General features: G+C 38.7%; 1 protein-coding gene and 1 pseudogene across 2 annotated transcripts; both read right to left on the reverse strand.

The window, feature by feature from the left end:
- Window positions 1–10,914: 10,914 nt before the first annotated feature.
- Window positions 10,915–119,239, reverse strand: EPM2A (EPM2A glucan phosphatase, laforin). Of its 2 annotated transcripts, XM_043592540.1 has the most exons (4): window positions 118,881–119,232; window positions 79,696–79,870; window positions 21,390–21,631; window positions 10,915–13,306 (listed from the first exon to the last, which is right to left on the reverse strand). In XM_043592540.1, the coding sequence occupies exons 1-4, from the start codon at window positions 119,179–119,181 to the stop codon at window positions 13,029–13,031; spliced, it is 996 nt and encodes a 331-aa protein (XP_043448475.1). In that variant the 5' UTR covers window positions 119,182–119,232; the 3' UTR covers window positions 10,915–13,028. The 2 variants fall into 2 exon arrangements, with proteins under 2 accessions (XP_043448475.1, XP_043448476.1); XM_043592541.1 differs by lacking the exon at window positions 21,390–21,631 and having other exon boundaries at window positions 118,881–119,239.
- On the reverse strand, window positions 95,191–99,278 carry LOC122490062 (annotated as a pseudogene).
- Window positions 119,240–144,179: the final 24,940 nt, after the last annotated feature.

Raw genomic sequence — 144,179 nt, forward strand, 5'->3', positions numbered from 1 at the left:
AATCAATATTGTTAAAATGTCAATACTACCCAAAGCTATCTACACATTCAATGCAATCCCAATCAAAATTACACCAGCATTCTTCTCGAAGCTAGAACAAGCAATCCTAAAATTTGTGTGGAACCACAAAAGACCCCGAATAGCCAAAGTAATATTGAAGAAGAAAACCAAAGCGGGAGGCATCACAATCCCAGACTTTAGCCTCTACCACAAAGCTGTAATCATCAAGACAGCATGGTATTGTCACAAAAAACAGACACATAGACCAATAGAATAGAATAGAGACTCCAGAATTGGACCCACAAAAGTATGGCCAACTTATCTTTGACAAAGCAGGAAAGAATATCCAATGGAAAGAAGACAGTCTCTTTAACAAATGGTGCTGGGAGAACTGGACAGCAACATGCAGAAGAATGAAACTAGACCACTTTCTTACACCAGTCACAAAAATAAACTCAAAATGGATGAAGGACCTGAATGTGAGACAGGAAACCATCAAAACCCTAGAAGATAAAGCAGGAAGAAACCTCTCTGACTTCAGCTGCAGCAATTTCCTACTTGATACATCTCCAAATGTAAGGGAATTAAAAGCAAAAATGAACTATTGGGACCTCATGAAGATAAAAAGCTTCTGCACTGCAAAGGAAACAATCAACAAAACTAAAAGGCAACCAACGGAATTGGAAAAGATATTTGCAAATGACATATCAGACAAAATAAAGAGCTCACCAAACTCCACACCCGAAGAACAAATAATCCGGTGAAGAAATGGGCAGAAGACATGAATAGACACTTCTCTAAAGAAGACATCCAGATGGCCAACAGGCACATGAAAAGATGCTCAATGTCACTCCTCATCAGGGAAACACAAATCAAAACCACACTCAGATACCACCTCACGCCAGTCAGAGTGGCTAAAATGAACAAATCAGGAGACTATAGATGCTGGCGAGGATGTGGAGAAACGGGAACCCTCTTGCACTGTTGGTGGAAATGCAAACTGGTGCAGCCGCTCTGGAAACAGCATGGAGGTTCCTCAAAAAATTAAAAATAGATCTACCCTATGACCCAGCAATAGCACTGCTAGGAACTTACCCAAGGGATACAGGAGTGCTGATGCATAGGGGCACTTGTACCCCAATGTTTATAGCAGCACCTTCAACAATAGCCAAATTATGGAAAGAGCCTAAATGTCCATCAACTGGTGAATGGATAAAGAAGTTGTGGTTTACATACACAATGGAATACTAGGTAGCAATGAGAAAAAATGAAATATAGCCTTTTGTAGCAACGTAGATGGAACTGGAGAGTGTGATGCTAAGTGAAATAAGTCATACAGAGAAAGATAGATACCATATGTTTTGACTATTATGTGGGTCCTGAGAAACTTAACAGAAGACCATGGGGGAGGGGAAGGAAAAAAAAGTTAGAGAGGAAGGGAGCCAAAGCATAAGAGACTCTTAAAAACTGAGAACAATCTGAGGGTTGATGGGGGGTGGGAGGGAGTGGAGGGTTGGTGATGGGTATTGAGGAGGGCACCTGTTGGGATGAGCACTGGGTGTTGCATGGAAACCAATGTGACAATAAATTTCATATTAAAAAAATAAATAAAATAAATAAAATTGGATTATTTGGGGTTTTGGTGTTGAGTTGGGTAAGTTGTATAGGTTGTATTTGGGGTATTAACCCCTTCTCAGATACATCATTTGCAAATATCTTCTCCCATTCAATAGGTTGTCTTTTCATTTTGTTGGCGGTTTCCTTTGCTGTGCAAATCTTTTCATTTCGTTGTAGTTCCAACAGTTTATTTTTGCTTTTGTTTCTCTTGCCTGAGGAGACATCTAGAAAGATGTTGCCACAGCCAATGTCAAAGAAATTACTGCCTGTGCTTTCTTTTAGGAGTTTTATGGTTCAGGTCTCACATTTAGGTCTTCAACCCATTTTAAGTTTATTATAGTGTTAGAAAGTGGTTTGGTTTCTTCCTTTAACATAGCTACCCAGTTTTCCCAGCACTATTTATTTGGAAAGACTGTTTTCCACCCTTGTATATTCTTGCCTCCTTTGTCATAGATTAGTTGACCATAAAAACATGGATTCATTTCTGGGATCTCTATACTGTTCCATTAATCTATATGCTTATTTTTGTGCCAGTGCCATACTGTTTTGATTACTACAGCTTTGCATATATCTTAATATCTGGGATTGTGATGCCTCCAGTTTTGTTGTTCCTCCTGAAGATTACTTTGGCTATTTAGAGTCTTTTGTGGTTCCATGCAAACTTTAGGATTATTTGTTCTAGCTCTGTGAAAAATAGTATTGGTATTTTTTAAGTGGGATCTAAGTCCACTTAGATGTTCTACTTAGAGCATCACGGGGCTCTGACTCACAACACTGAGATCAAGACCTGAGCTGAGATCAAGAGTCAGACACTTAACCAACTGAGGCACCCAGGTGCCCCACTATTGGTATTTTGATACAGATTACATTGAATGTATCAATTGCAGGGCAACTATTTTACGTGTGTATTTATAGGTACCTCTCTTCCTTCAAAAGCAATTATTTAGGGGCGCCTGGGTGGCGCAGTCGGTTAAGCGTCTGACTTCAGCCAGGTCACGATCTCGCGGTCCGTGGGTTCGAGCCCTGCGTCGGGCTCTGGGCTGATGGCTCAGAGCCTGGAGCCTGTTTCCGATTCTGTGTCTCTCTCTCTCTCTCTGCCCCTCCCCCGTTCATGCTCTGTCTCTCTCTGTCCCAAAAATAAATAAAAAACGTTGAAAAAAAATTTTTAATAAAAAAAATAAAAAGGAATTATTTAAATATGACATTTATAATGGATAAGGCAATGTGGTAAAAATGGGTGGAAATACAAAGCAGGCCAAGAAGTAAAGTTAATTCAAAAAAATATCCTACATAATCCTAATTGTTACTGAGAAGAGGAAAACATAATTATTAGTAAGCTTCACAGTTGCATAAAGTATTATTTTTTTATTGCTCAGGGAAATAACAACTGTGCTTAACTCCCTGGCCAGAAGAAAATTTCTTCCATGAGATCACTTACTGGGAGAATACTGTGCCATGTAATACAATCAAAAATATTCTTAGTGCACATAGCAGTGTACTTCATAAGGCTATTCTTTTGGGAAGGTCATCAGTGTTAGCCCATGATGACAAACCATAAAGGAATTGAATACATGCAATTGTCATCAAGAGACTCGGTTGAAAATGCAAAACAATATTTTATAGGATCATGGCTTTTTTTTTTCAACGTTTATTTTTGGGACAGAGAGAGACAGAGCATGAACGGGGGAGGAGCAGAGAGAGAGGGAGACACAGAATCGGAAACAGGCTCCAGGCTCTGAGCCATCAGCCCAGAGCCCGACGCGGGGCTCGAACCCACGGACCGCGAGATCGTGACCTGGCTGAAGTCGGACGCTTACCCGACTGCGCCACCCAGGCGCCCCAGGATCATGGCTTTCTGATGTTGGTATATGATACTTGTTATGATCTAATATTGTTAAATACTAGTAGCATATATAGAAATAGTTGTTAAAATGCTTAAAACAAAAAAAGAACAAAAGCAAACCTTTGATAGTATTTTCATTAAGTTACCCCAATCATTAACTTACATTTTAAAAAAGCTTTCATAAAATATATTCCTCACATGTCTCTTAGATACAATATAAATTAGATCTGGGCACAGGATTCAAAGAAGTATTTGGCTTACATAACATGGGAGTGCGCAAGAGCCTATGTTGTTAAGTGCTATTTTTAAGTCCTAAAGATGTTATAGTGCAGGGTGCTAAGTGCTTCAAGAGCAACAAACATGGGGTCTCATGAAAATGTCTGACAGGAGTAACCTTGAAGACTCATGAGAGTCTTGAAGATATCTCAAAGAGGGTCACTTTGGAGACCCAAAGGATGAGTTGATGTTGGCCACACATAGATGGGAGGAAAGAGGACGCCAGGCAGAGGAAAGAGCATGTGCAAAAACCAGAAGGCACAAAGGTCTTAGAACATTTAAGTAACTCACTGTCACTGAAGAGTACTCTTGGGGGACTTAGGAATAACAAGAGAAACTAGAGGCAAAGGCATGGTCTAGATCATAAAGTGCCTTATGTGTCACAATTGGAACTCTTTACTTTTTCCCAAGAACAATGGGGAGGCACTGGGAAATGTTGAACGAGAAAGAGACAGTATCAGAGTTGAGTTTGAGAATGGTTTCTCTGGTAGCAATGTAAAGAATGGACCAAAAAGGAGTAAGAATGGCAGAAGAAAGATAAGTCAGGATCCTTTATTAAATTATGTCAAAGCTGATAGTTGGGAGTGGACATTGCTAAGAGATATGTGGGAGGTATAATTGAAAGAACTTGTTGAGTGGTTATAAGAGGGCTAAATGGAAAGGAGACGACAAAAATGACATTCAGCTTTCTGACTTGAGCAACTGGAGAGAAGGTGTTGCCACAGTCTGCCCAACAACAACAACAACAACAACAACAACAAAATGGGAGACTTGGCAAAAGAAAGAAAACTTTGGTTTGTGGCATATTTACTGGGAGATGTCCAAGTAAAAATGTTTAGGAAAAATTTTTGATACAGAGCCCTAGACCCCAAGAAAGGGCTTTAGAGCCGAGATTGAGATTTGGGTGTCACTGGTACCGATAATGATCGAGAAAACTCTGATTTAAAGTGGCAAACATACTCTACCTCCTGACATCTGAATGGAAATTACAATGTAAAATTTGAAGGCAGAATTCCACCTGCCACAATGAAGAGAAAGGTAGGAAGGATTACCCAACAGATAAACTACTTCAGCATGAAACAATGCTTTTGGAAACGTGCCCGTGGATGAAGCAAAGGAAAGAAAGCTGTGGCGATGAGGAGATGGAGAACCTCAGGGGAGGTGGATAATAATATGTTCATCTTCCAGTAACTTGAGAGTCACTGGGCTTCATGTTCTCGATTTTAATGGAAGTTGAGAGAACATAAGAAAGTAAAAATGGGATGGTGTGGTAATTTTAAGTCTAGCATGTGCCCTCACAAATATTTTCTTTGCCATATCTAACAGATTTTTTTAAGCTAAGATAGAAAAGAGAAAGTATATCAAAAACATCTTATAATTATAATAATTTCAACATGAAGGAAGGCAAAGACCAGTGGATATAAGTCAATGTCAAAGTTCTTTCCTTGTAAGGGAGAAGAAATCATTAAAGTCAAAAATAAAAACAAGACAGGAGAAAATAAAACAAAAAAAAGCAAAAACAATTTTTAAATAAAAGCTAAGTAAATAGAAATAAGCTCAAATACATCAGTAATCACTATATACAGAAATGGCTTACGTCCCTGAACTTGTGAGGTACTGGGCAGATACAAGCTTTGTTTGAACACCATTCTGTAGGAAATAGAGGATGGTGACCTTGTTTGTCCACAATACAAAATCTTCACTGAAATTGTCTGGAACATAAATCCACTTTGGGATTTGTCATTTAACTTTAGAGGGCAAGAAGAGGATCTCTACTGAATGAAAATATATTTCATTTTACTAAACAACCATATGAAGCCAACTAAATTGCATTCCGTGAATTCTGAGTTTTCTCTAAGAATTAATGGAAGCTTTGATAGGTGTGATAATGACAGTTACGTATTCTGTGCTGTTCTAGGTCCAGCTCTCTATTCTATCACTGTCCAGTTTCTTCCGAATTTCTCCTTTATAATCCATACCATTCTGATGCTATGCCAGATCATTTAATACTAATTGGTTACAGTTCAGGTTTTAAATGACAGCCATCCTATTCACTGAATGCTAAGTATTATTTCCTTTAGTAATACTGGTATACTGCCTGATACAATTATGGGACAGGAATTCATCCTTTTATTTGAACGACCCCACATTTTCTGACTTTTGGCTGTCTGGAATTTATTCATGAGTTTCTGTCCTTTGGTCTAATGATAACTTTCAGATTGCATTAAGCTTAAAGGTTTTTCCCCATGGACAGATTCTTGGAAATCCTATCATACCCTCTAGTTACAGGAGCCCAACGCTTAACTTTTTAACTATTCCACTCCTACTAGACTGTATGTTAACCACATATTTTATGTCCACACTAAATTAATGCTAAGAAATCAAAGATAAACAAACAAATAAAAATGATTACAAGAACATCTTTAAAAAGTGATCAAGGAACTTTTTGGTACAAGACCAATGATATGAAACATACAAATACATTTTTACCATACTCTTGATGACCTTACCAGAGGGAAAAAACAGCTCATTATTCAACCAAAGAATGTTTTGAATGTGAGTTGTACTAGATTTTTGAATATGTTTTATTAGATAAGAACTTGTTCTAAGTTTATAATGTAAGTGTATAACTGGAAACACTAAACATTGTCATGTGAATCGTCTAAAGTTTCTCTCATTTAAATTTCTACTTGAGAGTTCTACTTTTAAATGAGAAAACCCAATTCATATGTTCAGGGGCTAATGATTCCATTTGTAAAAATCTCTTGTCTTTATTGCTTCTTCCTCTGCTTGCTTCTCCTCCTTCTCTTCCTCCTCCCCCTCGCTTTCTTCTTCTTCTTTCTTAACCTTTATACTCAGTATAATTTATTTCTAAAGGTAGGAAGAAGAAGTCATAAACCTCAAGCCAGCTCCATCCATTTCACTTTTTTCTAGCTACTTGGGTAGATATTACAATTACCTGTTTCATATAAGGCTTGGAGACTAACTGAAGGTATAATTCTATGGAGCATATTTGTCTACTGTCCAAAAAATGGAGAACTTTCAATATCTTCCATTTGGAGTTGGCTTTCAGCTAGCTACATAAGAACCAATGCTTAAAGGACAAGAACTACAAATCCCAAATATATACATGTCCTGAAGTCTAATAAATCCACCTCACATGGCTTTTCTCCATCACAAGATTTCAAATTGCAGGTCATAATTCAAGAGTTTCCATCTTCCTTTTAAGAACTATCCTCTGAAACCCACTTTTGGGCACTGCCCCCAGGAGAAGCAAAATGTAAAACATAAGCTGTTCAAATTGTATCAGGATCAAAATGTGTTTTCATGCTACAAGTTATGACAAAAATAGCTACTACTTTAAAACTAGAATGCATGTATTGGTAGCGTACCAATTACAATGTCTTCTGCTATAAACAACAGAAAACACAACTCTAACTAACTCAAACACAAAGAAGAACACCATCATACACAACAGGAAGCCAAGGAGGTGGGTAGATTTCAAGGGTAACTTAGCAGGTACCTCCAGCTTCGTCAGTCTCTCTCCTCTGTCCTTTTAAGACAGCTCATTCCCGGGTTGGTAGGAGCATGATTCTATTAGCTGGGATCACACATCCACACACCAAAGGAAGAAAGAGCGTCTCTGCCTGTAGTTCTTTCTTTCTCCAGGATAAGAGAACTTTATCCAGAAGCCCTCAGAAATTCTTCCAGTATCGCAGGGGCCCGTGGTAAAGCACGTTTTTTTCCGGTACTAATCTGTCACCTGGGAAAGGCTTATTATTATTTTTTTTTTTTTTGCTCAAGTCTGGATCCCTGAACCAAAAATGAGAAGGTTTTCTATCAGTGTTTAGCTGTCTTAGCAATACTATAAATGTGGCCTGACATCAGGTTAATATCTATAAAAAGGAAAACTTGGCCGTTCGGGTCCCTTCTTCCAAATTGCCACTCTCCTCCAACCTACTTGGGGGTTTTTCACTTTCCATAGACTTCAGGTAGCTGTTTACTGTAGTTTTATGGTTTGACTTATGTCCCTCCCCCCAAAAATTCATATGTTGAAGTCCTAACCTCTAATAGCTCAGAATGTGACATCATTTGGATATAACTAGTTAAGACAAGGTCATACTGGAGTTGGGGATGGGAGGGACCACTATCCCAAAGTGTATCCCAAAGTACCCTTATAAAAAGGGGAAATTTGAACACAGACATACGCCCAGGGACAAGACCATGTGAAGATGAAGGCAGAGGCCAGGATGATGCTTTTACCAACCAAGGAACTGACAGCAAACTCAGAGACAGTCTGGGAACAGATCCTCCCTTACATCCCGCAGAAGGAACCAGCCCTGCTGATACCTTGTTCTCAGACCTGTAGCCTCCAAGATGGTAAAACAGTAAATGTCTGCTGTTTAAGCCACCCAATTTGTGGTACTTCTTAAAGGCCGCCCCAGCAAAGCAACACACATACTATGCCCAGTGTTTATACAGGGAGGTCATCAGATTACTCCCCCAGACCAGGGATGAAACTGTTTTACTTAGAACAAGTTAATGTTTTCTCTATGCTTCTAGTTTTCTTATCTCCAAAATAGGGGCTATGACAATATGTACCTCATAGCAGTGGTGGGAAACTGAAATAAGCTGATATGCATAAAGCATAGAGAACAGTACATGAAACACGGATGCTCTCAACAGTTACTAGCTATTCTTGGCCTGCACCCATTGGACTATAATCCAGGCTCCGACAGTGTTACTCTAGATGAGTCACCAAACAAAACAATCTAAACTGTGGCCCTTCTGAGGCTGACATTGTAGCGAAAGGATGCAGACAATAAAACAAATAAGCAAATTATGTAATGTATGGGCCAGTACTAAGTTCCATATGCAGAAAGGAAGCAGAGAATGAGGAGAGGGAGGGCTGGGGTTGGACATGGCAGCTGTTGATAGGCTGGCCCAGAGAGGCATCCCTGGAGGAGGTAAGAGCCTGAGCCAGCACACCAGGCAGACAGAGAAGCAAGTGCAATTGCCCTGTGGTAGGAGCCAGCCTGGAGTACTCAAAGAGCAAGAAGGCCTGTGCGGCTACAGCAGGATGAGCTGGGAGGCCGTGGGAGAGGAGGTCACAGATGTAACAGAGGACCGGTGTACGTGTCCCAGGAGGGCTTTTGCTTGCACCCTGAATAACATGGCAAGTCACTGGAGGTTTTGAGCACAGGAATGACATGATCTGACATACATTTTATAGGATCACCCTGGCCACTAGGTGAGAGTGGATTTGAGGAAGAAGAGATCAGAGAGACTAGTAAGGATGCTGTTTCCAGAGTCCAGTCTAGAGATCACACTGGCTCTGACCAGAGTTGGTCAGTGGAGGAGGTAAAACGTAGATAGTCTCTAGATGCTTTGACAAGAGAAGTGCCAAGTTATCCTGATGGATTGAATGTGATATTTGAATGAAAGAGAGGAGTGAAGAACGGCTCTGAGGTTCAGTCCTGAGCAACATTAACCGAATAAGGAACAGACTTTGGAGCAATGGGTTGGGGAAGGAGAGAGTGAAGTTGTTATTACCATTGTCTTATCTCTTACCTTTAGCAATTTTGCCGTTATTATTGTTAGAATGACCAAAGTAGTTGCTACTATTGTCCTTCCTCTTCCTGTTACTATTATTGCTGTTGTTATTGTTAGAATTTGTTACTTTTTTGCTGTTATCCTTCCTCTTCCTGTTACTCTCATTGCCATTTTTATTGTTAGAATGAAGTTGTTACTGTGGTCCTTCCTCGTCCCCTTACTATTACTTCAGTTATTGCTATTAAAGTGAGAGGTGGCTTAACCCACGCTGTCCTGTTTAGTCTCAGTCCCGTCTCCAATGGCACCTTCTTTTTTCCTTATAGGTAACAAGCCACTTTGGGGTCAGCACACCACATCCAGCTGCCCCTTTTTCCTGCTGAAATCTGGTCCCAAAGGGAAGTCAGTGGACACAGAGTGTGCCCCCCTCTCCTGGGAACATGACCTCATCTCACCCCTGTTCCTCCCATCACACCTTCCCTCTCAATCTCCCAGGACAGTCTTTGTGAAAGGAAATCTCTGCCTTTTCTTCCTTTGGAAATTCCATTGCCCTTTGCTTTTTCTCATTTTAGCCGTTTTTCTTCCACTTGCTCCATTTTCCATTAATCCTTCCCCACACACGGTCCTGGCTGTTCTCGCTCATGAATTCTGCTGTAACCCCTCAGTAAATCTGAATAAATTCTGCAATTCGTCTTCCCAGCTTTTCCCTTCCCTCTGGCTGTCAATTCAAGCTCTTGCCCCAGGAACTGTTGCTTGGTGTCTCTGAGTGATAGTTTGCTCCTGTGTCAAATAAAGGAATTAACTAGGTCATCTGTAAAGAGCCTCTCAGTTGTAACTTCTGAACACCCGACTCGGTGTTTTTCCTGGGTGGCAAGTTCTCCTTTCTAACTCATCTTCACAGCCTGCCTTTCATACTCTGTTTCCAAGGTCCTAACCACATTTTTTTTTCATCGTTATTTCACCCACACCTTAAGTTGGTCAAAAAAGGTTTATTTTTCTAGATATTTCCTAATATTACACACAAAATATTTGAGGGACAATGATTCAAGCTTAAAGACACAAACTTATTTGGACATTTCTTAACCGTGAGTGAGATTTTGCTTTTCTTTAAGAAATCTGTGACTGGAAAGTTTGGTTAATGCCAGTGACAAGCAGTTAATGGCACGGTTTCTGCTTTGATTTTCTGTGACACACTTTTGAGGTTTTCATCCTCACTTCTTTGTGGTGCCCTCACCTTTGTCTTCCTTTTGTCCTGTAACTGCCGATTTTCATCAACGACCGAAAAAATAAGAGTGACAAGGAAAAAACAATTTAGCTCAGCTGACTGTTTCTTCTACAAATAGGGAAACACAGTGTGTTCTCCTGGATTTCAGATTAAATTAATAAAAAAATTTAATCCTATAAACAGAGGTCAAAGCTTATCATTTTGAGAGAGAGAGAGACAGAAAGAGAGAGAGAGAATCCCAAGCAGGCTCTGCACTCAGCACGGAACCTGATGTGAGGGTCAAACTCATGAACCATGAGATCATGACCTGATCTGAACTCACGAACTGTGATATCATGACCTGAGCTGAAATCAAGAATCTGACGCTTAACTGACTGAGCCACCCACGTGCCCCAATCAGAGGTCATTTTTAATGCTTTTATTTAGCAAAATTCCAGGTGATTTTGAAATACATCAGACATCCATTTATTGAGGACAAGAGAGGTTATTCTAAAACATTCTTTAATAGCACTAAACTGATTTTGCCCATCAGGAGAAAAAGGAAGAAAATCCATCATAGGGGTCTTTCTATAGTGGTGGTTACATAGCTGAACTTCTTAGGCATTAAAGAAAATCTCGCACACATGTACACACACACATAATTAGAAATACTCCATTTTTAAGACTGAGTTTTACACAACACATTATGATCATAAATGGGTTACTTGGATACAATAGTTATCTCTAGTTATTTTTAGCAACGGAGCTAGATTTCATAATACTCAATCCTGCCTTATAAATTTAACTTTGTAAACTTGCAGGAGAAATGTGAGCTGTCTGGCCTTCTCTGACAAATCAAAAGTCATCCCATGAGTCCCACAGTGAGGACACCCCTCCCTCCTCTGAACTCCAGGGGACTTACCCATGTGTCCCCCATGCGTCCTAATTCACAGTCTCTCATATCTATCAATAAATAATTATGGAAGAAAAAAAGGAGCAGAAAAATAAACAGGCATTGTAACTTAATAGAAAAAGCACAGGCATTGAATCAGACAAACCAAGCTTTGTATTTCATTTCCTCTATTTATTCACCGTGTGATGCTGGGCAGTTGATTTAACTATCTGAGCCTTCGTTTCTTCATCTATGTATCAGAAGTAACGAACCGCCCTCATAGGGTACTGTGAAGGTTAAATTAAAATTGTAAAGCACCTGGCACACACGAGGCACCCAATAAAAGTTACTTCTCCTTTCCCCTATTCTGGCATATCATTCGTGGTTCGACCCTGCAGTGTGGTTGACTGAACACACGGCTGTTTCTGTGCTGCGACCTTTTCGAAGGCAAAGTCTTGTTAATCTTTGTATTTCCTACAGAACCTAGGGTAGTGAGCTAGATATCCTGGAGGCACAGTTAACCACGTATTGTTTTAAACTGAGGGCTGAAACAGGATCGCTCCTAAACTGTGCAACAATTATTCATGGATTGGGGGTCTTTTGGTAGGACAGCTCCCCTCTTGAGCGATGGCTCCGGCCACTTGGGTGTTGAGACAGCCCATCATATTTCAAATTAGGTTGCCCAAAACATAACCACTTTCCTAAATTCTCTGGCAACTAATCAGAATGATGTTCCATTTCTCACTGTAGACACTGCTGCAGAAAAACTGACCCTATTCTGAGAGAAACAGAATCCACTATACTGTGCCGAAAAGACAAGTTGTGTTGAAAGCACTGAGTCACCTCAACGTGGGTTTTAAACACCAGCTGGCCCCCGACTAGCCCTCAGACCTCGGGCAAGCCGTCAATGCTCCTTGAGCCTCAACTAAAACAAGGAGACAGACAGTAACTCTCCTTTGGTTGTCACACAGGGTTGTGGGTAGAGAAGAAAGGTGATTCCCTAGAACCAACTTGAACAACTGTGAAGCAGGATGCCAACACGAAGTCTAGAAAGCCATCACTTTTCAGTCAATGTGAGCTCTTCCTTCGTCACAGCCCAGGCCTCTCCCCCTATTCCCTTCTCTGGCAACTGACCAGCTCTCATTTTATCATTTCAATTCAGTTGAGCAGGAAAGCGATGCACCTGTGTGTGTGTGTGTGTGTGTGTGTATGTATGTATGTATCAACACACAAGTGATCAAATCTACAATCCTGCCTGTCACATTACAATGCAGAAAGAAGATGTGGTCATTAATTTGCACAACAAATCCAGCAACTGTAAAGCAAAGGGCTGGTCTGCAGGCAGGCAGCAGGAACTTGATGCATTACTTTTCTGTCTGATGCTAGAACACTGCACAGCGCAATTGCTTGTGGCTTTTTTCTCATGCGTCAGTCACAATTTCCACTGTAAAACATTTCAAAGAAAATACAGTCCAACCAAAGCATAAGAGAAAGTCAGCCCCAGACTAGAGGGGGTGGGTTGTGGGAAAAGCCAAGTGACCAGTCTTGTTCTGATGGAATCTTCATTTCTAGGTCTTTCCACTGACGTCACCTAAGGAAACTGGGTTCCTAAGGACATCGGGAGGGTGGGGAGGCAGATGGGCCATCTACACACTACACACGGAAGAACGAACCTTCCCAAATTTCTGAAAAAAATCTTCTTCTGCCCGGGCCAATGCGTCTTCATCAATGTACACAGCCGGCCTTTTGGCCATGAGGAAGTACTGTACCTTCCTCAGATTCCAGCCCAGCACGTACTGGAGCCAGCCGCACACGGCCGCGGTGGACCGGCCGACCCCGGCGTTGCAGTGAACGTACACGGTGTGTCCATTCTCGAGCAGTGCGTGGAGGAGACAGACAGCCTGAGGCAGCATCTGTACTCGGCCTGGGATTGAGAAAGCACAGCACATACACATGAATAACGAACCCCAATATCGCCACTAATAATAAGTCCTGCAGCGCCTGGTGAAATCAGTGCCATGCAGAGAGAGGCGGGGATGTTAGAGCTGGCTCCATTCCTTTGTTTTGACGGAGAAGGTGAGACGATATCAAAGCCCACTAATGATAAAGCAGAAAGAGCCCTCCAGAGGCAATGGATCAGCTCTGAACCTTCACTTGCTTTTGCTTTGAGTGACTTCTGCATCGGCGCAACTTTCCTTTCAAAGAACAGTTAACCACTGTCTATAGTCAGAAGAATGGATTTTTACATCTATCAGATTGGCTTGTACAGATTGGGCAGAGATTTAGAGGATTTCACCTGGACTTTCTTTAATCCAAATGGATCTTCAGGATAAATGCAAAACACAGAATTAATCCATGCTCATCAAAGGAGTCAATCTTCTTCACTCAATATATGCTAATTTTCATTTGGCCAATGAGATGCTCACATTAATTGATACACATGTGATAAACGATCATTCATTTGTTCCCTCATGAACCAGTGAGTATTGAAATGATTCCATTTCTCCTTTGCTGTGCAACTGTGATTATAGTTATTATCACCTCATGACTATTATTTTGATTATCAGGTGATCAAATGTCTTCTCTTTTACACACTGAAAGGATAGGCAATGGTCTGCTCAGGCCTGCTGGACTGTCTTATCTCATGAGAGGCAGGAGCCCCCTAAAGTCATCAAACTCCTAGATGCCTGGAGTTTCTTTTGCACACAGGTTCTCAGAGCAAAGACAGTGAATTTGCGGCTGGGGGGCGGGGGGTGGATGACGGTCACTATAAATTATTTCAAAGGGGAATGAAAGAAGGAAACTATACGGATTACCTAACCTGGATTACATGCCTGTGACTTGACACGCTCTAGCTACTCTGTGTTCTTGAATTCACAGGGGCACAATGGCGCTTCATGTTGCTACCCCCCTGGATGACTGGAAAGGTGGGGGAAAGCCCCCCCTCAAATGATTTCAATGCAGATCCTCACGGAGGCCTGGAATTCCATGGTGGAGTGGAGCCGCGAGGTCATGAGAACCAATGAAGTAAGTTTAGACTTCCCTCTTTAGATGTCCTCTTTTAAAATGCAAGTGCCCCTTAAGAGCACTTGGAATCAGGGCATGGGAATCAGGGGTCAGCATCTCAGAAGAACAGATAGATGTTACAAGACCCCATCATGGTTTGAAGGCCCTCTCACTTGCCCCTCCATCTGGGGTGGGTCCACCTGAGCCTCAGGCTCACCTTGCTCTGAGACAGGAGCAGAAACATCTACATGGAAGCCAGTACAATATTCTACGTTTGCTGCTGGCATTCTATTCATCGCTTTCCAAGGCATCTAAAGCTACAGGTCCCACACAGCAGTTTAGGGCCATTTCTGACTGGAATGTCTTTAGTCAGGGCACCCTTCGCAGTTCCTCAGGCTCCATCTCCTGCTACTGCCTGTTGCCATACATTCGTGCTCCCTGTCTGATCGCCGAGGGCGTCTGAGGTGGGGACACACCAGCTCCTCTGTGCCACTTGAGTTTGCAGGTCCAAACCCAGCCATCAACTGTAACCGATTTGCACTTCCTCACGAGGCTGTGGGGTACTCTGAGGTTAGAGCTGGGGGGGCATCCCATACAGGCAGCTGCTCATGGCACTTCCCCAGAGGCAGTCACATATCACTGGAGATGGAAAGATGCAAAATGTCATATGCACCAGAGAGCTGTCTCATTGCGTGCCTCAGGGAGAGTACTGTGTACTTGACTTACCATGTGAGCTGGGAGATCAGAAGAGGCAAAACTTCCAAAATATGCTTGAGCAGCCCTGCCAACAAGGGTGAGGCCTGCCCACGTGCAAGGCTTTTGTTCTGCGGAAGGGGTGTTAGAGGTGTAGCCCAAGTAATACTGGCTGGGAAGGGAATGACCATACAGCAAACTGTGAAGCCGGGCTCTTCCTGTTCCTGCCACAGCTGGCATCACGTGCCAAGCTCCCTGTTACAGCCGCCTCTCTAGCTACCGTGTACTTTGCCAGGAGATGAGCTGAAAACAAATTTATTTTCTTGAAATACAGCTGACATACGATGTTAGTTTCAGGGGTACAACCCAGTAATTGGACAATTCTATACTACATGCTATGCTCAGCACAATAGGTGTAGTTACCATCTGTCACCACACAATATTATAAGATTACTGACTAGGGGAGCCTGGGGTGGCTCAGTCGGTTAAGCATCCGACTTTGGCTCAGGTTCTGAACTCACAGTTCGTGAGTTCGAGCCCTGCATCGGGCTCTGTGCTGACAGCTCAGAGCCTGGAGCCTGCTTCAGATTCTGTGTCTCCCTCTCTCTCTGCCCCTCCCCTGCTCACACTATCTCTCTCTCTTTCTTTCTTTCTCTTTCTCTCTTTCTTTCTCTCTCTCTTTCCCTCTCAAAAATAGATAGATTTAAAAAAAATTAATAAAAAATTATAGCCTTGAGAATTATTATTAACATGGATTTTCATTCAGTGTCCAGTGTCCGAATAGTGACCATGTGCTATAGGAGCTTCTGGAGTCAGAGCCCCAGCCCCTGTGTTCAGCTTACACAGCATCGGTGCCACCAACCTGCCCAAGCCCAGGTTCACATGGACCCATCAGGATCCCTTCCCCCAGCGCACTCTCTGGCCAGAGATTCCCGGAGGAAGGGTCTGCATCAAATGGCCCAAATGAGGCAGTATCTCTCCCTTTCCTTTTTATCTGTAAAAGGTTCTTCAAGAGGCATGCATACAGCTTAGAAGTTGAAAAGGGAAATGTGCGAGTTTGGAATTTTGTGACCTCGGACATGTAGTCCTGGAAAGTAAGTGGCAGCTGCCATCGGGAAGCTCCAGAAGGCCCCCCGTTTAATTGCCGGTTTCACCCTGCAGTGGTCTTCTCCTAGAATCACTTAGCCACCTCACTTAAGAACTGCCACACAAATATTTCAATAACATAACAAAAAACTAAATAAGAAGAAAGGACAGCAGACAAGGACCTGGTCCAGGATGTCCACCTGTCTCGGCCTGGCCTCCACTGGAGCTCTCACTTATTTTGATGTCTAGGGACTACAAATCAGTCTACTTTGATTAATGACAGCTAACATCTACCTGCCCCTTCTACCTGCCAAGTGCTGTTCTAAGCACTGTGCATGCAATAGTTCATTTGCAATCACCTTTTAACAACTGTGAGGTTGGTGCTATTATTATCCTCCATTTATACCTGAGGGAACTGAGACGAGGAGATTTGCCCAAGGTGACCATTCAAACCCAGCCAGCACAACTCCAGAGCCTCTGGTCTTAACCACTATACTACTGCCCTTCCCTAGCCTGCCTGGTCTGTGGTACTTGCTGGCCCCCATGCTGTCAGTCTGAATCCTCAGCCTCTGACCCCGACCTACCTGGTTACACTGTTGCTCCTAACCCAGGTGAGAGCAACATCCTCGCTGGGGGTTAGGCCTTCTGCCCTACAGGAGCTTTCTGTGCCCAATGGGCCATATCCCTCGATTACAAAACCCATTCTAGGGAGCCTGAGCTAATGCAAAACCCACCAAGGAATAAAAAGAGGGTGTCCATAATCAGAGCTTGCACAATAAACCGGTGTCAACAAGGGCCTCTAATTTTTCATGTTTCATATACTTCGGTTCCATATAGAAGTTAATTAGATAAGAAGTTTCCATGCATACAAATGATAATACCTAAAGGCAAGAGAGAAATCCAGATTTTTTATAGCAAGTATTCCAAATTTTAACTGTTGGCAACTAAGTTGAAAATTTTAAACCCTGTGCAGGTCTAACAAAACATTTAACTGTCTGTGGTTCTTACTTTGGAATTTAAAACAGGCCTTGGCTCTCAGTGGATGCTCAAGAAGCATTCATTAAGTGCATGAATAAAAAATAAAATGAAACAAAATCCAATAATACTAATTAGATCTGAGACACTACCAGACCCCTCTAATCTAACTTGTGGTCCACACCTCCTCTAGGCTAATCCGACTCTGTAATGATTAAAAGCTTCTTGAAAGCATGCAGTGAGCAAACAAAGATTGGGAGAAAGGGGACAAGGGCTTGAAATCAGGGAGAAGAGTGGAAAAGGCCCTGAAGATGCCCTTTACCTAAGGTTGACCTTGAAAGAAATTACTTCTGGAACATCTCTCAGCCTTTCCAACACATACACACACACACACACACACACACACACACTCTCTCTCTCTCTCTCTCTCTCACTCCCTCCCTTCCTTTTTTACTCCAGGCAGATTTATGGCAGGATATATGATTATTTTATTTGAGCATATCTCCTTCTTCACCTTTGCAGTGTAATATAGATAAGGTCCATACCGTCTAGTACATCCTCTGGTAGAAAACTAAGAACTTGGGACTAAAAAATATAGTCCCAACTTTGTGATTTTCAAAGCACTTTCATATCAATCATCTTATTCTATTGTTATAAACCTATGAGGCAGAAATAATTACCCCATTTTCCAAATGCAGGAGCTAGCCTGCTTGATATCACAAAGCTCCGTGGTGGCAACAAGGCCCAAGCCCAAGGTGTTGTGGCCCCAAGGTCAGTGACCGCCTCATGGCAGGGCTGCACGCACAGGGTAGCGTTGGACAGAACTGTCCAAACAAAGGGGCAGCTGGGGACTCTGGGAAGCACATTAAGTCGTTTGGGAGGCAAGGGCAGACCATTTGTTATCACCAGCACTGCACTGATAGAGGTCAAAACACAATCGGAGTACTTCCTATGTGAAAGAAAACTGAATTTTAATGAACAGACTTGGGTGTTTTTTCAGGTGACTGCTAGATTTGGGAGCTTTTCATGTCTCAGGTGAAAGACACAAACCAATTTTTTTTTAAGAAAAGAAAAGAAAAATCCTAACTAACTCCTCTACATATGACAAAATGTACAAGAGTAAGGATCGATAGTACAATTGATTGCAACAGGCCTGTGACAACCAGTGGTGACAGTCAGGCCTAACACACTGTCTTCTTTCTCAGACTTTATCTGACAGCATTATGCTACAGCTCAAAACACTTCCAGATGGATTTTTCTCTAGAGTTCTAAAAATATTCAGCTAAATTAACCTATATGTTCATTGTGCTAATATTGTGAGCCACACAGATTAATCTATTGGTCCAAACCTCCCCGGCGACTCTGGAATGGTCATTAACCCTTTGATTACTCCCCCAGTTATGCTGAGCCAAAGAAAGCCTTCATTTAACCTTCAGAGTTTGCCAAGTGGGAGCTTTCATTCGCTGTCATTGGTGTTGCCAAACTGCCTCAGTGTAGAAGGTGTTCCCCTGTTGTGGTGGGGATGGGGACCTGGTGACCCTGTGACCCCCCAAAAGAATTTAACACAACTACAGTGGGCCTTTGGGGGTGGAGTTTTCCCTTAGGCTTCTGCATACCCCAAACTATCGCGCAAACACCTATTAGTCACCAGGGCCCTCGGGTAATCAAAGCCTGGAATGGAACGGGACGCGGCTACAGTTAGCAGCTCAGCTACTCCAAGCTTGTCTCACGTTACACTCCCAACGGGTAACGATGCTATGAAATCAGAATCAAAGCAGCAAGAATCAGAACGCTCTCTGGAAGCTACAGGCACGTGGTCCTTACAATCTTCTCTGTTTTGAAACCAGAAACACAAAGCACTTTCGTATCAATCATCTTATTCTATTGTTATCGTCTTGTAAGGCAGAAACTATTACCCTATTTTCCAAATGCAGGAACTAGCTTGCTTGATATCACACAGCTACTCAGGGGCTTTCATTCTGCTGTCACCAGTGTTTGTCAAACTGCCCCGGGGTGGAAGGCACTCCACTGTTGTGGCGGGGATGGGGGCCTGGTGACTGCATGACCCCCACCAAAGATTTTAACACAACTATAGTGGGCCTAGATTCAACCGATGGTCTTATGTGCAAGCAAAGTTATTTTGTTTCCTTGAAAAACAGCACAGCTCTAATGGCTCAATCAAGTTTCTTTGGACCAGCATTACCACCAAGAGTAACCAAACAATCTCCTCTTCAGGAAGAAAAATTACACCTCATCCCGAGTGATGGTTCAGTCCAGCCCGGCCATGAGAACCACCTGAGATTCATAAAGAGCCAAGGCAGGCGACAGCCAGGTTCCCAAGGATCCTCAAGGTCTTCTGTCCCCACCTACATCCTGGACTGTTGACTCTGGGGAGACAAGCCATCTCCTTGGCAAATGGTCTTTGTCTAACTCCAGGTCATCATGAGCACAGCGGACTGAAAGTCCACATGAGCACGCAGGGAGTAGCTCCATAGCGCTGTGTCTGCAGCCATGATCCAAGTCTGACTGCCTGTGTTGAAATCCAGGCTGTGTGTCTTTCCCTATGACCTTGGCCACATTACTTAACATTTCCGTACCTGTCTCTTCCTCTGCAAAATGGAGATAACTACATGTGCCTGGAGTCTTGTCGGAATTATATGAGTTGGGCACGAAACTGCTTAGGAGAGTGTCTGATACGTTTTGTACTTTGGGGGGAAGAGGACTGAGGGTGGAGACATTTCCTGGCTAGGCATCCCTGCCTTCCTTCTTTCCCCCAGAATAGCAGTTCACCAAAGTACCTTGCCAATGCCATTCCCACAGCCCTCTGCTGCCCCCTGCTGACAGCTGGTTGAACTAGTAGTGTAACTTGGTTCTCTCAGCTTCACTTCCCCTCATTCCTTTCCCAGAGAGAACCTTACTCTACCGCCATGCTGAAATACAGAGCATTCCTGTAAAATGCCATGCCTTAGGCCTTGACTTACACTGTTTCATCCATCTGGCATGCCCTTCCTCCCTCTCCATCAACCTGTCAAAGCCACGCCCACCTCAAATGTCATGACATTGATATAGCCTCCCTGTGCTTTTCTCCCCACCTCATAACCCATGAGGAACACGTGACTCGTTACTCACATCACATTCTTCTCCGCATTGTAATTAGTTTTGAGCTTGTCTTATCACCTCTTGCCATTAGATCAAAACTATGCCTTCTGTCTCTCTCATTTTCCCAGCAGCACGCATGTCCTGACCCCTCTTCACAAAGACATGCTCAGCCAGTACTTGTGCAGTAACTACAGCCTCACCATTGCCACCCTGCCCCCAACTGTGTCATCCCTCATTATCTCTCACTTCAACTATCGCAGTGACCTCCTAACTGGTGTCCCCAGATCCACTGAGAGCCCACCTCCATCTTTTGTCCACGGGGCAAACCGCACTTCTGAAGGGGAAAGAAAAAAAAAAAAGGTGATCTTGGCACTAGCCCAGTCTCCCACCCTTTCAACTGCTTCTTACTGCTTTTAGGAGACAGTCTAAAATCCTTATTGTGGCCCAAATCTGCAAGATCCTCTTCCTTCATTCCCTGACCTGCAGCCATACTGGGCTTCTTTTAGAACATTCTATGTTCTCCTGCAGCAGAGACTTCCTAAGCTGCCCCCTCTTGCTGGAAGCCTCTTTCCCACCTCACCCCCAGCAACCCCATCCTTCGATCTAGCTCAAACATACCTAGGAAAACCTTCCTTGACCCTCTTCCTACATCTGATTTGCCTGTGCATATGCTCTCACAGCAGTATCTTTCTAACACAAGTTTCATCGTATTTGTGAATTTCTGTTCGTGGTTATTTGATTAATGTGTGTCTTCCCTTTAGGACTATAAGGTCTATGGGGACAGGAGCTATGCCTGCTTTTCCTCACCACTGTGTTCCCAGCTGCCGGCATAATGCCACAGATACATCAGGCACACAATAGACATATAGTTAATGAATAAACAAATCAAAGGAGCCATGTTAAACAGAATCTTGGCCAAATTATCAAACCTAAAACCTTATAGTTATTCCATTTCTATCACTCATATTTAAGTCACTCAATTATAGACATAAAGGTAGGTGGGTAGGTAGATAGGTAGATAGATAGATGATTGATAGATAGATAGATAGATAGATAAAGACAGACAGACAGACAGACAGACAGACAGACAGCAATGGCTTCTCTGAAACACTTCAACAAAAAGCCAGAAAGATTTTTCTGATGCTTACCTTCAGTGCTCATATCTGGGGTCGGCATCCAGATGTAGACCAAGCCTTCTTCCTTATATAGCTTAATCATGGTGTCTGGAGTCATGGGTTCTGGGTAGCGGTTACAGCCTGAGGAATTCTGTACAATATCCCATTCAGTCTGGAAATTCATTACAGCTGTAATCCCCAATTCGTGCTTCAGTTTGATGGTTACATGCTCCACTTGACGAGGGCAGCTACCCAGCCAGATATTTGGGAGAATTCTAATGAGAATACATAGAGGCAACTATTATTATTGTTACTGTTATGGTTTGAGGTCTGAGGAGCTACAGAAAATATGTGGTAATAAAATGCAATTAACCTTTAAATCTGACACAGGAAAAGCTGCATTAACAATATTAGATGTTGTAACAATATTATTGATATAATAATATTATTATTGAAAGAAAAAATACCGTAATGTTGTTTTTAAGGAAATAATTCAATTAACTAAAATGCTAGGAAATAGGCAATAGCAAGACAAATCCAGCAACATATTAAAATAAGTCCACCAAGTTGTATTTATTCCTTGATTGTATATGTGGTTCAACATTTGGAAACTCATCCACATATTTCAAACACTAATAAGTTAAAGGCAAAACTCCCATGATTATGGGAGTAAATCCTGTAAAACATTTACAAAAATCAGCCATCATTCCTGTTTAAAACTCTGCGTAAAAACTTCAAATAGTAAGAGAACTTTTAAACACCAGAAACTAACAAACAATAGTCTTATTTTAAACAAAATCAAAGTCAAGATTATATCTATTAGTACCCAACGTTGTCTTACATGTTTCACCTAATGCTACAAGTTAAGAAGAAATATAACAATCTGTAAAAAATCAAAAAAGAAAAAGAAAACGTTGTAATTATTTTTCAACTATGTTTCCATATCTAATATCCCAAAGTCTAGATTCTACCCTCAAAGTTTCTGAGTCAGTAAATCTGGGTTGAGAGTCCAAGAATTTGGACTTCTCTAACAAGTTCCCAAGCAATCCTGATGCTTCTAGTTCAGGGCAAAACTTTGAGAATCACTCCTTAAAAGACTCAATTACAAAGCTATACAAAATATTACAGGTATTAAGATATATGGATTAAGGAGAATGTACCAAAATCAAACAGCTTTTCTGTGTGCCAGCAGTAGCCAGGTAGAAATGGGGAGGTGGAGGGGTGCCTGGGTGGCTGTGGCTCAGTCGTCTGACTTCAGCTCAGGTCATGATCGCTCAGTTTGAGAGTCTGAGTCCCATTTTGGACTGGCTTCTATCAGCACAAAGCCCACTTGGGATCCTCTATCCCACACTCTCTCTGTGCCTCAAAAATAAATAGACATTAAAAAAAAAACCAGAGGCGTGCCTGGGTGGCTCAGTCGGTTAAGTGGCCAACTTCAGCTCAGGACGTGACCTCACATTTCGTGGGTTTGAGTCCCATACTGGGCTCTGTGCTGACAGTTCAAAGCCTGGAGCCTGCTTCGGATTCTGTGTCTTCCTGTCTCTCTGCCCTTCCCCCCACTCGCGCGCTCTCTCTCTCTCTCTCTCTCAAAAAACAATTTTACGTCCATTTGTTAATAAACAATAAAAAAAAGAAATGGGGAGGTAGAGGTGAATCTCATTCAAAAATAAAAGCAAAATTATAAAACAACTAGGAAGACATTTAACCAGAAAGATTTATGAAACTTTATTGGACATTAAGAAAAAAGACAATGAGGGGTGCCTGGGTGACGCAGTCGGTTAAGCGTCCGACTTCAGCCAGGTCACGATCTCGCGGTCCGTGAGTTCGAGCCCCGCGTCAGGCTCTGGGCTGATGGCTCAGAGCCTGGAGCCTGTTTCCGATTCTGTGTGTCCCTCTCTCTCTGCCCCTCCCCCATTCATGCTCTGTCTCTTTCCGTCCCAAAAATAAATAAACGTTGAAAAAAAAAATTTAAAGAAAAAAGACAATGAATAAATAGATATACTGCGATATTATAATAATATATATTTGGTCTTCATCGCAGTTCCTGGCACAGTTTCCTGAGTGATGAGAGCCATAAGGTGTCTTTTGCTATGTTAATGAAGTAACTTCTGGATAGCACCTAAGGATGGCCTGGTTGACCAGGGGAGGAACCAACTTTGTGATTAGAGGGACTGAACCTGAAGTCCCACCCCTCAGCTTCCAGGAAGAGAGAGGGCTAGAGGTTGAGCCAATCATCAGTGGCCAATGATTTAATCAATTATCCCTAGATAATGAAGCTTCCATAAAACCCAGGATTCCAAGGTCAGGATTCCAAGAACTTCCAGATTGGTGACACAGAAAGAGTGGGGCTCCCAGAGAAGGTCTGCAAGCTCCAGGCCATCTCCCACATTCCTTGCCCTGTGCGTCTATTCCATCCAACTGTTCCTGAATTATATCCTCTTAAAGTAAGCCAGTAACCTAGTGAAACATTTCCTGAGTCTGTGAACTGCTCTAGAAAATTAATCAAACCCAAAAAAAGGAAGGGGTCATAGTACCTGTGATTTATAACCAGTCAGAAGCACAGGTAACAACCTGGGCTTGCAACTGACATCTGAAGTGGAGAGTGGGGGACAGTCTTCTAGGACTGAAATCTTAACTTGGGAATCTGATGATACTTCCAGGTAGATAGTATCAGAGGCAGGTCGAATTGTAGGACCCCAAGTTGGTGCCCAGAAAATTGATGACTGTATGGGGAAATCTCCTCACCTCACACACATTGAAATTGGGTCCCAGAACCCAAAAGAAATGCCATGCAAATATCATAAAAATGCAAATATTTTCCAAATCAATATATAACTTTAATGAACACTATCATAATTTATTGTGTGTGGTATATATTGTCTTCCACACTGATTATTTCACACGTGTACATTCTCTCCTGAAATAATGGGTAAATACTCTATTTCAACTTTATTTGAATCACATCACCTAGAACTTTACTAGGTTCAATATGAAGTATTCAGACAACAGTTTATAAATGATGATGGTAGATATCACTTGATGCTCACCAGTGCTCCCAGTTATCCTCTTTCAAGCATGGAGGACTAAATTTCTTCTCTGCCTGCAAATTAGAGCCATCTGACTTGCTTTTGTCAATAATAAGTGAGCTGAAGTAACATGCGTACCTTCCAGAAGGACATATGTAGGACCTCATGCACAGGTCTCCATGCTCTATCTTTCCCTGCAGCAATGGTCATGAAAACATGTGTGGATAGTGAACTGCTAGAAGACTGAAGTAGTCTAGAATGCTAACTAATCTCAGGAGGCCAGCTGCCCTGGAGAGCCAGTGGCTTGTTGATTTAAGCCAATTTTGCCATTGTCTGTTACCACAGCATAACCTGACTTGTTCTAACTCGATGCCTAAATAATTAATCCCTTAAAGCCCCTGATGTGCAGGAAAGAAACAAAGCAGAGGGACTACACTTTTATTTAGCTACTTTCAGACCGAGCTTAAAGCAATCCTTCTCTTTTGGGGAAAATTTTGTTTCCCAAGGGATATTTGGCCACAATTATGGAGACATTTTAGATTATGACACTGGGTGGTGTTAATGGTACCTATTAGATTGAAAGTGGGGATGTTGCCAAACATCCTATAATGCATAGGGTAGCCCGCACAGCAAAGAATTAGCAAATCCAAAACATCAATAATGCTGTGATTAAGAAGCCTTGGGCTGGGGGAATAAAAATGGAATAGACCTCCTTACTATGGGAGGGAAGAAAGGGAACCTGGGACAGGGAATAAGACCAACATATCTGACACAGAGTTTGTGGCTCATCAGTTATGCCATTCTGATAACACGATATTCCACGTCATATTTTAAAATATGTATGGATGTGCATAAAGAGAGAGAGTTAGAGAATGAGCAAAAGTCTAATAGTACAGAGTCGAACAGCACTAAACATTTTAAGTGTGGTGTAATGGAAAGGGCATGAAACATAAGCCAGAAACAATGCCAATCATAGCATGATATTTTTTTTTAATTTTTTTTTTCAACGTTTATTTATTTTTGGGACAGAGAGAGACAGAGCATGAACGGGGGAGGGGCAGAGAGAGAGGGAGACACAGAATCGGAAACAGGCTCCAGGCTCTGAGGCATCAGCCCAGAGCCTGACGCGGGGCTCCAACTCCCGGACCACGAGATCGTGACCTGGCTGAAGTCGGACGCTTAACCGACTGCGCCACCCAGGCGCCCCATGATATTTTTTTTAATGTTACTTATTTTTGAGAGAAAGAGAGCAAGCAGAGGAGGGGTAGAGAGAGTGGGGGTGGACAGAAGATCCGAAGCAGGCTCTGTGCTGACAGCAGCGAGCCCAATGTGGGGCTCGAACTCGTGAACCGCGAGATCATGACCTGAACCAAAGTTGGATACTTAACCAACTGAGCCACCCAGGTGACCCCATAGCAAGATAATTTTAAAAGCACTTGGTAATAACTGTGTGACATCAGGGAAAGTTATTTCTCATCTCTAAGCCTTTGGCTGATCATCTTTAAAATGGGTCTAAAAATAACTAATTCATGGGAAGAAAATTCAATGTAATAATGTATTTGAACAGGACTGATACTAGTGTATGTTCAATAAATCAAGTGGCATTAATGTCTAGTTGTTATAATTTACTTATTTTAGTAATTTACTTTGTATTGTAATGACTATTCAGACAATTTCCCATTGTTCTGTGTATCCTTCATTTGAATGCTGCAGAGTTTGGAATATTCACTCTATTTTCTTAGATGAAATCCAGCTTGTTTTTGTGGGGTTTTTTCCTTATGGCTGTTGCTATTGTAATTGTTAATGTTAATAAGAAGCCAATTGACTAATCCTCAAATATGGGTATTATCCACCCTCACTGAAAATATCTCACAATATCTAGCATCATCTAAAAGTTGAATCCTACTTACACTCCAGAAGATAAACCAATTTTTTATTGCTACTTGGGCTCTAACAGGATCTATTCGAGAGACAGTCATAAAGTGGCTGTGGAGTGAGGCCTATGAGTCTGTGGAATTTTTTTTTTCAAGAAATTGACTAGGTTATATATATTACATATACAGCCAGATTCCAAAACCACTAGCCTGGCAGATAGCAATAAACATGCAGAAGTTTAGTACAGAGATCTCAATACCTTTTAATAGCAGCAAAAATATGGCAATGAGAGGGAATGAAGTGTTCAGCCCTACACATGCATATGAAAATTAAGTCTGTGCCTTTCTCCAAAAATACTTTCAAGACTATGGGGTGCCTGGGTGACTCAATCGGTTAAGCATCTGACTGTTGGTTTGGGCTCAGGTCATGATCTCAAAGTTCATGAGTTCAAGCCCCACATTGGGCTTCAAGCTGACAGAGCAGAGCCTGTTTGGGATTCTCTCCCTCTCTCTCTGCCCCTCTCTTGCTCATTCTCTCTGTCTCTCTCTCAAAATAAATAAATAAAAACTTGAAAAATTAAAAAAAAAATACTTCCAAGACTAAAAATGATTCCTAGACAGATTGAGGAATGGGAAACTGTTAGGAGAGTGTAGCTACAAGGATATGTGTCTATGTTTAATGTGTAGTATCTTCTAAAAAGTCAAAACTAAATCTTCTTCTGAGTCATGACAAGTATTTAATATAGTTATATTCACTAAGAATAAACTTTTGCAGAAAAAAAAGTTTTATTAATGGGAGTCTTGACTATTGCCACCCTTATTCAACCAAACTGTATTTAAATAAAATCCATCCCATTAATATTGCAACTTAACTAAAGACCAGAGGTGGGGGAACAGGGGATGGATGGATGGATGGCTGACATTCTGGAACCTTACTTTGTTGGACTGCAAATCAAAATCAATTTCATTCATTTGGGTGAATGTGGACCTGTGGTTCCAGGTAATCACATCACAAAACTACACCGTTCGCTTCACCTGTCAGGCTGGGGCCTGTGTTACAACAGCAACTGAAGCGTATGAATGAACCAGTGCCCGCTTGCTGTACCTCAGCTGTCAGTGAACGGAGGCCTTGTTGGCAATGCTGAGTGCATCAGACAGAATGAGCATCCAAGCACTTTGCAAAATAAATACCGCCGGGCATTGACAGGAGGAGGGGGCATGGGATAAACAGAAGATATCAGCAAAAAAAAAAAAAAAAAATTCAGTTATATGGACACCACATCACAAGTTCCATCACTAATGGCCTTGAAAAATGGCAGAATAACCTTTTCCTGAAGGTGAAAATTAGCATTATATTTTGTCCATAAGAAAAAAAAAAGTTAGGAAACACAGAAATCATGCAATCAATGAATGAACATAGGATTTGTTTATCTCTTATCACGCTAAGAGACCACCACTGTTGAAGACAGTGCCCCGTTCCTAGCCGTACAAACACAACACCATTTTAAAGAGGAAGAAAATGGATTTTGCTGAGGTTCTTTATAAAACCCAGCTAAGGATTTAAAAGAAAAAAAAAAATATTAGGACATTTCCTAAGATGGATAATTTTGCTGCATTTACCTTATTTAATATTTTATGGGAAATTCAATGTTAAATTAAAATGTGACCTGGCTTTTAAATAATACTTGAAAAAAAAAGTGTATCAGTCCTATCATTTAGATCTCATTAGTGGGAAAGCAAGAGAAACGTTAAAATCACCCTCCAGTAAGCTCCAAGCTTCATTAGCACATGTAACTCCTGCTGAAAATCTGTCCTCTGTGTCAACTGCTATGTTATTAATACCAAACTTCTACCCAAAAAAGGGTGCTTCTAATACACTCCAGTTAAGGCTAAATGACTGCACAAAGACAAGTTTCAACTTAGTGATACTAATTAATTTCTTTATTAAAATAGTTTTATTATAGTTTGCTTACAGGTTATAGACTATAGTATGTAGATACCACATTCTAATTTCTACAGGTAGTTAGTTTCTTAGATTTTGGGGGGGGGGGGATGTGCTTGAGTTTAAAACCACATGAAGCAAATATTTTTGACATATGTTCTTTTTATTTTCTATATTAAAAATGACATATAATTAATTATTAAGGTCTGTTATGGGTTGAATTGTATTTCCTCTAAATTTCTAACCCCAGCACTTCTTTTTACTTGGAGATAGGATCTCTACAGGGCAATCAAGTTAAAATGAAGCCCTTAGGGTGGGCTCTAATCCAACATGACTGTTGTTTGTATAAGAAGGGGAGATTTGGACACAGACACGTACAGAGGGATGATGATGTGAACATAAAAGAAGACAGTCATCTACAAGGCAAGGAGAGAGGCCTGGAACACAGCCTTCCCTTGCAGCCCTCAGAATGAGTCAACCCTGTAGATACCTTGATCCTGAACTCCTGGCCTCCAGAACTGAGATAGTAATTTTCTGTTGTTTAAAAGCCACCCAGTTTGTGGCACTTTGTCAGACCAGCCCCAGGAAACTAACACAAAGTCTGAACATTCCAATTTAAAATATATACGTTCAATCATCCAGATTCTTCAAATATCCATATATCAAGTATGCTTAAAGTAAAACATTTTAATAGATTTTTTCAGCTTTCATCCTGATCTCTGAAAGTCTAAATTAACTTTTGATTGTGGCATTCCAATTGTCCTCTCATACACAATACTACTCATCCACATTCCTTAACTCATGTCCTTCAGTCCATCACTTGAGCACCTCCAGCATGGCAGACAAGATCATCAGGCCCCTGGTTGGGCTATTTTGGCTTACTTCTTTCATGAATTCATTCTGTTTGTTTGTTTGCTTGTTCTCATTTTCTGAGAGAGAGAGAGAGAGAGAGAGAGAGAGAGAGAGAGAGAGGACACACATGTATATGCAAGTGGGAAAGGGGCAGAGGGAGGAGAGAGAGAATCTTAAACAGGCTCTGCGAACCCAATGCAGGGCTCAGTCTCACAACCATGAGATTGTAACCTGAGCCAAAATCAAGAGTCAGATGCCTGACCAACTGAGTCACCCTGGCGCCCTTGGGTTTCCTTCTTGATCTAATAGCTCAGTTCTGAAGTTCTGAGATATCCAGTTTTGGTAACTACAATATAGTCTTGGGCCCCTTTGCTTGGCTTTCAGAAACTGGACCTCAATGGAGACTCACCTGAAATATGTAAGAGCACAGTCTTCAGACTCACAAATTCTTAACCCTGAGTCCAAGAGACTTTGGCTTTCTGAGTTTTGAGAATTTGTCGCCCTGAAATTTGGTTTATAGACCATATCAATAGATTACAGTGGTAAATAAGACAACTGGCATACTTCATTTTCTTAAAGTCAGTCACAGGGTAACACAAAGATTGAGACAAATAACTAGGCTAAGCAGCCTCAGTTGGTTACTGTGATACAAATCTCAACAAAATGTTCTATTAAAATATCCTCTTGGCATGTTAATTTTGTTTCCAATATTGAGCACTCCTTGAAAGAGTAAAGTGTCACATTTAATACTTTTTCACATAATGAACTTGAAGGGATTTGTTTAAAATTAATCACTTGCATAATGAACGAGGAAACACTGAAGATCAAAGAAGTAATTAAAAATTAAACATAAGATTTTTTTTAAGATTGTTCTAAAGTCATTCTATCTATTCAACAAATATGTAATGATGCTTGCTTTTTGCTGGGAACTTAATAAATTGTGAGCAAGACAGTACATCCTCATCTGAGCCTACATTCTTTGAGAAAGACAGGCAATTAGCAAATAAATATGCGAAATGTATACAATTAATCTGTAATGCGCTACTGAGGACATAAACAGGGAGTTAAAATGGAGGATCATGGGAAAATTAGACAGTCAGGAAGGCCCTCCCTGAAAAGGTGGCATTAAAACCAAGACCTGATGTGGAAAAAGGAGTGAGACATTTAATGGTCTTATGGTGAGAAGGAGGTATACCTTAGGAACTGACAAGAATCTGGAGACATGGAGTGAGGTGAACAAGAAGGGACTATGGCAGGAGATACACTGAGAAGACCATGCCAGGCCTTACTGCTGTCCTAGGGAATTTGTATAACAAAACAAAAGCAATAGAAAAGCAGTGAAGGATTTTTAAGTAGAGGAGTTACACGGACTTATGTCAGCATTTTTAAAGGATGACTCCACCCGTTATGGAGGAAATGGATTGGGCAGAAGATAGAGCAGAAACTAGAGAGGAAGAGGGAGGACTTCTGGGACAGTGATGGCTTGGAACACAGCGGTGCAGATAGAGAAAAGTGGATTAACTCAAAATGTACTTTAGCAGTGGAACCAGCAGAACTTGCACATTAACCAGATGAAATAGTTGAGGGGAAGGAAAAATTCAAAAATGACTCCAAATTTACTAATGTGATATCCTAAGCTACAGTTGCTTAACCAGGTCTGCCTTCAGTGAAGCCTACAGCTCTCAGTTTGTGTATTATGTATTTTTACAAGTTTCAGATTAACCAACATCTCACCAGGCATCATGCTAATGGCACCCACATGCCTAAAAGCTTGATGATATCAAACTATTCACACTTCCTTTCAATGTTCCACTCAAATCTTTATTCCCATTATAAAAGTGCTAATAACATAGGATTTTTTATTGATGTGAGAACTTTGTACACAGAATAAGTTAAATCAACTAGATTTAACTCATATGAAAGAAATATCCATGTACACAAAGTGGTACACAGGAAACTGATGTATCTACTCAATCAATTCACTAAAGATATTTTTAAAATTTATTTTTTATACCTGTGGGTCTTTATTTCAGCTCTAGAACAAATAAAAATGAATTTAGGAAACATGACAATCAAAAAATGAAAAAAATCATGATTTTTCTTTTTTTATGGTAATTCTTCTTCATTGCCAACCAGTCATTTGAGTGATTAAAATAGGAGTTTCTAGTGAGAAAAACAATTCTGTTCAGTACTGTCAGCACAACAGATGTTTCCATTGTAAATTTCTTTTTTCTTTAAGATTTTATTTTTAAATATCCTCTACACCCTGTATGGAAACCAATTTGACAATAAATTTCATATTTAAAAAAATAATAATAAAATAAAATATAAATAAGTAAATATCCTCTACACCCAAGATGGGGCTCAAACTTATAACCCCAAGATCAAGAGTTGCACACTCTTGGGGCGCCTGGGTGGCGCAGCCGTTAAGCGTCTGACTTCAGCCAGGTCACGATCTCGCGGTCCCTGAGTTCGAGCCCCGCGTCGGGCTCTGGGCTGATGGCTCAGAGCCTGGAGCCTGTTTCCGATTCTGTGTCTCCCTCTCTCTCTGCCCCTCCCCCACTCATGCTCTGTCTCTCTCTGTCCCAAAAATAAATAAACGTTGAAAAAAAAAAAATTAAAAAAAAAAAAAAGAGTTGCACACTCTAGTGACTGAGCCAGCCAGGCGCCTCTCATTATAAATCTCTTGACAAAAAAATAAATAAATAAATAAAAAGATGGGATTATTCATCTAGACCAGTGATTTTCAAATATTAATGTGGAGACAAATCACCTAGGGATCACCTTAAGAGGCAGATAATGATTCAGTCAAATCCGGGTTAGAGCCTAATATTCTGCACTTTCACAGACTCCCCTGTAGTACCAAGGCTGTTGGCCCTTGGAACACACTTTGAGTAGCCAGGAGTACTCTAACAATGGTGTTGACTCTAAAATTTTTTTTTTCAACGTTTATTTATTTTTGGGACAGAGAGAGACAGAGCATGAACGGGGAGGGGCAGAGAGAGAGGGAGACACAGAATCAGAAACAGGCTCCAGGCTCCGAGCCATCAGCCCAGAGCCTGACGCGGGGCTCGAACTCACGGACCGTGAGATGGTGACCTGGCTGAAGTCGGATGCTTAACCGACTGTGCCACCCAGGCGCCCCTGGTGTTGACTCTAAAAGGATTATTTTATTAAACGTCACAACAGTTCACTACATTTCAGTACTCAGTACTTCAGTACTTAGGAACTCTGTTAAGTAAATGAAGTAAGATCCTTGTGCTAGAGCAAACAGAAAGACAAGCATTTTATCTCTATTACTGATGCTAATATTAGAGGCCTGATATCAACCATGCAGGGAGGCTGCTATTTTTAAAAAATTTCTCCTAATTACAGAACATTTTAAAATCTCTTTAGCCCTTTTTCTTGATTTTCCAGTGAAGAACCTGCAGGAAGCCAAATGACTATCTTACATAACAATCTTGCTTGGCTCTAAGACATTCCTCCTTTCTACAGCACTCATTGGCTTCTTGAGAGTGACCTAAAATTCCCTTTTGTGTTATCTTTTAAAAATGCAGTTGGAGATCTTTTACATATAGATGCTGAAAACTGGGGAAATTTCACATAAGGCTTGAATATTACGGGGGAACTAAGGGATTTAAATGGTGGAAAACTCTAATGCAATTAGCAGTGTTGCAGACAAGGGTGTCAGAAACTAGATAAGGTTCCAGAAAGACAAACAATGAACATCTCCCCTTCCCTATTTGATGTGAATTCTTACGATGGTAAGAACAGAGGAGAGATGTCAAACTATTAATATTCCAATATTGAGACCTACAAAATCCCTGAGAAGCTTTGCTTCTTTCTTTCAGCCTGGAGTCAGGGCACATGGTATATTTCCCAGTGTATAGAGAGAAGACATGATAGGCAATAAACCCTCCTGAGGATGAGCAGATCAAAAAGCCCTCTGTTTTTAGTTACCTGCGGGTCCTGAGGCTCCACAGATATGGAAAAGAGGCCAGGTATCAGTGATACTTCATCTCCTTATGTTATTCCTAAGAAAGGTCTTAAAGAGTCAGACATGCAGTCTAATACAATTCTCAAGGAGGAGAAGTACCACTTATACCCAAACCAAAATTGTCATATTTAAATTGGTAATCTTTAATAACTCTACTCGTTATGAGAGTGCATTCAGTTACGTGGTGCTCTTACTTGCAGCTAATTTGTTCCGGCAAGACCTTCACAATACAGTTTTATTTAAGACCATCCATTCCACCAAGCATTTTATTAATTGAAGTGCTTAATTGGTAGAAATTGGCCTTAATTTTCCATGTTTCATAGCCCAGGACATTGTCGTCTCCACCTTGTGCTACGCAAGCACTTAGGTTTCTTTCAAGACTTTTGAAGATATTTATTCTGCATTCACAACTGGACTTAAGCGTGTAGAGAAATGTTTGGATCTCCAACTTTTGAAATATATCTGATATCTAAAGCGTATGCCCCTTAAACAATATGAACCCATAGACTCCTATTAATAATATTCAGTCTGGTGTCAAAGAGCCAATTCCTATCAAGTCCCATCTAGCACAACTGATATTCACAGAGAGAGTTTAGTGTGTTTCTATCTCAGTTCTATCGCTGTTCAAGATTACATCCCCAGGTGGTCCCATGTATCCTATTAATCACTTCCATTACCACACATACTCTCAGTGTATTCTTACTATGCTTCTGTCTCCTTTACAAACTCTGTATCCTCTACAAGCCTTTCAAGTGTAAGTGTTTCTCAGAGTTTCAGAATGTAACTCATCTCCCTAATATACATTGCCATCTATAACTGACATCTACATGCTGGTAAATTCCAAAACCATTGCCTCCAGCTCAGACCTCAATGCTCTGCTGGAATTCTCCAGTCAATGTCCCATAACTATCAACTGAACTCGTCTTCACTATCTTCCACTCTTTGCTCCCTACCCACAAACCTAATTTTCCACTGTCATTCTTCATCTCTGTAAATTATCCCACAGCTTCCCAGTCATCTAAGCCAGGTAACTTTACTTAATTCTTCTCTCTTCCCCTTCTTATAGTAATTAATCCATATAAGTCAATCTCTTAAACAGCTGTAGAATCTGTCCCCTATTCTACATTATTATTGCTTCCCTTCAGATCTTAACAGTTAAGAAATGAATTATACGAACAGCCTCCCACGTGACCTCCCAGTCTCTTTCCTTCCACAATGTAGCTAGAGTCATCTTTATAAAACACAAATCTGATCATGTGACTCCCCTGCCTAAAATAGGGAACTGACTACCCATCACTTTCTTGCAGTCTATAAGTCTTTGGCCTGATCTTTGGAATCTGATCCCCACACATATCACTGATTCCACATCCCCATGTGAACCCCACCCTCCAACTTAGGAGAGACATTTGCAATTTTCCTGACTGCTCAGTACTCTTCCCTGCTGCTTAACCTGCTACTCTTCCTCTGGAAATGCATTTTCATGGCTCATCTTAAGCCTATTCAGTCTTCTCTGATCTCCCATGGTCTCACTTAGATCTTCCTTCTTTGTGTCTCCAAAACATAAACAATCACACACCTTCATTTTGAGCTCTGTCCTTTCTCACTCTGAGATGCTGGTTTTACTGAGCATTTCCTCCTCTGTACTGTGAGCTCCTTGAGAACAAGAATGATCTTATTGATATCATATTCCCATAACTGAACAGTGTATCCAGTACATTGTTAGCACTTAAAGCAAATAGGTGACTGAACAAATAAATGAATAAGTGAATGAACAACTATAGAAATGTCTACCTTTTCATGATATTTGGTTCACTCAACTACGTGAGGATTCATTCAACTATCATAAACTGAACATCATTTCTATGACTTGCAAAACTGTGGTGAAGATATTTTCAGCTGTATTATCCCAAAGATACATGTATTAAATTATTGGTTGAAATTAGTCCAAAAATAACAATTTTCTCTGTGAGTGTGGAAGCTGTTTTTATCCAGAATATAAAATTATGTCCTTAGCATGTTTTACTTTTTTGCCTTAACTGCCAGAAAACTTAAAGATAAATTTAATGTTTCACAGTAGTAATTCAACCATCTCAAATCCTGGGAATTTCAACCCCATCACTTTCATACAGTCTATAAGTCTGAATTTTGATCTCCAGATGGTCCACTGCTATGCTAAATTCCTCTAATATACATGCTTTCTTTTCTGAAGTCTTCTATCATAAACAATTATAATATATTTAAGTTGCTGAAGAAGAGTGGCAAAACGTAATCCTCCAAATACATGATTCTTCTACAATAAGTCCCAGGCATTAAACAAACACATAAAAGGTAGAGATCAGCCTCTATTTGAGCCATACTGACTTACAGCAACCTATCAGATTCAGTCTATCCTGCAGCTATGCATGTCAAACCAAAGGCTCCACTCACATAAAACTGATTGAATATTATAGCTGCCAGCACAATCAATCTGCAATAATAAAGTTCCACTCATGCTTGCAATGTGGTCACATTTTTATTAATTATAACCCATGGCCCACATAAGTTTTATTTCATTCCATGTAGTATTTTAAATGTTAGCTGTTAATGTAGGTGTACAATTTATCAGACAATAACAAATGTGACTCTAGACCAGTGATTTGCAACCCTGGATACAGACATCTTTAGAAATACTTAAGCAAGATCCACAATCAAAACAGAATTTCTAAAGCAGTGGAGTGGGGCTCAGCATCATTTTTTCCAAGCAGCCCAAGTGATTCTGATGTGCATTGAGTCTTGGGAACACTGATTTAGAGCCTGAGAGAGAGATGTGAGTTGGAGATAAAGATATGTCATCTTCCCCTTGATAGAGGATTGCCTATCCCATTTTTTTAAAGTGACAATAATTCTATCTTTTAAAAATCAAACTGTAAATTCACCCCACTGAAATGGGACTAGTTATAAAAACCTGATTTAGAAAAAGGAAATTAGAGATGATTACTCATTTTTAAAAGGATTTTTTTATCTTTATAAAGGATTAATTTAAACATTTCTTCCAGTGAAGGGCAGTGATTTAACTGATCTGTAGACTTATCTCAGTTACTAATTATGCTTGTGACCCTTGCAAAGTCACTGAATCTCTCCAGACCTCACTGAGAGAACTGGATTAAAGAAGCACCTTCCCAGCTCACACGGTACCTCACACAGGTGTCTACATGTTATGTAGAGGCACAGGGTGGCCCAGGCCACAGACCCTGGAGCCAGGCTGCCTAACTTTGAATCCCAGCTCCACTAATTACGGCACCTTTGGCAGATTATTACCCTTCCGGTGCCTCAGTTTCATCGACTATAACATGACATTAATAATAACTCTACATCTCACAGGGAGATTAAATGAAATAATATATGTAAGAGCATTTAGAACAGTTCCAGCACATAGTAAGCACTGGTAAAGTATTAGTTATCATTCCTGTTACTAATGTTACACTCCTGAAAAAAGTCAGGACCTTTAGTATACTAATGCACTGGAGTCCTTCTAAGAAGGAAGAATATCATATAGAATTTCAAAAATACATTTGACCACTTAACCTTTGATTGTGGGGCTACAGCTCTCCATGGAGCCCCTTTTCAGGAAAGCCATACTATGTGATGATGGTTGTGACCCTTTCAAGGTGTGATTCATCTCTATGTCTTGGAGACCCAGAAAACTAGGGCCCATGAACCAAAGCCAGCTCACCATCTGTTTTTGTAAATAAAGTTTTAATGGAACACTGTCGTGTTTGATTACATATTATCTACATCTACTTTCACGTTACAACAAAAGAGTTAAGTACCTACAACAAAAACCATAGAACCTAGCAAGCCTAAAATAGATACTGCCCAACCCTTTACAGAAAAGCTTGCCGATCCCTGCCTTACATATGTAATATATGGGGAAGCCTATAGCTCTACCCAGGGTAACTTAATCACCAAACAAATTATATTTTATGAATGGGCATTTCTAGTCCATCAGTGTGCTTGGCTGATGGAACGAAAGAAACACTCATCAATGTGGGATGAAAAGAGATGATGGGAGGCTCTCAATAATTGGCTGGACAGGATAAACAGCGAGGACCACAGAGGAAGAGCTGCTGATGGGGAACAAACAGAAGGCAACTGGAAAAACAGAAAGTGACCTGAAGCCCTTGACCCTGGTTGAAGGTGCTAATGTATGATGGGCACTTTCTCCTATCATCTCCCCAAAAGCCTACACACCCTCCCCAAAATATTACATTTCATTTATAATTACTACTATTAATCAATTACAATCATAACAAAATGTTTTTGTTATTCTACTTGATTCTTACGTATTATTATCCTAATTTTATAATGAATAAACCAAGCCATGCAAAGTTAAAGCAACTTCTGCATATCTAATCAATGGTTGAGCTTGTAGTCACACTGGGATTTTTTTTTTTTTGGTCTCAGATTTTCCATCATGCCTCAACTGAAGATTTTTAATTCTAGAACTGCTCTTAAGTGCAGAGAAATCCTATCTAAAATTCTGATGACCAGGATTTCTTAGGCATGGTGCTAGATAGTTGTTTATCATTGGGCAAAGTTTTACTAGGTCTACCCATACTAACGATCTGTTGCTCTCCACATGTTTGGCTCTTGGGTGAGGGTGAGGAATAATGGGAGATGAAGGGGCAAGGTGATATAAGGCATCTGCCTATATCCTGCATAGATAGCAACCCTGATGAAATTTATCTTACCAAGAAATATAAAGAAGGGGATTCATTCAATAGGAGTAAAAACTCAGGAAGTTATTAAAGAACAGACAAAAAAATGCAGTGTTTGAAATGGCAGCTGCAAACCTTATCTTTTATATTCCATTGCTACAAAAACTAGCCAGCTTTTCTTAGCCAAATGTGAATTAGAAGAAACATAATTTAGTGTTTAGAAAATATGCCTAATTTTCCACCAAAGCTATACAATTTGTCTTGAAGTAAGGAATTCAACATCAGCTTTTTAAAATGATGGTGATTAAGTAGACTACAATATACTTCCAATGTTCTGTTCTTTTCATTATTTGTGGCACCCTGATGGAAAGTAATTATGCTTGAGCGAATTTTCCTCTTAGATGTAATTTGGACCACTTATCTGAGATTCTCAGAAGGGAGCTGAGTTGACAACTAAAAGAGAACACCTGTTTCCATCAACGTAAAGGAAGCTTTCCTGAGAGACCTTACCGCTGCCTACCAATGCATAGCATGGCTGCAATGAGAAATAGTGAGTGATGTATTAATGAATTGCCTTCTCTATTCAACAAACAGAATCAGGAATTAAGTGGTGTATTTTTTATGTTTGCGTAAGGAAAGGAAGAAGAATGGTCATGAATATAAAATAACCAAAAGAGAAGAGGGAGTGTGGTGCTGATTGAGAGCCCTGAGTAATATTGATGCCCATGCTAGTGACCAACACACCTGCCATCGTATGCCCCTCAGCTACTCAGAGCATTTTTTTTAATTTTCATAATTTATGATTCTGTTACTTTATTAAATAAGTCAAAGGGATCTGCAGAAAATGTTGGTAAATGTTTTATTGTTTCCAACACAAATTATGGATGTGAAAATTCTATCTATCCTCTTCTCGTTGATATAAAAAGTAGGCAGCTGGCATGATACTTACGGTGCATAAAAGGAGGATGGTCCCATGGCTTTACTGAAACACTAAAGAATTCCATTTTCTGACTAGGACCCATGAAGCTTCCAATATACTTTTAAGAGGCGTTGTTTCTTTTATGATCTATAAAAAGCTATCGTGCTATTATGTTGGCTTTTCCAATGTGTTTTAGCAAACAGCAGAAAGCACTTTCACAAATACAACCATTTGGCCTATCACATTCGTGAGATAAACATCAACAAATAAAATTAGTACAGTACAAAAGATCTAAAACACAATTTAAGTGGATCTATTGAAAATCAGTTAATGGATTTCAAAAACAATTTTATTTTCCTCTACCCTCTATTTTACCATCCTTACTTGTTTGTTTTTAATGGGAACCTAATTTTCTAATGGAAACTACTGAAGAGAAATGTTACAACCAGTCATTTTGGTTGTTTATCTTTGTAATACATTAGGATTTTTTCACTCTGTCAATTTTTTTTTTTTTTTAATTTTTTTTTCAACGTTTATTTATTTTTGGGACAGAGAGAGACAGAGCATGAACGGGGGAGGGGCAGAGAGAGAGAGGGAGACACAGAATCGGAAACAGGCTCCAGGCTCTGAGCCATCAGCCCAGAGCCCGACGCGGGGCTCGAACTCACGGACCGCGAGATCGTGACCTGGCTGAAGTCGGACGCCCAACCGACTGCGCCACCCAGGCGCCCCTCACTCTGTCAATTTTTTTAAGTATTTGCAAGACTGGGTACCTGAGTTTTAAAAACGTTCTATTAAAATAATATACATTAAAAATACACATAAGTAGACTGCTCAATACATCTTTTTACAAACTGAACATAACTGTACAGCCAACACCCAAATCCAGAAACAATTGCTACAAACCCTGGAAGTCTCTCTTCCTATTCCTTTCTAATCATGACAAGGATAGCCACTATCTTATCATTCAGAATAGAAGGAGAAATCCAAGAGTTTCCCAGACAAACAAAGCTAAAGGAGTTCACAACCACTAAAACAGCCCTACCAGAAATGTTAAGGGGGGGGTGGAGGGGACTCTTTGAGTGGAAAGAAACAACTATAATAAGAGTATGAATCAAAAAAGCAGACAAAAGGAATTCCTACTCAAAAAGTAGGAATCAAAAAAGCAACCAAAATAAGTATACATGTAAAAACCAGTCAAAGAACTCACAAAATAAAAGGAGGTAAATTATAACACCATGTACCTAAAATGTGGAGGGGGGAGGGGTAAAGAGTAGGCTCAAACTTAAGTGACCATCAATTTAATATGGACTGCTATAGGGGCGCCTGGGTGGCGCAGTCGGTTAAGCGTCCGACTTCAGCCAGGTCACGATCTCGCGGTCCGTGAGTTCGAGCCCCGCGTCTGATGGCTCAGAGCCTGGAGCCTGTTTCTGATTCTGTGTCTCCCTCTCTCTCTGCCCCCTCCCCCGTTCATGCTCTGTCTCTCTCTGTCCCAAAAATAAATAAACGTTGAAAAAAAAATTAAAAAAAAAAAAATATGGACTGCTATATGCAGATGTTATACACAAACCTACTAGTAACCATAAATCAAAAACCAATAATAGACACACACAAAATACAAAGAAAGGAATACAAGTATATCACTAAAGAAAGCCAGCAAATGATGCAAGAAGAGAAGAAAGGATGACAGAAGAACTACAAAAATTACCACAAAACAAGTAACAAAATAGCAATAAATAAATGCCTACCAATAATTGCTTTGAAAGTAAATGAACTAAATTCTCTAATAAAAAGACATAGGGTGATGGAATGGATACAAAAAAAGACCCATCTAGGGGCACCTGATTGGCTCAGTTGGTTAAGCATCTGACTTTGGCTCTGGTCGTGATCACAGGGTTCATGAGTTCAAGCCCTGAATCAGCTAGGCACTGATGGTTCAGAGCTTGCTTAGGATTCTCTCTCCCTCTCTCTCTGCCTCTCCTCCACTTGCTCTCTTTCTCACGCTCTCTCAAAATAAAGAAATAAACTTTTTTAAAAAAACAAAGACTCGGGGTGCCTGGGTGGCTCGGTCGGTTAAGCATCTGACTTTGTCTCAGGTCATGATCTCACGGTCCGTGAGTTCGAGCCCCACATCGGGCTCTGTGCTGACAGCTCGGAGCCTGGAGCCTGTTTCGGATTCTGTGTCTCCCTCTCTCTCTGCCCCTCCCCTGTTCATGCTCTGCCTCTCTCTGTCTCAAAAATAAATAAACGTTAAAAAAAATTGTTTTTAAACAAAAAAACAAAACAAAGCCAGGGTAGCAATACTTAGACAAAATAGACTTTAAAACAAGACTACAACAAAGAAGGACACTATAAAATAATAAAACAGACAATCCAACAAGAAGATATAGCAATTGTAAATCTTTATCCACACAATATGAGAGCACCCAAATACATAAAACAGTTAATAACAAACATAAAGGAACTAATTGGCAGTAATACAATAATAGTAAGGAACTTTAACACACATTTACATCAATGGACAGATCATCCAAACAGAAAATCAACAAGGAACCAGTAGCTTTTAATGACACACTGGATCAGATGGATTTAGCAGATATATTCAGAGCATTCTACCATAAAACCGCAGAATACAAATTCTTTTTAAGTACACATAGAACATCCTTGAAAATACATCACATATTAGGCCACAAAACAAGTCTTCAAAAAGATCAATGTCATACCATGCATCTTTTCTGACCACAATGCTATGAAACTCAAAATCAACCACAATAAAAAATCTAGAAAGAACACAAAATGCTTGGGGGGTAAATAACATCCTACTAGACAGTGAACGAGTCAACCAATAAATCAAAGAGGAAATCAAAAACACATGGAAATAAATGAAAATGAAAACACAATGATCCAAAATATTTGGGATGCAGCCAATGCAGTTGTAAGAGGGAAGTTTATAGCAGTTCAGGCTTACCTCAAGAAGCCAGAAAAAATGTCAAACAATCTAACCTTACACATAAAGGAGCAAGAAAAGGAAAAACACACAAAACCCCAAACCAGCAGAAGAAAGGAAAAAATAAAAATTAGAGCAGAAATAAATGATATAGAAACTGAAAAAAAAACAATAGAACATATCAATGAAACCAGGAGCTGGTGTTTGAAAAAAAATCAACAAAATTAATAAACTTCTAGCCACATGCATCAAAAAACAAAGAGAAGAGGACTCTTCTATCATTTCTATCAGTAAGAAATAGAAAATGTGAACAGACCAATTACCAACAATGAAATTGAATTAGTGATCAAAACAGTTCTAGGACCAGATGGTTACACAGGTAAATTCTACCAAATTCTTCCAAAGAGTAGAAGAGGAAGGAAAACTTCCAAATTCATTCCATGAAGCCAGCATTACCCTGTTTCCAAAGTCAAACAAAAACACAACAAAAAAAAGAGATATCTTTTTTCCCTGTTTCCAAAGTCAAACAAAAACACAACAAAAAAGTCAATATCTCTGATGAACATTGACGCAAAATCCTCAAGAATACATTAGCAAACTAAATCCAACAATAAATTCAAAAAATTGTTCACCATGATCAAGTGGGTTTATTTGTGGGATGCAAAGGTAGTTCAACATTCACAAATCAATCAATGTGATACATCACATAAATAAGATAAAGGATAAAAACCATAAGATCATTTCAATAGATGCAGAGAAAGTATTTGACAACGTACAACATCCATTTGTGATAAAAACCCTCAACACAGTAGATTTACAGGGACCATACCTCAACATAATAAAGGCCATATATGAAAAACCCACAGCTAACATCATATGCAATAGTAAAACACACACACACACACACACACACACACACACACACACACACACACACGAGAGCTTTTTCCCTAAAGTCAAGAACAAAACAAGGATATCTACCCTCACCATTTTTATTCAACATAAAATTGGAAGTCCTAGCCACAGCAATCAGGAAAGATAAAGGAATAAAAGGCATCCAAACTGGTAAGAAAGAAGTAAAACTTTCACTATTTACAGATGACATGATACTATATATAGAAAACACTAAAGAGGAGTGCCTGGGTGGCTCAGGTGGTTGAGCATCTGACTTCAGCTCACATCATGATCTCACGGTTCATGGGTTCGAGCCCTGCATCGGGCTCTGTGCTGACAGCTCAAAGCCTGGAGCCTGCTTCAGATTCTGTGTCTCCATCTCTCTCTGCCCCTCCCCTGCTCATGCTCTCTCTGTCTCTGTCTCTCAACAATAAATAAAAGTTAAAAAAAAAAAAGGAAACACTAAAGACTCCACCCCAAAACTGCTAGAACTGATAAACAAATTCAGTAAAGTCACAGGATACAAAATCAATATATAAAAATCCATTGTATCTCTATACACCAATAATTAAGCAGCAAAAAGAAAAATTAAGAAATCAATCCCATTTACAATTGCACCAAAAATAATAAAATTCCTAGGAATAAACTTAACCTAAGAGGTGAAAGACCTATGCTCTGAAAACTGTAAAACACTGATGAAATAAATTGAAGATGATACAAAGAAACAAAAAGGAATTCCATGCTTAAGCATTGGAAGTATGAACACTGTTAAAAATGTCTATGCCAGCCAAAGCAATCTACACATTTAATGCAATCCCTACCAAAATACCAACAGCATTTTCACAGAACAAAAACAAACAATGCTAAAATTTGCATGGAGCCACAAAAGACCCTGCATAGCCAAAGTAATCCTGAAAAAGAAAAAGCTGGAGGTATCACAATTCCAAACTTCAAGTTATATTACAAAGCTATAGTAATCAGAACAGTATGGTACTGTCACAGAAACAGACACATAGGTCAATAGAACAGAACAGAAAGCCCAGAAATAAATCCATAATTATATGGTCAATTAATCTTTGACAAAGGAGGCAAGAACATGCAACGGGAAAATGATGGTCTCTTCAACAAACAGCACTAGGAAAACTGGGTAGCTCCATGCAAAAGAATGAAACTGGACCACTTTCTTTTATCACACACACAAAAAAATAAACTTAAAATGGACTAAGGACCTAAAAGACCTGAAACCATAAAAATCCTAGAAGAGAGCACAGGAAGTAATTTCTCTGATATCAGCCATAACATCTTTCTAGATATGTTTCCTGAGGCAAAGGAAATGAAAGCAAAAATAAACTATTGAGGCTACATCAAAATAAAAAGTTACTACACAGCAAAGGAAACAATCAACAAAACTAAAAAGACAACCTACTGGATGGGAGAAGATATTTGCAAATGACATATCCAATAAAGGGTTAATATCCAAAATATTTAAGAACTTATACAGCTCACTCAACACCAAGAAACCCCAAATAATTCAATTTAAAAATGGGCAGAAGACACGAACAGACATTTCTCCAAGGAAGACAGGACAGATGGCCAATAGATACATGAAAAGAGGCTCAACATCAGTCATCATCAGGGAAATGCAAATCAAAACCACAGTAAGATATTACCTCACAACTGTCAGAATAGATAAAGTCAAAAATGCAAAAAACAAGTGTTGGCAAGGATCTGGAGAAAAAGGAACACTCGTGCACTGTTAGTGGAAATGTAGACTGATGTAGCCACTGTGGAAGACAGTACAGAGTTTCCTCAAAAAGTTAAAAATAGAACTACCTTATGATCCAGTAAGTGCACTACCGGACATTTATGCTAAGAATATGAAAACACTAATTCAAGGGGTGCCTGGGCGGCTCAGTCAGTTAAGTGCCCAACTCTTGGTTTGGGCTCAGGTCATGATCCTATGGTTTCGTGAGTTCAAGGCCTGCATCAGGCTCTGTGCTGACCGCAGGGAGCCTGATTGGGATTCTCTCTCCCTCTCTCTCTCTGTCCCTCCCCCACTCATGCTCTCAGTCTCTCTCAAATATAAATAAACTTAAAAAAAACATTAATTCAAAAGGCATATGCACTTCTATGTTTACTGCAGCCAAATTATAGAAGCAGCCCAAGTGTCCATCAATAGATAAATGGATAAAAAAATGTGGTGTGTGTATACATACACACACACACACACACACACACACACACACACACACAGAGATATGTAAAATGGAATATTATTTGGCCATAAAAAAGAATGAAATTTTGCCATTTGTAACACACAGATGGATCTAGAGAATATAATGCTAAGCAAAATAAGCCAGGGAAAGGCAAATACCATATGATTTGACTCATATATAGAATTTAAGAAACAAAACAAATGGACAAAGGGAAAGAGACACAAACCAAAAACCAAACTCTTAAAAATAGAGAACAGATAGTTACCAAAGGGGAGGGTGGGGGGGAATGGGTGAAATAGTTAAAGGGTATTAAGACATCTATCTTGATGAGCACTGACTAGTGTATAGAATTGTGGAATCACTATATTGTACACCATAAATTAATATAATACTGTATGTTAACTACACTGGAATTAAAGGGTTTTTTTTTAATTTTGAGGGGTGCCTGGCTGGCCCAGTCAGTAGAGTGTGCGACTCTTGATGTCAGGTTGTAAGTTCGAGCCCCATGTTGGGACAAGAGACTTAAAAATAAAATACTTAAAAAAAATTTTTTTTGAAGACTAACCACTATTTGGACTTTTAATACAAAGATCACTTTTGCCTTTCCAGTGAGTTCATGAACTTCTATTATCTTGGTTAATCTACAGGCAGAAACAGAGGCAAGAACACCTAGGGCAGTTTGTATAATGCCATGCAGATCTTGAAGAGTGAAGTCGAGACTTCTCATCTAATGGTTTCCACAGGACTGCCTGTTCTCTAAAAGCCTCCTAACAACCAATGGAGAGTGAAATCCATATGAGAAGTGTAGCCTTTTTGTACATTAATTTCTGACTGCTTTAAATACAGGAATTAAAGGTCACTTTCTTGGCATAATTTATCCCTACTATCCCTTTGATCTTGTTTGCACTGATCTCTAGGAGCTCATCATCTAGGAAGAAAGATTAAGTATGGGAAAAGGAAGTAAGATATATATGGCACTCAGTCTTTCAGCTCAAGTGACAGTGCTCACCTTCCACTGGTACTGTTATTAGTTGCCAGTCTACAGAGAAACAGAACTAACTATATACATGCAGAGAGAGAAACAGATTTTTTCTATGGAATTGACACAAGCGACTAGAGACTGGCAAGTCCAAAATCGTCAGGGTAGACCAGCAGGCTGGAGACCCAGAGACCAGCCAATATTGCAGCCAAACTCCAAAGTCACCTGCTGGCAGAATTCCCTCTTTGGGGAAGGTCAGTCTTTTTCTATTAAGACCTTCAACTGATTAGAATAGGCCCACCCACATTATGAAAAGTAATATACTTTATTAAAGTCTACTTATTTAAATGTTAATCCCATCTAAGAAATACCTTCACAGAAACCTCGAGAATAACATTTGACCAGATATCTGCATAGTGTGGCCCAACCAAGCTGACACCTAAGATTAGCAATCACATGCTGTCTCTAGAAGCAAGTCTACTGTTCTTTAAACTTGTTTAATTTATACATTATTACTAATATGTTCATGCATTTAATGCTGTACCATTCCAAACAGACAGTGAGTTCTAAAAAGTCAGGGAGCTGTTCCTGCATTTCTTTGATCCTCCACTGTCCTGATCTCAGAATTCATTATATTTGTTTATCAAATGGTGTGTTTTTAAAGTGTCAGTTTTACCAGTTTCTGCATAGGCCATGCAATTCTAATGTATAAAAGCATAGGGGCGCCTGGGTGGCACAGTCGGTTAAGCGCCGACTTCAGCCAGGTCACGATCTCGCGTTCCGTGAGTTCGAGCCCCGCGTCGGGCTCTGGGCTGATGGCTCAGAGCCTGGAGCCTGTTTCCGATTCTGTGTCTCCCTCTCTCTCTGCCCCTCCCCCGTTCATGCTCTGTCTCTCTCTGTCCCAAAAATAAAATAAAAACGTTGAAAAAAGAAAATTAAAAAAATAAATAAATAAAAGCATAGACAAGCAGAAAATTATTTCAGGACCAGGAAGCAGAAACCAAAAAATAATTAACTTTCTATGTTACTGAAAATTTTGATTGTGGGAAATACAGAAAAGGTTTTGATATGCCATACCCAGAGTTCAACAAAAATTCCCAGTTGCCTTAAGCACTTTACAAAGTCTATCAAGCTTATTAGCATCTGACCTAGATTCCAACTCACTTCTTTATTTCCCTAGCATGGGATGGTATGAGTAATCTGTTCTCACTGATATCACTTCCTGGTTACTCAAAGTTTAAAGTGAAGCAGAGGATTTAGCTTACAGTTTGATAACTAGCTCCTGGGTCGCTAACATTGAACCCAGTTTCTGCCTAGTTTGAGTCTCCCGTCCCAACAGAATGATTTTCTAAAGTTCCTGAAGTTTTAGTCAATCTTCCTGTTTCCAGAATCCCTTGCTTTACTCGTATAATGTTACACCTTTGCCACTAGTAATTGGATCAAACAGATTGGATCAAATAAGTCTATCTCCTGCTCTACACTGTCAGCTCCGTGAGGATAACATTTGTACTTACCTTTGTGAGTTGCTTTGTCTCAGCCCAAGATTGTACGGCTGGTCTGGTTTATTTGGTTTGGTTGTGTGTGTCTGTGTGTATGTGTGTGTGCATGCACACAAGCGAACACATACATGCCATGTTGACACTAAAGCAAATCTGGACTTTTGGAAGTTCCAAGAACCTGGTATTCCAAACAGCAATATTTTACTGTGAAATGAAAACAGGACTGGTCTTCCTAATGGTTTATTACCGTTATATTCTATCATATGGTATGTATTTAAGGGCCTAAACATGTTATTACACATCTTAGAAACCATCCAAAGTTGTTACAGAACTGAAAAACGGCTATCAAGTAAAAGCTACTTGTGTATGGTTACAATGATCAAGGAAAAAACGATCCGAGGAACTGTGTAGTGACTTTGGACTACGTAGTCCGCCACCCAGTCATTGAAATAAGTTACAAGAATATAGACATAAATAAGATAAATTCCTTAACAACAAAAAAACCACTTCCAAAACAGAGATCCAAGTCCTCTAAAATAATATTTGAGAGGTAGAAGACATCATTTATTTTCAAGTTTGCAAGCATAATTACTTTAAAAATAATAACTTAAAATCTGAAGGACACAAATTTGCAAGAAATGTGCTACTTGATGAAGATGTTGCTTGTTAGGCTTTAGAGCTTCCTAAATCTTTTTAAAAGAGAATTTCTTGGGGCGCCTGGGTGGCGCAGTCGGTTAAGCATCCAACTTCAGCCAGGTCACGATCTCACGGTCTGTGAATTCGAGCCCCGCGTCGGGCTCTGGGCTGATGGCTCAGAGCCTGGAGCCTGTTTCCGATTCTGTGTCTCCCTCTCTCTCTGCCCCTCTCCCGTTCATGCTCTGTCTCTCTCTGTCCCAAAAATAAATAAACGTTGGAAAAAAAAATTTTTAAAGAGAATTTCTTCAGAGATTGGCATACGTAAAAATTTTTTGGTTGGTACATCTGTTGAAATGGTTCTGATGAGGGGCGCCTGGGTGGCTCAGTCGGTTGGGCAGCCGACTTCGGCTCAGGTCATGATCTCGCGGTCCGTGAGTTCGAGCCCCCCCGTCGGGCTCTGTGCTGACCCACTCAGAGCCTGGAGCCTGTTTCGGATTCTGTGTTTCCCTCTCTCTCTGACCCTCCCCCGTTCATGCTCTGTCTCTCTCTGTCTCAAAAATAAATAAACGTTAAAAAAAAAGGTTTTTTTTAATTAAAAAAAAAAGAAATGGTTCTGATGAAACAAAAAAACTACTTTAAAAAAAAGGAAAATAAAAGAACATTGGCATTTACTAATTCAAAAATTGATTTTTAATTTGTAAATATAAAATTTATCTCATTAAAATGTACTACATCATAACACAGGAAACAAGCTTAGTCCTTAGTGTTGGGAAAATGTTTTTAAGAGTTGCTACTGCTGGATATCTTTAAAGTTTTGACCCAAAAACGCAGTCTGAGGGCATAGCTAAGACCTATTTTTCCTGCAATAATTGAAAAGGAAATGCTCAGAGCAAATCTAGAAATCTACTAATATGCAAAAAGGTAGGGAAGTTATCAGCTAAGATGTTAGATTTCAAAATTCTATGGTGATGATAAAAATGAAGCCACAGAGGGGTGCCTAGGTGGCTCAGTGGGTTAAGCGTCTGACTTTGGCTCAGGTCATGACCTCGTGGTCCATGGGTTTGAGCCCTGCATTGGGCTCTGTGCTGACAGCTCAGAGCCTGGAGCCTGCTTCGGATTCTGTGTCTCCCTCTCTCTCTGCCCTTCCCCTGCTCACACTGTCTCTCTCTCTCTCTCTCTCTGTCTCAAAAATTAATAAACATTTAAAAACTTTTTTAAAAACAAATCCATAGAAAACACAACAAATTCTGCCACAAAAAATCTCAAAAAGTATGACTAATTTGGCCATGTTCACGTAGCTAAATACACTTTTAAAAAAGCATATACATAGTAAACATCGGAGTCTTCTTCCTCATCCCCTAGTTTTCATTTCTGATAATGAGTATTTATTTTCACTACACTTTTTTATAACAGGACAGGATAATTCTTGGATAGTAGTCCTTAAAACCAAGAGTCCTGTGTTTGAATCCCAGTTCTGCAACTTAATGGCTACATTAATGTGGTTAACAGATTTAACTTCTCTATGGTTTAGGGTCCTCATCATTAAAATGTGAATATTAACACCCATATTATAAAGGGTTGAAAGAATAAACTGAATTAGTGCAGGTAGTTACCCAACATAATACTCAGTAGGTAGGAAATGGCTCAGGAAATTTTTATTTACTTTCTTACTCTCAATGTTGGTTTTTTCTACTGTTTTCAAGTGTTCTCCTGCTACTTGTGATTTATAAAAAAAAATACACAAGGAATAGAAGACTAATTAAATCTCAGCAAAAGGCAGCATTGACATAGACTTCCAAAATCTGCCTCCCAGAACACACCTAACCCGAAGTCAACATAGTGAAGAAGAATATATCACCAGGTCTGCAACAAATAGAAGAGACCAACCCTATACTACCAACCTCAAGAAATGGTCAAAATGTAAAACCATGGAACCAAGTCCAAAGAATCAGCACATTACTTTATCTCATTTAAGTCTGGAAACAGTCTATTAAAGTAAGTTGTACTGCTATCATTATCTTAAGATGATGCACAACAGTAATGTACCCACAGTCCTACTGTTAGGGAGTGGCATAGCTAGAATTCAAACCTTGGCAGCCCAACTCAGAGAATATGTTTGTTTTTTTGTTTTTTTCTTTTAAAATTTTTTATTTTAAGTAGGCTCCACACCCAGTGTGGGACTTGAACTCATGACCCTGAGATCAAGAGTCACCTGCTTTACTGACTGAGCCAGCCAAGCACCGCTCAGAGCATATATGTTTAACGACCACATTACATGAGCAGAAATTAACTTTAGAATATAATGAAAAAACCTGCCCCCACATTATAGGCACATATGTACCTTGGATTCATACCAGATGAACAGACACTGGTCTAAGAGAAAAAGGCTTCCTTCACCCCTACTGATTGGTGATGATGAGCCTTCTGATGGTCTGCAGTCCTGGCTAGGACTGACTCAAGATATTAGCTGGACTGAGTCCTATAGAGTGGATGTGCCATGCAAGACCATCCCAGTTCTATGATTTGCTTGAAGACCTCTTAGGAATAAGCATATGGTTGTACTCATGGCTGAGATTTCTTACAATGAAAGGATAGATCAGCAAAATCAGCAAAGGGAAAAAGTGCATGGGAGAAGTTGGGATTTTAAACCAGTTGCAAGATTCAGAGTCCCCTCCCAGGATGTGCTGAATTCTTCAAGCAGCAAGTTGTGACAATAAATAAGAAGTGTTATCTACCAGAGTGGCTCATTAGAGACACTATCAATGCTTTTCACTTGGGGCTACCTGAGTAGCATGCACCAAAATTCTGGACTCCCAGAAGGAAGGCAGATTTCTGAAGTATAAATACATTCTTTGCATATTTTAAGCAGTGAGCCACCATTACTAGTTAGGGAAAGTTTTCAATTGGTACAGGGTACCATTCACTAGCCAAATTCCCAGACAACACCAGAAGGGCCAATCTTGCAAGCAGGCTTTTCTAAGAAGAGGCAATCTCAGGCTGCTCTACTTTGTGCTGCACAGGAGACATGATCTGAGTTTCCCTCTATGACCCTGTAACACTTCCCTTTTAACATTCTACAATTCTTTATTCATAATTTTCTTATAATTTTGAATTTGTCACCTTTCTCTATGTCCACCTGCACACTTGTCCACTGAAATTTTTACTCATCATAATTAGTTACTTCTGAAAAACATCCCCTCTGAATTGCCAATGACACACGAGCAGACTGGCACTCTAGAGGATCAAAGAGGGGAGAATGCATTGTGTCTGATGGTGGCCAAGCTATGACTTCGTAGCAATCCAGTTGTTTTCCCCCCTACCTCACCCTGTGGCACCACACAAGACCTACCTATGAGTTCCCAAAGTTTTGGGTAAGTTCTAGATGGCAAATACTAATGATCCATGAAAGGTTATGAAGTTCATCATTCAATCCACACATATAACCATCATTTATCTGCAAGGAATTATGTTCAAAGCAGCCAATAAATGTGAAGCTAAATTCAGACATATCCTGCACTGAAAGAATATACTGTCTTCTTGTTAGGATGCATTAGTAAATAACTTTCTCATAAAATAAGAAGTGATCAAAAAGCATATATAACCAAAGGGCAGGGAATACAAGCAAGGCTGGGAATACAACAGTGGATGAAGTAGATACACTATTACACCACACTAACACTACACTCATTACCAGAGAACGATCCACAGGAAGTGGCATCAGAGAAGAGAACTGGTCAAGACCAGGGTATGTCAGTACAATTACATAATGTCAGTATGATGGAAAAATTAACATGGTTACAGTGCTGTTATCAAAGGAGCCACATGAAGCTGGATGGGATAATTTCCTGACCCACCATGACTATTTGTTTTCTTATTCACAAAATGCCATGCACAGTATTTGATGTCTCAAAAAAAAAAAAAAAAAAAAAAAGCTCCTGCTCTACAGACCTCTTTATCATTCCTTTGATAGCCCGGCAGCATGAAATTTTCCCAGTCTTGTAAATAAAAATGAACACAATTCAATATTGCATGGATAGGGGTAAAAGATCTTCTTGGGTCTTACGTTTATTACCTTATTTATTAGGAAATGCTAGAAATTTTTTCCATGTCTACTAATAAAGGCAGAATTCATTTTAATGTGAGTAACAGGTTTAGAGTCAAGAATAAAATTGAAGAGTGATAAATTACAATAAACAAAAGAATACGCTCCATTTTTTTTTATTCGAGAAATTGAAGCCTTCTGATTCTAATTTTCCAGACATGTATAGTAGTTTTGTTTCTTGGGTTTTTCTGCTTGGTTTTGTTGGTTTTGTTTTGCTGTTTTTTGTTTGTTTGTTTGTTTGCTTGCTTGCTTGTATGGAAGCTGTACTTCCTATCTGACAAGATGTAGTCTCATCATTAGGATATATTTAGTTTTTCTTGCTGACCTTTGCTTTTTCTCATTTACATTCTTCTCTATTCCCTTTCTTCTGTTTGCCCCTTCTCCCCCTATGCTAGCTTCTTTAAAACACTTGATCCATAATCAGGAATCTGTTTCAACATCAGTGGCATTTTTGTAAGAACTTGTTTGGTCAGCTGGGTTCTGAGGCTGCAACAGAGCGGGTTTTTATTAGAAGTTTAGGAACATAAGGCAGCCTTTGTTGAGTTTTTCAAATTCATTTTAAGGACTACTTTCATGTTCTAATCAAAAGACTGTCATTTCACTCTTAAAACATCTGAAGATTTACAATCTCTGTGCCCAGAGTCTGCTGAACTCAAGACATATGGGCACACAGGTAACGCATCTCATTGAACTGCGCTTTAACTTTCTCCAAAACTGATAATACCAAATTCCCACCTGCTTCATATATCCTAAAACTGTGATTGTTTCCTCAACTGTCTGTTTCATTTCCTTTACTTTTCTCAGTACCCTAGCTGCCTTTATGTACACTCTGTATTTACTATTTTGATTTTCCAAACAAACAAAAAAATCTACTTGCATTAGCAAGAAAGCAGCCCAAGGCAAACATCTTTAAATAAGTTGAAGAAATTAGTCAAGTCACCAAGATGGAATACTTTAAGCCAAAGCTGGATAGTAAGTACTGTCTGCATCTGTCCGAGCATGCAGCCATATTTTACTCTTCTCTTTATTTTGCATTTTATTTATAGATATGTTCCATTAAATGACTGACCTGTTCTGCACTCCACAGCATTTTAAAATTTTACTGCCTCCTTATTTTTCATGAAGATCTGCAGTTTGGAGTCACCATTTACAACACAAGAGATGACTTTTGCTCCTAAACTCATTATTTCTCCTTATTATAATTACTAGAACTCTGAGACAGTTTCAATCAGATTTAGTTGTTTCTTACTTTTATTTCTAAAAGCAGAAATCCCAGTAGATGCCGTTCCTATTCTTTTCATTTAAAATACAACTGAAAGATCTTATTTCAGTCTCATTCTGTGATGGCACAGTCCACTGAATTCCAGATGACAGTTATGTTGTTTCCATTAAAAGTCAATTCTTATTTAAGAATAAAAAATTTGCTCTGGGATGACACACACATTATAAGGCTATTTCAAAAACCTAAATAGGTAGAAAAATCTATTTTGCCTTTTATAAGTTAAAGTAGTGAAAAGCTATAACTGCTTTCTAAATTCAAAACCCAGAAGTGGTTTTCATTCTTTTATGAAATTAATGCTAACTGTTAATCTTGCCAATAGATTGGGGTCTTAATTTAATTTTTTAATCCCCATTGTCCTACTGTATTTAGAAATATTTTCTAAATATTTTCTAGATGTTTCTAGGCTTAGATGCTTTTCCCTATACAAGCTCCAGAAATATCTTTCAGACTGCTGTAGTGGAAGAAAAATTATTTTTCCTACTACCCTTCTAGGTTCTCTGGCTGAGGCTCTGTAAATTAGGCTGACAAAAGGCAGATGCATAAGAAAAAAGGATACAAATTTATTTATATTAATATATAACTTTATATATTTAATATTATATAACATTTAATATGTTTTTCATGACATAGAAGGCTTCAAAAGGAAATGAGGACCTAAAGAAGAGGTTAAACCTGAGAATTTTTATACTAGGTTTGATGAAGAGTGGGAAGTTGTGGGAAAACGTCATGGGGCAAAAGTATATGAGCTACAGGCAGTAAACTGGGAGAAACTTAGCAAGTCCTGTCCATTTGGAGCCTTCTCAGTCTTCAGGGATAAGGATGCTCCTTTCTTCCAGGTATAAGGAAGGTGCCTCTCACACAAGGGTCTCAATATCTGCTTTGGAGGGAGGTCAGAAAGTCCTTTATATACATGCTATTTCTCAAATTCTTTCAGCCTACTATATTCAATATCCCAAGGTGCCATATTTTGGGATAGTGTGTTCTAAACCCCATCAATGTGAAGTTGGATATGCTTGAAGATTAAATAACAGAAGAGGCCTACCTCAATCAGAGTCCCAAAACAGATGTGATGTGATGCAGTATCAATCATTTGACTTACAAACTAAAAAAAACAATCAATAGAGGTAATTTCTTAGAACTCATAACATCTTGGACCACAAGTCTACTATAAAACTTTAAAGTATATATCAACCCAAAAAATTACAATGCCAACAACCAGATTTCTATGTGGTGTCTAAAATTATTGGGGCGCCTGGGTGGCGCAGTCGGTTAAGCGTCCGACTTCAGCCAGGTCACGATCTCGCGGTCCGTGAGTTCGAGCCCCGCATCGGGCTCTGGGCTGATGGCTCAGAGCCTGGAGCTGTTTCCGATTCTGTGTCTCCCTCTCTCTCTACCCCTCCCCCGTTCATGCTCTGTCTCTCTCTGTCCCAAAAATAAATAAACGTTGAAAAAAAAAAATTTAAAAAAAAAATAATAAAATAAAATAAAATTATTACCCAACCAAGCCCTCTACATACAGCAAAGTAGTCTTTGTACTGCACAGAGCAAGTGGGGGTGGGGAAAGGATATCATAAAATGCCGTAAGAATCGTATGTTCTGGAGTTGTGCAAAGCCCTGGTCCTCTACCCAACCCTCTATGAAGTTTTATTTTTAAACAATGGTAAGAATCTAAAATACAATTTTAAGACAGTGTGCTTTACCCAGAAGGCATTTGCTGTAACTCAACAGTGTAATTATTGAAAAGATTTTATTATGATGAGAAAATAAGAATATAAGGTAAATAAAACTTGTACTAATTTCCTTAATTCATAAAATGTTAAATACCATGGACTCTCCCTTTATTAAAAAATTTAAGTTTTTGTAAGCCAAGTCACATTTTATTTTCCTTAAGTTTACTTATTTATTTATTTGAGAAAAAGAGAGAGAGGGCATGAGGAAGGGAGGGGCAGAGAGAGAAGACAAGAGAGAATCCCAAGAGGGCTTGGAACCAAGAACCATGAGATCATGGCCTGACCCAAAACCAAGAGTTGGACACTTAACCAACCGAGCCACCAGGGTCCCCAAGTCACATTTTGAATGTAGAGAGATTTTAACAGGAATTCAAGACATTACTTCAGTCAGGGACACCTAAAGGAAATAAGTTGAAAAATCACAGAGAAGTAAAAGTAATTTAACTGGATTAATATCTTCATAGTAATATATTTAATTTGTCTCTACCATGGAGCTATTTATATTTGAACGACAGACACAAGATCGTGTTTAACATTATTCCCCCAGTGTCTAGCTTCTGGCAAAAAAAAAAAAAAAGTGGGGGTGCTTAAAAAATAGTTGAATGCATGAATGGAACAAAAACAGACCAAAGTTACCTGATTACCCATATGAAGAACAGGATACAGAAAGTGATTTAAATATGTGTTTAAATATGGACTTCAACCCCATGTTGTGTGTGGCCAGTTAATAAAGTATCAAGAAGAAAATGAAAAAAACAGGATGATAAATAGGAGAAGACAGAGGAAGGATAAGAGAAAAACAGGGAAACAGAGGCACAGCAGAAGAGACAGTGGAAGACAAAGTGAGTGGGGAGCAGGAGAGAAGCAGACTGGAAATACAGAAGATGAAAGAGAAATAGAAAACATGGCAAAAAACAAGGGCAAAATCTGATCAAAAAGGCGCATTCGTACATTTAAGTTTTATAAATGCCATCCCACAATCTGTTCACCCAAGCATGAATTTCAGTTTAAACTTCTCATTACTCATCTTTGAAATGTGAAATAGCTGGTTAATTACTATTTATAGTTTTAAGAATTTTTTTTTCTTTCTTAATTTGTCCCAGTCATAGTGACAGTGACCAGGACATAAACATTCCTTGGGGTATTATTAATTCAGGCCAGGGACTGATCATGCCTCTCAGCTCTATCCTCAAAATGCTGATTCCTCTAAATGTAAGGACATCTCTTCACGAAGCTAAGAACGCTTCTGTGATATAAGTAAATGCCATAGAACTTCATTATTATTTAAGTACAAAATTTTTAACATCACACAACACAATACAGGGTACATGGTATAGAATCAAAATGACACTTCTAAATTAAGCTTTTTAGGTTGCATTTTTTTCATGTAGGGAATGATGGTAAGCTCATGGAAAAGGTTTTGAAACTCGGGTGTTCTGATGTTCAAATCTAGTTCTATAATCAACTACAGGGATTTCTAACTTCTGTGATACCATTTTTATTGCCCTTTTTATTCTCTCCTGACTTAACCATATCTGATTTGAATATCCCCAATTAAAGAATAGCTCTCAAAACCCCAGCAACTGCAAATAGTGATTATTCTGGCTGAGGACCATTGACTAAAGCATCGAGAATGCTCCTTTCTCTTTCACTGCATCCCTAGGCTTTGCTTTCTTTGAAAAGATCTGAAGTAGTAAAAAGTCGTCGTCATGGCTGTAAGCAACGAGACCCGTGAAGCCCTACTCCCAAATCCCTGGTAACACCAGAAACAACAGATAACTCAGAGTGAACTTTCAAGGGACAGAGCATGCTTCAGAAGGAAATGGCATCGAAAAAAATAATCCATGTGACCACCTGCTATCCCAGAAAAACTGAATGACAAGTACCCCACCACCCACCACTCAAAAAACTCTATATTCCTTCCTCCTTCCCACTATCTTCTCTGCCCTTCCTTCTTTTTTCTTCTTTTCTAATCTTTCCAGGCTATAGTAAACAGACAAGTAGCTTTCCAAATATAGACAAACTCCACTTTGCACAACAAAATGCTCCTCATGATGTGTGTAAACCTTTTATAACAATTTAACAATGCTTCTCATCGATTTGTTGTTTTTGAGATGCTTAAGTTTCGCTCCTGATTGATCACTAATTTTAGCTTTAGGTTTCTCTTCCCTCCTAAAACTAGACCCTCCCCCCCCTAAAAATGTCTGGAAATAAACCCTTAAATCCTTGGGGAGGTCACCATTTAAACAAATTTTCCAGTGACTTCCTATTGAATGCAAATATGTCTCTTTGAGCTTTGGGACTTTACATACTCAGCAACCATAAAACTAAGCATGAGGAATCAGACCTCAGTAATTAAGCTGGAGTAGCGGTAGAAAACCAATGTGACATAGTTTATACTAAGAAGATCCTCTCATAAAATGCCTTCCTCTAAAACCAATATGCCTATTCATAATGGCAAGTGCAAGAAACATTGTGAGGAAAGGGTGTAGCAATGGAAATGCCAGCGACTAACTTAAGAAGATTAAAAGTAATTGTTAGAGAAAAACAAAACAGGCCTAACAAAGGGATCTTATGGAAGAAAGCATTGTTGGGATAAGATCTACAATCTAGGAAATGAGGAAATGAGACAAGCAACTGGTACAATAGTTCAAATGTATAAGGTGGGAAAGGATAAGCAAGTGAGTTAACTGCAAGGCAAATAACTGAATAAGTAATGCTTTTCAAAAAAAATGGCATGAAGGTCTGGGAGAAAGGAAAAGGTTTCAGGTTCTTATAATTAATTGAACTTCTTGAGATTTATGTGGATTATATAAACTTTAAAATTTGATTAGAAAAAATAAGTTGGCTCTTCTTGGTCATTTGTTTGTATTCAGAAATGCATTTGGATCAGAAGTTGGCAGTAAAATACTCTGCTACAAGAAACAGCTCTCCTTGTCTTACGAGGAGAAAACAGAGGCACATGGAGGAGAATCTGGCAATGACGTCAGCTGTTATGTAGCTCTGTTTTTCACTGTGCCCTCTAGAACAGGAGAGGATACTTTGTAAGATTCTTTTTCTCCCACACTCAGAAGTAGCAAAGGGTTATGGAGCATTATGTTGGTTTTACTAGCCCAGTACAATCTCGTTAAACATCTAAAATTTGCTCTCATTACCCTGGGTCCTGGAGTAGTCCTGCCCCAGCACTCTGTCAAACACAAGTGGCCTGCGGGTAGAAAACAACCCTTTCATTATAAATGGAGAGCCTTTACAAGTACATGGTGTGTGTGTGTGTGTGTGTGTGTGTGTGTGTGTGTGTGTGTGTGTTGATACACCATGTATTTTTTCAGAGTAATGTTTACACATGCTAATCAATTAAGTTAATATGTTTATTGCTATTGATTCACTTATCAAGAACAATAAATCTACATGACATTCAAAGAAAAAACTTCCAAGAACTTAGGAAAAAAAGGATGAGGAAGGCGTTTTATAATTTATCCAAGCATGAAAATGAAGATCTCATTTTTCAAAAAAAAAAAAGTCTGTGAACCGAAAAGTCACAATAGACTTATGATATAAAAATAACCAATAGCAAAACTGATCTTCATATACAGTAACATATGCATTTTAACTACTATTTCTGAATTGATCTCTCCTCATGGGTTTAATACTTCTATACTGTTCAGCAAAGATGAGGCTATGATCTGAGAAACTCATCAGTTATGGTCATAATCAGTGATTGGCAACATGATCTAAATATTCCAACCCTCTGAAAACAAAACAGAATTCCCTGATATATTCACTGATTCTAATATAAATACATTCACTGGTCTTCCTGAAGTGGACCTTCCAAAATGGCTAAGAATAAGAAATTTAATTCTAGCTCTGAAAAACTTGTTATATAATCCCCACCCTACCAAGACTCTATTTTAATGTGCTACATAGACTCCTTTCTGATCAGGCTAGAGTCACACAGAAAAACATAGAAAAAGGCTATCTCAGATTGTCAAAAATATTCTGTCCGTCTCCTGTACTCATTTATTATGAGAGAATAACTCTTTGGTTGTCATGGCCACTACATATTGGAATTGAGAAAGTCTTGTAAAAATTAAAATTCATGAGTCAGTACATTTACATTCCATTAGTTACCCAGTCTATATATCTCACTCAAAGCCAAAATTCCTCTCTTGTTACTGTCATCTGATGACCTTGCTTCCTATTTCTCTAAGAAAATAGAAGCAATGAAAAACTGAACTTCCACACTTCTCACTATCACACTGACCGACCTGTAACCATGCCCAAATATTCTGCCTTCCTCCCATGACCTTGGATGAACTGTTTGTTCCGGATTCAGTTCACTCCTGCTTACACAGAGATTTTGCTCCTACAACTCTCCTTTTTCTTAATCATTAATTTTTCTCAACTCTACGTGATGTTCTTCAACATCAAAACATTCTATAGTAGCATCCATCTTACAAACTACCCTCCACTACCCTATAGATCCTTATTTCTCTGCTCTCTTTGGTAGTAAAAATCCATATTTATAGAATAATATTTTCACATTTTACCCACATGATGACTTAGGGGTCCAATTTGCTTAATTTATATGATAGAATACCCCTTCTTTTATACTAAGATTTGGACATAACCTGAGATCTGATCATCAATTTCCTCCTTCAATCAAGCTTCTCTCTCAATCAGCAGTGACCAAGACATTTCAATCATAATTTAAATAACATGCTGTTGACACTCAAAGCAGCACAGAATCTAGCTACTTTTTTTATACTTGTATGATTCCACAACAGCACGCAAGCAAACACTTATTTCTCCATGAATTTTAGCAGATATTTTAAAGGACTCTTAAGAAACAAGAATTAAGGGGTATGTCTGCATTAGTCCATACTACCATTAGAACGCTGTTATCTATCATTAATATTTTTGGATATGATACTGAAAATAAATCATCCCAATATAATTATGTATATAATATATAATCTACTTAACATATTTAAATATGTTTCATATGGAATATATTTTAATCATATGCAAAAGAGGATATCCATCAATTAATCTGCCTTATAAAATATGAACAACTTTATTTATAGAAGAAAAAGGAATTCTTTGAGGAATCTCACACATTCAGTTAAAACTCAATAAAAATCACTGCCTAACCAAAAGAATTCAACAAGAAGGAGGATTATGCTGTTTTCTGCTACTAGGATGAACAATTATAATCTTGGCTTCAATGTTTAAAAAAGTCTCAAATCATTCAATCAGATGTAAATGCCAACTGAAATTAGGTTCTTCCTTTAACCAATGATATCTTGAATGTGAACTACTGAAGTAGGACAATGTGATTGATTCCTACTGCACACAAAATTTTGTAGCTATTCTTTATTTACTCCAAAAGAGATTTCTTGTCAAAATTTGATTATAAATATGAGCAGTGTAAAAATATTATTATATAAGCATACACATACTTACTAAGGCTTATTTGTATACTGGCTATAAAATATGTGTATTTCCAAATACAGCTTCTGGAATTGGACTGAATGTATGTCCTTGGCTACAAAAATGAGAGAAAGTACCATCTAGAGGCAGCACTATGTGGAAGGCATTTAGTCCCTGGATCTGAAACCAGAGAAGCATATATAGAATGTAGTCATTGTTCGGCCAATGTAACATGCCGGCAAAATGTTGCATAAGCCTTTGTTTTTTAAATTAATTTTAATGCTTCATTATTTCCAGAACTGCCTTTAATAGTCATCAAATTCAACCAGCTCACTTTTGCTAATCAGGAAACTGAAATCCAGAATTGTTGTTCTAAGGCTACCCAGCAATAAATGAAAGAGTTGGTTGGTACCCAAAGTCCTTACTCTCTCTCCAAAGTAATTAATTTCATTCATGTTAGAAAATGTGCTAGATACAACAGGATTTATTAATGTGCAAAATTATTGTTCTACAGTCTTTAAAACAATTTTGAGTTTTGAAAATTATTGTAAATTGTATTGAAAATATTGTTAATCTTTATAAGCCAAAGGGGCTACAAAGTAAAAGAATGCTTTCATAATACTTTTTATGAACTATAACTTTTTAAAAAGCATATAAAGTGTGATTTTCATGAAGTCTAATTTATGTCTTTTGAAATGTGTTTAGTTAGCAATAGGCCTTCTCAAGATACAGAAATTACAGGGGCACCTGGGTGGCTCAGTCGGTTAAGCGTCCAACTTCGGCTCAGGTCATGATCTCGCGGTCCGTGGGTTCGAGCCCAGCATTGGGCCCTGTGCTGACAGCTCAGAGCCTGGAGCCTGTTTCAGATTCTGTGTCTCCCTCTTTCTCTGACCCTCCCCTGTTCATGCTCTCTCTCTGTCTCAAAAATAAATAAATGTTAAAAAAAAATTTTTTTAAAGATACAGAAATTACAATCCCTTTCCACTAAAGCTTCATTGAATTAGTTATCAGTTTTTAGCAAACATTTATTCTTTTGCATTAAAAAGCAATCTATTAGGGCACTTGGGTGGCTCAGTTGGTTGAGCGTCAGACCCTTGATTGTGGCTCAGGTCATGATCCTAGGGTCATGGTTGGAATTGAGCCCTGTGTCAGGCTCCATGCTGAGTGTGCAACCTGCTTAAGATTTTCTCTCTCTCTCTCTCTCTCTCTCTCTCTCCCTCCCTCCCTCCCTCCCTCCCTCCTTCTGTCTCACTCTCTACCATTCTAGCCTACTAGCACTCTCTCTCCCTTTTTCTCTCTCTCAAAAAAAAAGGGAGAGAGAGAGAAAAGAGTCTGTTCAAAAAATATATATTGAAGAGGGAGATGTAGCTTGGTTCCAAGTGTAGCCTGAATGTGGCTGATTTTTAAAATCTTATTCTAGCATGGTAGAATCTGATCTGGGTCAGAAGAATAGAATACAAGCTAAATGTGAGAAATAAAGAATGAATTGAATATTTACTGAGCTACTATTTACCAAGTTTTATGTTAGACAAATTGATTCCACATATTTAATATGAGACTTTCACTAAATCCCTTTTAAAAAACAACCTAAAGAGATTTTGTGAAAAACTAAACACACAAAGCCACAAGAAAGAAGAGAACAGGAGGAAAAATGGCAAGATCAAAATTCTGGAAGCTGCAAAGCAAATGACTGATTCCTGAACAATTTAGCAGACCTGAAAAACCAAATCCTAAGGCCAGGAGTGGAAAACGCTACAAACAGATGGGAGTTACATTAAAGAATCCCCACCAGGCTCAGACATTGGGTTCACCAGGCAGTAAGTGAAAGGAATAAGGGGAACTGTTTTCAAGTTGTTTAAGAAGCAGCCAGACCCTCAGATTCATTTTCCCACTTTCCTCAGCTGGAAAACCCTTCCCTCCCCAGTCCTGAATAAGACTGGGAGTTTATTCTATGGAGAAAGTTAAACAAGTTTCTGGACTGGGGAATACTCCAATAATTAAATGAAGGGCTCCTAAAAAAAAAAATAAAGGATGATAACAGAAATAAAAACTAAATAGCAACTGGGGTGCGTAGCTGGCTCAGCATGCTAAGCATGCAACTTCGGTTCAGGTCATCATCTCACGGTCCATGAATTCAAGCCCTGCATCAGGCTCTGTGCTGACAGCTCAGAGCCTAAAGCCTACTTCAGATTCTGTGTCTCCTTCTTTCTCTGACCATCTCCCACTCACACTCTGCCTCTCTCTCTCTTTCTCTCTCAAAAATAAACATTAAAAAACCCAGTAAAACTAAATAGCAGATGATAAAATGGGTTAAAAATATGTTAGAGGGAAAAAAGCAAAGATGTCCAAAACAGAAGAGACTGCTAGGAGTTCCAGAAAGAAAGGAGAAAAAATCATCAAAGAAATAATTCAAGAAATTTACATTCAAAGAAGTATCTGGGTTTATAGAATTTAAAATTCTACTCACTGAGAGCCCAGAAACATAGACAAAAATACACCCACATCAAGACATACCATCATGAAATTTCATAATATTAGAAATGAAAAGATTCTCCAGGCTTCTCTAGAGGGGGGAAAAAAGCAGTTCAAATATAAAGGATCAAGAACCATAATGACTTTGACTTCTCAATAGCAACCCTGGAAACTTTACATTCTTCAAAGGAGATTTAGACATTTGTGAAGAGTTAGGGGTATTAAATAGCATTTACATAGGCATACAAATAAACATGAAAAATACTGATCTCATCAAAATTACTGTATAACTATGTCAGGAAGACTGAACAACAGAAAGGATATCACAGAATTGAATATTTATTGAGCTACTATTTACCAAGTTATGTTAGACAAGTTGATTCCACATATTTAATGTGAGACTCTCACCAAATCCCTTTTAAAAAACAATTTAGGGGGGCCTGGGTGGTTCAGTCAGTTAAGCGTCCAACTTCGGCTCAAGTCATGATCTTGCGGTCTGTGAGTTTGAGCCCCGCGTGAGGCTCTGTGCTGACAGCTCGGAGCCCAGAGCCTGCTTTGGATTCTGTGTCTCCCTCTCTCTCTGCCCCTCCCCTGTTCATGCTCTGTCCCTCTCTCTGTCAAAAATAAACAAACGTTAAAAAAAATAAAATAAAATAAACAATTTAAAGAGATTTTGTGAAATCTCTTTCAGAAAAAAAGACCAAAAAAAAAAAAAGAGCTAAATCTTCATACTTTGCAGTGTGAAATCAATAGGTAATACCTAAAACTAAGACAAAGAAGCAGGAATATATTCACATTATTTATCTTTGAAGGTAATTAGCAAATAATCTGCTTAAGATGTGAAAATGGTTGCCCGTGGAAAGACCAAATTAGGGGAGATGTAGGGATGTAGGTAGTCGTCTTCTTTTCATTACAAGCCTTGTAGAGAAACTAAATGTGTTAAATATGTGTATAACTTGACTAAATTTTAAGACTAAAATATACCACACAAACTCTCTAAACACAGTTATATTACCTAATGGGTCTGAATTTCTATAAAAGAATATCCATAAACCCAGAGTGTTTATCAGCATCTCTCTCTGGATCTGAATATTAAGAGGGCACCACAAGGTTCTCTTCTGGACATGGTCTCTAGGTTGCCCTATGTACTGTTGTGTTATTGTAATGCATTGTGCAGGCTAATTATTAAAAGTATCTCTTTTCACTCTCAAAATTATCCTGATTGAACAAAATTATTTGCTCAGCTAAATATTACTTTCCTACCTCTGTACATTCGCACTTGCTCTCTTCCTTACTTGACTTCCCTCTCCCAAATGTCCTCCCTCACATTTCCATTCAAGTTCTATTCATAAAGATTTCCTTGAACTAAACACTTCTCCTCCCAACCCTCATTACACTGCATATACAACTTGAGCATAACAATTTTCACACTGTGTTGCAGCTACATATGTTTTCATACGAACATGAGTTTCTGAGAGCAGGGATCATTGGTCTCCATCTTCAACCATCTAGCACTGAAGATGGGGGCTACATGCAGCGATCCACACGATTGTCACTGAGTGACTGAATTTGCCACATTATATAAAATTTAATTGTTGGACATTTGTAGTCTTGAAAGACTTGTCATCATGAAAGATACTGACAGCTCAATTCTGATAAGATTTATCTCAACCATAAAAAAAAGTGCAGGCATAATTCCACTCCCATATTCAAAGTTAAAGATGATAGTTTGACATTACAAATTATTGGGTGAGTTTGAAGATCTCTATTTTTACATATGTGCAAACATATATATGTATGCATCTATTTCAACAGCTACAGTAAATTCACAACTTATTTTAGCATTATACATAGTCAGATGAATATAGCAAGCAGATAATTAGATGTTTTCAAGTTAATAACGAAATATATGAATGTCTTTACAATTCTTTTCTTAGAAACTTAACTCGCATTTTTATCTGGTCCAGTTCACATGAGGATGAATTGTTGCTGGAATTAATTCATAAGGGGGGGGTTAGACTAAAATGGCTGAAAGCACATAAGACCTTCCTCTTCCAAATTCTAAGTTACTGTCTTTATTGGAGTAAGCACACATATTCTCAAACTTGTATGCCCAAAAGAATCATATGGAGAGGTTGGAAAACAAGATTCCCAGGAGGCAGTTTCAGGATGGCAGTGTAGGAAGACACTGAGGTCACTTCTTCCTGCAGACACATCAAATCTACAGCTACATATACAACAACTCTCTCTGAAAAGGACCTGAACACTAGCTGAGCAGCTCTTCTACCACGAAGGATAAAAAAGCCAAACTGAAATGGGTAGGAGGGGCAGAGACACGGTCTCATGGGAACCACACCCTGCACAGCAACCCACAAGCAGATGGGGTCTCACAAATACCAAGCACATCCCTGAGAACTGAGGGGTTCAAGCCCCACCTCAGCCACCCCAGCCCTTGGGATCTTCACTAACATCTTCACCCCCAAACATCTGACTTTGAAACTGAGAGTTACATCCAGGAGACCCAAAAGCCTGTTGTAAAAAGAGACTCTTAAAGGGGTCATGCACAGACTCACTCACTCTGAGCCCCTAGTGCAAAAGCATCAGGTTGAAACACATCTAGACATATGCGAAGGAGATTCATTGGCTAATCTTAAAAGCATCTGCCAGAGGGGTGAGGGTCTAGTAGAGCTGTCTCCGGGGACGGAGCTGCTAGCAGGCACAATTTTTACACTCTTTCTCTACCTCACTGGCACCACTTGGCAGACCCCTACACTCTCCTGTGATCCTGTCCCTGTGACCCTGGTGGGCTTGCCTTGGCCCAATGCTCCCCTACAACTCTGCCCTGCTAAACCTGGCAGGTGGGCAACCCCAACCCAGTGCTCTCCCATAGCCCTGCCAAAGCCAGCAGGTGCATGCAGTCCACACAGAGGACTCCCCTTGAATGCCTGGCACTGGTGGCAAGGGGGCTTGTGTCTCTGGGCCCCAGAGAACTGAAACATCAGGGAGATAGTGCTTGGCAGATTGCCACCTATAGGTCACTGCACAGACAGCAGACTGAAGCACATCACCAGTCTTCCTGTGACCAATCCTTCAAGACTAAAAAAGATATTCGTTTTACCTACTACATAAAAATGAAACAGCTAAGCAAAATGAAGAAACACAGGAATATGTTCCAAACAAAAGAACAAGATAAAAACCCCAGAAAGAAAAACACCTTCATGAAACAAAGATAAGTAAACTAACTGATAAAGAGGTCACAAAAATGCTCATCAGTCTTGGAAGAAGAATGGATAAACACAGACATAGAACATAAGAAAGTACCAAACAAAAGTCACAGAGCTGCAGAATATAGTAAGTAAAGTGAAAAATACATGAGCATGGTTCAACAGCAAACTAGATGAAACAAAAGAAAGGATCACCAACATGGAAAACAGGGCAGTGGAACTCACACAAACAGAGCAGCAAAAAGAAAAAAAGAATTTTAAAAAAGTAAAGACAGCTGAAGGTACCTATCGGACAACATCAAGAGGAACAACATTCTTCATACAGTGCTCCCAGAAGGAGAAGGGAGAAAGGGTCAAAAATTTATCTGAAAAAATTGTGGCTGAAAACTGCCTTAACCTGGGGAAGGAAACAAACATCCAGATCCAGGAAGTCCAGAAATTTCCAATTAAGAAGAACCCAAAGAGATCCATACCAAGACACATTATGATTAAAATGTCAAAATTTAAAGATAAAAACAGAATCTTAAAAGCAACTAGAGAAAAATAACCCGTGACATACAAGGGTACCCTCCTGACAACACACACACACACACACACACACACACACACGACTATCAGCAGATTTTTCAGCAGAAACTGAAGGCCAGAAGAAAGTGGAGTCACATATTTAAAATGCTAAAAGAAAAATACTTCCAACTAAGAATACCCTAGGCAAGATTATCATTCAGAATTAAAGGAAAGAGAAGTTTTTCAGACAAGCAAAAACTAAACCAGCCTTACAGTAAATGTTAAAGAGACTTCTTTAAACTAAAAATAAAGGACACTGATTAATAATAAGAAAACACAGGAAAGTAAAAATTTCACAGTGAAAAATAAGTATAGTAGTAAAAGAAGTGGACTAATCACTTAAAAAGGTAGCATAAAGTTAAAAAGACAAAGATAATAATAGTGATAAAAAATTAGTTAAGGGTTACACAAAATAAAAAGATGTCAAATGTGACATCAAAAACATAAAACATGGTGCGGGTAGTAAAAATGTAGTTTTAGAACGCATTCAAACTTAACTTGCTATCAACTTAAAACAGACTGGTACAGATACAGATAGAGAAATATAGATTTGGATATAGATACATATGTAGATAGATTGATATATACAAGCTTCATGGTAACCGCAAAGCAAAAACCAATAGCAAATACAGGAAAGATAATAAGACAGGTATCTAAACATAACACTACAGAAAGTCATCACACCACAAGGGAGGAGAGCAAGAAAAGAAAAGGATAGGAAGAAAAAAAAACTATCAAACAGCCAGAAAACAATTAAGAAAAGACAACAAATACATACTTATCTATAATTACTTTAAAGGAAATTCTCTAATTAAAAGATACAGCGTGACTGAAGGAAAAAAGAAAAACAAGACCCATATATTTGCTGCCCACAAGTGACCCACCTCAGACATAAGGACACACAAACACTGAAACTGAAAGGTGGAAAAAGATATTTCACGCAAATGGAAACCACATGAAACCTGTGACAGCTCTCCCGATAGCAGATAAAATAAACTTTAAAACAAATAGTTTATTTATTAAATAAATCAAATAAATTTTATTAAATAAAAATAAAAGAAATAAACAAAAATGGGCATTACATAACTATAAAGGAACAAATCTGGCAAGCATATATAACACTCATAAATATGTATACACTCAACACAGAAGCACCTAAATATGTAAAGCAAATATTAACAGACCTATGGAGAAACTGAAAGCAATACAATAATAATGAGGGGATTTAATATCCTACTATATACAGAATATTCTCTTCAAAAGCAGCAAAATACATATTCTTCTCAAGTGCACATGAAACATTCTCCAGGATAGATCATAATTCAGCCACAAAACAAGTCTCAATAAATTTAAGAAGACTGAAATCATACAAAACATTTTTTCAGACCACAGTGATATGACAGTAGAAATCATAAAAAGAAAAATGAAATAAGTCACAAATATATGAAGAACCAAACTGCTACTGAACAAATGAGTCAACAAAGAAATCAAAAGAGAAATAAAAGAATACCTTGAGACAAATGAAAACTTATAATACAACATACCAAAATCTATTAGATGTAGAAAAAGTAATACTAAGAGGAAAATTCATAGTGAGATAGGCCAATCTCAAGAAATGAGAATAATAATCTAGGGGTGTCTGGCTGACTGAGTTGAAGAAGCATGCGACTCCTGACCTCAGGGTCATGAGTTCAAACCCCACATGTGGTGTAAAAGAAGTACTTAAATAAATTAACTAAATTTTTAAAAAAGAAACAAGAAAAATCTCAAGTGAGCAAACATTACACCTAAATGACTAGAAAAGGAGGGAAAAAATGAAGCCCCAAGTTAATAGAAGGAAGGAAATAATAAAGCTCAGAACAAAGATAAAGTGAAATAAAAACTGAAATGACAATAGAAAAAATAAAGACACTAAGAGCTGATTCTTTGAAAAGATAAAAAAATGGTAAACCTTTAGCTAGACTCACTTTAAAAGAGAGAATATTAACAAATATATAACATCAGAAATGGAAAAGGAGAAGTTACAACTGATACCAAAGAAATATAAAAAATCATAAAAGACTATTATGATAAATTATATGCCAAGCACAACCTAGGAAAAATGGGTAATTTCCTAGAAACATAGAATCTTTTAAGACTTAATCATGAAGAAACAGAAAATCTGAATAGACTGATTATTGGCAAGGAGAGTGAATCAGTAATCAAAAACCTCCTAACAAATAAAATCCAGGACGAGAGACTTCACTGGTGAATTCTACCAAACATTCAAATAAAACTTGATATCTATTATTTTCAAACTCCTCTAAAATTTTGAATATGAATGAATGCCACCAAAAGCAATTTACAAGGCCAGTTTGATTCTAATACCAAAACCAAATAAGAACAACAAAAAAGGAGAATTATGGCCCAATATTTCTGATGAACACACATGCAAAAATCCTCAACAAGGGGCTCCTGGGTAGCTCAGTTGGTTGAGCTTCCGACTCCGGCTCAGGTCATGATCTCACAGTCTATGAGTTCAAGCCCCGTGTCGGACTCTGTGCTGACAGCTCAGAGCCTGGAGCCTGCTTCAGATTCTGTGTCTCCCTCTCTGCCCCTCCCCCGTTCATGCTCTGTCTCTCTCTGTCTCAGAAATAAATAAACATTAAAAAAAATTTTTTTAAATCCTCAACAAAACACACCGAACTCAACAATACATTAAAAAACTCATACACCAAAAAAAAAAAAAAAAAAAAAACCTCATACACCATGATCAATTGATATTTGTTCTAGGCATGAAAGGATGGTTCAATATCTGCAAATCAATCAATCTGATATTAACAAAATATTAACAAAAACCTGTTATTAACAAAAAATAAGTACCATATGATCATCTCAATAGACGTATGAAAAGAATTTGACTAAGTTCAACATCTGTTTATGATAATAACTCTCACTAAAGTAGATAATAAAGGGAATGTACCTCAACATTATAAAGGCCATATATTACAAGCTTATAGCTAACATCATACTCAACAGTGAAAAGCTGAAAGCTTTTCCTCTAAGATCAAGAACAAGACAAGGGTTTCCAACTCTTGCCACCTTTATTAAACATCGTATTGAAAATCCTATCCAGGAAATTAGGCAACAAAAATAAATAAAAAGTATCCAAATTAGAAAGGACAAAGTAAAACTGTCACTATTTGCAAACAACATGACTTTATATGGAAAAAACTCTAAAGACTCTACTAAAAAAAAGTTAGAACTGATAAACAAATTCAGTAAAGCTGCAGGATGCAAAATCAGGACACAAATATCCATTGTTTTTATACACTAACAACAAACTATCAGAAAGAAAAGTTAAGAAAACAATCCCATTTACAGTTGTGTCAAAAAGAATAAAATACCCAGGAATAAGTTTAACTAAGGAGGTGAAAGACCTGTACACTAAAAACTACATGACACTGATAAAAGAAATTGAAGAAGACACAAATAAATGGAAAAATATTCTGTGCTCATGGATTAAAAACTTAACATTATGAAAATCTCCATATTATCCAAAGCAATCCATGGATCCAATGTGGTCTCTTAAAAATCCCAATAGCAATACAACAATCCTAAAATTTTTATGGAACCACAAAACATCCCAAACAGCCAAAGCAATCTTGAGAAAGAAGAACAAAGCAAAATCACACTCCTTGATTTCAAACCACATCACAAAGCTCTAGTAATCAAAACAGTAGGGTATTGGCATAAAGACAGACACATAGATCAATAGAAGAAAACACAGAGTTCAGAAATAAACTTTTGCATATATAGCCAATTAATTTATGATAAAGAAGTCAAGCATACACAATGGGGATAGGAGAGTCTTTTCAATAAATGATATTGGGAGAACTGGACAGTCTCATGCAAAATAATGAAACTGGAACACTATCTTACACCATACACAAAAATTAACTCAAAATGGATTTAAGACTTGAATGTAAGACCTGGTACCATAAAACTCCTACAGGGAAATATAGGCAGTAAGCTCCTTGACCCTGCTCTTGGCAATATTTTTTTGGATCTGACTCCAAAGATAATATCAACAAAAGCAAAAGTAAACAAATGTGATTACATCAAACTAAAAACCTCTGCACAACAAAGGAAATTATCAACAAAATAAAAAAGGCAACTTACTGAATGGGAGAAGATGTTTGCAAATCATATTTTTGACAAGGAGTTAATATCCAAAATATATAAAGAACTCATACAATAAAATTCAAAAATGGGCAGAAGATGTGAATAGACATTTTTCCAAATAAGACATGTAGATGACCAAAGGTACATGAAAAGATGCTCAGCATCACTAATCATTGGGGAAATGCAAATCAAAACCACAATGAGATACCATTCTAACATGTGTCAGAACGGTTGCTATCAAAATGACAAGAAGTAACAAGTGTTGGTGAGAATGTGGAGAAAAGGGAATCCTCATTCACTGTTGGTGGGAATCCAAATTTATGTCACCACTCTGGAAAACAGTGGAAATTACTCAAAACACTAAAAATAGGAGCACCTGGGTAGCTCAGTTGGTTGAGCATCTGACTCTCCATTTCAGCTTAGGTCATGATCCCAGGGTGGTAAGACTGAGCCCCACGGCAGGCTCCATGCTGAGTAAATTAAATTTTAAATATAAAATTAAAAAAAAAAAACTAAAAATAGAACCACCATGTGGTCCAGAAATTCCACTTCTGGATATTTATCTGAAGAAAAATGAAAACATGAATTCAAAAACACGTATGTATCCCTATGTTCATTGCAGTATTATTCACAACAGCCAAGATATGGAAACAACCAGTGTCTGTTGATGGATGAATGGATAAAGATGTGATATCACACACACACAAATACACACACAATGGAATACCACTCAGCCATAAAAAAATAATCAAATATTCATTTGCAACAGGGATGGAACATAACAGTATGCTGAGTGAAATAAGTAAGACAGAGGAAAGGCAAACACCATACGATTTTACTTAGATGTGGAATCTAAAAAACAAAACAAACAAATAAAATATAACATAACACATAGATGAAGAGAATAGATTGATAGTTGCCAGATACGAGAGGGCTGGGAGGTGGGGTGAAATGGGAGAAAATTGTTAAAAGTGCAAACTTACAGTCATAAAATAAATAAGCCATAGGGACATCATGTACAGCATGGTGACTACAGTCAATAATATTGTATGTATGCTATGTAACTTTATATAGTGACAGGGGAAGCAAGATTTATTGTGGTATCATTTCCCAGTGTATATAAATATTAAATCATTATGTTGTACACATGGAAGTCATGTAATGTCATATGTCAAATATGCCTCAATTTAAATATTTTTTTTTACATCATACCACTCAACTGATTTTCAAGTAGATGACTCTGGAACTGAAATGTGAGAAATCTTGGAAGTTAAGAGGATGCTTGAAAAGTAAAGATATGGCTCCAGGTCCATTATAAACAATTGTTATTTATTCCCAAGTTTCCAGTTATCTATGTTATAGAGATAAATAAATAGAGGAACAAAGAATACCATTATTTAGTTCTAAACTATGATAATTCTGAAATTTTATCCCATTTATATATGTATCTAGCTATGTGTTTCTGTGTGTATTATATATTACATATATACCTCATGTATAAATATATGTTCTATATTGTATGTGTTACTTATATGTTTTATATTTTCATATATATATTATGTGTTTTTTCAACCTATTATTATCCTTCTCAGATGTAAATACATACATGCAAAATGCAGGAAAAGCATGATTAAATTCAATATCAATTTATGATAACTCTCAACAGATGGGTATTATATATATATGTGTGTATATATATATATACACACACACATATATACACATACAAATATATATGTATATATCTGAACATATATATACATATATACACAAATATGTATATATATTATATACATATAAATTCTATGTAATATATATACATACATATATACATACACACACACACCTAAGAAGGATAATAACAAGTGGAATTATCTGAGAATTCAGTAGAATAGATACTTAGATGTAAAACTAAGTTGCTTTAAAGAAATATTTTGGGGGGCAACTGGGTGGCTCGGTCAGTTAAGTGTCAGATTTCAGCTCAGGTCATGATCTCACAGTTCGTGGGTTCACGCTCCACATTGGGCTCTGTGCTAACAGCTCAGAGCCTGGAGCTTGTTTCGGATTCTGTGTCTCCCTCTCTCTCTGCCCCTCGCTCGCCTTCTGTCTCTCTCACTCTCTAAAATAAATAAACATAAAAAAATTTAATAAAGAAAAATTTTTAGATGTTTACTTATTTTTGAGAAAGAGAAGTGCAGTGGGGCAGAGAGAGAGAGAGAGAGAGACAGAGGATATGAAGCAAGCTTGTGCTGAGAGTGAGAGCCCAATGTGGAGCTCAAATCCATGAACCTGAGAACATGACCTGAGCCAAAGTCAAACAACTGAATGAGCCAATCAGGCGCCCCTAAAGAAAATTTTTTAATTTACCCTTTTTTGTATGAACTGTGAATGAACTGTGAGAATATGATTCATACGCATCCCCCATTCAGCTATGATACTTTATGTGAAGAAATACCTTTTTTAAATGCTGAAACATCCGGGACTCCTGGGTGGCTCAGCTGGTTAAGCATCTGACTCTTGATTTCTGCTCAGGTCATGATCTCACAGTTCATGAGATCACCCCTGCATCAGGCTCTGTGCTGACAGCAGTGAGACTCCTTGGGATTCTTTCTCTCCCTTTCTCTCTTCCTCTCTCCCACTCTCCCTCTTCCCCTCTCTCTCTCTCAAAAAAAAAAAAATTGAAACATCTATATGGGGAGCAAAGACTCTCAGAGTGAGAGGTGTGTCCCACACAGGTCCTCCTCATCTTTTCATGCAGAGTAGGGTAGCCATAGTGCCCAAGCTGATTGTCTGCTTCTGTTCTACTCAGGGAGACATGATCTACCCACATGCACACAGCTTGTGCCAACACTGTTATAGGATTAGAAGCTAGTAATAGCAGAGGAAACTCATACCCATCAAATTAAATAATCAACCTATTCTTTCCATTAATAAATGTGAACAACTAAAAATTTCCAGTTATATTTAAAACCAACAACAAAAGGGGCACCTGGGTGACTTAGGCAGTTAAGGGTCTGACTTCAGTTCAGGTCATGATCTTGTGGTTTGTGACTTCAAGCCCCATGTCAGTCTCTGTGCTGACATCTCAGAGCCTGGAGCGTGTTTCAGATTCTGTGTTTCCCTCTCTCTCTGTCTCTCTGAGGTTTGGGCTCTGTCTCTCTCTCAGGAAAAAAAACAACAACAAACAACCAACCAAACAAACAAAAAACAATGTTTTAAAACTAATGACAAAAAAGAGAAAGGTCAAACGAGAAGAGAACAACTGATTCTGAAGGAAACAAGATAATTCCAGTAAGATAGGAGGACTTCAAATCATTCTTAATAGTATTATAAGAAAAACTCAACAAGATATCCATTCACAAACTAGAATAAATGAATATGCGATAAGGGAATAACAAAATAAGAGTCCATGAAAATTAAGAATACAATTATCAAAATTAAGGAAAAAAGTTAGTTGAGTTGGAAGAAATAAAATAAAGTCTACAAAATTTAAATCAATAAAACCAAGAGATGAAAATATTTTTAAAAAGTCCAGAATAAGATATAAATCCAAGATGAAGCAAAGGCAGTCCTAAGGGGAAAATACATTGCAATCCAGGCCTAGCTCAAGAAACAAGAAAAATCCCAAATACAAAACCTAACCGCACACCTAAAGGAACTAGAAGTAGAACAGCAAAGAAACCACAAAGCCAGTGAAGAAGAGAAATAATAAAGATTAGAGCAGAATAAACAATATAGAATCCAATAAAACAGTAGAACAGATCAATGAAACTAAGAGCTGGTTTTTTGAAAAAATAAACAAAATTGATAAACTCCTAGCCAGACGTCTCGAAAAGAAAAGAAAGAGAACCCAAACAGATAAAATCACAAATGAAAGAGGGGACATCACAACCAAAACCACAGATACACAAACAATAATTAGAGAATACTATGAAAAATTATACACCAACAAACTGGACAACCTGCAAGAAATGGACAAATTCCAAGATACTCACATACAACCAAAATTCAAACAGGAAGAAATAGAAAATTTGAACAGACCCATCACCAGGAAAGAAATTAAATCAGTTATTAAAAATCTCTGAATAAATAAGAGTCCTGGGCCAGATGGCTTCCCAGAGGAATTCTACCAGACATTTAAAACAGAGTTAATACCTATCCTTTTCAAGCTGTTCCAAAAAATAGAAATGGAAGGAAAGCTTCTAGACTCATTCTATGAAGCCAGCATTACCTTGATTCCCAAACCAGACAAAGACCCCACATAAAAAGAGAATTAGAGGCCAATATCCCTGATGAACACGGATGTAAAATTCTCAACAAGATACTAGCAAACTGAATTCAACAGTATATTAAAAGAATTACTCACCATGATCAAGTGGGATTCATTCCTGGAATGCAGGGCTGGTTCAATATTTGCAAATCAATCAATGTGATACATCACATTAATAGAAACATATGATCCTCTCAATAGATGCAGAAAAAGCATTCGACAAAATACAGCATCCTTTCTTAATAAAAACCCTCAAGAAAGTCAGGATAGAAGAAATATACCTTAACATCATAAAAACCATATATGAAAACCCCACAGTTAATATCATGCTCAACTAAGAGCTTTCCTCCTAAGATCAGGAACACGACAGGGGTATCTACTCTCACCACTGTTGTTTAACATAGTATTGGAAGTCCTAGCTTCAGCAAAGCAATCAGACAACAAAATGAAATAAAATAAATCCGAATTGGCAAAGAAGAAATCAAACTTTCACTTTTTACAGATGACATGATACTCTACATGGAAAACCCAAAAGACTCCCATGAGCTGCTAGAACTGATACATGGATTCAGCAGAGCTGCAGAATACAAAATCATGTACAGAAATCAGTTGCATTTCTTAACACCAATAATTAAGCAACAGAAAGAGAAATCAATAAATGGACTCCATTTACAATTGCACCGAGACCATAAAATACCTAGAAATAAACCTAACCAAAGATGTAAAAGATCTGAATGCTGAAAACTTATGAAAAAATTTGAAGAAGACACAAAGAAATGGAAAAACATTCCATTCTCATGGATTGGAAAAACAAATATTGTTAAAATGTCAATACTACCCAAAGCTATCTATACATTCAATGAAATCCCAATCAAAATTGCATGAGCATTCTTCTCAAAGCTAGAACAAACAATCCTAAAATTTATATGGAACCACCAAAGACTCCAAATAGCCAAAGTAATGTTGAAAAAGAAAAACAAATCAGGAAACATCATAATCCCGGACTTTATCCTCTACGACAAAGCTGTAATCATCAAGACAGTGTGGTATCAGCACAAAAACAGACACATAGACCAATGGAATAGAATAGAGAACCCAGAATTGGACCCACAAATTGCATGGCTAACTAACTACTCTTTGGCAAAGCAGGAAAGAGCACCCAAGGGAAAAAGTCTCTTTAGTAAATGGTGCTGGGAGAACTGGACAGCAACATGCAGATGAATGAAACTGGACCACTTTCTTACACCATACACAAAAATAAACTCAAAACGGATGAGAGACCTAAACGTGACACAGGAAACCATCAAAACCCTAGAGGAGAAAACAGACAACAACCGTTTGACCTCAGCCACAGCAACCTCTTACTCAAGGTGTCCCCAAAGACAAGGGAAATAAAAGCAAAAATGAACTATTGGGACCTCATCAAGATAAAAAGCTTCTGCACTGCAAAGGAAACAATCAACAGAACTAAAAGGCAACTGACAGAATGGGAGACGATATTTGCAAATGGCATATCGGATACAGAGTTAGCATCCAAAACCTATAAAGAACTTATAAACTCAACACCCAAAAAACATAATCCACTGAAGAAATGGGCAGAAGACATGAACAACCACTTTTTCAAAGATGACATCCAGACGGCCAGCAGACATATGAAAAGATGCTCAACATCACTCCTCATCAGGGAAATACAAATAAAAACCACCCTGAGACACTACCTCACACTGGTCAGAGTGGCTAAAATTAACAACTCAGGAAACAACAGATGTTGGCGAGGATGTAGAGAAACAGGAACCCTCTTGCACTGCTGGTAGGAATGCAAACCGGTGCAGCTACTCTGGAAAACAGTGTGGTGGTTCTTCAAAAAATTAAAAATAGAACTACCCTATGACCCAGCAATAGCACTACTAGGAATTTATCCAAAGGATACAGGAGTGCTGATTCATAGAGCCACATGTACCCCAATGTTTATAGCAGCACTTTCAACAATAGCCAAATTATGGAAAGAGCCTAAATGTCCATCAAATGATGAATGGATAAAGAAGATGTGGTTTAAATATACAATGGAATACTACTTGGCAATGAGAAAGAATGAAACCGTGCCATTTGCAGCAACATGGATGTAACTGGAGGGTATAATGCTAAGTGAAATAAGTCAATCAGAGAAAGACAGATGTGATACATTTTTACTCATATGTGGAAATTGAGAAACTTAACAGAAGATCATGGGGGAAGGGAAGGAAAAAATAGTTACAAACAGAGAGAAATGGAGGCAAACCATAAGAGACCCTTAAATACAGAGAACAAACTGAGGGTTGATGGGGAGGGGGAAGGGGAAAATGGATGATGGGCATTGAGGGTTGCACGTAAGCAATGAATCACGGGAATCTGCTCCTGAAACCAAGAGCACAATGTATACACTGTATGTTAGCTAACTTGACAATAATTGAAAAAAATTTTCCTATCTAGTTCTGAGATGTTAAATTTAAACAGAAAATGTGATATTCAACAAAAACAACAAAATATATAAATCCAAGAGGTCCAAAATCCATCTAGGGAAGGTTTTTAATGATACAACAAAAACAATGAAGGAAGAGGAATAATCAAATAGTAGAAGAAAATCCCTAGAGCCTAAGACACGACTCTTCAGCAATTGTGGTCCAGGAAAAATGAAAAATAACTCATAAACACATCCTCATTAAAGGTCAGAACATCTCAACAGATGCTTCTTTTCAGTTCTCTTCTCTGGATCCTCTTCTCTTTGATCTCCAAGTTGTATCGATCCACGGGCTTATTATTTTCCCTTATTTTCTTTTTCTCTGCTATATTTCACTCATTCACTAAATGATTCCATCTAAACTCATTACTTAGAAGTCACCCAGATAATGATAACCCCAATTTTATCTGTCCACTCCCAACCTCTCCATAAACATCCAGATATCAAATTGATTTCCTTTCTGCAATCTAACCCACATTTCAAATGTAATATGCCAACAACAGAATTGTTATCTCAATCCATACTCTAGTCTTCTCATCTCGTCTTCCTCATCTCAATACACAGCAATACCATTAATCCAGTTCTTCAGACCATAACGCCATAAGTCATGCTTAACTCCTCTCTTCCTCATGCTCTGCCTCCAATCCATCGGCAAGGCCAACATCTAGCATGGATTTAAAAGAATGGTGTGTCCAAGAAGAACATGAATTCCCTAATACCATGATGAAATGTTATACTCATATTACCACTCACAACCCTGTTTGTATTAATTATATCTCTCATTCAAAGCAATACAGTTTTTTTATGTTTTTTTATTAATTTTTGAGAGAGAGAAAGAGAGAAGAGAGTGAGCAGGGGAGGGGCACAGAGAGAGGAAGACACAGAATCTGAAGCAGGGTCCAGGCTCTGAGCTGTCAGCACAGAGCCCAATGTGGGGCTCAAACTCATGAACTGTGAGATCATGACCCAAGCTGAAGTTGGACGCTTAACCCACTGGGCCACCCAGGAGCCCCAAAGCAATAGTTTTTAAGAAGATGAGAATGTCTCTCTTTGTCTATGATACAAACACTGCATGATCCACAGTAAATAGTATTTACATGATATTTTAAATGTTGAATATTGGTTTCCATTTTTAAATCATCAAACTATAAAAGACTTACTTATATTTAGTAAATGAAGTGTAAATTCTATAAACCTCGAGAAGGTGAAAGTAATGCACAGTAGGAGTTAACAGGCGGAAGTAGATGTGGAGGAAAATATGGGGACAATAAATCCCTGACTTATCCAGCAGGAAATCAAGAGGCACTGTCAAAAATGTATGGGTCGAGAAACAGAATTTTTATGAAGTCAAATAACAAAGGAATTTTTTAATGAGCTGGTAGGGATTGGCAGTGGGGAAAGAGAACAAATAGAAGTGAGCTAAATCTCTCTCATGCCACAGATAGGAAATAATAGCTATTTTTAAATTGATACATTATATGAATTGATAACACGATAGGAATATTATTTAAGACTTGGATTTAACCTCCAGAAAAACTAACCATAAAATCATTGGAAATAATTACTTCTGATGAGTGGAAATGAAGGAAAGTGTACTGAACCTTACTTTTTAGTTAGCAGCCTCATTAGTGTTTCAATTTTTATTATGGCAAATATTGCTGGCCTAACAATTACATACACAAAAAATAAATATATTATTAAATAGTATAGCAAATGATCACATCTGATCTAGTTTTATGTCTGTATTTACACATGTTTATCTGAATAAAACTTTATAAAGAGACACCAGTTTTTGTTTCACTGTTGGTCAGCAGCATAAAAGATATACATGCTGGTCTAGGATCCACTATGTAAGTACAAAGATTGGCCAACTACAGTCTGGTCAAAATACGTTGATGGCAGTTTATGTAATTAATAAAAGAATTCTATAAAAAGGATCCTTCACATCTAGAACCAGAAAAGCTCACACAATGATTCACTATAATTTATCTCCTTAAAGTACTGCAGGCCCACATGCCTCCCCAAAGGGAGACACTGCTGCTTTGAACACGGTAAACACTTCCATTGTCCTAATACTACCTCTCGTCCTACTTCTATGCTTATAAACATGGCACTATTTTTACCTTGAATAATGCATGGCTTGGTGGCCTGCAATATTAAAATAGAAGTCTGTTGTGTGCTTCATCTCATTGGTGTGCCCAGTGGCCTCAATCCAGTGTCCTATTGGGAGACAATAAACACCATCCACCAAGTTGTTTTCATTATAAGTACAGCAACGGTCGTGGTGAGGTCCATTGCCTGGAACAAGAAGAAATGACAAACAGAGAAATTAAATCAATGTTTTGCTTAAACAGCCACAAAGTAGCTGATGCAAAATTAATAGGAAGAAGAAAATAAATATAAAGCTGCTTAATCTACACATTTCAGTATCAACAAAAATAGGCTACAGTGAGGGGAGAAACAGAAAAAAAATTTGTAGAGTTACATATGAATTTCACAGAGTTCTGTGCTCCCTTTGAATAAATGCATATTTCCAGAAGCATATTAACTCTCAGACTTTTATGGTTACCTCTCACTGCCCTAACTGCCCGTTGTGAGTCATTTTACAGCCTTTTTATCTTTTGGTATGCAAATTCATAACTAAAATCAGCAATAAAGCATTTTAGTATCATCTCAAACAAATGAATTTTTTTAATAAATACATTAATAAATAATAAAACAAATGATCACATCCAACCTACTTTGCATGTAAATCAGTGGTTAGTACTATTTTCAGATGGGACACATAGTATCATAGAGATTAGCTACCTTGCCCAAGGTCATAAAACTAGTAAATGCAGCACCAGTAGCAAACTGATACTCCTAGTCCCCCATCTTTCAGGCCCCTGTTCAGGACCTTCATCCTGTTTTCTACCTACTTCACAAGCACCAGCACCGCCACCTTCCTTCCATTGAGTAAACCAAAAGAGACAGAGGTGGAAGAACATGTCTCTGAAAACACTATTTGTCTATATCACATTCTGCCCAGTATCTACTACACTAGTAAACAGATCCTTTATTTCTATGAAAATTACAATTCATACATTACTTCTATTCACCCTTCTTATGTGACCACCCTATTTCAAATCATGCCTTTCCTTAAACAACCTAGTTTCCATATATTGTCTTTAATAAGAAAAACATGTAAGCAAAATAAACATAGGAATAAGTCACATTTGTTACAAATATGAAAATCTGACTCATTTGTTCTTTTCTCTCCCTTACAAAACATTTTACCTAAAGTTATTTGGCATAAAATGTCAAAAAAAAAAAGTCCTTAAGTCATTGGGCAATTCTTTGGGATATAATTCCCCCCCCCCCCCATCCAATAGAAGGTACAAGACAGCTCCTTTAATAAATCATCACTGATCTTCTTAGATCAGACTTCTCTTTTTCTCTTGATGACTACAAGGCACTACACCAATTTCTCCTTTACCCCTGATACTTAATAGATGAGAAACAAACCATACTAGCAGCCCCATTTCTAAAAATATATCAAATAGAAATATAACAACAGTAAAAAATGATATATAGAGATACATGTATTAACAATACTATTTTAATAGCAAACACTCTAAACTATGTAAGTTCATCTATTCATTTTTCCACAAATACTTACTGATTGTCAAGTACACAATCCACACTATGCTATGTTAAGGATTTGGGTATTTACTGTAAGAGCAATAAAAAAAAAATGAAACATTTTAAGTAGGCTGGTAACATGACCAAATTTTTATTTTGAAAGTATCTCTCTTGTTACAGAGTAAAAAATTAATTCAAACGCAATGAGATTAAAGCAGAAAAAGTCCATTTAGGAAAGGACTTCATTAGCCCAGGCAGGAGATGATGAAAGCATGGAGGTAGAAAAGGGAAGGAGTGGGCAGATTCAGGAAGGAAAAGCCACAGGAATGGTGGATTAACTGGGTATGGGAGGTGAAGGAAAAAGGGAAGCAACAATGACTCTAGGCTTCTGGCAAATATAACTCAATATATAGTTGTACCACTCATTAAGATGTGAAATCTGTAAGAGGTTGGAAGGGAAGATCACTAGTCTGGTTTTTGTATGGGGCTTGAAGTGCCATTTAGATACAAAAGGAGCTGTCACATGCAGAGTTGGCATAATTGGTTTGACACTCAGACCAGAGATCTGAACTAGAAAAATAAGCTTATGAGTCATCGAAGTGGCAACTGAGGCAAGGAGATAGATGAGTGACAAAGAAAAACAATATTGATGTAGAAGAAAAGGTTTCTAGAACAAAGTCTGAAAGCATCCCAACATTTGATAGCTAGATAGAGAAGGATAAGCTTACAAAGGATGTACAGAAATAAGTTGGAGTGAGTAAATGAGGTGGAAAAACATGAATAAAACTGTAAATAGAGACTAAAAACTGGGTGAAACTGGGTCTGACTGTTAAAGGTAGTTACATCTGGAGAATGGAGTTGGGATGGGGAGGACCATTTTACTCTAAATTATTGTGAATTCACTGGATTTGTCACAGAGCACAAGTATTACTTTTTGGTTTAATAAAGGAATAATACCTATGGCCCCCACTGTTCAGTACAGTAGACTTACAACAATTTAAATATTACAAATTAAATAAAAACAATTATTCAGGAGCTCAAATATACATAAATTAAAATATTCAAGAAAAATTATTTGCATAACATCAACCACCTCATCCCTATAATTAATTTTTGGAAATACTCATTTTTACACACACATGTTTCAGGAGAAGTAACAAAACATTTCTATTTCTTTCACCAAGAAGGTATCAGTGGAGGCCACTAGAAAGCTGGGACTCCCACCATACTCAGTAATAATAAGGTCAATCCCTTCAGTTGTCAATGGATGGGGAATCTGGGTAACAAGGCAGCACTCCCACCCTCCTAATGGAGAGTGTTAAAGGAATCCAGCTAAACCCAAAGATTTTAATAAAATCCAGAGTCACATTACATAATTCTCAAAATGGCCACATTTCAACAGAAAGTCATTCCTTACATCAAATATCACAAAGATCTCAAGCTAAATAAAAATTTTAAATGCTTGAAAGATGCCAACATCAAAATGACAGAGATGTGAGAATTATCTGAAAAGGATTTTAAATTTCAACAACCCATTAGAACACATTTGAAACAAATGAAAATATTAGAAAGTCTCTGCACACACACACACACACACACACACACACACAAAATAGATGATGTAAAGAAGAACCAAATGGAAATTTTAGAACTGAAAAATATAACAATTGAAATAATAACCTCAGTGGATAAGCTCAAGAACACAATGGAGCAGACAAAAGAAAGAATCAGCAAGCTGCAAGACAACAGAAATTAATCAATCAAAGCAACAGAGAGAAAATAGACTGAAAAAAAGAACAGATTTAGAGACCTGTGGGACAGCTGGGTTGTTTCTAGCTTTTGACTATAATAAATAAAACTACTGTAAAATAAATAAAATTGCTGTATACATCTAACATTCATGCAGTTGAATCCTGAAAAGAGAGGAAAGTGTGTGGCTGAAAAATTCTTGAGAAAATAAGGTCTAAAATCTTTCCAAACTTGCCAATAAATATAACCTACAGATTCAAGAAGCTAAGCAAATTCCAAACAGGAAAAATAAAGAAATCCATGCCACTACATATCATAATTAAATTTCTGAAAACTAAAAACAAAGAAAAAATCTTGACAGTAGCCAGAGAAACATAACAATTTAGGAGAACAATTCAAATGTGAGTAGGCTTCTCAAAAGAATGGCTAATAGACAATCTATAAACAGAAAAGAAATCACTGAACATCAGGAAGGATGAACAGAATAAGCAAATATAGGAGTAAAAACAATAGACTTCCCTTCTCCTCTTGAGTTTCTAACAAAAATTATACTGCTACCTGATATGGTTCTACATGTATAGAGAGGAAATATTTAAGACAATTCTATGAAGAAGGGGAAAAGGATAAAAAGGAAGGTAAGATTTCTCCACTTTATTCAAACTTGCAAAATAATGACACCATCAACTATAATAAGTTATGTATGTATGATGTATGTAAATAAAAATAAAATTCTAAAAAATGTTCAAATATGTACTATACATGGCATATAAAGGTAGGAAAAACACATGGGGAGAAAAAAAACAGAGAAAACTAAAATGAAAAAAATAAAATGACAAACTTAAGTCCTAACATAACCAATAATTACATTAAAGTTAAATAGGCTAAATACACCAATTAAAATAGAGTGGCAGAGTGGACTTTAAAAAAAAAGAACCAATTGTATGATATCTAGAAGAAACTCACTTCAAATTATATACAAGATGGAAAGTAAAAGTGTTGCAAAAGATATACCATGTAAATATTAATCAAAAGAAGGCAGAAGTGATTATGTTAATATTATATAAAGTAGAACCTTCACAGCAAAGGAAATTACTGGAGATAGAGAAGGAAATTATCTGATGTTAAAAAAAAACAATACTACACTGTTTAACTAACTTGAATTTAAATGAATAAAAATAAATCTTAAGTATCAACCTATCAAGAAGCTATAAGAATTCTAACATGTATGTACCAAAAAATAGAGTTGCAAAATATGTGAAACAAAAACTAAGACCATTAAATGGAGAATAGACAAGTTGGGAATTATATTGGAAATTTCAACACTCTCTCTCAACAATTGATAGAAAAACTAGGAAGAACATCAGCAAGGAATAAAATAACTCAACAACACCATCAACCAATGGAATTTAATTGACATTTATAGAACACACCACACAATAATAGCAGAATGCACATTTTCAAGTGTGCACAGAACATATACCAAGCTAAATCATATCCTGGACCATAAGATAATCTCAAAACTTTAGAATTAAATCACACAAAGTGTTTTCTCTGACCTCAATAGAATCAAACTGGAAATCAATAATAGATAATGGGAAAATATTCAAATACTTGAAAACTAATCAACATATTTCTAAATAATATATGGGTCAAAAAGGAAATCTCAAAGGAATTAAAAATACATTGCAATGAATGAAAATTAAAATAGTATGTATCAAAATACTATGTGTGACATAGCTAAAGCAGTGCTGTGAGGAAAATTTATAGTCCGAAAATGCATACAGTAAAAATAGGAACAGTTTCAAATCAATTATCTAAGCTCCCCCTCAAGAAATTATGAAAAAAAGAGCAAAATAAATCCAAAGCAAATGGAAGTAAAGAAATAATAAAGATAAGAATGGAAATCAATGAAATTAAAAACAGAAAAACATTAGAGAAAATCAATGAAACAAAGAGCTGGTTTGTTGAAAAGATCATTAAGAATGGCAAACCTCTAACAAGACTGGCAAAGAAAAGTGAGAAAAGGCATAAATTACAAAAGAAAGAAAAGGGAGAGAAAGAAAAAGAAAGAAAGAAAGAAAGAAAGAAAGAAAGAAAGAAAGAAAGAAAGAAAAAGAAAAAGGGGACAGGAAGGAAAGGGAAGGGAAAGAAAGGGAAAGGAAAAGGGAGAGATGTCACTACAGACTTTGCAGGGGTCAAAAGTGTAAGAGAATACTATAAAAACTAAAACACACATAAATTTGACAACTTAGATGAATTGGACCATCCTCAAAACACAAATTACCACAACTCACTGAATATGAAATAGGTAATTTGAATATTCCTATAACTCTTAACGATATTGGATGCATAATTTAAACCCCCCAAAAAGAAGTTTCAAAGCCCAAGTAAGTGGTTTCAATCAATAATTCTACCAAATGTTTAAAGAAGAATCAATACCAATTCTATGCAATCTCAACATAGGCATGAAGAGAAAAAGAAAGAAAGAAAGAAAGAAAGAAAGAAAGAAAGAAAGAAAGAAAGAAAGAAAAGAAAGAAAGAAAGAAAGAAAGAAAGAAAGAAAGAAAGAACTGTCCTTATTTGCAGATGACATAACTGTCTAGAAGAAAACCCCAAGGAAACAATAATACTAATTAAAAAAAAAAAACCTCCTAGAATAAGAGAGTTTAGCAAGATCACATGATATAAGGCAATTATGCAAAATAAACTTTATTTCTATATAACAGCAATGAACATTTGACAATTAAAATTAAATACAATACCATGCACTTAGGTATAAATCTAAGAAAAACATGTACACAATTTATATGCTTAAAACCACAAAATGTTAGAAAAGAAATCAAAGCAGATCTAATAAGTGGAGAAGCATACCATGTTCATGGATTGGATAACTCAATCTCTACATCTGATACAAAATTAATTCAAAATGGATCATGGACTTAAATGTAAACTTTCAGAAAAAATTAGGGGAAAATGCAATATTTAGGGCTGGACAGAGTTCTAAGACTTCACACTAAACACAATCCAAAAAGGAAAAATTTATAAATTTGATTTCATCAAAATTATATACTTTTGTTCTGCAAAAGACCTTGTTGAGAGAAAAACAAGACAAGTCCAGATTAGAATAAAATACTTGCAAACCATATACCCAACAAAGGACTAATATCTAAAATATTAGAGAACTCTCAAAACTCAACAATTAAGTAACAATCTAATTAGAATATGAGGAAAAGACAAGAAGTGGCAGTTCACCAAAAAAGATATACAGATGGCAAATAAGTACTTGAAAAGATGTTCAACATCACTAGCCTTAAGGAAAATTCAAATTAAAGCCACAATGAGATATCACTACACACCTATAAGAATTTTTTTATATTTTTATAAAAGAAAAAATAGGACATCAACTTCTATATACAAAGCTGGGAGAAATTGGATAACTCATACACTGCTAATGGGAATGTAAAATGGTACAATCACTCTGATAAAATGTTAGCAATTTCTTTTAAAAATTAAACTTGCAAGTACTATACTACCCACCTGTACTCCTGGCATTTATCTCAGAGAAACTAAACTTTCCTTCACACAAAAACCTGTAGAAGAATTTTTACAGTAGTTTTATTTATTATGGTCAAAACCTAGAAATAACCCAGATGTTCTTTAGTGTGTGAATGCTTTAACAAATTTGTGATACATCTATACCATGATTAGCCATAAAAAGGAATGATCTATTGATATGTGCAACAACCTAGGCGAATTTCCAAAGAATTATGTTAAGTGGAAAAAATGCCAGTCTCAAAAAGGTATACATACTCTAGGATTTCATGTATTTAACATTCCTGAAATGAAAACATTTATAGAAACAGAGAACAGATTAGTGGTTGCCAAGGATTGGGGAGGGTTGGAAGGTTGGGGGGGAGGGGGAATGTGGGCATGGCTATAAAAGAGTAACATGAAGATCCTTGTGGTAATGAAAATATTACCACTGAGGGAAACAATAAAAGTTACACGGGATCTTTCCCTATTACTTCTAACCATCGCATGTGAATATACAATTACCTCAAAATAAAAGTGAATTATCTTTCCAGGTTGGAGCTGGTCATTGCCAGTTATTCATTAGCATTAATTTAGTGTAAGTAAACATACAAATAGCTCACTAAAGTAGGATAAATTAATATGTTATTGGCAGAAAAGTGGGAAAGGATTGATTTAATGAACAATAAACACCTGTTTCCTGGGACCAAATCTGGCTATCATGTTATTTGTTCATCAAGGCAAATTTGGTAAGTTAACATAAAGTGAATAAATGTGAAGGAGTAAGACGCCTGCTTTCTGACACTCCAGTAAAAACCAGAGAAGAAACCTCAGAATTTAAAATCATAATACATTACTTCAAATAGTTCTGCCAGTTTGAAAGTTCAGGTTAAAAGAAGTTTATTCTTTACAAAGTCAAAAGTTTTGAAGTTATATTAGATAAGCAAAAACTATTTGGATAGTGTAGTCTACTTAAAATTAAAATTATAATTATTATGCACATGTTATTTTATGTGAATCTATCCTCTTTAGAATTTGACTACTTTGAAGTTTTTATTTCTAGCACATGAAAATAAATTCTGAACCTAACACATTAATCTCTAATTTTAGCTAGTAATTCACCCAAATCAAATCTCTCTCATGCCCCATCTGTTACTACCTCAAAAGTTATTGGTGCATAAAGTTGTACAAACATGGTATAACCATAACCAACTCTTCAGCATTTTGATATTCTGTTCTTATGGCACAAGTAAAACAAAATAAAACATAAAAAGTCTTTTTGTTCAGCAAATTGCCTCTTTAAGAGTGGATCCTGTTCCAGTTGAGCCCTTTGATAGATTGCAATATGCAATGGTAGAAAATAGCTGAGTTGGGGGCCAGTGGTGGGAGACAGCTGAACTGCCTCATAGACTAGAGGACTCAGAGGCAATTAAAGGAGAGGATGGGGGGGGGGGGTGTAAAGGTTAAGAAGGAAAGGTAAAATGGAGAAAGAGGAAAGAGAAGAGATAGTTCAGGGGAAAGCTACGTAAGGTAAAGTGGATAGTCAAAACAGGCTGGTCATGAGAACACCAAAGGGCAGTTAAAGGCAAGCATTTTAATATTATTTTGAAGTTGTTTGCCCTCCTGTAACATCCCTCTCTTCTCTTCTTCCTCAACCCTCAAAATTATCTACTACATTCACACATGAATTTCTTACGTGGACAGAAAGAAGACAGTCCACTAAGAAAAATTTACTTAAAAACTGGATTCCTCGCCTACATTAAGTTCATGTAAAACAGGGCAACATAAGCAAGGCCACAAGAAGGTGCACCTGCTAAGCAGAGCAGAAGCAGGAAAGCAAACTCAAGGATGACCATGAGGATGTAAACCTTCCCTGCTTCCACAGGCATCTTAGAGAGGTTCCAACCTCCCAAATTCACAACAGGGACTGGATAGAATCTGTAGTATATATGGGGGTGCCTGGGTGGCTCAGTCAGTTGAGCGCCCAACTCTTGGTTTCAGCTCAGGTCATGATCCCAGCGTCATGGGATCGAGCCCCATGTTGGGCTCCATGCTGAGCATAGAGCCTGCTTAAGATTCTCTCTCTCTCTCCCTCTGCCCCTCTCCCCGGCTCACGCTCTCTCTCTCTCCAATAGATTAAATAATTAAATAAATAAATATCAGCACCCACACACACACACAACAGAATAAAGTGTTAAGATATAAAACAATAAGATCTAATAAGAGAATGATACATAATACAACACTTACATAGAACATTTTTACTTACAAGATTTTTGTCTTAGTTCATTAAAGAAATGCACAAATCTTAAGTGAAAAATATAAGTAGACAACATTTCATGCTACTGGCAAAAATAATGTTATTTGGCTAATGAAAGCTAGGAAAACAATGACTACCTGGGGATATGAAGAAATTTCTATACTAACTCAGGCACACAGACAAAACCTCATTCCTGTAGAACAATATTGCATTAAAATAATAGGAAGTTCATACAGTTAAGAGTGCCATACCTATAGTTAGAGCTGAAATAACATCTAAGAAAAATCCAGTAAAAAGCAATCCAACAAATTCAGGAAAGAGCTCCAAGGGTTTTGATTAAAAATGATAATAACTCCAAACACAAAAAAGTGGCCCACTTAGCCATGATAAAAAACAGGAGTTAGACTTAGAGATATGAAAATGCTATTTGTTAAGGAGGCTAGAGTTTGGAGAACCAAGAAAGAAAATATCAAATGTGACAGGATGATTATGGTAATGAGTCAAACATCTGGCTCAGGTATGTATGTATGTGTGTGTGTGTGCACACGTGGGCACATGTGCATGTATGCACTTGTGTGTGTGACTGTCTTTCAAAGTAGAAAACTGAGGATTAATTACGATTCCTATTTTTATGGCAAATAGTAAGTTGAAATGTGGGGTACATCAATATCATCCTTTCTGTATATCTGGACATACAAACCTGTCCATTCCTTTTAGTCAAAAATGAGCCACTCACACTAAGACGTCAGCAGGCTCATCCCTAACCTCTGCACATAATAGATCTGGCCTCACTAATAATCAGACTTAAGACCATTCCTATATGCTTCCAATCCTATGAGATCATCAACAAAAGTCCTTGAGACAGTTGTTTAGTAGGTGGGTATGATGTGTTGGTCCCTTCAAGGTGAGCTTGAGGTATACAGAAAAGGGGAGCAGCAGGAGTGATTAACAAAGCTCAGCCTTGGACCCACTCCCTGCCAAGCCTTCAGGGGGGGACCTTTTAGGTAACACTCCCAGAAGAGTCTTGACCAGTTCCAGCTAAGACTTTAAGGAAAAAAGTTAACACCTGCCAAGCCATAGAAAGCAGAAAACATTACAAGGGAAAACTTCCATGATTATAGAAAAATATAGGTGAAATGGAGGCTTACATCAAGCTAGGTTGAAGAAATATAACAGAAAAAAAAAAAGAACTTACAGAAAAAGAAAAATTCAATAGTTATTTTCTTAAAATATTTACTAATAATTTAAGAGCTCCTTGTTATGAACTAAATTATGTTTCCCCCAAATTTGTATGTGGAAGTTCTAAAACCCTAATGTGGGCTGTATCTAGATATAGAGCCTTTAAGGAGGTAATTAAGGTTAAATGAGATCATAAGGGTGAGATCTTAAACCAATAGGACTCGTGTCTTTACAAAAAGGGGAAGAGACACCCGAGATCTCTCTCCATGCACATATAGGGGAAAGGCAGTGTGAGGATACAGTGAGAAGGCAGCCAACTGCAAGCCAGAAAAAGTGTTCTCACCAGAAACCGAATTTGATGGCTCTCTGATCTGGGACTTTCAGCTTCCAGAACCGTGAGAAAATAAACCTCTGTCGTTTAAGCCACCAATCTAGAATATTTTGCAATAGCAGCATGAGCAGACTAATGCATTCATACCCAAGAAATATCCTAGAGTTTAATACATACCCAAGTATTATTGACAGCTTATGTATCCAGCTCTGTGGTAAACTGAGGTTGAAAAATGAAATTTAAAACATGATTCCCGATGAATGAACCCTTGTTAGTTACACAAAAGTTACACAAAGCAATTAGTGAATGAAACAAAGCTACCTTAAATTATGAAAATAATTGTAAAACCATATGACAAAATACTAACACATAAACGAAATATTCAAGAATGGCAAATAGGCTTCTTTTCCAATGCGATTTTCAATGTATGGTGACTGAAATGTTATGTTAAGATATATTTTAATGGGCAACTGGCCCACTGGGAAAGAAAACTATGATAGATTTATGGTGTGTACATGGATGTGGAAGACTGAAAAGTAGAGACGGCTGTATCCGTATGGGCCAGAATTACCAAGAAAGGATTTACAATGGAGGGGATGGCTCTCAAGTTGTGACTGACAACAGGGTATGTTCTGGATACATAACAGAGAGGACAGCAATGTATGAATGAGTATGATTCAAAGCAGGAAGTAGATAACAGCAACAAATCTGTTTATTCCAGTGGGTAGAGTGACAACACAATATAGACTCAGGGGGTTGATCCTACTTACCAAATTCTAAAGTAAGCACAGTAAAACAACTGACTTGAAAAAGCAGAGAACAGAACTACCACTTCTCTAGCCATTAGTTAAGAACTCAGATTTTTTTCTAATGCAGAAGATTTACACTAATTAGGGATTCATGATGATACACACATCTCAAAATGGGAAGCATCTCAAGGATTGAAGCCTCTCTTGAAAAGTATCCCAAACAATGGCATAACCAGGCAATTATACTTCCATTTAAATTTAAATATAATAACAGAGCTCTCCTTCTTATAAAATTTTTAGGGAAAATCTAAAACTAAGATTGTTATTAATAGGCTTGACTCAAAGCACCAAGACTGAATTATTAATAATTCATTCAATGTGATGATAGTCTAGAGCAAAGCCAAAAGATTTGACCATCTGATTTGAAGTGATCAAATCTTTTGGTAGCTAATTATGCCTTGACTCAAGGGATTAAACAAGCAGATCAGCATATTAAAATGCTCCATCTCTGCATAATTGGATATATTTTCTGGATATTGCATTTACTTTCTGTGTCACATGCAGAGATGCTTATTCATGTGTTTAATAAATTTTTTCTTAATTGCTCTAATAATTTTTAATGTTGATTTTCCCACTGTCATTTAAACAATTTTTATGGTAGTGTCTAGACTTTTGCTGTTTGTAAATTGGCAGGTCAATTTTTCTCACCATAGCACTCCCAGAATTGAGTAGAAATTTTATCGTGTTTCATCATCTGAACACAAATCCAAGTCACTCTAAAAATAGAGGAAGCATCTATATTAGTATTAGACTCCCTATATAGAAGAATATGCTTCCGACCAGATTTCACCCCTTTGTTTTTCATAGCTCCATGCCCACTACAAAAGCTCCTGGGCCACCTCGTGTACTTTAAGACAAATAATGTTGAGGCAGAAGGTGATAACCTTCCCTAGAAGGCACATCTCAAGAGTGTGAACATTTAGATGCAAAGAACACAAAATAATCATATTCACCCCAGGACTCTGAAGAACATTGAGGATTATTTTACATTTAACCTCCTCCTAACCAAGCAGACATGCATTTTAGCGGTTCCATAGTAAGTAAATGTTTGGCATAAAAATCTCTCTTCAATTAAGATTTTCTAGAGTGTCAATCAAATGGTTTAATAAAGTATTCCCTGATCTAGTTCTGAAGTGAGAACCATCTCTAGTGGCTTTGTGTTTTGCTTTCCTCCACAGACAAAGTATTTTTTGATATTACGGAGTTGATGCAAACATCATGCAGGCATGACTCTAGTTACTGGAAAGAAACTAGACATGTACAGCTAACTGAAATAGCAAATAGAGTGGTCAAATATAATTTTTAAAGACAAAATTGTTTCTGAAATTGATAAACCACAGTGTTTTCAATGTGATATTAGTGAGATATTACAGGCTGTAAAAAATAAAAGAGGGCCAATCAGAGACATTATCTTAGAAGTTACCATAGCTATATACATAAACTACGTCTGTATTAAGAAATAGTTGAAGAAGGGTTTTGCTGGTCTCCGGACTTTGTCTGATTCCAAGCAACAGAAAATCCGACCAACAGGGACTTCAACAAATACAGGTCTATCCCTCTCATAATAAGAGGCATAAAGCCAGGCAGCCCAGAAGTGATGTAATACCAAGTGCTTTTTGACTGTCCGCTTTGCCACCCTTCACACATTGACCTTGTTGTCATACTTGTCACCTCATGTTCAAAGGCTGCCCCCTAGGCATCACTTCCGGACGGACACTCCACTTCCCAGTCATATAAAGGGGGAGGGACCTAGGTTCCTTTTCATGGGAAAAGTGAGAGCTCTCCTGGGAACCACACCTAAAAAACTTCTTGCATCTCATTCACCAGAACTAGATGACACAGCATTCCTGAGACCAACTGCTAGCCCTGGGGGGATAAGAGAACCACACAGATTAAAGCACTAATGATTCATCCCAGTGCGCTCAAGACAAATCAGACAAAGCATGGGGGACAAATGCTAATTAGGCCACTGATAGTGGCTGTGATGGGCTTGAGCATGTATGTCATCTTTTCCCAGCAAACCATTTTGGAAAAGGAACCACGTTGGTTTAGGTATCACGTGTCTCTACTTGATTTTATTCAAAAGTACCCAATGCATTACATTTCAATTGTAAAGTATTTTTTTCAAAGTTTATTTATTTTTGCGACAGAGAGAGACAGAGCATGAATGGGGGAGGGGCAGAGAGAGAGGGAGACACAGAATCGGAAACAGGCTCCAGGCTCCGAGCCATCAGCCCAGAGCCTGACGCGGGGCTCGAAATCACGGACCACGAGATCGTGACCTGGCTGAAGTCGGACGCTTAACCGACTGCGCCACCCAGGCGCCCCATGTAAAGTATTTTTAAATAAACCAACAGTAAAACTGAAAGCATTTTAATGCACTTTACAAACTTGAAAATTGCCCAAAAGACAGAGAGAGAGAGAGGAACAGTCTGTTTGTCCAGTTCTTGATATGTTTGGTTCGTAGAACCTCTTTGCTGTAACACAAAATCTCCTCCTGCTTCTAGCCATACACCTTCCCCATCCCTCCTCTTCCAGCTTTCCTGTGGGCTGCCCTGCCATCATCTCTTATAACCTTCTCTTTCCCCTAACTAGCCCTGTCTTCACCAAATATACCCTTCTTCAATATTCAATCTTCAGGGCACTACAATTTGACATCTGCCCTCAACACTCCACTAAAAAGACTTGAAATGAAGTCATCTCCTGTCAGATTCATTTTTTATCTTTCTTTACCTGCCTATAGCATTTAAAGATAGTGACCACTCTCTGTTTAATCTTTCCCCTGTTGGCTCCATAATACTCCTCTTCTGGAAGGCAGTATATTAGAACAGTTAAATGCATGGGCTCATGATCCAGACGGGGACTCCATTCCAAGTTATATGAATTTACCATCTGTAAACAGGAATGAGAAATCCCTTTAAGCAATCTGTGCCTCCATTGTCTCATTTGTGAAAAAGGAATCCTGGTACCAGCTCCTTCACAGGGTTGTTATGAGAGAATTCCATTAGATAATCCATTCAAAGGATTTAACATAGGACCTACCACAGCTGGTGTTCAGTAAGAATTCTTAACTACTATTCCTCTCATATCCCTTCCAGTCCTTCTTGTCAGTTTGCAAACTGTAGGCTGACTTACAAAACAGATGTACCCCGAAAAGAAGCTCGTATCGTTTTAACAACAGCTTTGTCCAGACCTATATGTTTCAAGACAAAACTATAGTAACAGTGACTCCACATGGGCTCATGTGTTCCAAAGACAGGACCACTGAGTTTTTCAACAACCCACCTAGTTCATAAATGCTGCCCAATTTCTGCCCAAATCATGCCAGCTTCTCCCTAAAACTAAAACTAATTGAAACATCCAAATCTTTTCACTTTGAATTGTTCCCAAGGCAAATTTCTCTTAGTTCTCTCTGTTTAAAAATAGCTCATTGGTGCAAATATAAGACTTGACTTTTATTTTCTTCTTGTTGGTTTATTCCTACTTTGGGGACTTCAAATTTTGAATACTGCTTCTCTCAAACAAAATAGCTACTATCTTGCCCAGTTCATCTCTTACCAGGAAACTCGATAAGCATGAGTCCTAAATTACTGATATAAAGATTTAGCAGGAAAGGATCTAGAAAAAAGTGACTTGTAAAAAGCCACTGGCACTCACCCTGATGTTCTACTGGTTCATCAGTCAGCTGTTCAACTAGCGTGAATCCACCTAACTTGTCTATTAGCCAGCCAGTCATTTTCCAATTTGCAGGCAAAAAAAATTGGGAAATTTTTCTAAAATTCTTTACTGAAACTAAGATGCAACATTCCTCCATTTTTCCCCTTGTACAAATGAGGATTATTATTTGATGAGGTAAGACTTCTAAAGCAATTTTAAAGCTCCTTAAAAATATGTAATGATGGCAAAATATCAAGGTGGGTTTTTTTTTATCTTTTTGTGAGTCATAAGTCCCTTTGAGAATCAGTGAAAAGCTATGAATAATCTTCTTCAAAATAAAAAAAAAATTAATGTTTATTTATTTTTGAGAGAGAGACAGAGAGACAGAGAGAGAGAGAGACAGAGCATGAGCAGGTGAGAGGCACAGAATCAGAAGCAGGCTCCAGGCTCTGAGTTGTCAGCACAGATCCTGACGCGGGGCTCGAACTCATGAGCTGTGAGATCTGACCTGAGCCTAAGTCAGACGCCTGACTGAGCTACCAGGTGCCCTTCAAAAAATGTTTTTAAATGCTCATGCACACAGTGCATACAGCTTATCATTATTATGTATAGTGGAAAAAGGAATTGTGCTTTATAATTATGGCCATCAGAGAAAGAGATGAAATTTTCATTAACATATCAATTCAACTTTAGACATAAATATTTTTTTAACTTATTCTTTTTTTTTTTTCCTCCTTGAAAACAGCAAAGATCTATTTGGCACAAAATTTAAATGAAACATCAAGAATCACCATTTAAAAATGAAGATTTCTCTATCGACATCAAGTTTTATAAACAGCTTTTCAACAGCCTAATTTTTCCAAAGCACCTAGCTGCTTTCGCTTGTACATAGAGTGTAGTCTTTGCAGACGTATAAAAATCATATTGACGGTCTCTTTACAAGTGAAAACTAGCATTCCACCATGTTGCTAAAGAATTTTTACTTTTTCCATGCTACAGAACAAGACTACTCCAGGAGACTTAGCCTGCCACTTACATTGAAGCCTCAATATTAACAGAAGTCACCAAGGAATCACTTACCAAGATTTATAAAGGTACTTGTCTTATTTAACTTATCTTGTAGAATTGATTCTCTAAGAAATTCTGACACAAAGTTAACTGATATGGAACCATGATAAAGTGTTTCTCAAACATGTCATAGACATCAAGGGAATCTGCACAACAACTTTATGATCTTATGATACACAGGATAAAATAAGCAAGCATCCATGATAATATCAGTCAAAAATGTCCAAATGAGTTTATTTAAAAAAAAAAAATCATTGTTAAAGCATTCACAAAAAAGCCAGTGGCAAGATTTTTATAGGTGATTTTCAACTGGTTTTAATTACCTACATCAAAGTAATTTGCTTACATCTGAACAAAATTAAGCTATCTAACACTTCCTCCCAAATGAAGCAGAAGTTCTGGACAAACCTCTCTCTTACGGTGACTGTCCTCACATTTATGTCATTAAATCTTTTTTAAATGAATGGTGACTGTTTCTCAGAATTCTTTCGGGAGATAGGGAGTACACAGAAGGAGAAAGTGGAAAGATAAGTTGGGGAGATAATGAGATTGTGATTAAATTCTTTTTTTTTTTCCTGAGATTATATACAAACTATAGAATTATAGTAGAGTACAAGTGAAATACTGCCACCCAGTGGAATTATAACATAAATAAAATCTTGAAATTTGAAAAGACTGCAAAAATTCCCTATCAATTTTTAATTGGAATGATAAAGCTTAGTGATTTTCAAAGTACTTTCAAATATATTATTCCTCAAAAATAAAAGTCCAGTGGGACAGACAGCAACTGTGTAAGCACATCTTTTCCTGAGTCTGAGGTTCTAGTGGATTAAGTGACTTGACAGAGCCCTATGTTCACTGGAGCCCAAGGATGCACTCCCAGGTCAAGGCTGCTTACACCACGGAGCCCCCCTGAAAGACCCTCTGCCTACTCTTGTCCAAACAAGAGTTTTGTTTTCTTTTGTTTTGTTTTTTCTCTGTGTCCCAGTTTTTATGGTTTTGCAGGAGAATGCTGGACATGAAACATAATTGCAAACATTCAGCTGTGCAAAAGAGAACAGTGCTTAAGTACAAACGGAGACATGATTCTTAAATTAAGTGCTTAAACACAACTAAGGTCCCACAAGCACCTGGACTCTAGGGTCAGTGTGGCGGAACTGCCTGTGGACTCACGAAGAGGTCCTAAATCCCCTTCCCACCCCCAGCCTCCACAACCAATACATGGAATCTGGTGCCAATGGTCCATCGCAAAGAGCTCCTTTTAGAACCTTCCCCAGTCCTCTATACGTGATCTGGCCGGGCAAGGACACTGGAATTTCTCGAATATCAGTGGTCCCTAACATAAGTATTCTACGTGATGGCCTTGGTCCCCGTGTCTGGGAAGCACACCGCTATGACTTTCTTCAGCTTGCGTACAGAACCAGCACAAAGGCGCACCCTGGCCCCCAGGACATTGGACCATGTGCCCTTGAATAAGGTTTTGCCCCCTTCGTCATGGAAGGTTTCCACCAGCAGTCGAGGGTCCCCTCGTATGTAACGTCAGCTCCTTTGTGCCCCACCGCATCATCACCCGCAGCTGCACGGTGTCGAAGGGGCAGGAGAGCCCACCTGCCGCAGCTGTCACGGTCTGGGGGTGTTCCTGGGGCCCGGGAGCATGCCTTTGGCTGGGTCGTACACGCCGAAGTAGGCCGCCGGGTGGATGATGGTAATGCCCTGCCCCGAGACACTGAAGCCGTGATCCAGGCCCCGGAGCCTGGTCATCTTTACCAGACAGTCCCCCAGGCCTTTGAACTCCTGCTCAGACTTCCCCATGTCGGCTGCCACTTGGGTTCTGGCAAAATCCAGCGGGGTGGGGGGGGGGGGGGGGTGTCGGGGAATGAAGCAGAGGGAGGTGGCTCCAGGTGCCCCACCTGAAGCCAGATCACCGGCAAAATAACTCCAGAAGTGCGTGCGCTTGTCCACGCCCCTCCCCCCTCCAGGAAGATCTGGTTGTACTTATCCCGGAAGGCCAGGTTGAGGGCGTGTGTGGGGAAGTAGCGGATGACATTGGCCAGGTCAGGGCAGCACGCCCTGCTCCTTGGGGATGCGCACGATGCAGTCTGCGATGCCTTTGCACCGCTGGTTGGCGGCAATCTGCTCGCACCTGCAGCAGCCACTGAGCCCGCTGATCAGGGTCATGGCCATCTTAGAGATGGTGGCAGTGAGGTCTCCAGCCAGGAAGTATTTCAGAGAAGAGAAAACAGAGACTCGGCGATTATCAAAGCTTCTCAAACATCTCCAAGGGGTCTTGGGAACATAGCTTGAAGCAGTACCCCATACTGTCATGAAAATTCTTGGAAGACTTGTATTTTTCCCTTAAAAATTCCTGTGAGATTTGTGCTCTATTCTATATTATATGCACGTGTCCTTCAACTTGAAATAATGTTTTTGTCCCCCTGAAATGTCTTTTAGACACTGTTGCTTTAAGACAATAGTGTATTTCTATTATTCACTAGTCCAGGACCACACTGAAGATGAGAAGACAGTTTTAGTATACCAGTTTGAGACACCTGGAAAGTACCTTGCTCAAGTTCATTCATTCATCAAGTATTTAATGAACACCCGCCAAATGCTCGGCATTGTTTTAGATCGTAGGGCATGCTATGATAATAAACACCTAAGTTATCCAGTCTCCTAGAAGAACAAAGGTTTATTTCTTGCCTGGGCTGGAGTTCACTGTGGATTGGCTAAGCAAGGGCCATTCTTCACATTTCATCATCTTCAGGCTGGGATCATCAGACAGAGTAGTCACTACTTGGAACATCAATAGTAATCTCCTGGCAGAGAGAAAGGAGTGCGGCAAAGCAATAGGAAGTGACACACATCATTTCCTCTTATATTTTATTAACCAAAGCAAGCCATATGACAAACATATTCTTCTTCAACAGAGCAAAGAAGAATAATTTACCCAGAGGTAGAGGATGTGAACATTGGCAAACAATTAACAGTATGCCTTACCCCACCTTTTCCAAATATGCTGAGGAAAGGTGGTTCTGGGTAACATAAAGGATAGAGGTCAGATCTCTCAGCCTGCCAGATGGGAATTCAAGCAGTTAAAAGAAAGGGTTATCATAGAAGCCCAGAGGACTTGGAGTATGTAGATGTCAGACACATGAGATCTACACGAGTATGTATTAGACAAGTAGAAACGTATTTCGAATGTTTATAACTCTGATTTATGGTCCCAAGTCCCAGTACTAACACAGTACTTTATCAGCACAAAGTCCTGAAAGCTGCCTGTTTCTACTGCAGGATACCACATCTGATCAGAAGCAATATGGCAGGGTTGCTCAATGTACCTATAAATAAAACCATAGCCATGGAGGTGGGAGTGGTACACAAATTATATCCAGGATCAACATGTCAGGGTTGCCTAACTCAAATGTATGTCAAACCCACAACCAGTTGAGTGGGGCAACAGAGCCAGTACAGGCACTAATCGTATACAGTAAAACCTTGGTTTTTGAGCATAATTCATTCCAGAAACATGCTTGTAATCCAAAACACTTCTATATCAAGGCAAATTTCCCCATAAGAAAAAATGGAAACTCAGATGATTCGTTCCACAACCCAAAAATATTCATATAAAAATGGTTGCAATAGGGATACCTGGGTGGCTCAGTCAGTTGATCGTCCAATTTTGACTCAGGTCATGATCTCATAGTTCATGAGTTCAAACCACACATTGGGCTTGCTACTGTCAGCTTGTCAGCACCAGGTCTGCTTTGGATCTTCCATCCCCCTCTCTCCCTGACACTCCCCACTCATGCTCTCTCAAAAAAGTAAGAAAAAAACACTTAAAAATGGTTACAATACTGTAATATAATACAAAATAATAAAAAATACAAAATATAAAGAAAAATAAACAAATTAACCTGCACCTAACTTTGAAAACCTTCGTGGCTGCTGTGAGGGAGACAAGAGAGAGGAGGGTTACTGTGTAGGACAACTTTCTCTATCACTCACAGAAATCACTGCTGTCTATTGGCCCAATGGAATCTTTTTCTTTTCTTGCAACGTTAACAAGGAATCTATCCAATGACATTTGTTTTTGCCTCCTTTCGAGGATTTTGTGAAAATGTGACATTGCGTTGTTGTTGAATAGATTCATTGCTCACACTACTATGGCCTTATTCAGGTGGTGCTTTTCTACAAAATTTGGCACTGTTTCCCACATTTTACATATCTCCCTAATCTCATTTGAAGTAAGGGATTCGTCCGCTTTTTTCTCCTCCTCCTCTGCAGACAAGATGCAGATGTGGATTTCTTGTAATATCTTGCAATTTCAGCCACTCGCATACCTCATTCGTACTTCTTGATGATTTCTTTGTTAACTTCCACTGTAATCATCTCCTTCTTCTTACTGCCTTTCTTTTCAACCTTTTTCTGCATGAGGGCCATTGTACATGCTCTCATGGATGTTGACTACAGTACAGTATTAATAAACTTGTCATATACTGTATTTAATGTAACTGGCAATAAGGCAGCAAAGGGTCTGTATCTGCAGGCAGCCTGACATAGAAGGAAGCAAAGCACTCCAAGCTTACTCTTGTCTGGAAAAGCAAAGGACGGTCCATGGGTGCTTTTAAGGGACAGAAAATACACTAGTGCCAGTTGTGGGCACCTTCCAATGTTCCGAAAAATCACTTATTTCTGCCTAACACTGCGGCCTGAGACCAAACATCTGAGCATGGGAGATGATCACTCACAATCCCACAGAGAGAGAGAGAGAGAGAGAGACAGAGAGAGAGAAGGAGAGAGGGAGAGAGAGAGAATGAGAACCAGTGGCTCAGTTGTGATCATGTGACATTCAGCATCACATACTACTCATATTGCAAGACGTCACTCATTTATCAAGTTAAAATTTATTAGAAATGTTTGCTCGTCTTGCAGAACACTCACAGGACAAATTACTTGCAGTCCAAAGTTTTACTGTATATGACTAAAACTATGTGAGTTCACTAAACTGTGTGCTACTATCTTCATAGCTCCATAAGATCTCCAGTTGGAAGACTGCATAGTATTCCTTCCCGTCGCTAATGCTGGAAGGTTGAGCCTCTGACCAGAAGCTCTAATGAAAGCCTTCATACTGAGTCCAACCAACACGGATGGCCTCGGCAGCTGCCAGAGAAAAAGAAAGCAATCTGTCCTACAATGCCACCAATGGACCATGGCAGACACCCCATAGAGATTAAGATACTAATCCCCTGTATCCCTAATCCAAGGAAATAAGTATATGCCTGTATGGGTGTTGTACCTTAACCAGAAGGTTTGGTTTAGATAGATTCAATAATTTTACATCATATAATCATTTGTATTTAAGAACTGTATCATAAGTATAAATTATTTGAAGAAGCCACCTCTGATTTTCATATTATTCCACCAAAGCCAATGGAATAACATAGCATGGTTCATTGCAGATCTAAGACTGCCACAACTGTGACAGAAATCCAAGAAAAGCGATAGCATTATCAAAGAGTTACATGAAATGTTGGGGGGAAATAAAGAGTCTGGGTGGCTGGAACTCTTGATTGTTTTCAGCAAGTGGCAGGAGTGCAGACAAAAGTAGATAACTGACAGATTGTGAGGAGCCTCAAAGGTCATAGTAAGAAGTTTGGATTCATTTTGTAGGAAATAAGAAATCATCAAAGAATTTTTAATCATAGATGTGACACTATCCAATTTGTATTTTAGGAAGATAATCCTGGTAGCAGTGTGGAGGAAGGACTGAATAGAGAAAGGACACAAAGGAGTTAGATCTTGTAAAAGGCCACTGAAATGCCAAGAAACCAAACCATAACAGAAGCAGTAGGATGAAAATAAAAAGAGGTGGCTGGGGGTGGGGTATGGGTTGAATGGAACTATTGCAACTTGCAGAATCCCTTACAGTGGTCTCCCAAACCACCTGGTTTTCAAAAGTACCTTGGGAAACTGTAAAATTCTTATTCCCTGGCCAGTCTCAGAACTATTAAATCAAAATCTCTTAAGGATGTAGACTAGGAAATGCTGGTCACACCCCAGGGGTTCACGATGTAATCAGCCCAGCCTAAGAAGTTATGCTTCTACAAACTTACTTAAGTGACTGAGCTAGTGTCTTTAAATCATGAAAGTACGAATGAAGAATGTATAATCAGTTACAAAGAGCCCCATATTGTATGGTGCCATTTATATGAAATGTTCAGAATAGGCAAATGAACAGAGACAGAAAACATATTACTGCATTTGCCAGAGGATGGAGGAAGGAGGAATGGGGATTGATTTGTTGTGAAAACGTTGGAGAATTAATGTTAATTACACAACGTTGTAAATATACGAAAAACCACTGAATTTTACGCTTAAAGGGGTGAATTTTATGACATGTAACTTAGATCTCAATAAAACTCCTTTTAAATAAATGAATTTCTAGATTCCACCTTTGGAGATTCCATAAATCTGCAATTGACCCAACAATCTGTATGTTTAAAAAGCTCACCAGGTTGGGGCAAGTCATGGTTCATGGGTTCGAGCCCTGCATTGGGCTCACTGCTATCAGCACAAAGCCCACTTCAGATCCTCTGTTCCCCTCTCTGTCTGCCCCTCCCCCGCTCACTCTCTTGCTCGCTCTCTCTCTCTCTCAAAAATAAATAAATAAAAACATTTTTTAAATGTTTTTAACATTTTAAAAGCTCACTGGGTTGGGGCGCCTGGGTGGCGCAGTCGGTTAAGCGTCCGACTTCAGCCAGGTCACGATCTCGCGGTCCGTGAGTTCGAGCCCCGCGTCGGGCTCTGGGCTGATGGCTCAGAGCCTGGAGCCTGCTTCCGATTCTGTGTCTCCCTCTCTCTCTGCCCCTCCCCCGTTCATGCTCTGTCTCTCTCTGTCCCAAAAATAAAAATAAATGTTGAAGAAAAAAAAAAAAAAAAAAAGCTCACTGGGTCAATGAAAACAATCAACAAAACTAAAAGGCAACCAACAAAATGGGAAAAGAAATTTGCATTAACATATATGATTTTAGTATCCAAAATCTATAATGAACTTATCAAACTCAACACCCAAAAAATGAACAACCCAGTTAAGAAATGGGCAGAAGATGTGAAAGACATTTTTCCAAAGAAGACATCCAGATGGCTAACAGACACACGAAAAGATGCTCAACACTACTCATCATCAGGGAAATACAAATCAAAACCATGATGAGATACCACTTCACACCTGTCAGAATGGCTGAAATTAACAACACAAGAAAAATAGGTGTTGGCAAGGATGCGAAGAAAGGGAACCCTCTTGCACTGTTGGCGGGAATGCAAAATGGTACAGCCACTCTGGAAAACAGAATGGAGTTTCCTCAAAAAACTAAAAGTAGGGGTGCCTGGGTGGCTCAGTTGGTTAAGCATCTGTCTTCAGCTCAAGTCATGATCTCCTGGTTCATGGGTTCGAGCCCTGTGTTGGGCCCTGTGCTGACAGCTCAAAGCCTGGAGCCTGCTTCGGATTCTGTGTGTCTCTCACTCTCTGCTCCTCTCCTGCTCATGCTCTGTCTCTGTGTCTCAAAAATAAATAAATGTAAAAAAAACAAAAAAATAGAACAACACTATGATCCAGCAGTTGCACTATTAGGTATTCACCCAAAGGATACAAAAATACAGATTTGAAGGCATACATGCAGCCCAATGTTTATAGCAGCATTATCAACAATAGCCATACTATGGAGAGAGTACAGATGTCCATCGACTGCTGAATGGATAAAGAAGATGCGTGTGTGTGTGTGTGTGTGTGTGTGTGTGTGTATACACACACACATATACATACTGGAAATTAGCCATCAAAAGGAATGAAATCTTGCCATTTGCAATGACATGGATGGAGCTAGAATGTATTAAGCTGAGTGAAATAAGTCAATCAGATAAAGACAAATATCATACGATTTCACTCATATGTGGAATTTATTTTTTAATGTTTATATTTGAGAGAGAGAGAGAGAGAGAGAGAGAAAATGTGAGCGGGGAGGGGTAAAGAGAGAGGGGAACAGAAGATCTGAAGTGGACTTTGTGCTGACAGCAGAGAGCCCAATGCAGGCCTCAAACTCAGGAACCATGAGATCATGACCTGAGCTGAAGTCAGACACTTAACTGACTGAGCCACCCAGGTATCCCTCCTCATATGTGAAATTTAAAAAACAAAACAGATGAACAGATGGGAAGCGTGGGGGCGGGGGGGGGGGGAGAGAAGGAAACAAACCACAAGAGACTCAATGATAGAAAACAAACTGAGGGTTGATGGAGGGAAGTAGGTGAGGAATGGGTTAGATGGGTGATGGGTATTAAAAAGGGCACCTGTTGTGATGAGCACTGGGTGTTGTATATAAATGAGGAATCACTGAATTCTACTTCTGAAATCAATATTGCACTGTATATTAACTAATTAATGCACCAGGTGATCCTAATGCTCAGTCAGGTTAGGGAATCACTGATGCATCTAGAAAATTCACTACAGAGTTCCCTGAATTACACTTGCAGAAAAAGAAAAGATGCCAACAGCAGTGGCTCAAAATGAACAAAGCAGAGAGAAAGGCTGTCCCTGCCTCAGTCCTCCAGGCCTCAGGAAAGAAGGCCCTACTCACCCCTCCACAGAGGATGCCCCCCTCCCTCCTCCAGTCCCCATTCCCACCTCCCTCACCAGCTGCCCCCAAAGCACTCTCCCCTGTACAGCTCAGCCACCCATCACAGGCCTTCCAGGGAGTCCTATCTCAAAAGGCCTAACCACTTAAATGCCTTTGAACCCCAGACTTCGGCTTTTCCCTTGTCACTCTAATAAAACCATGATTCTCACATCTGGCTGATTTCTACAAATAATTCTGATGCTTTTACTTTCACAATTACAGAAAAAAATAATGAGGGAAGATCCTCTTTCTTTAAATACCAGGTTTGTTTAAAACACTATCCCTTCTATAAAGACTTCCCTAACCCCTCTCCCATTCCTGAATTCTTACTAGGATGATACTTCCTCCCCATCACTGCATATAGATTTTCAGATTTCTGTCACAGTCCCTCCTTGATTATAAATCTTTGCCTTCTCAGCTAGAATATAAATCTCTTAAGTTCAAGAGCTGTGAATTTTTCACTGTTGTTTCCAAGCACCTATTACAATTCCAGGTGGGTAACTGAGCCTCAAAATTGTGTTGAGTTGAATATGTGAATCAGGGGCGCCTGGGTGGTGCAGTTGGTTAAGCGTCCGACTTCAGCCAGGTCACGATCTCGCGGTCCGTGAGTTCGAGCCCCACGTCAGGCTCTGGGCTGATGGCTCAGAGCCTGGAGCCTGTTTCCGATTCTGTGTGTCCCTCTCTCTCTGCCCCTCCCCCGTTCATGCTCTGTCTCTCTCCGTCTCAAAATAAATAAACGTTAAAAAAAAAAAAATTTGAATATGTGAATCAAACACCTATTCTGATTTGTTAGGATTTTTTTCTAATTGAGGAAGGGAAAGTTATATACATCCTGTCTCAATGGCTAATACCAAAATAAGGTTTTAAACAAGACTAAAATGTGAAGTTTAGTGAAATTAATACATTTTTATTTTCATAGTATTTTTTTTCATCTTTGTAATAGCAGAGTACCTAAAAGAGTTCCCTGTTTTAAGTCTGATTTGGATTATGTCTCTCTACATTCCTCACACCTAATTAGATCGATTCACTAATGAATTCTAAGTGCATCTCTCTGAAAAATAATAAAACCTCTTCAACTACAATCAAAAGACATCATCAAGTAAAAATTGCAGATTCAAATTTCCAAACAGAATAAGTAAAGACTGAAGCTTTTGCAAAAATGTATACACAGTTTGGGGGTAAAGTGCTTTTCTAAGAAAATTTTTATAGGATACTCCCTCATTGCAAATAAATGTGAAATATCACTAAAAAACGATAAGCATAAATAAGCCAGTGATAAAATCCTGTCAATATTTTAATATAAAATAATTATTACTTCCATTTACAAAGCATATTCACATGTATTAGCTCAATACTTCTTCATAATTATTCTGAACTGGTGTTAAAGTGATGCTTTAAGCCAATATGTTTCTGTATTCAACATTCAGAATCCGCACAACCTCAGAACTTAATAGACTATATTGAGATTAGCTCTGAATATAAGATCATGGAAATAACAGTGTAACCTCCAAATACAATCTTCGGTGAATGGGAGTCCAAAATTTCTCCAGCTCTGGAATTGTTCTGGGTAACGGTCGTCACGCTCCTCAAATAGATTTTTTAGTGATTTCAGTCAATGATGAAGGTAATAAATTGGTACTTTATAGCAAAAGACATGAATCTAAATGCTATAGTAACTTTTTCCGAAGGCACAAATAGTTCATAAAATCTACAAATATAGCATCCAGAAATTTTGGCAATCATAAGTGAAATGTTGATAAAAATCTTCTTTGCTCATGGACATAATATAGAATTATGACAACATAATATAATATATTACATCATTATAATTATAATATAATATAATACAATATAGTAACTATAATATAAAATTATAGTTTACTAAACTGAAAAGAAAATGATTTCACAGTAACCGTTTATCTAATTCTCTATGGTTTAATTAGCTAAAATTCAGGATAAAGCTCTATGTTATGTTAATGTGACATTATGATTTAACAGTTAAAAACATGAAGGTCATAGAACTGAAAATGTTAAGCTTCTCACTCGGTGCATACTGGCTGTACTACAGACCTACGCTGGCTGGACGCAGCCCAGGATCCCACCATCGGAGGAAAAAACAGAGAACTGTCCAGATAACAATATTCAAGTTGAGGATCTCGGAATAACAGAACATTTTAATGAGCCTTCCTGTGCAGAAGCCGATAGCAAGACCTAAGCGACGCCCAGCGAGGGGACCTGACCTGCCAGCAGAGCCTGAGTCTTTTGCAGAAAGTTGAAATCTCCTCTGACGTTTCTCATCTCATTAAGTCCAACTGTAAATCTTTTCCTCACTCCCTCTCGCATCCCAAATACTCATGAGCATTATTTTTACACAAAGAAACACAGTGAAATATAAAATCTCCACTATATGCATTTTATTTTCCCAAATTAAACAACATAAAGTATGTTATACTTGTTTAAAATTTTTAAATTATTTTCTTATTATTTTTTATTTTGAGAGAGAGAGCAAGCAAGGGAAGGGCAGAGAGATAGGGAGAGAGAGAAAATCCCAAGCAGGCTCCACACTGCCCATGCAGATCCCAACACGGGCTCAAACTCACAAACCATGAGATCATGACCTGAGCCAAAATCGAGTCGGATGCTTAACCCTATACTTGTGCCCCTACACTTGTTTAAATTAATGCTTTATCCAACTGATTATTTTGTTTCTTTAGGAGCAGCAAAGAACATTTTTAAGATTGTAGTCAATGTACCACCTTTAAAAAGAAAGAGTTCATAACTTTTCTCCCTCCACACTGTGTGAGCATGCGACATATTTTTTCTTTAACCTACCCTAAAACTAGAACCTCATTCTGCTTCTAGGGGACGTGAACAAATCGTATAAAAGCAGCAAGAATTTTCATTTCAGCTCTCATTAACTCTCTGGCAAATGATAGAGGATCAGGTACTGGGGGAGATTGAATAAGAAACTGCAATAATATCTACTCCTGGATTATTTTCCTCCTGTCTAGTACAACTGGTTTGGATCCACAAGGCAAGGAAATGCTTGCCATTTTGGTTTGAAGATCCTTCTTGATGTGGTTAAAAATTCGGGTCATTTTGGCTGATACAACACAAAAAAGAATGCTCTCAAGAAAAAGGAGTTGGGGAGCCACCGAGAGAATGTCAAGAGAAGGATCATTTGGAGTAAGAGTATCAACTCACTTCCCCATTCTTTCTCATTCTCTGTCAAGTCCCTTCTCGCGGATAATACAGAGGTATCCCAGATCTTACACAGCCAGCACGAACTCTTTCTCATCTGTGAAGTCCCACAGTTAAGAGTTTGTAGATGGGATATTAAAATTCATTCACCAAATTCCCATGCCCTGCTTAGTGCTGAATCATGCCTAAAAGAAGCTGTTTCCCACAGCCAGCATTTCCCATAGGTTAGCACCGTGTGAGCTTAGATTATCCACTAAACCTCTTTTGACCCCACTTTCTCCATCATAAAATGAAATCATCACACAATAATTTCAGGTGACCAAGAAACAGTAAAGTTGCATTATAATTTTTAGGTGGAATTTTTCATTCAACAGTAATAAACTATTACCAAACAAAATAAATCTTTCTTGACCATGTCATATGTCACTCTTCAAAGGTTTCCTTATCCTTGTCATTCATATCTCATTACACTATTCTCCTGTAATGCTCTACCAGGCCCCTCTGTGTGTACTGCCTTTTTAATGATTCCTTAACTTTGATTCCTTCCTTTTTGATGGTTCCTTTGAGTGTAGTAAGCAAAACTGTGTTCTTGAAAGAGTCTCACCTCATAATGGATGAAACAAAGGACCAAGGTCATACTTAGGAGATTGTTCTTCTACTCAAAGTTTATCCAATTAAAATTGAGTGCACCGTATCCACAAAACTCAGCTGCAACGTGGATGATATCCCTTATTCAGTACATGTCCATCTATCCTCCACTCAAACCAAGTCTTCCCCAAGGTATAGCATAGCTGGAGTAGAAGCAGAAGTAGAAATAGGAAAGGCAAGTAATATTGGGAAGATGTAGCATAATCTAGAATATAATCCATTGTATGGATTAGTCAAATATTACACAAAACTGCTGCTTCTATGAACATAAACTTTCTTCAAGATCAATGAATTTTTTATTGAAAATGGAAAGACCAAGGTAATTCAGCTGCTATAAATTGTTGGCTATCTTAAAGTGATAGCTACTACTTTCTTCTAGGCACTTTATGAACTAGTCCTCATAACAACCCTAGTACAGTTTTTAATCATCCCTTTTTAGAAAGGAAGCAAACAAACTTATGGGGTTAAGTAATTTATATAAGGTTATACAAGTCTGTGGCAGAATCTGATGTCTGATCAGAGTTTATCCTATTCCAAACACTTGTTCTTTCCACTGTGCTGTGGTATCCCTTCATATTACCTTCTAAATACATGTCTTTTATCTAGAATATAGAAAATAGTGAAGTAGGCATAGGGCAAGTTTTCCCACCCAAAGACAACTGATAACCTTCTTTAATAATTTAGAATGTTAATAATAACAAATTAGATATTAGAAAAAATTTACTACACGTTGTGGGTTGAATTGTGTCCCCAAAAATTCTTATGTTGAGATCCTACCCTTCAGTTCTTCTGAATATTATCTTATTTCGAAACAGTACCTTTATAGTAGTAGTCAACTTTAAAATGAAGTCACTGGGATAGGCATTAATGCAATGTGACTGGTGTCCTCATAAAGAGCGAAAATTTGGACAGAGAGATGCATAGAGAGAAGATCAAGTAAGGATTAGGGAAAAGATGACCATCTACAAGCCACGGAGAAAGGCCTTGGACAGATCTTTCCCTCACACACCTCAGAAGAAACCAATCCTGCTGAAACTCTGATTTGGGACTTCTAGCCTCCAGAACTATGAGAAAATAAATCTGTTGTTTAAGTCATCCAGTCTGTGGTAATTTGTTATGGTACCCCTAGAAAACTAATACGTTATCTTAAAATATAAAGTTATGCATGTTGATTTGTTTAAGCTCCTTAAATTATAATAGATTATTTAAAAATTAGAAATGTTCATGTCATTTCTACTTTAACATAATCATTGTTGTGGCACAAAAAGTAATATGAAATGAAGATAAATTAATTTTTGAAGAGAAAAAAAGAGTGGAGTAAAAATAGTGATAATTTGAATGTTGAACTTATGGCCATTAACATCTAAAACTATAAACCGAGACAGAGTGTTACTGAGTAGGGACAAAATTTAATGCCAGGTTCTAAGTAAAGAGTTAAGGATCTTCAGCATTAAAGAAAACAAGGAGGGGTGCCTGGGTGGCTCAGTCGGTTGGGCGGCCGACTTCAGCTCAGGTCATGATCCTGCGGTCTGTGAGTTCGAGCCCCGCATTGGGCTCCATGCTGACAGCTTGCAGCCTGGAGCCTGCTTCGGATTCTGTGTCTCCCTCTCTCTCCGCCCCTTCCCCATTCACACTCTGTCTCTCTCTCTGTCTTTCAAAGGTGAAGAAATGTTAAAAAAAATTTTTTTGATTAAAAAAAAAAAAGAAAACCAGGAAAACAACCTAATTTTAACAAGAAAAATACATATATTAGACTCTGTATGTGTGTGAATCCATGTACATATAAATACACACACACATAAATATATTAGAAATAAACAACAAAATCAAGAATTACTGGGGTGCCTGGGTGGCGCAGTCGGTTAAGCATCCGACTTCAGCCAGGTCACGATCTCACGGTCCGTGAGTTCGAGCCCCGTGTCAGGCTCTGGGCTGATGGCTCAGAGCCTGGAGCCTGTTTCCGATTCTGTGTCTCCCTCTCTCTCTGCCCCTCCCCCGTTCATGCTCTGTCTCTCTCTGTCCCAAAAATAAATAAACGTTGAAAAAAAAAATTAAAAAAAAAAAAGAATTATTTTGTGGGGCATCTGGGTGGCTCAGTTGGTTAAGCATCTAATTCTTGATTTCAGCTCAGGTCATGATCTCACAGTTCGTGAGTTTGAGCCCGAAGTTGGGCTCTGTGCTGGCTCTTTCTCTCTCTTTCTCAAAAATAAATAAACATATTTTTAAAAAGAATTGTTCTGCAAAGTTTTAAAAAATATGCTAGAAAAATATCTACCTGCAAACTTTTAAAAATCAGTCCAAGACTTCTTCTCTTTCCTGTTAAAGTAACAACTAAAACAATGGTACAATATATGAAACAACTGCTTTCAAATGCTGAACAAAAGGCAGCACAGGACTATAATTTCTGAGAGAAGAGAAAGAAACAAGGCGAACAATATGAATGCCATGGATTTCTACTTATAGAGAATTTCTGAACCATGACACAGGGATAGGATTCCAAATAGAACTTAATGGTACCTGTAATTGAGAAAACAGAAATACAAATATGGGGAGAACAGGGTGAGTAGAATTTGTAAGAACAAATTCCAGAAATGAGAAAGCAATGAAGAGAAAGAGTTCGATAAATCTTCACTAAAGTCTCCTAGATTCTTCGGCTTCGTGCCAATCTGTGGATGCATAAAATGAAATTTGATAGAGCCATACAAAGGACAAATGGCAAGCCATACAAAAAACAGAGTATATTTCTGAATATTGTATGCTAAAGACTTGGCAGAGCTAATACAGAACCGAGAAACATGTGCATTTCCATCAGGGTGAGGAGATCTTACTTAATACATGGGGCATTCAAAAGAGAACATAGAAGGGTCATTGTTTAGTAGTGGGGCTAAATTAGCCCTACACTAAAAACTACTATATACCTATATAAACCTTATAAACCTTCAAGATAAACTTCAAAGGTAACAAACTAATTCACAAATAACTGCCAGAAAAAAAATTTGAAATTCTAAAACAATGTAAAACCACAATGTCCAGCATCCAAACAAATATCAATAGATATGGAAGTCAATTTCCTTCTATGTATCAGCAATGAACAACTGAAATTGAAAACTGAAAAGTGTTTTGGGGTACCTGGGTGGCTCGGTCGGTTGAGCGACCAACTTCACCTCAGGTCATGATCTCATGGTTCATGGGTTCGAGCCCCACTTTGGGCTCTGCGCTGACAGCTCAGAGCCTGGAGCTTGCTTCTGATTCTGTGTCTCCCTCTCTCTCTGCCCCTCCTCCACTCATGCTCTGTCTCTCTCTGTCTCAGAAATAAATAAACATTAAAAAAATATTTTAATAAAACAAATAAAATAAAATAAAATGGAAAAGTTTTTAAATACACCCTTTAAAATAACAGCCCTCCCAAAAACAATGTATAAACCTAACAAAATATGTACAGGATCTGTATGTGAACAACTACAAAACACTAATGAAAGAAATCAAAGAAGACCTAATTAAATGGAGATGTATTCCAGGTTCATAGATTAAAAGACTCAGTACTGTTAACATGTCAGTTTTTCTGAACTTGATATATAGTCAATGCAATCCCAACCAAATCACAGCAAGCTATTTTGTAATAACAACAAATTGATTCTAAAATGTAAGTGAAAAGGCAAAACTTCAAAAAGACTCAACACAATACTGAAGAAAACAAAGATGGAGGGCCCATACTATTAATATTTCAAGATTAGCCTAAAACTACCGTAACCAACCCAGTGTGATGTGGGTGAAAGAATGGGCAAATAGAGCAGTGCAAATACAGTCGACTGAGTTTTAAAAGGCACATCAAAAAAGGAAAGACAAAGTTTTCAACAAATAGGGCTGGAACAATTGGATGCCCACATGAAAACCAAAAAAGAACCTAGACACAGGCTTCGTATCATAAATAAAAATTAACACAAAATGGATTATACACCTACATGTAACATGCCAAACTATAGAAAGCTTCTAGAAGATAACACTGAAGGAAATCTAGATAACCTGGACTTAGAAATTAGTTTTTTATTCAAAACCAAAAGCACAATCCATAAAAGAAAAAAAAAAAGATAAGTTGGACTGCATTAAAGTTTAAAGGTTTACATTGTATATAATACTGTTAAGAAAATGAAAAGACAGGTGACAGGGAGGAAATATTTGCAAATCACCTATCACTTTAGAATTGTATCCAAATATTCAAAGAACTGTTAAAAGTCAGCAATAAGAAAACAAACAACCTACCTAAAAAAGTGGAGAAGAGATCTGAGCAGACACCCACTTAAGGACATTACAGATGACAAATAAGCATATAAAAAGATGCTTCACATCATTTATTATTAGCAAATTGCTAATTTAAAAAATCAGAGGGGTGCCTGGGTGGCTCAATTGGTTAAGCGTCAGACTTCGGCTCAGGTCATGATCTCATGGTTCGTGAGTTTGAGCCCTGCATCGGACAGCACAGAGCCTGGAGCCTGCTTCAGATTCTATGTCTCCCTCTCTCTCTCTGCCCCTCCCCTGCTCATGCTCTGTGTTTCTCAAAAATAATAAATAAACATTTTTTAAAAATTTAAAAATCAGGGGAGCCTGGGTGGCTCAGTCGGTTAAGCCTCTGACTTCAGCTCAGGTCATGTTCTTGCAGTTTCTGAGTTCGAGCCCCGCATGGGGCTCTGTGCCGACGGCTCAGAGCCTGGAGCCTGCTTCAGACTCTGTGTCTCCCTCTTTCTCTCTATGCCCCTCCCCGACTCACGCTCTCTCCTTTTCAAAAATAAACATTAAAAATTTAAAACTCAGAGACTACTGCACACCTGCAAGAATAGTTAAAATCCAAAAAATTAACAAAATCAATTGCCGATGAGGATGTGTAGCAATAGGAAGTCTCATTCATTGATGGTAGAAATGAAAAATGCTAGAATCACTCTGGAAGATGGTTTGGCAGTTTCTTCTAAAGCTCATTCTAGCTTTATATGATTGGCAAACCCATTCTTAAATATTTTTCAAAATCTTTATTATGTGTATATAAAAACTTGCACATCACTGTTTACGGCGGCTTTACTCACAATCACCAAGTGAAAAGAAGTGTGTGTTTTGGACAGGACAGGACTGAGCTGAAGTTACAGCTTTCTAGATAAAAGGGATACTCATGGCTGACACTTTCACTCTTCTCTCTCCTCCCATATTCCACTGGATGCAGAGGTGGTGATAAGAGCGGCAGCTGGTGTCTTGAGGAAAAAGCCAAGGAAATATGATGACCCCTCTCCTGACATCCATGAGCTGTGGACCATCACCACCTCCATCTATCTATGTACTTTCTGTAGCAGAAAATTTAACTCTTATGCGTTTAAGCAGCTGTTGTGTTTTCCTGATAACCTCCCGTTAACCACCGTATTCTAACCTGTCCGTGAAACACTACACACTTTTGGGGGGACGTGTTCCTCCTCAACTCCAAGAAGGGTTTGCTGTTGACAGTGCTCATCGTACTCCCACCTCCTTGGCAAGAAGGATTGGTTCAAGAAAGGTGAATTCCAGTTTTCTCCCCCCCCCCGTTTTCTTTTTTTTCTTTTTAACATTTATTCGTTTTTTGAGAGAGACAGCTTGAGCCGGGGAGGGGCAGAGAAAGAAGGAGACCCAGAATCCAAAGCAGCTTCAGGCTCTGAGCTGTCAGCACAGAGCCCGACACCAGGCTCCAACTCACAAACTGTGAGATCTTGACCTGAGCCGAAGTCCGACATTTAACCCACTGAGCCACCCAGGCGCCCCTCCCACACGTTTTACTAACTAGAGCTGTCAGGGAAGAACATTTTTTTCTTCTCTGGCTTTGAGTATGTAAGCCTGGAGCTCCCTGTGGGGAAATCTAGCTTGGTAGAGTTTGCTTGAGAGAATGAAGTCCAAACCAGAGTAAAGCAAACCCAAGGGGGAAGAGAGAGAGCTGGAGAGCAAGTGAGGAGACCTCTGTCTGGTTAAATTCCATGCTTCTTTTAGTTTGGTTATATGAGTTAATAATGATTTCTTTTTTTTTTTTTTTAAGGCTCATTTACACTCAGTTTTCTATTACTTGCAATCAAAGAGTCTAGGCCAATATAACTAATGTAATTTTAAATTATAAGATGAAGTATGAGGAAAGGAAGAGGTATGAGAAAGATTAAGAGAGGAGTTAGGGAAGATTTCTAAAATAAAGCAACAGGTAAGAAGAGATCTAACAAATAAACAGACGCAAACCTGGAGAAGACTGGAAGAAAAGAAGGTTTCCCACATGGCTCCTCCCAGCCCACCCTATCAGCAACATGAATTCAGTATGCCCTAAACATAGAAAGGAGAGGTCTTTCTGGAAAGATCTTGAGACATCTATGGATCCACCCAGTAGAGGTAAAGGTAAAAACAAAACAAAACAAAAACAAACAAAAGCAATTCCATTTAGGAATAAATAAGCTAAAATATCTTTCCACGTAGTAAAGTTTGGTTTGCTTGTTTGTCTGTTTTTACTTGCTAATTGTAAGGACCTGGAGCTGGCTGTCTCCCCAGCCTCACACCCTAAGGAAGGAAACCTCTCTGTGCAAAATCTGTCAAATTACACAGTATCCCATGCATGACCTCCCATGTAGAGGGGATCTGGGGTAAGCATAAGCAACTTCAAAACAAAACCAGCCCACCTACCTATACTAATCCACATAGCCTTTATTCATAAAAATGAATGGTCATCCAAGGATTACCAGATATTTGAGGAAAATCTGTAGTATAAAAAAACAATTGCCTATAGGGAAAAATAAATAAATGCAAGACAGAAACAACTTTCAATCAATTCTATCTAATGTCATCATCGGAAAGATTCGGTTATTAATTGTATCCATATAGGAAGAAAAGCAGTTCCTAAAAAAGAAATCAGAGAATAACAGAAAAAATGTGGAAGGTTAAAAATATGATTACCAAAAAAAAAAAAAAAAAAATTCCAGTGTAAGGACTAAATCATGGAATGGCTACTATTAAAAACCAAACACTGAGGGGTGCCTGGGTGGCTCAGTGGGTTAAGTGTCTGACTTCAGCTCAGGTCATGATCTTGCAGTTCTTGAGTTCAAACCCCACGTAGGGTTCTATGCTGACAGCTCAGACCCTGGAGCCTGTTTTGAATTCTGTGTCCCTCTCTCTGCCCCTCCCTCCCCTCTCAAAAATAAATAAACATTAAAAAAAAAATTAAAAACCAGGGGCGCCTGGGTGGCTCAGTCAGTTAAGCATCTGACTTTGGCTCAGGTCATGATCTCGTGGTCTATGAGTTCAAGCCCCACGTCAGGCTCTGTGCTGACTGCTCAGAGCCTGGAGCCTGCTTCAGATTCTGTGTCTCCCTCTCTCTCTCTGACCCTCTCCTGTTCATGCTCTGTCTCTGTCTCAAAAATAAATAAACGTTAAAAAAATTTTTTTTTTTTTAATTAAAAACCAAACAGTGATCTGAGAAACACTGTCAGGAAAATCCATCCAAACCCAAAACATAGAAAATACAAGACAAAATTTAAGAGATACGTACATATATGCAGAAGGTACAATATATGGGTAACAGATATTTCAGAGGGAAGAACAAAGAAAACAGGGGAGGAAATGAAAAAATAAAAAATTTCCCTGAGTTCAAAAAAAGAATTCCTGAAATTGAAACAGCCAACCAATTAACTGTCAAGGAATATAAACAAAAGAGACTCAGATAAATCCTGGTAAAATAACTTAAGGAAAGCTTGTAAAGCTTCAAAAGGGGAGGAAAAAAATAAACAGACTGCCTACAATGGAATGGGCTTAGTTTGGCATCACAATTGTCAATTACAACGGGTGCTAGAAGGCGCTGAGGCAACGGCTTCTAAGGGAAAATTAATTTGAGACTAGAAAACTCTACCAAATGATCAAGTGTGAGGGCAAAATAAAGATATCCTCAGGCATTTAAGTATTCAGGTATTTAACCTCTCAGATAGGTTATCTCTCATTTACTGTTTCTTCAAAATTATTTTAGGATACAATCCAACAAAATGAGTAAGATATTAGAAAGAGGAAGACACGGAATCCCAAACAATGTAACTAACACAGGGGTTCAACTAAGAAAAAAAAAGAAAAAAGTCCCAGATAGCTGTGCTCAGAAAGCTATGTATCAGTGAAAATTAGAATAACCCCAATTTTTCAAGGAAAAATATTTTCAAAGAGTGAGAAATCTGTATCCATCAAATACTTAATCAAGCTGGGAAATTCTGATGATCAGTGTGGGTCTTCTGCTAAAACAATTAACTAGAAATTTTAAAACAAGTTGTAGAAGAACATTACCACCCAAATACAAAGTTTAAGTAAACTCTAATCGTAATTTACAGCAGAAGAGCAGAGAATTTTTCCTTCCGGTGGCACAGGTTCCGTGTCACAAAATTATATTTCCTTTTTAATGAGACTAATTGCACTACTTGGTTCTGCAGTAGTTATTTCCCAATCATAACAGTAAAGGTAATAATCACTAACACTTACTTAACACTTAATGTAAGTCCTATTCTAATTCCTTTAGATTTTAGTCAGCTTGGTTCTTTCAACAACAGAACAGTAAGGTTTAGTAACTTGCCCAAGGTCACACACAGGTCAGTGAACCCAGACATTCTGGCTCCAGAATCCTACAACACCTCTCATAATGCTGTTTGTTAATTTACCATTCTTAGAATCAAGTTACCAATCTAAAACAAGAAGGAATAGTAACAATTATAAAACAAAATATAAATTATACAAAACTTACCAGTGTAGAGAAAATAATTAACCAAAGTAAGGAGAGAGAGGAGCATGTGTAAGTCGGTTATTTTTTTCATCCTCTTACACAGGAGTAACTTTCCATATAATAGAATTCTAACACAGAAATTTCTATGTAATAGAAAGACAACAATGATATAAATATATAATTTTTATATCAAAGAATAATATAAAAATCAGCAAAGATGAGAAAGATAATGAACTTAAATTCTTCATATTTCACAGTAAGTATGATGGCTAAATTTATGGGTATACAGTGGCTGTCGATTTCTAATTTTAAAATATTACATATGATTTACCTAGTAACTCAGAAAATCTAAGCTTGGAAAAGTTAATACATTAAGAAATAGCAATAATAAGCAAATTATTTTGAACTCTGAAAGGAATATCAGAAAAGCTAAAAACAGAAAAGGAGAGGGACGAGGGAAGGGTAAGTCTTTAATTTTTAATAAAATGACCAGATATTTTACTGGGAAAAAATTAGTATATAATGTCATTAATAAAAGTAGTATCCTACTAAAGTATCCTACTAAAGTAGTATCCTACTGAAGTATCCTATAAAGAAGGGCATATAAACCGGTGAGGCTACCTTTCAATTCTGGCATGGTAATACAAAGTAACAATAAATGCCACCGGGCCATAAAACCCAGTGGGACAAGGATAATATATAAACGTATTACAGAATACTCAAGCTCTTTACTGATTCTTTGTTTCCACACCATTATGACTAAATGGCCCATTTTTGTCATATAAACTTCTACAGAGACATTCATTTCATCATCGTTAGACAACTCCTGAATCGCACCTACTCCAATCCTGTACTTTGCACACCACACTTAAGAGAAATTGCCATCTGAATTCACACATCGCTGGCGGGAGTCCACATTGGTAGAACCTTTTCAGGGTATAATTTGGCAGTCCTTTTTGAAACGTAAAATATGGCCACACTTTGACCCAACAATTCCCCTTGGCAGAATCCACCCCACCGCAACACTCCCAAACACTCAAAGACAGCTGCACACATTAAGCTATTACTGTTTATAGCAAAGGAGAAAGAGACAACGTAAATGCACCCAAGTTAGATGCAGACTATCTTGTTGCCGTTTAAAAAGCCAAACACATCTCTATGGGGTGACACTAAAAAGCATCCGCAACATATCGTTAGGCGAGAAAAGGCAAGGCGTAGAATCCTCTATTACACGATCTGCGCGTGAGATAGATACATAATAGGTTGACGGACACATATACTGGGCAGTTGGCAGTGGGCTTAAGGTGTGCGGAGCAAACAGTAAGTTTTTACCTTGAAAGTTGGCTGTTTTCACAACTACGTATACTGTGTGTATAGCCTAAGAAACCAGAGTCTGGCCGAAAAGAGAAGCACTCAACGTGTTTGCAACTCGCTCACTCTCAGATCTAAGAGGGGAAGGAAGCGCGAGGATGAGCGAGCAGGCCAGCTCCTCCGGTTGGGTGATGTCTCGGCGAACGAGGCGGGAAAGCGAGGACACAGAAACCACTAAGGCGGAGCTGACGGGCGAACCCGGGAGCGACCGGGGCGCGGGGGACACACACTGGGCACTGGGTGCTGGGTGTGCGGGGAAGAGGGCGGAGGGTCGGGGAGCAAAGGCGAAAGGGGCGCGCCGGGCCCCGCTCCGCCGGGCGGCCGCGAAGGGTCAGCCCGGGGCACCCGGGGAGTTCGGGGCGGCTTTCGAAGGCCGGGAGGGGGCGCGCAGCGGGCCCCGGCCGAACGCCCCAGGCCGAGGCGGAGCCCCGAGCCCCCGGTCCGCGCTCGGGGACGGCCGCCGGGTTCCAGTACCTTCCCAGGAGAGCTCGCCTCCCGGCTCGCGCTTCAGGAACTTGTACCAGAACGTGTCCACGCGGCCCGGCTCCGCCCCGTCCTGCGCCGCCTCCTCGGGCGCCAGCTCCACCTCCCCGAGCCATAGGCCCGGCTCCTGCAGCGCCAGCGCCCCGGCGCCCGCAGCCGTGCCCGCCGGCCTCAGGCGCACGGCCCCGCGCGGCTCCCAGCCCCCCAGCTCGGGCCGCGAGCCCACGACCAGCAGCTCCGGCCCCCGCCCGGCCACCGCGGGCGGCACCACCACCCCGAACCGGAACCGCATGGCGGCGGGCGGCGCGGCTGCGGTCCCCGTGTCCCCGCGGCCGGCGGACGTGGCCTGAGCGCGAGGCGGCCGCGGCGATTGGGCGGCGGCGCGAGGGGCCTGGTCGCCAGGGGCCGGGGCGCCGGCGGGGACACGTGCGAGGATGCACCTTTTTTGGGCTGCATCACGCGGCCCAGGAGCCGGGGCCTGCTCCAGCCCGGCCTGTGGCGGCGGGAGAAGTGGGCTCCGCCGGGGAAGGGCGCTTGCCCTGGCCGGCCGCCTGGTCCTGCAGCGCGGCTCCGCCGGGCGGCTGGGGACGCGGCGGAGGGAAGGCAGGGGAGGCCAACCCGGGTTAGGAAACGTATCAGAAGCCCCGCGAGTTTCCAGTCGTCTTTCCCCAGGCCCCAAAATTATCTTTGTGCCGGTCGTAACGAACAAAGGAGTGGCCGGTAGTGAAGTTAGGGGAAGATCCCGGACCAGGTATCTGGAGAGCTCCGGCCCTTAAACTCGCCTTGCGCCTCTGGTTATTTGTAAATCGAAGGTATAAAATAACTGATGTTGAAAGACGCTGCTAGCTCTTGAAGGTCGATCTGATTGCTGGAAGAGGCGCCATTCGACCCATATAATACCCTCTAGTTCACTTTTTTACCAGCTTTTTATTTGAAAGCTTGTGAATAAGGGGGGGGGGGGGGAGCCAAAATTTCACGTGTTCATAATATCCTTAGTAAAACAAAAAAAGTACAAAAATGTTAATCATACAAACTCGGTGTCTTAGTGGAACATCTAGTAAACGAATATGCTTGACTCTTCAATACTGATGTATTCCACTGAGTGGTTGGTTGGTTGCTAAGCTTAACGGTAAACACAAAGAAAAACGTGAAGACAGCCAGGCTGGCCAAACATGGCTGACTCGGTAGCAAAACAGACACTAAATCACAGTGGCATGTGAGTCAGTTTATTCAAATTGCTGTTGCAAAATATTCTTACGCTCATTTTAGGAAATTGAGAGTCATTGGGCCATGCAAGGACCCTGGGAGCTGACAGTTGAGGACTTTCTTGTGTTCTCCTGGGCAGCTTGTGTTGTACACTGTCCAAATGGCATTATTCCTACCAGCTCTTCCAAAGTACTGCCCATTCCGCTATATAAAACAAGGAGAGGAAGAAAAGGAAGGGAGGAAAGAAGGAGAAAGAAAGGAACGAAGGAAGGAAGACGAAACCACATATTTAAGAAGCATTATTTCCTTTTCTCTTATCGTAAAGGAGTAATTTTAACAGTTGAAAGTACTCCTTTAATCCCCTGAACAAAATCTGTTCTAGCTTATTTTATGGCATGGATTGAAATATAATACAAATATTATGGCTACACCGTGCACTGAGTAAAATGCAGTCGGAAATAACAAGATCAAAGGACATACACCAAAGCCTCAGTCGTACTTTGTCAATCATTTGAATGTATTAACCATAAAAATTATAACGGCCATTGCACCATTATTATGAACCAGGCACGTGGTTTTCAAACTCTTTTGAAATCTTATCAAATCTCATTTAATTCTCTCACCAATCCTATGAGGTAACTAACCTTGTTATCTCCATTTTTATGTGTGAGTGAAAAGGCACAGAAAGTTTCAGTAAGCAGCCCACAGCAAGGAAGGGACAGAGACATTGCTAAAATTCATCCATTTACAGTTAAAGGTGTGTATACACACACACACATATATAATTTGATTTCTAGGAGAATCGTTTACAGAATGCCTTCAAATCCCAGCGTATTTAAAGGAATTATTCAACACTAGCTCTGAATGAAAAATGAACTTCCTATAATTATTTCCAATAACCAGTTTCATCCTTAGGAATGATGAAACAGATGAAGCTAAACTAATCAATGAGTCTATAAAGGCATAAATGTCTTGGTACTTAGAGTGGATTTGACCTCAGGCCCCAGAAAATGGTCACTGTTACGCCTTTATACACCTATCTTGTTGACACTGAAATACAAATTTAAAAAGTCAAGGTGAAGAATTTTACCAGGCATTAAGCTGTGTTATTCCCAGCTTTTTTTTCCTGGTTGAGTTCTCCATGTGAGATTTCTTTTTACATTTCAAAGAACCATGGTATTTATTAGAAGGGATTATTTATGGGATCCATTTGAGGTCAGATTCTTGAAGCTATTAAGACCAGCTGAATTTAGAGCAAGAATCAGCTCAGTAAAGAAACATAATTCTGATAATAATTTTTGAAAGACCTAACTAATTTGTTGTCATTGAATTTCATTTGTATAGTGCTATCTCATATATAACCGCAATATTTCTTGAAGAATGGGTGATAAATTCACATTTAGAGTTTCAGGATCCAATTCAAATGTAAATTCTTTGAAAGCTCCCTCAGGGAAAGCTATTATTTGGAACTATGGTAATTTATGTTTTCTGAAACAATCTTTCACTAGTCAGTGAGTTATCATAAATCTTCCCTCATAATATTGTATATGTACAGACACACTCACTGCTGCAAATCATATTTCATTGAAATAGTTCAGGGACCGTTATGAGCATTAGTTTATTGCTTGTCAGAACACACTAAGAATTACACGTGCCACATATACTATTCCCAATTTTGTGGCTTCAAAAACAAAATAAAAACAAACCCTTCCAGAGAGAATTTCATGATTGCTTAGAAATTTTGCATATTGCAACTGACTTTTCTCTGGGTTGCAAAATTGTACATTAAGCTACTTGAAATCCCTTGGAGGCTCTGGAACAACAGACTGATTTGATCCACACCAGAGCTTCGTCCCAAAATTCCACATCTCTCAACTATTTTAAAAATGCATGTCCCTTTATGATACATGTAAAAATCTCCTATCTGCAGAAGATTCCAGGAATTCCTCTTCCCACCCCATCCCACCGCAGACAAGCAATGCACTTGTAATGCGTCACCAACAGTCAGTTTAGTCAAGCATTTTTTCCTGTAATTTATGCCATAGAAAGATTGATTTTTTTAAATGGTCCGAGTATAATATTAAAAGGAAGCATTGGGGCGCCTGGGTGACGCAGTCGGTTAAGCGTCCGACTTCAGCCAGGTCACGATCTCGCGGTCCGTGAGTTCGAGCCCCGCGTCAGGCTCTGGGCTGATGGCTCAGAGCCTGGAGCCTGTTTCCAATTCTGTGTCTCCCTCTCTCTCTGCCCCTCCCCCGTTCATGCTCTGTCTCTCTCTGTCCCGAAAATAAATAAACATTGAAAAAAAAAAATTTTTAAAGGAAGCATACACCTTTTCAAAAGAAATTGCCCTACCCCTTCCCTGACACAGCCCATTCCCCACCTGCCGTCAGCATTACAAAACCCACACCCTCTCTCCACACCTCTCAAAGGAGAGACTCTTCCCGACAGGTCAGCCAAGCCTGGGTTCTGTCAGGCAATGACCTCAGCTCACTTTTCCTAGGGACAGTAGAGAGCCAAACCAGGTGACTGGACCTTGAGGGTAGAGACACCAGCTCAGAGCTTCCTTCAGATGTAAGAAGATCCTCCTAGGTCTGGGGGAATTCGAATGGCAGGCCAGTTGAACCCTTTCTCAAAAGGGGTAGAGGGCTTGATAACTCAACCCCTAGGAATAAAAGAGTGGTGGCTGGAAGGGATGATTTGAAACTCCGAAGGGAACTTGCAAAGCGTTTGAGAAAGGGGAAAGAGGTTAGCTGAAAGCCCAGCTGGTTCATTTAGACTTAAATGGGGAATGGAGACTGAGGTGGGGGAAAATGGGGACAGTGGGGGTGGGACAGGGGGCTGGCAAACGTCACAAGTACTTTTTAAGAATTTGAACAATCTTGGGGTGCCTGGGTGGCTCAGTCAGTTAAGCATCTGACTTTGGCTCAGGTCATGATCTTACCAGTTCTTGGGTTCAAACCCCGCATTGGGCTCTGTGCTGACAGCTCAGAGCCTGGATCCTGCTTGGGATTCTGTCTCCCTCTCTCTCTGCCCTTCCCCAGCTCGCTCACTGTCTCTCTCTCTCTCTCTCTCTCTCTCTCTCTCTCTCTCTCCCTTAAAAACAAACATTAAATACTATGTGGCAATGAGAAAGAATGAAATATGGCCTTTTGTAGCAACGTGGATGGAACTGGAGAGTGTTATGCCAAGTGAAATAAGTCATACGCAGAAAGACAGATACCATATGTTTTCACTCTTATGTGGCTCCTGAGAAACTTAACAGAAGACCATGGGGGACGGGAAGGGAAAAAAAAAAAAAGGTTAGAGAGGGAGGGAGCCAAAACATAAGAGACTCTTAAAAACTGAGAACAAACTGAGGGTTGATGGGGGGTGGGAGGGAGGAGAGGGTGGGTGATGGGTATTGAGGAGGGCACCTGTTAGGATGGGCACTGGGTGTTGTATGGAAACCAATTTGACAATAAATTTCATATTAAAAAAATAATAAAATAAACATTAAAAAAATTTTTTAAAGAATTTGAACAATCTGTAATTCACTCTTTGCTTATTTTTCCTAACCCTTGTATGTGTTTATATCAAGAATAAAAGTATTTTAGGGGTGCCTGGGTGGCTCGGTGGATTGAGCATCCAACTCTTGGGATCAGCTCAGGTCATGGGGTTTGTGGGTATCAGCTCACGGTTTGTAGGATCAGGCCCATGTCGGTCTCTGTGCTGACCCCATGGAGCCTGCTTGGGATTCTCTCTCTCTCTCTCTCTCTCTCTCTCTCTCTCTCTCTCTCTCTTTCTCCCTCTCTGCCCCTCCTCTGCTCATGCGAGCTCTCCCTCTATCTCTCTCTTTCAAAATAAATAAACTTTTGGGGTGCCTTGGTGGCTCAGTTGGTTAAGTGGCTGACTTCAGCTCAAGTCATGATCTCACAGTTGGTGGGTTCAGGCCTCGCGCCAGGCTCTGCGCTGACGGCTCGGGAGCCTGGAGCCTGCTTCGGATTCTGTGTCTCCCTCTCTCTCTGCCCCTCCCCCATTCAAGCTCTATCTCTGTCTCTCTCAAAAATAAACATTAAAAAAAAATTTTTAATTAGTGGAACTAGCCACTTATACAAAAATATATACTTGTCCAAGCATGCACTACGGACATTGTCAAAGTCTAATTTTCCAAAATGACTGTCATATAAATTAATGAGGGAACCAGCAGGATGGTAAAGATGGTTCAAAAAGAACTCAAGATCTAATGTATACAGACTCTGAAAGACTCCTAGAAGATTACTAGGTTAGATACAAAATGGATTCATTTACTACTGGGCAACGAAAGACTTGGGTTTGTCTATCCTACCACACAGAAATCACTTGCATCCTAAATGGATAAAATCTACAATATTGAATTTATAACTTTAGTAGGAGGGTCTGAACCAATAGGAAATAGTAACAACAACTGGGCACGAATATCCTGTAGAGAATTAAGTAACTATGGAATGAACCTGGAGTGCACTGCTCCAGCCTGCGGGACAGGCGTTCACCCTTCCAACCTCAGTTCTAGGTTTTGGATACTTTTTCTTAACAGTGTATGACAATAATTAACAATAATAATATCCCCATTATTGAGCTCCTGTCTATCTCGGGCTGGGCACTGTGCTGAGTGTCAAACACACCTTATTTAATCCTGTCCACATTTCCATGAGGTAGTCATGATCTCCATTATCCAGAAGAAGGACACAAATTGTCTGAACATTACCTGATTTGCCTAAAGCCATACAGAGCTAATAAATGACAGAGCCAAGAATTGCACCCGGAAATGCCAGACCTAGTAACGTCTCCAGGCAGGGATTCAGCACATGGCTGTGCAGCTCAATACTACACAGAAGCACCAGGCTGAAGGGATGAACGGAGGGGGCTGCTGAAACTCCATCCATGCTCCACTTGCAAAGCCTTTTGTTCTGGGTGCCTTTTTCCTCCCGTAAAATATCTGCTCCTTGGTAAGCTTCGTGCTGCATGGCAAACCTACGTACAAAGCCATAAGGGCTGTGATTGCTCAAGGGTAACACGTTTCACTATTTCCTTCTCCCAGCAGAAAATTTTGCCAGTTCTCACAAAGGCATATATAAGCTAAAGCCCTGACTCCAATAGTGTAAGAAAAAAAAAATTGATAGCTGTTTAGATACAGTTGGTAAACTTCAATATTTTTACTCATTGGGACAGATCCTTAGTAAAATTACAGCTGTAAACAGATTATATGCATCAGCCTGGACAAATACAGATGCATCTGAGTAGACTTAAAACAGTAACTTAGATTTTATATACAGTCACTGTGTGGAAATTGTCTGTCTTTGGCATCTGCCATTTGGGAGATTCTGCACTAAGACTTAGTTCTGCAGGAACTTCACCAGAAACTCCACAGCCTTTCTTTAGCTCAAGGATCTCCAAGAGATGAATGAAACAGGAAACAAAAATATATACTTCCTTAGAAGGAGGCCAGAGACTGCTACTATGAAACAGTTTTTGTAACCTGACTTAGCACATTTCCCTTCAATTTCAGCCAGAAATGTGACCAAATGGATTGCAGTGTCCTTGTCTCTATGCCTCTACACAGAAAAGGGCTTGCAGAATTTCCAAAGTCACCCTGGGGTGGGGAGAAAGGGATGAGGGTGGGAAGAGCTCCTTCCGATAAAGAAATTGTAACAATAGCACCTGTTGTTCCCTCTGAGGGAAGTAACATGGTTGTTGCAATCTCGTTGGTCTGTGACCTTAGAAGCCTCTGGTACTGTCTATAGCAAAGGACGCAAAACAGCAGACCATACCTGACAGACAGACAGACAGACATGAACTTTTATTTAATTTGCCAAAATATAAATATTGGAAATTTCACAGGAATATCCAAATTTTTGTCTTCTCTTGGAAAAACAAGATTTGGCAAGAAGGTGCCCCAGGCTCCAAAGCATAAAGGGCTGGAACCAGTAGGGACTGCCGGCCCCTTTGATGGGCTTGAACTCCTGACACTAGGTCTCCACCACACCCACAAGTCTCCCTGAAACTGGGGCCAAGTTGCTGTTTACCCGTGCACTCCAAGAGTTTCTGTTTGTTAGTCTTTATGATAGCATTAAAAACAAAGTAGCAAGTATGTGGAGATGCTGGAAGCTTCATTTATTGTTGATGCAAAGGTAAAATAGTGCAGCCACTTTGGAGAACAATTTGGCAGCTCCTCCAAAGGTTAAACATCATGCTACCATATGACCTAGCAATGCCACTCCTTGAAACATATGAAAACATACGTCCATTTAAAAATCTGTAAACGAATGTGCATGGCAACATTATTCCCAGTAGCCCAAAATTGAAAACAACCCAAATGTCTATTAAGCGATGGCCAGATCAACACAATGCAATGGAATATAATTTGGCCATAAAAAGGAATGAAGTACTGAGGTATGTTATAACTTGGCCTGACTTTGAAAATATTATGCTAAGTCAAAGGGCCGGTCACAAAAGACCACCTATTGTATGATTCCATTTATATGAAATGTCCAGAACACAGGCAAGTCTACAAGATGGAAAGGAGTGGTTGTCTCAGGTTGAAAGAAATCGGGAAAATGAGGACAAATGAAGAGTGATGGTGAAAGGTATGGAGTTTGGGAGAGGGAGTGTTAAAAATATTCTAAAACTGGGGTGGCTGGTTGACTCAGACTGTGGGCATGTGACTCTTGATCTTGGGGCTGTGAGTTCAAGCCCCATGTTAGCTGTAGAGATTGCTTAAAAAAACAATCTTTAAGAAATATATTCTAGGGGCACCTGGGTGGCTCAGTCAGTTGAGCATCAGACTTTGGCTCAGGTCATGATCTCATGATTCCCAAGTTCGAGCCCTACCTTGGGTTCTGTGCTGACAGCTCAGAGCCTGAAGCCTGTTTTGGATTCTGTGTCTCCCTCTCTCTCTGTGTCTCCCTCTCTCTGTGCCTCCCCCACTTGTGCTCTGTCTCTCAAAAATAAATAAACATTAAAAAAAAATTAAAGGGGCATCTGGGTGGCTCAGTCGGTTAAGCATCTGACTTCGGCTCAGGTCATGATGTTGCGGTCTAGGAGTTCGAGCCCCTCGTTGGGCTCTGTGCTGACAGCTCAGAGCCTGGAACCTATTTCGGATTCTGTGTCTGCCTCTCTCTCTGCCCCTCCCCTGCTCACACTCTGTCTCTGTCTCTCTTTCAAAATAATAAACATAATTTTTTTTCAATTTAAAAATAAATAATATATTCTAAAAGTGATTGTGGGGGCGCCTGGGTGGCTCAGTCAGTTGGGCAGCTGACTCCGGCTCAGGTCATGATCTCGCAGTCCATGAGTTCGAGCCCCGCGTCGGGCTCTGTGCTGACAGCTCGGAGCCTGGAGCCTGTTTCAGATTCTGTGTCTCCCTCTCTCTGACCCTCCCCGGTTCATGCTCTCTCTCTGTCTCAAAAATAAATAAACATCAAAAAAAAATTTTTTTAATAAATAAATAAAAATAAATAAAAGTGATTGTGGTCATGGTTGCCTGAATCTGTGAATATACTAAAAATCATTGAATTGTACACTTTAAATGATTACTTTTATGAATAATATCTCAATAAAACTGTTACCAAACAGAGCAAGTCAACTATTACACCAGCCGTGGGCCTCTTTAAGTCATTTGAATTTTCAGATTCACAGAGGATAAGGACCCCAGAAATTGTGTTTCTAAGATAACTATATGACAAACATGTTATATATTAATAAATTACATGTTAGACTAGTAATATGCTGTCATGTATATGTTTCACAGTTTTTAATAAAAACAATAAATAAAGTAACAAGCGTATTATGGTAGTTCTATAATTAAAAAATGGAAAATAGAGAAAAGAAAATATCTTGGGTGTTTACTCTCCAAAGAGAGAATATCAAACTTACTTAAAATCAAAAGGTGAACTATTTCGTACACTTTAGTTCAGTATGAAGGAACGAACGAATGCAATTATGCCATTTCACAACAGCAAAACCTAGTATATTATAAATTGTTACAATCTGTTTGTTTTACCTTTGGCAGTGAGTATGTGAGTGCACCACCCACAAGCTTACCAGGCAAAGAGTATTAATCATGGCAAGGCTAATATATATTTAATAATCTCATTTAGTTATCAAACTCTTTGAAGTATTATGTTAGGTACATGAGATTGCTTTTTTTAAGTAAATATCTTTGGGATGCAGTAACATTCTTTTGAGAAAGTGTGATTTATTATCACTGGGAGGAAAGAATTGATTTTCCAGAATCTTTAATTTTCACTAAATGTCCAGGCCCAGCACAGTCACTGCAGGACCAGTAAATTCACCTGGAAAACATACTGTGGTTTCATTAAGTGTGTATGTCCCAGGTGGCGTAGCCATTGATTCAATGATCAATTTAGAAATTCCTGCATAGAATAAATGAAAACATAATTTATTTCACCAGATTAAAGCCTTCAACAGTCTTTATTAATAGTTTAATATAGTCTGCTCACCATATTGCCCTGGGTTAGAAAATCCAAAGAAAGAACAATTGCATTTGAAACATCAGAGTTTCAACCGCCAGAAGGATCTCTCTATTTCAGCCTCTTTGTTTGATGTATGAGGAAGCTGAGACTCTTACAAAAACAGCTTTAAGTTTCTCGTTTATTTGTTTTCATCTACAAATCTAAATTTCTAAAACATAAAGGATTATGAAAGAGACACACTTCCCCTTGTTTCCATGCTCTTCCTCCTCCCTCCACGTGGTAACCTCTAGTGTCAATGATACATCCACCAGAACATACACAATCCAAGATTGGTAAAAGTGATTTTCTTTAAGAAAATAGCTATATTAGTGCTATTTTGGTTTTGTGGCCAATATAATTGTAGAACTTTTTAGGAGCATCTTCTACTACTCTTCCAAGAGAACAGTTCCCTATATCATCTGCATTTTAAACCCACGCCATGCCTCGAGATATTCCAAGAAGCTGTGCCATTCTGGGTTATGTTCAAGAGCCATCTTAAAATTTTTTAGAGTAGAGATATTTATTACACTGCTTTCTTTCCAAGTTAACCCATCTAAAAAAAGGAAAAGTATCTTTGACACTTCGCAATAAAATACAATGTTCTCTGTACTCAGGAGTTGAAGGTGTATCATTCTCAATTTATGTTCCTTTACCTCCCAGGCGGACAACCCCCTCACCCCCAAGCACCTCATGGTACATGGGGATTGATCTTATCTCCTCAGCCAGGAGACAACTAACACACACCCTTAACTTGAGAGCAGTTTATTGCTCTCCTAACTTCTAACCTATGAAATATTCCCTATTGTTTTCTCTTTGTCTACATTCCCTTCAAATGTCCTTTTGGGAAAGGCTGAGGCAGTAGGTGTTCAGTCGGGATTAGGTAACACTTTGGTAACAAATGTCCTCAAAGTATCCATGACCAGAGTTTATGTGTCCATCTCACATGTCCTTCTTGGGTTGGCTGTGTATCTGCCCTACATCACTTTCACTGCAAGACCTCCCACAAAAATTAACAGAAAATGATGTATAAATATCTTAACTTGTTTGCCCCCCCCCCCCAAATAAGTTAATTCTGGTGTGTCCAGAATTCTGGCTCCTTTGAGTTTCCTTAATGGCAGCAAGCTCTAGTCATCCACACTGGTAATTGGCTGGAAAATATACCCTATTTTGTCTGCTTTTGTTCCTTGTCTATTTCCCCATCTCTACTGCTATTTTTCTTTCCTTCCCAGATAAATGATTCCACCGAACCATATTTGCCATTTGTGTAGGTCACAAACGATGGAGTATCAGGAGTTTCATATGTTTCAACTTAATACTTGAACTTGAATCCTTGATTTAGGGTTTGCTTCTGGGACACTTGTACAAAGAAACTTAGTTTCACCTATTTTTTGAATTTTGTATAAATAAAACCACGCTGCATGTTTTCTTTTGTAGCTTAAGTCTTTTGCTCAAGACTATGTTTTTGAAACACATACATGTGGCATGTAAGTATAGCTCAATTATTTTTGTTGATGTGCAGCATTTTGCATTGTTTGAATATCCCATACTTTATAAATCTTACTGTTAATAGTTGGATGAATTATTTTCAGTATGGCCCTATTACAAACATAAAGCTAAGAAGAGCCTGGTTTGTACAACCTGAAGTACACTTGCACAAGTTTCTCTGGGATCTGTAACTAAAAGTAGAATTGTGAAACCATGGAGTATGTTCATATTCTATTTGGTTTTTGAATAATATTCAAGATAGGAAACAATAACCTTTACTGGGTTGCAATCCAGTATGTACATCTTCCCAGTCTCTACTTTCTGCACAGTATACCTTCAGTGTAAGAGTTTTAATTCTATGCAGACCTGAGTTGGAAAGAAGGCAGAGGCTTTTGATTCCTCCTAGAGTACCTCCTACATTTTCTTCTTGAAGACTGTAATCTCCCTAATCCTTCCATTTTCTTCAACAGATAAATAAATCCAATTCCTTTAGTCATTGCTTCATAGAAGCTTTCCCTATGCCTTCAATTATTTCCATTACCTCCAACTGAACTGCCTCCAAATATTTCAGATGCAGGATGACCATGTAATTTATTGTCCAAAGCAGATCAATTTTGAGAATGAAAAGGGGTGTTAAAATAATTAACAGTGTTAATTGATTTACAACAGACGTAAACTAGATTCATCCCAAGCAAGCCAGAATGTACTGTTACCTTACTCATATTAGACTTTATTAATGTGTTCTCAAAGCAAATAAGGAAGGCTTCTGGAGGACTGACACATAGTAAGTATTAAAGAGGCATGCTTGACTACATGACACATTCCCAATTACAGTCCCAGTCTCAGAGACTTTATTATTAATTTATTATGCGTAAGTAACAATACACATGATATTTCTAAACGGGAAGGGTAAAACATTGATCTCTTCGTGGAAGTAAGGTAATATTAGCTATGTTTTCAACCGTGTCCTTCAGGGAAATTGTGATTGCATATTTGATCTTCAGTCTGGCAATAGACACGAATCTCAATGGCAATTTAGTACAAAAAGGATATTTTTCAAAAGCATTAACTGTTTGCTAAGCAGCATTGGAAAAAAGATAAAATTGGGAAAATTTTACAAATTTCCCGTATATTTACTGGCTTCAGAAAACAGCTCTCTTTTAGATAGAAACTGTTTGACAATTTGTTCTTGGAAAATGTAGTGTGACATTTTTCTACAAGCAGAAATAGGTAAAACACAGCTATTTTAGCTATTCTTTATTGTGAAATAAAGAAATCTCACAGGGTTAGTATATTTGTTTATATAGAACAGTCTATAACGCACCTCATTGTTCAGATAAGCAAAACGTTTGAATAAAAATGCAAAATATTTAGGAAACAGCTTAATTGCCTCAAAAATACTTGGATGTTCTCCAGTAGTTTGGTAATAATAATAGAAATGACTGTTTAATGGGAGCTATGTTGTGGCAGTCACTGAGCTTTAGGCTTTGGTCAGATTATCTAATAAAATCCCCTGAACTAAAAATTATGATTCCATTTTGCCGGTTAAAATACTGAAACTTAACTTGTTACTTAAATGTTTTCTCCATCGCAAGTTAGCAAGTGGCTGAGTTGACTTTTGAATCCAAAGCTTTTTGACTCCAAGTCCTTGTGCTTTTCATAAAACATTTAGAGCCTTTGATTTTGTTACCACCTCACTTAAAAATGTTACAGTTCAAATTCCATTAAATTAATTGAGACAGCAAATACAGTACTGAGACGTGAGGATATTAGGTTTTCAGAACAATTCAAAATGATATATGAGTAGAGATTTGGGGGCGCTATACCTTCCTTAAAAGTGTATTTCTTTTCTTTTAATTTTTAAAAATGTTTTATTTATTTTTGTAGAGAGAGACAGAGTACAAGTGGGAAAAGGGCAGAGGGAGAAGGAGACACAGAATCCAAAGCAGGTTCCAGAGCTGCTGTCAGCACAGAGCCCGATGTGGGGCTCGAACTGGTGAACCACGAGATCATGACCTGAGCCAAAGTCGGACACTTAACAACTGAGTCACTTACGTGCTCCCAAAATGTATTTCTGAATAAAAACAAAGTAATTATTAATATTTAAACACTAAAAAGAGTTTGACTTAATCTAAAAAAAATAGAAAAAAATAGATACTGTTTTTTAAAAACGTTGAATTTCACATTCTCGGAAAGCCAATTTAAACATTGTACATTTAGGAAAAAATATGTATTAATTAGTATGATAGTGTAGGTAATCTAGTAGGAGAAATTTAACCCCCGAATTCACAGGGGTAAGATACTTTCTGGTTGCCTCTCAACTCTATCCAACTTTTGCCATGATAAAAGTTCACTGTAGTGGAGAAATTTTTAACCCATTTTGTATGAGTATGATATTATTCTGAAGCAGAAAACTTGAAATCTTTGGAGTACTGTTCCCGTGCAACCTAACCTTTCCAAGGTGCACAGAAAGTAGAAGCTTTAAAAGTATTCTTGCTGATTGTTTTCACTGCCCATCACACACAGGAATTCTTTTGTTTTCTGTTTCACTCTTCCATCTAATTTCCATAAGGGAATCACTATTTTCCTCTACTCTTCTTGCCCTCTGGCCTACCTTCTTCTATTTATCTTAGTTTTTAACTTCTAGCAAATTCTTTTGAAATGCCCAAGCCATGTCAGCTATGTTTCTCCTTTCACAGTACATTAAAAGTGATCCTTTATTAGAAAAAAAGTCATACTCTATGGGTCGCATGGGTGGCTCAGTCGGTTAGTGGCTGACTTTGGCTCAGGTCATGATCTCGTGGTTCATGAGTTCAAGCCCCCCATCGGGCTCTTGTGCTGACAGCTCAGAGCCTGAAACTTGCTTCTGATTCTGTGTCTCCCTCTCTCTCTTCCTCTCCCCCCACTCACATTTTGTGTCTCTTTCTCAAAAATAAACTTAAAAAAAAAAAGAAAAGTCATACTTTAAAGATCTCTATGTATTGTGAACTTTAGCCTTGCTGAGAATAAATACAAAATTAATTAGTATGGTATGAGGAAAAAAGTTTTCATTTGTCAAATTACATATAAGTTCCTAAACAGGTATGAGCCACATCTTCAGTGGAAAATATTAAAAATGTCAAGATAACTTTTCTACTCACTATCTAGATATGGTTATTTTGTTGCTAGCTAAGCTAAAGATAACATATGAATAAAACTCTGGACAATATTACTAACTTAGTGTCTCAAAATCAAGAAAGGTATATTTCTAAGAAACTTAATGACTTTAAGAAGAGATGAATGGTAGCATTTTTCTTGATTTCTGAAAACTGTAAAGTAATAAAGTAAATTTAATTGTATAGTTCTGTAAGGAATATCATTCCAATGCCTGATCAGTGAACATTTGATTTTGAATGACTTAAAGATGTGGTTAAACTATAATATCATGAAGTTTGGGATTGACAAATCCTAAAGAGAATTAGTGAGTCTTTTTCAATAAAATGAAAAACTGTATCTATTTAGTATGTGTGAGTAGAAGAAAAAGAAACCATGAGATGAGTAATGAAGTCAGTAATAATTACCTTTCAGTGTAGTTTGGCTGTGTGTGTGTGCGTGTGTGTGTGATCACGAGGAGTGGGTAGGAGCAGTGGCTACTAGATCATCTCAGGGAAATGATGATAGGAAGATATTTAAAGTCTGAAATTAAAAAAAAATAGGTGACTCACTGACTTACAGTTATTTATCTGGATTTAAAATATTTGCTAAGCACCAACTAAGTACATAGCCAACGTATCAAAGCACCAATATTCATCAGGATTGCGGAGTCTTTAATCACGGTTGCCAACTACGATTAGTTCAAACTCTGCTTCTATGTTTTAGGTGTTTGCAGACAATGGAAAGGTTTCTGCTAGATCGTGGGTCAGGAAACTGGTCAATGGGCTGCTCACTTGTTGTAAATGATGTGTATTGGAACGCGGGAAGGCTCACTCATTTGCATATTGTCTTTGGCTACTTTCACACGCCAATGGCAGAGTTGAGTAGATGCAACAGAAAACAAGCCTAAAATGTTTACTATCTTACCCTTGACAAAAAAGCTGGCTTACCAGGGCTCTCCACCAGGGTCTGTCAGCCAGGGCACTACTGACATTTGGGTCACATAATTCTTTATTTTGCGGGGCTTTTCTGTGCATTGGAGAATATGTAACAGCGTCTGTGCCCTCCACCCACCAGATGCCAGTAGCACTTCTGCAGTTATGCCAACCAAAACATCTCCAGATGTCACCAAATATTCCCTAGGGGGTATAGCACCCCTGATTGAGAACCACTGCTCTAGACAAGGTTTTCCAAACTCCTACAGATTTCTGACACAAATTGCTCTTTCACGTTGACTTATATGGCAACATACGAAAAAGCCAATTTGAAGAAATTTTTCTTGAAAATACAGAAATAATCAAAAAGGAATTACAAGCTCTTGCCTCTACCTCTTCTACCCAATAAAACATACATGGACCCATACACTCTGCCTTCCCTCTCTCAGAGGACATGCCAGTCATCCTGTCTAAGGCTAACTCCACCATTGCATGATCCCAGCCCCTCTCATCTACTCAAGGGCGTGAGACAACGGCCCCTCCCCACGGTGTCACCAGTTTTTTTCTTTCTTTACTAGATCAGTTACATCAGTAACATTTATGTTACTATTTCTCTCACCTTGAAACAAACCAGCTCAACCTCTCTCTTTCTCTCATCTCCTTCTGTTTACTGTTCACATGTCTTTGATAACCATTTACAGTACATCTTCTGGAGAGATACAAATCTTCAGGTTCAAGAATTATGATGAAGCCCAAATAAGATACGTAAATAATCTGTATCCAGATCTATCATAATGAAAACAAAGGACACTGGGGATAAAGAGTTCATCTTAAAAGCAGGCAGGAAAATAAAAGGTAATGTACGGAGGAAAGATAACTAGACTGACAACTGCTTTCCCATAGCCAAAATGAAAGCCAGAAGATGGTTGAATATCTTTAAAGTACTTTGTGGGGCACTGCCTACTCATGAGACTTCCTACTAAAGAATTCGCACCTTCTGTCACGTTGATTCAGTTGTATCATCTTTAAAATAAGGACAATGACAGTGTACTGTACCTCCCCTGCCTACCTCACAGCATAATGAGTAGATACTGATTCCCAGCACTCATTGTCATAAGACTAATTTTGTTCTTTGCTGATCTCGACTTCCTAATTACATAACCACTTTCTGCATCATTATAGATATATTTCACATTAAATACATGTGTTTGTATAATTACTAATCTTTTAATTTTTAACACTTTGATAGTTTAGTATCAAAGCAAAAAAACACTGAATAAACAAAAATGTTGTAACTAGTAAAATATTCTAGAACAAATGATATATTAAACTGTTCCTTGTACAAATCTATAAACTGCAAACAAATTTACTTTTTACTTAAAGAAGTAAATGGTAAAACTTTGGATATATTAGTATTAAACCAGTGGTTATTTATAATCGATGTCTAAGGTGGGGCACCTGGGTGGCTTAGTGGGTTAAGCATCCAACTTCAGCTCAGGTCTTGATCTCACAACTCGTGACTTCAAGCCCCACATCGGGCTTTGTGCTGACAGCTCATAACCTGGAGTCTGTTTCAGATTCTGTGTCTCCTTCTCTCTCTCTGCCCCTCCCCTGCTCACACTCTGTCTCTCTTTCTCTCAAAACTAGATAAACATTAAAAAAAATTATAATCAATATTTAAGGCGATTCTAGACAAGCAGATAGGTCAATGACATGAAGCTGAATATGTTGCAGAAAGTGAAATTATTAGCAACTTCCAATTATTAGTAGCTAGCAATGTGATTGTAACATAAACTTATTACATTTGTGCTTGATAAATTTAAACATTTTTTGATGCTCAATATCTGTGTCTCTCGATAAATAAAAAGATTTTTTTAATATTTATTTTATGTTATATTTGTGGCAAAATGGAATGCTTTCTCTCTTTTTTCTTATCAAATTTTTTCACGTAATGGGACTCATACACACACGTGCACACACACACACACACACCCCTTTCCCACTGATTCCTTCAGGCTCTAGTTCATCCCAACTAGAATAATCAAAGAGAGAATCTCAGGCTTTGGCAAAGGAAAGATTCAGAGGCTCCATGTAGGTTATGCTATAAAAAAGGCAGTCTATTGGTAAGAAAAAGGTTTGTCTGTTTCCTGAATGTTTTTCTTTGAGAACTAAAGTAACTAAAGCACCCCCACCTAGAGAGCAAGTAAATGAAACAGAAGTAGTCTGACTTCAGCATCTATGTTGCTAACAACTGATCAAAACTCATAGACATAAAGGAGTGCTTTGGGCAGAAGAGACGAAGAAGGCTTTGTGTTGAACTGTGTTGAACTGTGTTGAACTGGTACTGGCAGGCCACCCAGGAGACACTTGGGTCAATCACCGTGGAATTTAGTAGAAGAGGTTTAGATCTGGAGGTCACCAAATCTGGTGTGCCTGAAGGTGAGAAGTAAATGGGATTATCTGGTTAAATGGTCAGAATGAGTGAAGAAGAGGAACAAGGATAAAGCTCTGGTGTCCTCTGGTATTAACAGAAGAGCCCTGAGACTGAGAGAGAAGCATTTTTCATTTGACAAATATCTGTGTGTCTGCTCTGTCTGATGCACGGAGCTTAGTAATGGGAAAACAAATAAGATGTGGTCCATGCCCTTAAGAAGTCCAGCTAAGAGCAGCTAAAATCAACACAAGGAAAAGTAGGAGGATGTAGTCTAAGGGAAGATACAGGAGCAAGAGTTTCAAGTGTCACAGAGAGTTTGAGTAAGGTAAGAACAGAAAAATACCCTAATGGAACTGGAAATTCAAAAGGTCTTTGCTGAGAATGATTTCTTTGCCATTGTTGAAGGGAAATCAAATGGCTTAAGATGGCTAATGAACAGACATGAGCTAATACAGAGTGAGAGCAAACTCCTCTTTCAAGAGGCTTGACCTGAAGAGCAGAGAGATAGGATGGGCTGGAGGGAAGTGAGGACGGCAGTGAAGCACATATGGAAGTTTCTGCTTTCAAATAAAATGGAGGAGATGATCATATTTACGCGCTGAGGGGAAGTTAGGATGGAGAAAGAATTTGAATGTACAGAGCAACAAATGCTGATGGATGGAGCACCTTTCCACCAAGGGGTAGGAGAGAAAGACGGAATCCCAGTCACAAGCTACAGGGGATTAGCTCTGTGATCAAGTAGGAATAAGTATTTTAAGGAGAAAATAAAAAGGGAGGAGGAGTAAAGATGAGTAGACACGCAGAAAAAGTTGCAGTAAATATGGGTAGGAAAACACTGGGTAGTCTTATCGAGTCTTCTGTTTTCTGTGACGTGAGAACCAAGTGTCCCCGCTGAGAAGGAAGAGCTGGAGAGACACTCCAGACAGCTCAGGAATGCAGAGTGGCTGGGTGGCTCCACACTCCTACAGTGTTTTGTCTAGAAAATATGTTTTTGGCATTCAGTCTTATCAGCACCCTGGCAGCGTTCGCGGAGAACCGTGAGCTGCACGCTCAGACCTTCCTAGAGCCTGCCTTTACCTCCCCAAGGTGGTGACTGCAACTCCAAAACACTGATTAAAGGTAAAGCAGAGCTGAATAATGGTAGAGTGGCGATATGAATACAACAATCCAATAAAGAGATACTACTTGGGGGAGGTTATTTTAGGAGGTATATATTTCACTAACCTAAGACTTGCCTTGTTCCCAAGTTCCCAGCTCCAGCATCTCTGACGACTAATTTGCTATTAGTGTCAAAGACCCGAATTTTGACAGGAACACACTGTTTAAAGTTCATCCCTGTACAAACATCATTTCCACTCACTGGCTTTCCAGAAATGTTTGCTTGAGTGGGCAAGAAAGGAGAGGAAGTTGCAGTCAACATGAAGAGAATGGTAAATAACCCGTCTATTTCTATGCTGTTCTCATTAATGGATGGCTATTTGCTGCTGAAACATTTACATCGCAGGATTAACAAATTATTGAAAGTGCTTATGAGTTGTGATGTTGTAATCAGTTTTGTTTTATTTTTAATTTTACACATGGATAAATTTTTAATGCAGACAAAAGTAAAGATAAATGAGGAAATTATGAGTGGTAGATCTACCCTACAGCACACAAATGAGCGAGATTAATGCTCCGAACATTTCTGTTTGTAACAGCAGTGTTGATGATCAAATTAAAAGCAGACAACAAGGCACAGGTGAAATTTTTGAAAATTCTCTTTAGGTTAATGATATTAAACTCTGTGAATTTTGCATATTGGATATTTTAAATTGAGAGGTATATATTAATGTATGCCATAGAGTTCATTCTTTTTAAATGTAAAATTCACTGCTTTATAGTAGATTCACAAAGGGGGCACCTGGGTGGCTTAGTCGGGCAAAATATTTTCGCCATCCCTAAAACCCTATGCCCACAAATAGTAATTCCCCACATCCATTTTTAACTTCAGCCCTTGGAAACCACTAACAAACTTTCCTTCTCTATGGATAGGCCTCTTCTGGATACTTCATATAAATGGAATAATGCAACACAGTAAAACCTTGGATTGCAAATAACTTGTTCTGTGAGTGTTCCTCAAGACAAGCAAACATTTCTAATAAATTTTAACTTGATAACCAAGCGATGTCTTGCAATGCGAGTAGTACGTGACACTGTCACATGATCACAACTGAGCCATTGGTTCTTCTCTCTCTCTCTCTCTCTCTCTCCCTGAGGATTGTGGGTGATCATCTCCCATGCTCAGAAGCTCGGTCTCAGGCTGTGGTGTTTGGCAGAAAGCAGTTATTTTTCAGAACTTTGGAAAGTGCCCACAACTGGAACTAGTATATTTTTTGTCACTTCAAAGCACCTGTGGACAGTCCTTTGCTTTCCCATACAAGAGTAAGCTTAGGAATGCTTTGCTTCATTCTAGGTCAGGCTGCCTGCAGACATAGACCCTCTCCTCTGCTACCTTACTGCCAGTTAAATTACAGTATATGACAAGAGTTTATTAATACTGTACTGTAGTCAACATCCGTTAGTGATAGTGAAAGTCGTCCTACACAATAACCTTCTCTCTCGTCTCCTTCACACCAGCCACGAAGGTTTTCAAAGGTAAGTGTAGGTTAATTTTTCTTTCTATCCTGTATTTTTTTTATTACTTTGCATTATAATAATTTTGTGATAAGTTTTATATGCATATTTTTGGGTTGTGGAACAAATCATCAGAGTTTACATTATGTCTTATGGGGAAATTCTCTTTGATATAAAAGTGCTTTGGATTACAAGCATGTTTCCAGAACAAATTATGCTTGTAAACCAAGGTTTTACTGTATGTATATTTTTAAGACTTCTCTTTTACTGATGACAATGATGACACAGTATTCCCTCTGGGATTTGCTTCCAGATAATTTGCAATGAAGTTGGGGGTAGAGGTGAAACAGAATTGGCCATGATTTGATAATTATTGAAGTGGGTAATGGATACATATTAGCTTACTCATGTTCTTACTACCATTGTATATGTTTGAAAATTCTTAATAAAATTTTTTAAAAAATAGTAACAAAAATAAATGGAATAATGCAGTATGTGGCCTTTTGTGTGTGGCTTCTTTCACATAACACAATGTCTCAAGGTTCAGCCAAGTCATAGAATGTATTAGCAATTCATCCCTTTTTATTGCCAAATAACATTTCATTGTATGGATATACCATATTTTTTATATAATTTATTGTCAAATTGATTTCCATACAAGACCCAGTGCTCATCCCAACAGGTGCCCTCCTCAATGCCCACCACCCACTTTTCCCTCTCCCAAACCCCCCAATCAACCCTCAGTTTGTTCTCAGTATTTAAGAGTCTCTCATGGTTTGCCTCCTTCCCTCTCTGTAAGTTTTTTTCCACCCTTCCCCTCCCCCCTGGTCTTCTGTTAAATTTCTCAGGACCACATATGAGTGAAAACATATGATATCTGTCTTTCTCTGCCTGACTTATTTCACTTAGCATAACACTCTCCAGTTCCATCCCCATTGCTACAAATGGCCAGATTTCATTCTTTCTCATTGCCAAGTAGTATTCCATTGTATATATAAACCACATCTTCTTTTTTTTAATTATTTTTTAAGGTTTTATTATCCATATTTGAGACAGAGGGAGACAGAGTGTGATCAGGGGAGGGGCAGAGAGACAGAGAGGGAGACACAGAATCTGAAGCAGGCTCCAGGCTCCAAGCTGTCAGCACAGACCCTGTCAGCACAACGCGGGGTTCGAACCCATGAACTGTGGGATCATGACCTGAGCCAAAGTTGGACACTTAACCGACTGAGCCACCCAGGCGCCCTAATAAACCACATCTTCTCTATCCATTCATCAGCTGATGGACATTTAAGGTCTTTCCATAATTTGGCTATTGTTGAAAATGCTGCTATAAACATTGGGGTACAAGTGCCCCTATGCATCAGCACTCCTGTATTCCTTGGGTAAATTCCTAGCAGTGCTATTGCTGTGTCATAGGGTAGATCTATTTTTAATTTTTTGAGGAACCTCCACACTGTTTTCCATAGTGGCTGCACCAGTTTGCATTCCCACCAACAGTGCAAGAGGGCTCCTGTTTCTCCACATCCTCTCCAGCATCTATAGTCTCCTGATTTGTTCGTTATAGCCATTCTGACCAGCGTGAGGTGTATCTCAGTGTGGTTTTGATTTGTATTTCCCTGATGAGGAGTGATGTTGAGCATCTTTTCATGTGCCTGTTGGCCATCTGGATGTCTTCTTTAGAGAAGTGTCTATTCATGTTTTCTGCCCATTTCTTCACTGGATTATTTGTTTTTCAGGTGTGGAGTTTGGTGAGTTCTTTTTTTTTTTTTTTTTTTAATCTTTTATTTATTTTTGAGAGAGAGAGACAGAGACAGAGCATGAGCAGGGGAGGGGCAGAGAGAGGGAGACACAGAATCCGAAGTGGGCTCCGGGCTCTGAGCTGTCAGAGCTGAGCTGTCAGAGCCCGACGCGGGGCTCGAACCCACAAGCCGTGAGATCATGACCTGAGCTGAAGTCAGACGCTTAACCGACCGAGCCACCCAGGCACCCCTGGTGAGTTCTTTATAGATTTTTGGACAAACCATATTTTGTCTATCCATCTATCACTGACAGACATTTGTGTTGATCCCTTTTTGGCAAATATAAATAAAGCTCCCACTAACATCTGTGTACAAGTTTTTGTGTAACCATAAGTCTCTCAAGTGTGTGCTAGGAGTGGAATTATTGGGCCATAGAGTGGTTCTATTTTTCAACCTTTTAAAATTAAAAACTTTAAAAAATTAAAATTAAAACAATTTTATTATTTGTGAGGTAGCTGCAGCATTTTCCATTCTCATCAGCAGTGTATGAGGCTTCCAATTTCTCCAAATCCTTGGCCAACACTTTTTATTTTTCTACTTTTTTTTTTAAATTTTAGAGGGAGAGAGAGTGTGAGCAGGAGACAGGGGCAGAGGGAGAGAGAGAGAGAGAGAGAAAAAATCATAAGCAGGCTCTGTGCTCAGCACAGAGCCCAACATAGGGCTTGATCCCATGACCCTGGGAATATGACCTGAGCTGAAATCAAGAGTTGTATGCTCAACCGACTCAGCACCCCCCCCAGACCCCCGCTCTACAGTTTAATTATAGCCGGCACTTGTTATTTTTCTACTTTTAAGTATAATTTTTAATTAATTATATATTAACTTTTCATTAATTATAGGTGTGAAGTGTCATCTCATTGTAGTTTTGATTTGCATTTCCCTAATGGCTAATGACATTAAACAGCTTTTCGTATGCTACTGGCTATTTGTGTATGATCTTTGCAGAAGTGTCTATTCAAACCCATTGCCCAGTTTTTCACTTGAGTTGTCTTTTTATAGTTGAGTTTTGAGTTTTTAATATATTCTTTTTAAAAATTTTTTAACGTTTATTTATTTTTGAAAGAGCACTAGTGGGGGAGGGGCAGAGCAAGAGACACACAGAATCTGAGGCAGGCTCCAGGCCCTGAGCTGTCAGGACACAGCCTGATGCTGGGCTCAAACCCATGAACCACGAGATCATGACCCAAGCTGAAGTTGGAAGCTTAACTGACTGAGCCACCCAGGTGCTCCAAGTTTTTTAACATTCTTGATAGTGCAGATATCAGATATATAATATGCAAATATTTTCTCCCATTCTGTAGATTGTCTTTTCTCTCTCATGATAGTATACTTTCACATGACTCTTTAATTTTGGTGAAATTCAATTTTTCTGTTTCTAATGGTATTGCTTGAGTTTTTAATGTCATATGCAAGAAACATTGCCTAATCCAAAATCACCAATATTTGTGCCTGTGTTATTTTTTTCTTCTCAAAGCTTTATAGTTTAGCTCTTTCATTTAGATTGTTGGTCCATTTTGAGTGAATTTTTGGGTGTAGTAAGAGGAAGGTGTTTAACTTCCTTCTATACTATGTGAATATCCAGTTGTCCCAAAACCCTTTATTGAAATAAACTATCTTTATTCCCATTGAATTGTCTTACCATGCTTGTTGAAAATGTATAAATGTAAGAGTTGGTTTCTGGACTCTCAGTTGTACTCTGTTGGTCTATATGTCTATCCTATGACAGCACCATAGTGTCTTGGTTAATGTAGCTTTATAGTAAGCTTCAAAATTGGAAAAGGTGAGGAAAAAGCTGCTCATTTTCCAGATTGTCTTGGCTATTCTATTTTGGCATTTCCATGTGAATTTTAGGATCCTGGCTTGTCCATTTCTATACCAAAAAAGACATTTTGGAGATTTGATAAGATTGAATTGAATATATATTGAATACATAGATCAATTTGGGGACTACTGCCATCTGAACAATATTAAGTCTTTTGAGATATCTTCTCTTTATTTAGATCTTCTTTCATTTCTTTTTACAATATTTTGTAGCTTTTAGCATACAGGCCAAACTTCTTTGGTTAAATTTATTCTTAAGTATTTTATTGTTTTGATGCCACTATAAATTAAACTGATTTCATCTTTTATTTTCAGATTGGTCATTTTTACTTATAGAAATACAATTGATTTTTTAAAAATGCTTATTTATTTTGAGAGAGAGAGGGAGAGAGAGAGAGAGAGAGAGCACACACAAGTGAAGAAGGGGCAGAGACAGGGAGAGAATACCAGGCATTGACATTGCGGAGCCCAATGTGGGCTCCAAACCATGAGATCATGACTTGAGCCAAAATGAAGAGTCTTGGATGCTTAATTGACTGAGCCACTTAGGCGCCCTTAGAAACACAATGGACTTTTAAAGTTTTTATTCAATTTATTTCAACTTGATCGTGTATTCTGCACACTTGGTGAACACAGATCATTAGTCCTAATAGTTCTGCAGTGTACTTCTTAGAATTTTTTATATACTAGATCATATCAGCCTATAAATGGAGAGTTTCACTTTTTCCTTTCAAATTTGGATTTTTTTAACGTGTGTTGTTTTGTTTTGTTTGCCTAATTGCTCTGGTTAGAACCTTTGATATGATGTTGAAGAGAAATGGTGAGAAGAGTCATCCTCATCTTGTTGCTCAACTTAGGAGGAAAAGTTTCAGTCTTTGCCATTAAGTATAATTGTAGATGTGGATTTTCTGTATACACCCTTTGTCAGGTTGAGAGACCTCCCTTCAATTCTTTGTTTGATGAGTGGTTTTTATCATGAAAGAGTGCTGGAGTTTGTCAAATGCTTTTTCTGTGGCTATTGAGTTAATCATGTGGGTTTTGTCCTTTATTCTACTAATATGGTGTATCACATAAAATAATTTTTTTATGTTGAAAGAACCTTGTATTCCTGGGATAAATTTCACATGATGTGGTGCGTGTTTTTTATATATTGCTGGAGTTGATTTGCTGGTACTTTCCTGAGGATTTTTGCATTTATATTCATAAAGGATATTGGGCTATAGTTTTCTTATGATGTCTTTATTTGGTTTTGGTGTCAGAGTAATGGTAGCCTCATGATGTTCTCCCCTCTTCTAGTTTTTGGAAGAGTTTGTGAAGGATTATTGTCAGTTCTTCTCTATACACTTTATAGAATCCAACAGCATGGCCATATA

This window comes from Prionailurus bengalensis, chromosome B2 (assembly GCF_016509475.1).
Source record: "Prionailurus bengalensis isolate Pbe53 chromosome B2, Fcat_Pben_1.1_paternal_pri, whole genome shotgun sequence".
Taxonomy (NCBI): Eukaryota; Metazoa; Chordata; class Mammalia; order Carnivora; family Felidae; genus Prionailurus; species Prionailurus bengalensis.

Excerpts from the sequence above, each read along its gene's own strand:
- EPM2A (XM_043592540.1), bottom strand. The coding sequence starts at position 119,181 with ATGCGGTTCCGGTTCGGGGTGGTGGTGCCGCCCGCGGTGGCCGGGCGG. Across the intron at positions 21,632-79,695 it reads CAAGCCATGCATTATTCAAG|AATTCTCCCAAATATCTGGC; the intron begins GTAAAAATAGTG and ends TATTCTCATTAG. Across the intron at positions 13,307-21,389 it reads CCCAGATATGAGCACTGAAG|GCCGAGTACAGATGCTGCCT; the intron begins GTAAGCATCAGA and ends TCTCAATCCCAG.